The sequence below is a fragment of the Nerophis ophidion genome, linkage group LG12 (assembly GCF_033978795.1).
Source record: "Nerophis ophidion isolate RoL-2023_Sa linkage group LG12, RoL_Noph_v1.0, whole genome shotgun sequence".
NCBI lineage: Eukaryota > Metazoa > Chordata > Actinopteri > Syngnathiformes > Syngnathidae > Nerophis > Nerophis ophidion.
In genome coordinates, this window is record NC_084622.1 from 4,519,763 (window position 1) to 4,626,895 (window position 107,133).

At 39.8% G+C, this 107,133-nt stretch overlaps 3 protein-coding genes across 6 annotated transcripts; all 3 read right to left on the reverse strand.

Annotated features, from left to right (window-relative positions):
• Positions 1–8,146: 8,146 nt before the first annotated feature.
• LOC133563740 (prolactin-like) lies at positions 8,147–29,778 on the reverse strand. The gene is made up of 5 exons (XM_061918038.1): positions 29,769–29,778; positions 27,973–28,142; positions 23,990–24,091; positions 22,008–22,193; positions 8,147–8,549 (listed from the first exon to the last, which is right to left on the reverse strand). The coding sequence occupies exons 1-5, from the start codon at positions 29,776–29,778 to the stop codon at positions 8,343–8,345; spliced, it is 675 nt and encodes a 224-aa protein (XP_061774022.1). The 3' UTR covers positions 8,147–8,342.
• A 5,331-nt stretch (positions 29,779–35,109) lies between these two features.
• Positions 35,110–40,245, reverse strand: szl (sizzled). Its single transcript, XM_061918059.1, has 4 exons — positions 39,965–40,245; positions 39,730–39,896; positions 35,592–35,684; positions 35,110–35,507 (listed from the first exon to the last, which is right to left on the reverse strand). Exons 1-4 carry the CDS (start codon positions 40,243–40,245, stop codon positions 35,191–35,193), a joined length of 858 nt encoding a protein of 285 aa, XP_061774043.1. The 3' UTR covers positions 35,110–35,190.
• Positions 40,246–48,210: 7,965 nt separating this feature from the next.
• On the reverse strand, positions 48,211–106,765 carry mov10l1 (Mov10 like RNA helicase 1). Of its 4 annotated transcripts, none has more exons than XM_061916724.1 (27): positions 106,610–106,765; positions 106,147–106,277; positions 98,645–98,832; positions 90,310–90,469; positions 78,571–78,683; positions 78,292–78,479; positions 72,990–73,130; positions 72,484–72,753; positions 72,114–72,311; positions 67,725–67,839; positions 67,485–67,662; positions 67,339–67,409; positions 67,185–67,276; positions 66,435–66,490; positions 65,422–65,516; positions 63,957–64,032; positions 63,711–63,892; positions 57,079–57,225; positions 56,848–56,969; positions 56,664–56,763; positions 56,438–56,584; positions 56,196–56,369; positions 55,950–56,099; positions 53,742–53,849; positions 49,394–49,534; positions 49,220–49,311; positions 48,211–48,425 (listed from the first exon to the last, which is right to left on the reverse strand). In XM_061916724.1, the coding sequence occupies exons 2-27, from the start codon at positions 106,241–106,243 to the stop codon at positions 48,398–48,400; spliced, it is 3,429 nt and encodes a 1,142-aa protein (XP_061772708.1). In that variant the 5' UTR covers positions 106,244–106,277; positions 106,610–106,765; the 3' UTR covers positions 48,211–48,397. The 4 variants fall into 4 exon arrangements, with proteins under 4 accessions (XP_061772708.1, XP_061772709.1, XP_061772707.1 ...); XM_061916725.1 differs by lacking the exon at positions 106,610–106,765 and adding an exon at positions 106,355–106,477; XM_061916723.1 differs by lacking the exon at positions 106,610–106,765 and adding an exon at positions 106,338–106,396 and having other exon boundaries at positions 63,957–64,029.
• Between the last annotated feature and the right edge of the window lie 368 nt (positions 106,766–107,133).

Genomic DNA, 107,133 nt, shown 5'->3' on the forward strand with positions numbered 1-107,133 from the left:
ACCTGGGGATAGGTTGATTGGCAACACTAAATTGGCCCGAGTGTGTGAATGTTGTCTGTCTATCTGTGTTGGCCCTGCGATGAGGTGGCGACTTGTCCAGGGTGTACTCCGCCTTTCGCCCGATTGTAGCTGAGATAGGCGCCAGCGCCCCCGCGACCCGAAAGGGAATAAGCGGTAGGAAATGGACGGATGGACTACAATTGTGTGTGTGTGTGTGTGTGTGTGTGTGTGTGTGTGTGTGTGTGCGTGTGCATGTGTGTGGATGTATTCCGTTAATATTTCATCCATCCATCCATCATCTTCCGCTTATCCGAGGTCGGGTCGCGGGGGCAGCAGCCTAAGCAGGGAAACCCAGACTTCCCTCTCCCCAGCCACTTCGTCCAGCTCTTCCCGGGGGATCCCGAGGCGTTCCCAGGCCAGCCGGGAGACATAGTCTTCCCAACGTGTCCTGGGTCTTCCCCGTGGCCTCCTACCGGTTGGACGTGCCCTAAACACCTCCCTAGGGAGGCGTTCGGGTGGCATCCTGACCAGATGCCCGAACCACCTCATCTGGCTCCTCTCGATGTGAAGGAGCAGCGGCTTTACTTTGAGTTCCTCCCGGATGGCAGAGCTTCTCACCCTATCTCTAAGGGAGAGCCCCGCCACCCGGCGGAGGAAACTCATTTCGGCCACTTGTACCCGTGATCTTATCCTTTTGGTCATGACCCAAAGCTCATGACCATAGGTGAGGATGGGAACGTAGATCGACCCGTAAATTGAGAGCTTTGCCTTCCGGCTCAGCTCCTTCTTCACCACAACGGATCGGTACAACGTCCGCATTACTGAAGACACCGCACCGATCCGCCTGTCGATCTCACGATCCACTCTTCCCTCACTCGTGAACAAGACTCCTAGGTACTTGAACTCCTCCACTTGGGGCAGGAGATGGCCCCCCACCCTTTTCCGGGCGAGAACCATGGACTCGGACTTGAAGGTGCTGATTTTCATTCCGGTCGCTTCACACTCTGCTGCGAACCGATGCAGCGACAGCTGAAGATCCCGGTCAGATGAAGCCAACAGGACCACATCATCTGCAAAAAGCAGAGACCTAATCCTGCGGTCACCAAACCGGAACCCCTCAACGCCTTGACTGCGCCTAGAAATTCTGTCCATAAAAGTTATGAACAGAATCGATGACAAAGGACAGCCTTGGCGGAGTCCAACCCTCACTGGAAACCCTCACTGGATTTACATCTAACAAAATTTCCCAACTCCTATGGAAACGGTGTTTGTACAAAGTAGTGTAAAGTACTAACATACCTCTCAGTAGACCAGCTGTTGAAACGTTAAAAGCCACCCATACAACAAAGATGATTAGAAGACACTGTCGAAGGTGAGCAACGTAAACAAGACCACCCAAAAAAAGGCGCATCCTGAAGCGACTGTCAGAAAGCGACTTAAAGATGATCTGTAAAACATCTATGCAACATTTTGACCAAACAACCACCATTACATGTTATGTAGACCATAAGTGTTTTAAATGTAGAAAAAATACTTTTGACCCTTTAATGCGCCCTATTGTCTGAAAAATACGGTATGTTAGTGTTGTAGTCATTTTAATATTCAGCTTGTAATTAATGACATCACCACAAGAGGGAGCAGCAAGCACAAGCTTTTCCCCCCATTTACGAGCTTCCATAAGCAATTTTCAAGCTTTTTACACAGTCTTCCAACATGATGGCACAAACGAGTGACTTTATTATTTACTACAGCTCTAAATCAGCTCTACTACAGCTTTCGACAAGAAGCAGTGCTGTCTGTCCCTCTTTATTGACTTTTCAAAAGCATTTGATACGTTTGATCATGCAATTTTAATCAAACGTATTTGATTGGTTTTTCTCAGCAAGCAGTTGGATGGTTTGCAAATTACTTCACAAGTAGAACTCAGGCTGTTCAGATAGAAGGTTCCTCTGACATACTGCAAGTGAAAAAGGGTGTCCCTCAAGGTTCTGGTTTGGGCGCCTTATTATACACTATTTACATAAATAATCCTGCACAGAATATTTCAAACTCAGCTTTCCATTTCTACGCTGATGATACTGTCATATACTGCACAGCACCCACTCCTGCTGAGGCCTTTAAATATCTACAACATGCATTTGACAGTTTACAAGAACAACTTAGCTATCTTCAACTGGTTTTAAACGCAGAGAAAATAAAGCGTATGTTCTTTACCACATGACAAAGATCGGCACTGTGTGAGAACATTTTAACAAGAAATGGGCAACAAATTGTGTTAATATCTTCTTTTTAATATTTAGGATTTGTAATTGATGACCACTTGAGTTTAGTATGTTGTAAAAAAAACTGAAACTTTTACTGGGATTTTATTATAGAAACAAGTAGGGGTGTAACGGTACACAAAAAATTTGGTCCCGTACGTACCTCGGTTTAGAGGTCAAGGTTCGGTCCATTTTCGATACAGTAAGAAAACAACATGATATACATTTGTGGGTTATTTATTTACCAAATTTGTAAACAATAGCTTTATCCTTATAATATTGGGAGCACTATAACAATTCTGCCCGCGTTAATCAACACTACACTGCCTCAAATTAAAAAGTGCAACATTAAACAGTTTCAAGTCAACTCTTCATGCTTAATTTATCACAGTTTAAAGGCCTACTGAAATGAAACGGGGATAGCAGGTCCATTCTATGTGTCATACTTGATCATTTCGCCATATTGCCATATTTTTGCTGAAAGGATTTAGTAGAGAACATCCACGATGAAGTTCGCAACTTTTGGTGCTGATAAAAAAGCCTTGCCTGTATCGGAAGTAGCAGACGATGTGCGCGTGACGTCAAGGGTTGTGGAGCTCCTCACATCTGAACATTGTTTACAATCAAGGCCACCAGCAGCGAGAGCGATTCGGAGTGAGAAAGCGATGATTTCCCCATTAATCTGAGCGAGGATGAAAGATTCCTGTATGAGGAAAGGGAGAGTGAAGGACTAGAAAAAAATAAAATAAAAAGACTATACAGTGGTAGCGATTCAGATATTAGACAAATTTAGTAGGATCATTCTGGAAAATCCCTTATCTGCTTATTGTGTTACTAGTGTTTTAGTGAGATTATATGGTGGTACTTGTACAACCTGAAGGTCGTCCCCGCACCTTTCTTCAACACCAGTCGACGGGTGGTGGCGATGCCCATCCCTGCCCTTTGTAAGGGACCCTCTTCGAAACACGATCTTTCGAAATGATCGCTGCATAATACACTGTGCTTTGTGTGTGTGGTCCAATCCAACCGCGTTCGCTTGACCGCTCTGTTCCGTAGTAAGGCTTCACCGTCATCTTTTGGAAATGTAAACAATGAAACACCAGTGTTTGTGTTGCTAAAGGCGACCACAATGCACCGCTTCCCACCTACAGTTTTCTTCTTTGACGTCTCCATTATTCATTGAACAAATTGCAAAATATTCAGCAACACCGACGTCCATCATACTGTGGAATTATGTAATGAAAAGATACGACTTATAGCCGTGAACGGTGCTGGAACAAAATGTCCTCTACAATGCGTGACGTGACGCGTCATCATACTGTGACGTTTTAGCATGATACTTCCGCGCGAAATTTGAAATTGCAATTTAGTAAACTAAACCGGCCGTATTGGCATGTGTTGCAATGTTAATATTTCATCATTGATGTCTAAATATATCAGACTGCGTGGTCGGTAGTAGTGGGTTTCAGTAGGCCTTTAATGTATGTGGGCTGTTCAGAACAGTTATTCAGTCAACAGACAAATCAACTTTCCACAACACAAGAGTGTCATTGGCAAAAAAAAAAATATTACATAAAACATTCTAAAAATGGTAAATGGTTGTACTTGTATAGCGCTTTTCTACCCCTTTTTAAGGAGCCCAAAGCACTTTGACAGTATTTCCACATTCACCCATTCACACACACACTCACACACTGATGGAGGGAGCTGCCATGCAAGGCGCTTACTAGGACCCATCAGGAGCAAGGGTGAAGTGTCTTGCCCAAGGACACAACAGACGTGACTAGGATGGTAGAAGGTGGGGATTGAACCAGTAACCCTCAGATTGCTGGCACGGCCACTCTACCAACTTCGCTACGCCGTCAACGGGCTCATAGTTTATTAGCATTTGGGGGGAGTACGCTGCCTTAAGCTCACCTGCTAAACACCTATCTGCTTGACGCTGAAGCATTTACTACATGCGCTCTAAATACGCACTGCTGATTGGCTGTTATCGCTAATCAGTATATGTAACCAATCAGATGGTTGTGTGGGTGGGACAATGCTGGGTGCTGAGACAGAGGCAGAAGAAGCAAAGCAGCTTGTTAAGACTTTAGCTTAGAAACTTGTTCGGTACACCCCCGTACCGAAACGGTTCGATACAAATACACAAACCGTTAAGCCCCTAGAAACAAGTCTTGCTTTTCTTTTACTGTGAAAAAGAAATTGGTGGAAACAACGTTTTTACATGTTATTGACGATGGAGATGTGTTGTACATGAATACTACTGCTGGGTGTCTCCACAAGCTGGATAGTGTGGACCACGGTGCACTGAGATTCATCCCCAACTGCGCTCCCCTTACTCAACATTGTGTGTTATACTCATACTTGCCAACCTTGAGACCTCCGATTTCGGAGGGTGGGGGGCGTGGTTCAGAGCGGTGGCGTATAAATCACCAACTCGATTATTTCATATATATGTCATATATATATATATATATATATATATATTAGGGCTGGGCAACGATTAAAACTTTTTATCGAAGTTAATCGCACTTTTTCTCTGATTAATCGCGATTAACTGCATTGTATACGCAAAGCCCAATAATGAATTCAAAAGTAGTGTGTAGTGCACCTTTATTGGAATATTCTCCCACATGAACAAAAGCGCCAAAACATTTGTTGTGCAAACACAATTCAAATCAGTCCTTGTTAAACAGTAGCAGTTAAATTGCATAGTTTATGAAAATCAACTCAAAAAATGTAAATACAAACATTTAAGCTTATTGCCACTGCCAGGGTATTTAAGTTATCCTGTTTGTTATGGAAAATAAATATAATCTACATACAAATCTCTGAGCCACAATCATAACATCTGAACAGGCAATTTCTGAGGTAACAGCAGGAACATTTTTTTTTATCAGGGATCTTATGTTTAAAAAACCTATATTATAGGTAGTGGGCTGTTTTAGGGAATTTTTGATCAAATGATCCGTAGTATCAATATTAATAATGTTGTGTTTATTATGCGTAGTGCACTTAAAATAATTATGACCATATCTAGGAATTGATATGATGGGAATTTTCCGATTGTTTGCTTGGTGCTTTGATAAACTGAACGCATCATATACATGGTACTATATTGTGATGTTATGAACCAGTGAAAAAAAGAACTACCCTACCCAGCATGCAACAGGAGTGAGGAGCATGCGCGGTAGCCTGGTATAGGTTGTGTGTCGCCTTGACGGCATCTTGTATGTTGTGATATGCACGCTCTGAAAACAAACGTTAAGAACTCAGCCAACACTCCTCGTCTGCATTATTCATAAATAGACAGACAACACATATACTCCGCTGCTTCACAGGCCGCTGGATGTAGCCGGCAAAGTATTCCCATGCTAGCTAGCCGGTCTAGCAAGCACGCGTCATTCAGTCCAAAACGGCCCGATCTATCCACATTCAGAATTGTCTGGCGGTCGTAAGTGATCCCGGAGTGACCACGCTGTAAGCCAGCCATGAAATTTGCAGAATTGTCCGGTATTTTTGCCAAATGTTCCATCTTTACCAAGAGCCCCTCGACGTCGAAGCACATCCGGGCGACGCCATCTTGTTAAGAAAGGGCGTTAACAAAATAAAAGCATGTAAACAACATAAGCAAATGTGCGATAAAATAATTGTCGGCGTTAATAGATTGATGAGTTAACTCGTAATTAACGCATTAATTTGCCCACCCCTAATATATATATAAACACATATGTATGAAATACTTGACTTTCAGTGAATTCTAGCTGTATATATTTATGTTATTACATATATAGATAAAATAAATAGTTGAATTTCCGACAGCACTTATCAAATGCACAGTAATAAAAACACAGTTGTTCTACTAACTGTAATGTGCTTGCTTGTTACTAAAAAAAAACAACAACAACTCTTACCTTTCACTATTTGAGTAACCTTTGTTCTGCCATTTGCGTATTGGCGAGCGATCCCTTCACGGATTTGTTGTAGACATCCGCAAATGAGAACGGGATGTTGCTTCCAGCTATCAGCATAGCCACCATCTTTGTCTCAGCTTAAGATACACCATCGGGTCTCCATTTTGCGAGGTGGGCCATAATACTGGGTTGTGAACGATGCTGCGCTGCGGACGCTTTGTGCTTTGCTGACCGTTCATGGCTGAGTATATCCGTTCACCGTGTTCAATGGAGAAGTCTGTTCTACAAAATTTACAGGCAACAAACCCCTTCCCCTTCGAACTTTCCTGGATAAACTCAAATTCTTGTTTTTAATCGTTCTGGATCTTGCAAGCGTATTTCTTCATTTTGCCCGTCGACGGTGTAATAAATTGGGTTGGAGTCAATAACCAGGCGACGTAATGAAGTTACGTCTCTTTACTGTGGGCTTCAGAACAACAGAGTCCCTAATGCATGTTCCTTGACTGCACTTAAATGTAGAATATATATTACATTCTATTCAATGTACAGTAGGTGGCAGTATTGTCCTGTTTAAGAGGGTCACAACATTGAGTCTGGTCCGACTCAATGTTGGGGGGCGTGGCCTCAAGCTCCGCTTGAATTTTGGGAGATTTTCTGGAGAAAATTTGTTCCGGGAGGATTTAGGGAGAGGCGGTGAATTTCGGGAGTCCCCTGGAAAATCCGGGAGGGTTGGCAAGTATGGTTATACTCAATGGTTAACTGAACGTCTTTATGTGCTCGACACCTCAATCATTGGTATGTGTTCATCTACAAAACCATTCTGGGTATCACTCCATTTTGTCTATCTTGTCTTTTAACAAAGAAACAAAGAAGTCACAAACTTTGTATAATAAATGTTCTGCAATTTGTCGCCCCCAAAATAAGAACTGAACTGGGCAAGAAAGCTTTTAGGTTTTCAGCACGGAAGGCTTGGAATAACCCACAATCAAAACTTCAACTTCAAACGCTTTCTACATTAAATGAGTTTAAAGCTTCTGTGAAAGGACTGCAGTCTACCTTGTCTGTATGCACATTTTAGGTGAGCAAGTTTTAATGTTGTAAATTTGATGTTTTATGTGTTGTTTACTGTTTTTAAAGGCCTACTGAAAGCCACTACTACCGACCACGCAGTCTGAAAGTTTATAAATCAATGACGAAATATTAACATTGCAACACATGCCAATACGGCCGGTTGAGTTCACTAAATTGCCATTTTAAATTTCCCGCGGAGTTCCTCGTTGAAAACGTCGCGGAATGATGACGCGTGTGCGTGACGTCACGGACTGTCAGGAAATATTAGCTCAGCACCAGTTACGGCTAAAAGTCGTCTCTTTTCATCGCATAATTACACAGTAATTTGGACATCTGTGTTGCTGAGTCTTTTGCAATTTGTTCAATTAATAATGGGGACTATAAGGAAGAATGCTGATGGTGGAAAGCGGTGTATTGCAGCTGTCTTTAGCACCAAGACACAGTCGGTGTTTCTTTGTTTTTAACACAGAGCGGTCAAGCCAACATGTTTCTCTACGTCAACCAGCATGTTTTTGGATGGGAAAATTGTGACATATATCTTACCGGAGACATCATTGGATTATTCGTCCCCCTGCAGTAGCTGTTTAAGAGGCAGCTGTGAGCTTGGCTTCTCTCTGAGACACTGCATGTTCACCGCAGCCATCCGACCTCCAGGTATGTCTTCACAATCTCACTAAAACACTATTAAAACAATAAGCAGATAAGGGATCTTCCAGAATTATCCTAGTAAATGTGTCTAATTACATCTGAAACGCTCACATTATCATTATTTTTTCTAGTCCTTCGCTAACAATATCATCATCCACGAATCTTTCATCCACGCTCAAATTAATGGGGAAATTGTCGTTTTCTCGGTCCGAATAGCTCTTGCTGCTGGAGGCTCCCATTATAATGTGAGGATGTGAGGAGCCCTCACCCTTGTGACGTCATCGTCTGATCTCAATGGGATTTTACCTGCTTAAATACAGGCAAAATGAAAATCTCCTGTGTTGCATTCACCTTCATAAGAGAGTAGCAAAACACAAGCTTGTATTTGTGTTTATTATATTTGCCTACACGGCTGAGTAGCTAACGAGTGAGATGAGCGAACCACTTAACATTCCAGTCCTGGCAGCATGGAGCACTGCAGGATGCGAAGGTAATTCTTCACCTTGTCCGAGTCACGGCGGAGGCAGTGGAGCAGTTCGTTGTGGTCCACGGGGCTAGCTGCTCCTCTCTTGTTGGAGGCCGACAAATGGAGTGCTCCCTCCGGGGGGGCGGGAGCTACTGTGTTGCCACTGAGCACGCCTAGAAGCTTCATCTGGAGACAAGCAAACAGTATTTTATTTGGCAGGAAGATGTTTCATGTTAAGACTAACTTGTGCAGGTTAGTAACCTTTGGTTCAGATTACAGCTGGGCGATATGGCCTTTTTTTAATATTTCGGTATTTTAAGGCCATATCGCGATACACAATATATATCTTGATCAGGGGTGCCCATTACGTCGATCGCGAGCTACCAGTCGACCGCGGGGGGTGTGTCAGTCGATCTCCAGCCAGGCTTTTAAAAAAAATAGACCTAAAAATTAGGGATCATCAATCTTCACCAAGACGTCACTTAAATGACATTCACGGTACTGGAGGGTCTTGTGAGATGACGCTGGCTGCTGCAAGATCATTATTATGAAAATATGACCGAGAGGAAGGCGAGAAACACTTTTTATTTCAACAGACTCTCGCGCCGTACCTTCCGTCAAAACTCTAAAGGCTGACTGCACATTTCCTATCTTCACAATAAAAGCCCTGCTTCATGCTGCCTGCGCTAACTAAATACAGAGTCTCGGAAAACTGGCGTGCACAAGCGATCCCTCAGAAAGCTGGCGTGCACATCACTTGTGCACGCCAGCTTTCCGAGACTCTTATTTTGTTAGCGCAGGCAGCATGAAGCAGGGCTTTTATTGTGAAGATAGGAAATGTGCAGTCGGCCTTTAGAGTTTTGACGGAAGGGACGGCACGAAAGTCTGTTGAAATAAAAAGTGTTTCTCGCCTTCCTCTCTGTCATTTTTTCATAAAAATGAACTGGCAGCAGCCAGCGTCATCTCACAAGACCCTCGGGTGCCGTGAATGTCAATCAAGCAAGCTACGGAATTTACCGCCAATGTTTTTCTTGTAAAGTGTATGGAAGCTGGATGAATTAGATGCCAAAAACCAACCACTTTCATGTGGTATTGTACAGAAAGGACAACTTTTTTTCTCCTCCATTTGAAAATGTGGGCGTTATCATCATTACTGTCTGATTCCAATCAATGCAAGTCATCAGAATCAGGTAATACACCAACTTATATTCTTGTCTTCGTGAAAGAAAGACATCTATATGTGTTACACATGCTTGTATTATCATTAAACACAATTAACTTGTTTACAAAAATGTCTCTTTCATAAATAAATAAATATAAATGAGGTAGATCCCCTCGAGTTGGTCAATTGAAAAGTAGCTCGCCTGCAGAAAAAGTGTGGGCACCCCTGATCTTGATAGTTTGCCTTAGCCTTAAATTAACACTTGATACATATGATCACAGCAGTATGATGATTCTATGTTGATTGATTGATTGAAACTTTTATTAGTAGATTGCACAGTACAGTACATATTCCGTACAATTGACCACTAAATGGTAACACCCGAATAAGTTTTCCAACTTGTTTAAGTCGGGTTCCACGTTAATCAATTCATGGTACAAATATATACTATCAACATAATACAGTCATCACACAAGTTAATCATCATAGTATGTACATTGAATTATTTACATTATTTACAATCCGGGGGGTGAGATGAGGAGCTTTGGTTGATATCAGTACTTCAGTCATCAACAGAGAAATGGACATTGAAACAGTGTAGGTCTTATTTAGTAGGATATGTACAGCCAGCAGAGAACATAGTGAGTTCAGATAGCATAAGAACAAGTATATACATTAGAAATACATTTGATTATTTACATTAGGTTATTTACAATCCAGGGATGTGAATGTAGGAGGGTATTAGTAAAGGGTTGAAGTTGCCTGGAGGTGTTGTTTTAGTGCGGTTTTGAAGGAATATAGAGATGCACTTACTTTTACACCTGTTAGGAGTGCATTCCACATACATGTGGCATAGAAAGAGAATGAGTTAAGATCTTTGTTAGATCGAAATCTGGGTTTAACGTGGTTTGTGGAGCTCCCCCTGGTGTTGTGGTTATGGCGGTCATTTACGTTAAGGAAGTAGTTTGACATGTACTTCGGTATCAGGGAGGTGTAGCGGATTTTATAGACTAGGCTCAGTGCAAGTTGTTTTACTCTGTCCTCCACCCTGAGCCTGCCCACTTTGGAGAAGTGGGTAGGATTGAGGTGTGATCTGGGGTGGAGGTGCTGGGGTACCAGGATGTGCAAGCGTAATCGAAAAAGGGTTGAATGAGAGTTCCCACTAGAATCTTCAAGCTGCTTTTGTTGACCAGAGAGATTATGTAGAGGAATCTCGTTCTTTGGTTGACCTTTTTGATTACTTTGGTAGCCATGTGTCTACATTAAAACATTCTTGTTCATTCTGCATTAATATTTGCTCATTTTAAACTTTCATGCAGAGAAGGAAATCACAACAAAGTCAATACACCAAAACTGTATTTATCAAACAGTTATTAGCAGCTGACTTTTCAAATGATGCTACATATTAGCAGTAGTGCTACTTTTTGTAACAACGCTTGTTCCCCCCACTCGACAAATTAAAGTTGTCTGTTTGACATCTTCCCGCTTGAAGCCGAACCACCGCCAAACGATGGACCCCCGTGCTGTTTTTCTTGGGGATTCATTTTTCTTTCATTCCCACCTTCTCCCTCCCGTATTACCACTCGCACGGCTTCGCTAGCATCACAGCTAACGTTACCCAGTCTGCTACCTCTCCGCTCCACGAGGGCGCATACGTATGTGACGCATGACGTGACAGAATGTGCCGTGTGTAAGTTTGTGCGTTTGCTGTCTGACTAGTAGACACAAAAAGGAGTGGGAGGAGCTACTTTTTGGGTACTGATTGATGCGAAGGGCTACCAGTTTGATACACACTTAAATAAATTGTTAGAAATAGCCAATTTGCTCAATTTACCTTTAATAAATAAATATATATATATATATATATATATATATATATATATATGGGTATTACTGTCTGTTATTCCGTCGTACATTTCTTTTCCTTTTACGGAAGGTTTTTTGTAGAGAATAAATGATGAAAAAAACAATTAATTCAACGATTTAAAAGGGGAGATAACACGAAAAAAATTTGAAGTAAATTTTGAAACATAGTTTATCTTCAATTTTGACTCTTTAAAATTCAAAATTCAACCGAAAAAAATGAAGAGAAAAACTAGCTAATTCGAATCTTTTTGAAAAAATAAAAAACAATAATTTATGGAACATAATTAGTAATTTTTCCTGATTAGGATTCCTTTTAGAATTTTGATGACATGTTTTAAAAAGGTTAAAATCCAATCTTTGTTAGAATATATAACACATTGGACCAAGCTATATTTCTAACAAAGACAAATCATTTATCCTTCTAGATTTTCCAGAACAAAAATTTTAAAAGAAATTCCAAAGAGTTTGAAATAAGATTTAAATTTGATTCTACAGCTCTTCTAGATATTTTGATTTTTTCCAAGTATATTGTACAAATACTTGGTGCTAAATTAAGCATTTTCAAGCATAAAAAATGGCTAAATGAACTAAAAATACCAACTGCAATAGCAGTATTGGCCTCAAACCAACCAGAGCATGCTGTTCAGTATCATGGATGCTGATTGGCTGAGCCTCAGACAGTGTTACTATTAAATAAAACTAAAGGGTGTTATCCTACAAGTTCCTCGGCACCCTCATATCTGCTGACCTGTCCTGGACCCAAAATACAACTGCGGTCATCCGGAAGGCCCAGCGGAGACTTGACTTCCTGAGGGTGCTGAGGAAGAACAGACTCAAGAGGCAGCTAATGGTGACCTTCTATCGCTTGGCTGTCGAGAGCCTGCTGACGTACTGCATTACAGCGTGGTACGCCAGCTGCACTGAAGCAGACCAACAGGCGATTCAGAGGGTCATAAAGTCTGCACAAAAAATGTCCCCTGCCTTCCCTGAAGGATTTACACAACTCCCGTTGCCTCAACAGAGCAAAAAACAATACCAAGGACAGCACACACCCTGGCTTCCACCTGTTCGACTTGCTACCATCAGGCAGGCGCTACAGGTGCATCAGAGCCAGGACAAACAGCCTCAGAGACAGCTTTTTTCCCAAAGCTGTCACCATGTTGAACTCTAACTTATAATAATAATAATATTCCCCCCTGTACAATATCCTGCCCTAATACTACCCTTCCAGTGCAATACGTCTGACACTGATTGTTATTTATTATTTCGGTACTCTTGTCTTGTTCTGTATCTTGTACAATATTTGGTATTTCTATAGTGTTTTGTATATTGTACAGGATTGCTTATTTTTTCAATTAGATAGTAGTCTGTTTAATTCAATTGTTAGTTTTTTCCTTTATTACCTCTTGTGTTATTTATTTCACCCCATATTTGTTCCCACAACCGCACCTTAAGTCGGAGTCTTTAATCTCGTTATATGCAAATATAATGGCAATAAAGTCCATTCTATTCTATTCTATTTAATTCTAAAAATGAAGTAAAAATCACAAACTCCTCTATGACTCCTGAGCAGTACAAGCGTGGCGTTCGGGTCTGTGGGACCCGTTTTCATTTTTTATTAAAGGCCTACTGAAATGAGATTTTCTTACTTAAACGGGGATAGCAGGTCCATTCTATGTGTCATACTTGATCATTTCGCAATTTTGCCATATTTTTGCTGAAAGGATTTAGTAGAGAACATCCACGATAAAATGTTACTTCCTGAAAAAGCCACGTCTTTACCGGAAGTCGCAGACGATGACGTCACATGTTGACGGCTCCTCGCATATTCACGTTGATTTTAATGGGAGCCTCCAACAAAAACAGACAATTTCCCCATTAATTTGAGCGAGGATGAAAGATTTGTGTTTCAGGATATTGATAGCGACGGACTACAAAAAAAAAAAAAAAAAAAAACGCGATAGCATTGGGACGAAGTTTTTAGACACATTTACTAGGATAATTCGGGGAAATCCCTTATCTTTCTATTCTGTTGCTAGTGTTTTAGTGAGTTTAATAGTTGTCCACGGGTGTCTTGACACCAATGTCACAGGAGTGTCGACGGCAGCTCAGCTGATATCCGGTAAGAGGCGACTTTTTAACCACAATTTTCTCACCGAAACCTGCTGGTTGACATTCGGTTGGGATCCATGTTCGCTGTGATCCATAGTAAAGTTTCAGCTCCGGGAATTTTAAACAAGGAATCACCATGTGTTTGTGTGGCTAAAGGCTAAAGCTTCCCAACTCCATCTTTCTACTTTGACTTCTCCAATATTAATTGAACAAATTGCAAAAGATTCAGCAACACAGATGTCCAAAATACTGTGTAATTATGCCGTTAAAGCAGACGACTTTTAGCTGTGTGTGTGCGTAGCGCTCATACTTCCTGAAAACCCGTGACGTCCTGCGTACACGTCAACATTACTCGACGTTTCCAAGACGAAACTCCCGGGAAATTTAAAATTGTAATTTAGTAAACTAAAAAGGCCGTATTGTCATGTGTTGGAATGTTAATATTTCATCATTGATAAATAAACTATCAGACTGCGTGTTGGGTAGTACTGGCTTTCAGTAGACCTCCATCCATCTTCTTCCGCTTATCCGAGGTCGGGTCGTGGGGGCAACAGCCTAAGCAGGGAAGCCCAGACTTCCCTTTCCCCAGCCACTTCGTCTAGCTCTTCCCGGGGGATCCCGAGGCGTTCCCAGGCCAGCCGGGAGACATAGTCTTCCCAACGTGTCCTGGGTCTTCCCCGTGGCCTCCTACCGGTTGGACGTGCCCTAAACACCTCCCTAGGGAAGCGTTCGGGTGGCATCCTGACCAGATGCCCGAACCACCTCATCTGGCTCCTCTCGATGTGGAGGAGCAGCGGCTTTACTTTGAGTTCCTCCCGGATGGCAGAGCTTCTCACCCTATCTCTAAGGGAGAGCCCCGCCACCCGGCGGAGGAAACTCATTTGGGCCGATTGTACCCGTGATCTTATCCTTTCAGTCATGACCCAAAGCTCATGACCATAGGTGAGGATGGGAACGTAGATCGACCAGTAAATTGAGAGCTTTGCCTTCCGGCTCAGCTCCTTCTTCACCACAACAGATCGGTACAACGTCCGCATTACTGAAGACGCCGCACCGATCCGCCTGTCGATCTCACGATCCACTCTTCCCTCACTCGTGAACAAGACTCCTAGGTACTTGAACTCCTCCACTTGGGGCAGGGTCTCCTCCCCAACCCGGAGATGGCATTCCACCCTTTTCCGGGCGAGAACCATGGACTCGGACTTGGAGGTGCTGATTCTCATTCCGGTCGCTTCACACTCGGCTGCGAACCGATCCAGTGAGAGCTGAAGATCCCGGCCAGATGAAGCCATCAGGACCACATCATCTGCAAAAAGCAGATACCTAATCCTGCGGTCACCAACCCGGAACCCCTCAACGCCTTGACTGCGCCTAGAAATTCTGTCCATAAAAGTTATGAACAGAATGGGTGACAAAGGACAGCCTTGGCGGAGTCCAACCCTCACTGGAAATGTGTTCGACTTACTGCCGGCAATGCGGACCAAGCTCTGACACTGATCGTACAGGGAGCGGACCGCCACAATAAGACAGTCCGGTCCTCCATACTCTCTGAGCACTCCCCACAGGACTTCCCGAGGGACACGGTCGAATGCCTTCTCCAAGTCCACAAAGCACATGTAGACTGGTTGGGCAAACTCCCATGCACCCTCAAGAACCCTGCCGAGAGTATAGAGCTGGTCCACAGTTCCACGACCAGGACGAAAACCACACTGTTCCTCCTGAATCCGAGGTTCGACTATCCGGCGTAGCCTCCTCTCCAGTACACCTGAATAAACCTTACCGGGAAGGCTGAGGAGTGTGATCCCACGATAGTTGGAACACACCCTCCGGTCCCCCTTCTTAAAGAGAGGAACCACCACCCCGGTCTGTAGACCTTTAAAAGAAAAATTATAAAATGTATGAATTTTTCAAACTGAGACTCACTGACTTTGGCTCATTTTCTGTGAAGAACATATCAGAATACATATTTAATAACCACACACCATACACATTTCTATCACATATAAGATGTCCTGGTCCAACGGACCTGGGGCTAATAGAAGTGTGGAAATTGATGTTCTGTGTAAAACAAACAAACACACACACACACGGCCTCGACAGGACGAGGTGCTCACTCACTCACTTTCACTCATCCCATGACCTAGGAGGCCGTAGGGGTGTCATGGTGGATGCCTGGGCAGTCCGGGATCTCCAGCGCTCACAATCTTCTGCTGTTCGTAGCAGGGTTTGGAAGCTGCAGCCAGTCCATTCTTTGATGTTGTCCATTCAGACCTTTCTCAATCAATCAATCAATGTTTACTTATATAGCCCTAAATCACTAGTGTCTCAAAGGGCTGCACAAACCACTACGACATCCTCGGTAGGCCCACATAAGGGCAAGGAAAACTCACACCCAGTGGGACGTCGGTGACAATGATGACTATGAGAACCTTGGAGAGGAGGAAAGCAATGGATGTCGAGCGGGTCTAACATGATACTGTGAAAGTTCAATCCATAATGGATCCAACACAGTCGCAAGAGTCCAGTCCAAAGTCTCTGCCTGTTTCATCCCCCCATCCCCTCTACTGTTCCCTACAGGATGGTCTTTGACAGGGAGGTGTGTCTTTTTACATGGCCAAACCAGGTCAGCTTGGGACGTTTAACTTTTGAGAGTAGAAGTTCCTGTTCGCCAGCTGTCTAACATAATCATTAGTCCGGTGTTCACTGTATGATATACAGTGGGGAAAAAAGTATTTAGTCAGCTACCGATTGTGCAAGTTCTCCCACTTAAAATGATGACAGAGGTCTGTAATTTTCATCATATTATGGTGGAAAATAAGTATTTGGTCAACCATTCAAAGCTCTCACTGATGGAAGGAGGTTTTGGCTCAAAATCTCACGATACATGGCCCCATTCATTCTTTCCTTAACACGGATCAATCGTCCTGTCCCCTTAGCAGAAAAACAGCCCCAAAGCATGATGTTTCCACCCCCATGCTTCACAGTAGTTATGGTGTTCTTGGGATGCAACTCAGTATTCTTCTCTTCTCACTCTTTCTTGTCTCTCCTTCTCACAGACAGCAAGCGCACCTTCTTACATACGTCACATACTGTCACGACAGAGATAGCAGCATGGGTAACGTTAGCTGTGATGCTAGCGAAACCGTGCGAGTGGTAATACGAGAGAGGGAGAAGGTGCGAATGTGGTAACAAATGAAGGAATAATTATTTCCCTCAAAAAAACAGCAGGGGGTTTGGCTTCAAGTGGGAATATGTCAAACAGACAACCGTAATTTGTCAAGTGTGGTCACAAGCGTTGCTATAAAAAGTAGCATTACCGCTAATATGTAGCATCATTTGAAAAGTCACCTGCTAGAGAATGAAGAGTGCTTACTCCGCATGTCAACATCTCCGTTCAGTGCAACACGTCCACACCATCAAAATGCCGAGGCAAACATTTCCAGATCAACACCGTATGAAATAAATAGTGATTTTTTTTTTAGTTTTGATTTCCTTCTCCGCATGAAAGTTTAAAATGAGCATATACTAATGCAGTATGAAGAAGAATGTTTGAATGTAGACACATAGAGTCATCATACTGCTGTGATTATATGCATCAAGCGTTGATTCAAGGCTAAGGCAAAATATCGAGATATATATCGTGTATTGAGTATGGCCTTAAAATATTGCGATATTTAAAAAAGGCCATATCGCCCAGCACTAGCATAAGGTAAACATCTGTTCAGTATTCTAACATAAAAGTGTTTTAATTGTGAGGCATTAAAAGCCACAAAATGCAACGGGTCCATCAGACCCACAAACGCTGGCTGAGTTACAACAATATGAACATTACACAAGGGTTCACTACACTCCATCATTATACAGCATTGACTCAATATAAGATGCAAAAGGTAAACACTGCCGACTAGCGGCCATAGTGAAGAACTACCAAGGGAAGGAATTAAATAAAAGCAAGACAGCATGCACATTTACAGTATTATAAATAGCTAAAAGTGAAATAAAAATGACTTTCATTGTGACTCCTTGCTCTCTACACATAGAACACGTACTTTTCACCAACAGCACACCGGCTGCGTGATGGTCACACTACATGAACTGATTAACGTGGACCCCGACTTAAACAAGTTGAAAAACGTACGCGGGTGTTACCATTTAGTGGTCAATTGTACGGAATATGTACTGTACTGTTTCATATCATGTATTCTACTCCTTTGCAATCTACTAATAAAAGTTTCAATCATTCAAACAATCAATCGAGACACGAAGGAGGGCCGCTTCATACAAATGGCGCCAACACCGTCACTTGTAGCGCTCACAATAGCGGTTAAAATAACACAAAAAAACTTGATGCCTTAAGGGTACAAAAAAAGTAGACAACTCACCTCAATGAGGAAGGGGAGGAGCTAAAGAAGCCAGAGGAAACTATGGAAGCCTGACGGTCTTATACCATTATACAATTTAAACCAAAATGGATACATGGATAATACAGCAGAGGACTGGGAGAATGTCATGTGGTCAGATGAAACCAAAATAGAACTTTTTGGTATGAACTCAACTCGCCGTGTTTGGAGGAAGAAGAATACTGAGTTGAATCCCAAGAACACCATACCTACTGTGAAGCATGGGGGTGGAAACATCATGCTATGGGGCTTTTTTCTGCTAAGGGGACAGGACGATTGATCCGTGTTAAGGAAAGAATGAATGGGGCCATGTATCGTGAGATTTTGAGCCAAAACCTCCTTCCATCAGTGAGAGCTTTGAATGGTTGACCAAATACTTATTTTCCACCATAATTTACAAATAAATTATTTAAAATTCCTACGATGTGAATTCCTGGATTTTTTTTTCACATTCTGTCTCTCACAGTTGAAGTGTACCTATGATGAAAATTACAGACCTCTGTCATCATTTTAAGTGGGAGAACTTGCACAATCGATGGCTGACTAAATACTTTTTTGCCCCACTGTATATATATATATATATATATATATATATATATATATATATATATATATATATATATATATATATATATATATATATGTGTGTGTGTTACCGATGGTAACCTTTGTTACATTGGTCCCAGCTCTCTGCAGGTCATTCACCAGGTCCCCCCGTGTGGTTCTGGTATTTTTGCTTACTGTTCTCATGATCATTTTGACCCCATGGAATGGGATCTCACGTGGAGCCCCATATCGAGGGAGATTATCAGTGGTCTTGTATGTCTTCCAATTTTTGATAATTACTCCCACAGTTGATTTTTCAACACCAAGCTGGTTGCCTATTGTAGATTCACTCTTCCCAGTCTGGTGCAGGTCTACAATTCTTTTCTTGGTGTCCTTCGACAGCTCTTTGGCCATAGTGGAGTTTGGAGTCTGACTGTTTGAGGCTGTGGACAGGTGTCTTTTATTCAGATAAGGAGTTAAAACAGGTTCCATTAATACAGGTAACGAGTGGAGGACAGAAGAGCTTCTTAAAGAAGAGAGCCAGAGATCTTCCTTGTTTAAAGTGACCAAATGCTTATTTTCCACCATAATTTAAAAATAAATTCTTTAAAATTCCTACAATGTGAATTCCTGTATTTTTTCTTCACATTCTGTCTCTCACAGTTGAAGTGTACCTATGAGGAAAATTACAGACCTCTGTCATCATTTTAAGTGGGATAACTTGCACAATCTGTGGCTGACTAAATACTTTTTTGCCCCACTGTACACACACATATATATATATATATATATATATATATATATATATATATATATATATATATATATATATATATATATATATATATATAAACCCCGTTTCCATATGAGCTTGGAAATTGTGTTTGATGTAAATATAAACAGAATACAATGATTTGCAAATAATTTTCAACCCATATTCAGTTGAATGCACTACAAAGACAACATATTTGATCTTCAAACTCATACATTTTTTAATTTTTTTTTTTGCAAATAAAAATTTACTTAAATTTTCATGGCTTCAACACGTGCCAAAGTAGTTGGGAAAGGGCATGTTCACCACTGTGTTACATCACCTTTTCTTTTAACAACACTCAATAAACGTTTGGGATTAGAGGAAACCTATTGTTGAAGCTTTCAAAGTGGAATTATTTCCCATTCTTGTTTTATGTAGAGCTTCAGTCGTTCAACAGTCTGGGGTCTCTGCTGTCGTATTTTACGCTTCATAATGCGCCACACAGGTCTGGACTGCAGGCGGGCCAGGAAAGTACCCGCACTCTTTTACTACGAAGCCACGCTGTTGTAACACGTGGCTTGGCATTTTTTTTTTTGCTGATATAAGCAGCGTTTTCCATGATAATGTTGTTTGGATGACAACATATGTTGTTCCAAAACCTGTATGTACCTTTCAGCATTAATGGTGCCTTCACAGATGTGTAAGTTACCCATGCCTTGGGCACTAATACACCCCCATATCATCACAGATGCTGGCTTTTGAACTTTGCGCCTATAACAATCCAGATGGTTATTTTCCTCTTTGTTCCGGAGGACACCACGTCCACAGTTTCCAAATAAAATTTGAAATGTGGATTCGTTAGACCACAGAACACTTTTCCACTTTGCATCAGTCCATCTTAAATGATCTCGGGCCCAGCGAAGCCGGCGGCTTTTCTGGGTGTTGTTGTAAATGGGTTTGGCTTTGCATAGCAGAGTTTTAACTTGCACTTACAGACGTAGCGACTAACTGTAGTTACTGACAGTGGTTTTATGAAGTGTTCCTGAGCCAATGTGGTGATATCCTTTACACACTGATGTCGGTTTTTGATGCAGTACCGCCTGAGGGATCAACGGTCCGTAATATCATCGCTTACGTGCAGTGATTTCTCCAGATTCTCTGAACCTTTTGATGATTTTACGGAAAGTAAATGATAAAATCCCCAAATTCCTTGCAATAGCTCGTTGAGAAATGTTGTTCTAAAACTGTTCGAATTACTGAGCATTTAATTGAAGCTTACTTTTATACCCAATCATGGCACCCACCTGTTCCCAATTAGCCTGCACACCTGTGGGATGTTCCAAATAATTGTTTGATGAGCATTCCTCAACTTTATCAGTATTTATTGCCACCTTTCCCAAGTTTTTTATCCCTGTCACTGACATCAAATTCTATAGTTAATAATTATTTTCAAAAAAAAAAAAAGTTCATCAGTTTGAACATCAAATATGTTGTCTTTGTAGCATATTCAACTGAATATGGGTTGAAAATGATTTGCAAATCATTGTATTCTGTTTATATTTATCCATCCATTTTCTACCGCTTATTCCCTTTGGGGTCACGGGGGGGGCGGTGGTGCCTATCTTAGTTACAATCGGGCGGAACGCGGCGTACACCCTGGACAAGTTGCCACCTCATCGCAGTGCACAATTTTAGTCCAAGTACCATAAAAAAATAACTATTAAAAAAATCAGAAGTTACTCAACAGTAGTTTTTCATATAAAAAGTAATTATTTTGATGATTACTTTTTACTTTTACGTGATTCATATTATTGTAAAGTATCGGCACTCTTGGTTTAGTACCATTCTCGCCACCTCTGTATAGATCAGGGGTCTCAAACGCAATATACTTGGAGGCCACTGGATGCAGAGTCTAGGTGAGGCTGGGCCACGAGAAAATATTTTTATTTTCAACACAAAATAAAATAAAAATATAAATTAACAAAATGAAAGTTAAGTAAATAAATGAGCAATAAGTAATGAAAATAATAATTCATTTTCTCCAGTCAGCAACAAAGTATACCCCCGTCTCCGTGGCAACGTTTCTGTCGCTTTCAGTCATTTGCCGCTTTTCCACGAACACAGGGGTAGGCAACCCAGAACGTTGAAAGAGCCATTTTGGACCCGAATAACAAAAATCGGGGGCTCGCCGTGGAGTTTACAGTTACGGTGACACAATTAGCCCCGAACGGGCTAACATCACGTCTTACGTGTTACCCGTCCTATTCGGTCAGCGACTCTCTGTCGGAATATTAGCGCTGGCGTCCGCTGCACCACAGTTTTATATTGTCGCTTCGCAATTTGGCCTAGTGCTACGGAAGTTAACTGGGCTGTTCGTCTACCCGGCTCGTACTGTTTACAGCGATGCCCGGGGAGAGAGAGCGAGCAAGCGGGCGAGCGAGGGAAGGAGGCAGGGAGGAAGAGAGCGTGCGGGTCTAGTGGAAAAGCGGCAAGAAACGTTTCTCTGCTTGCATCATGCAAGTGACGTAAATGAGCCACATACCACACCGTGATTGGTAGATTCCTTCAGCTCCGCACGCGACGCTGTCAAGCGCCATTCATATAAAACCTGCGGGCCGTACTAGCATTAAACTTTCATATTAAGGTGGGGGCTGCTAAATAACGTCTCGCGGGCCGCAATTGGCCCACAGGCCGCTTGTCTGAGACCCCTGGTATAGATATATTTAAAATTGTTGTTTCTTTCCCATTTGTGAAGAATAAAATGTGTTTTTATGTTGTCATGAAAATGAAAGTGAGACGCTGACCTTGTCTGCCATTTTCAACACTCCGGCCCTCAGCTCCTGGATGACGTCACTCATCTCCAGGGCCACGTTGGAGCTGTGTGGCCCCTGGTCCTCTTCCTGCTGCTGTCTCATGCTCTGGTGCAGCTGTAACAGGGGGTCCATCCAGGCCCCCAGAAGCTCGAGGATCACCTGGGTCAGCTCTTCTCTCTGCACACGGGAGAGAAGCTGCCGTACTGCATGTATACTTGGTGTGTGTGTGTGTGTGTGTGTGTGTGTGTGTGTGTTCTTGTATTTCTACCCTTCTTGAGACATCAACAAGGAAAAGTACCTTCCATATGAGGATGGGTGAACAAGTAGGACATAAATCTTGGTCCCAATACGGAAAACCATTGCATCCAATAGAAAATGTCTCATTAGCGCACCTGGTGGTGAAATCTATTAAAATTATGGTGGTCCAAAAAAGGAGGGATTTTACAAATTGACTGTGTGTCGCTTTTTAAAGTGCTCCCCCTCTGGTCAACATATGAAGTAACAAGTGTGTGTAGGAATTTGAAATGCGCCCTCTTTGGCCAACAAATGTAATAAGTGTGGGTAGGAATTTGAAATGCGCCCCCTTTGACCACAATTATTCGAAAATAACAAATTGTATACAAGGACATACTGTAATAAAAGCAGTGTTTTTCTCACAATAATAAATTGGGAACAATTTCTCATATTCTTTCTGTTTCTGTAGTATTACAATATTTTCTCGTAAAATTATTACTTAACGTCAAATTAATACTTTTCAATGCAAAATGGTGACATTTGTCATATAAAATTATGTCTTTTATCACAAAATTGCCATTTTTTGTTGTTGTTCTTGTAAAATACTGACATTGTTTAAGTAAAATTATGACTTTTGTCATAATTTAGCCAAGTAAAATTTCTTGTAAAATTATTACATTTTGTAAAATTATTGCTTGTTAATGCAAAATGGTGATATTTGTCATATAAAATTCTGACTTTTATCACAAAATTGCCCTTTTTTTTTTTTTTTCTTGTAAAATAGTGACATTTTTTGAGTAAAATGATGAGTTGTCCTAATTTTGCCAAATAAAACTTCGGGTGAAATTATTACTTTATGTAAAATTATTACTAATGCAAAATGGTGACATTTGTCATAAAAAATTATGTCTTTTAAACACAAAATTGCCATTTTTTTTGTTGTTCTTGTAAAATAGTGAAATTTTTTTGAGTGAAATTATGACTTTTGTCATATTTGGCCAAGTAAAACTTCTCGTAAAATGATTACTTCATGCAAAATAATTTTTTTTTAATGCAAAATGGTGACATTTGTCATACAAAATTCTGACTTTTATCACAGTAGTGCCAAATTTTTTGTTGTTCTTGTAAAATACTGACATTGTTTGAGTAAAATGATGACTTGTGTCATAAGTTTCCCAAGTGAAACTTCTGTCTAATTAAAATTATGTCTTTTAAACACAAGATTGGCAACTTTTCAGTTTTTCTTGTAAAATAGTAAAAAAAATTTTTAAGTAAAATGGTGACTTTTTTCATAATTTTGCCAAGTTAAATTCCGATTATTATTAGTTTTCCTCTAAAATTGTGACTTTTGTCGAGGAAAATGACAACTCTTTTCATAAAATTGCCCACATTTTAAAGTATTTTTTTTAAAAACTGCAACTGTTGAGTAAAATTCCAACCTTTATCTTAATATTGCACAAATATCCAGTCTTTCTTGTAAAATTTCGACTTGCGTTGCGTAAATTGACCACTTTTACTGTAACACCGCCAAAATTCTAAATTTTTCTTTTGAAATTCTAACTAATTTTTCAAAACAAACTTTTTTATAATTGCATAGTATGTATGTTTTATTAATGTTGTAAATATATATGTTTTTATATATCTAGAAAGGGTGGTCCTAATGAGGTGACAAATATAAAAACGTGTGTGTGAGCGTGTGTGTGTGTGTGTTTGTGTGCGTGCGTGTGTGTGTCACTCACTCCCAGACTTTGTGCATTCTTCTTGTCTCCTGGTGCCAAGATGTCGTGTGTGTGACACTTCCACTTTCCTGCCTGCTTCCTGCTGGGGTAGGAGTCCTGCTCCTGGGTTTAGAGACAAAAACATCAGTTCCTGTTACAGGAGCTTTTAGTTGCTAGGCAGACTTCCAACAACATACGTCCCTGAAGCTGTTCCTGATTCACACAAAGCTGTTCCTGTTACATGAGCTACTTATTGCTAAGTAGAATTTTAATGCTAAAAGCCCCTGAAGCTATACCTGTTAAACACAAAACTGTTCCTGTTACACACAAACCTGTTCCTGTTACAAGAACTACTTGTTGCCAGGCAGACTTCCAACAACATACGCCCCTGAAGCTTTTCCTTCCCCACACAGAACTGTTCCTGTTACACATAAAGTTGTTCCTGTTACAGAAGCTACTTGTTGCCTGGCAGACTTCGAACGACATACACCCCTGCAGCTGTTCCTGTTAAACACAAACCTGTTCCTGTTCCACACAAAACTGTTCCTGTCACATGAGCTACTTGTTGCTAGGCAGACTTCCAACGACATACGACCCAGAATCTGTTCGTGTTCCACACAAAGCTGTTCCTGTGACATGAGCTATTTGTTGCTTGACAGACTTCCAACAACATACACCCTTGAAGCTGTAACTGTTAAACACAAAACTGTTCCTGTTACATGAGCTACTTGTTACTAGGCAGACTTCCAACAACATACGCCCCTGAAGCTGTTCCCTTTCCACACAAAACTGTTCCTGTCACACAAAAAGCTGTTCCTGTCACAAGAGCTACTTGTTGCCTTGCAGACTTACAACGATATAGGCCCCTTAAGCTGTTCCTTTTCCACACAAAACTGTTCCTGTTACATGAGCTACTTGTTACTAGGCAGACTTCCAACAACATACGCCCCTGAAACTGTTCCCTTTCCACAAAAAAAATGTTCCTGTTATACACAAAGTTGTTCCTGTTACAGGAGATACTTGTTGCTAGGCAGACTTCCAATGACAAATGCCCCTGAAGCTGTTCCTGTTCCACAAAATGTTTTTCCTGTTATACACAAAGTTGTTCCTGTTACAGGACATACTTGTTGCTTGGCAGACTTCCAATGACATACGCCCCTGAAGCTGTTCCTGTTCCATACAAAGCTGTTCCTGTTACAAGAGCTGCTTGTTGTCTGGCAGACTTCCAACGACATATGTCCCTGAGGCTGTTCCTATTACACACAAAGCTGTTCATGTTCCACACAAAGCTGTTCCTTTTACATCAGCTACTTGTTGATAGGCAGACTTCTAATGACATACACCCCTGAAGCTATTTGCGTTTCACACAAAGCTGTTTGTGTTCCGCCCAAAGCTGTTCCTGTTCTACACAAAGCTGTTCCTGTTACAAGAACTACTTGTTGCCTGGCAGACTTCCGACGACATACGCCCTTGAAGCTGTTCCTTTTCCACACAAAATTGTTCCTGTGCCACACAAAGCTGTTCCTATTCTTTACAAAGCTGTTCCTGTTACAAGAACTACTTGTTACCTGGCAGACTTCCAACGACAAACACCCCTGCAGCTGTTCTTTTTCCATACGAAGCTGTTCCTGTTACAAGAACTACTTGTTACCTGGCAGACTTCCAACGACAAACACCCCTGCAGCTGTTCCTGTTCCATACAAAGCTGTTCCTGTTACAAGAGCTGCTTGTTGTCTGGCAGACTTCCAACGACATATGTCCCTGAGGCTGTTCCTATTACACACAAAGCTGTTCATGTTCCACACAAAGCTGTTCCTTTTACATCAGCTACTTGTTGATAGGCAGACTTCTAATGACATACACCCCTGAAGCTATTTGCGTTCCACACAAAGCTGTTTGTGTTCCGCCCAAAGCTGTTCCTGTTCTACACAAAGCTGTTCCTGTTACAAGAACTACTTGTTGCCTGGCAGACTTCCGACGACATACGCCCTTGAAGCTGTTCCTTTTCCACACAAAATTGTTCCTGTGCCACACAAAGCTGTTCCTATTCTTTACAAAGCTGTTCCTGTTACAAGAACTACTTGTTACCTGGCAGACTTCCAACGACAAACACCCCTGCAGCTGTTCTTTTTCCATACGAAGCTGTTCCTGTTACAAGAACTACTTGTTACCTGGCAGACTTCCAATGACAAACACCCCTGCAGCTGTTCCTTTTCCATACGAAGCTGTTCCTGTTACAAGAACTACTTGTTACCTGGCAGACTTCCAACGACAAACACCCCTGCAGCTGTTCCTTTTCCATACAAAGCTGTTCCTGTTACAAGAGGTACTTCTTGCCTGGTAGACTTCCAACGCCATACGCCCCTGAAGCTATTCCTGTTAAAAAAAAAGCTGCTCCTGTTACACACAAAGGTTGTTCTTGTTCCACACAAAGCTGTTCCTGTTCTACACAGCAGTTGTTAGCACAATCCCAGGAACGTGCCACAGAACCTCCTGTTGCTGTTCACGTTACGTTTCTCGGCAGAATTCATCAAGTACAAACAGCACACGTGTCCCGGGACCTCAACTTGTTCCTGCTCATCCCAAAACCTGCTTCTGATAACATGTTTGGATGGCCAGTTGTATGAAGACAAATGTCTTTTTATGCAAGCACATGACACAAAAAAAAAACACAAAAACGGATTTGAGAGATTTGGTTACATTTTTGGTCTCAAATTTTTTTGTGTGCCGACAAATCGTTTTTGTTTTTTTGGCATAATCTTTTTTATTAACAATATTTTTTGGTTGTAAATCGTTTCACTTTGGTTGAATATGTATCTTTTGGTCGTAAATAGTTTTTTGGTTCCAAATTGTTTTTGAGGTTAGAAATAATTTAGGGGCTTACACATACTTTTTTTTTTGCAAATGTATTTTTTATTTTTTGGGTGTCAAATAAGTCTTTGGTTGTAAATCGTTTTTTATTTATTTTTTATTACAAATAGTTTGTTGATTATTTTTGACGACAAATTGTTTTTAGGGGTTGGAAATCGCTTTTTTTTGGGGTTAATTATACTTTTTGTGGTTAAAGATATTTTTGGTTAGAAATATTTTTGGGGGGTTACAAATCTTTGTTTCTATTTAATACCAATTGTTTTTTGGGACTAGATGTATTTTTTTTGTTTGCAAATAATTTTGGGTGTAAATAGTTTTTTTAAGTTTCTAATATCTATTTTGGTTGAAATTGTTGTTTTCTTTTACTAATTCTTACTTTGGTTACAACTCAAATTCATTTTTGTGGGCGGGGTCTCCTCTGAACAATATGTTAAAAGCCATTTCATTGGTCAGTCATGGAGGCGTGGCTGCTGATTATTTCCACCAACAGGCCAAAGACATACTGACCAATAAAAAGGCTTCTAACATATTGCTCTGAGCAAACCCCGCCCACAAGTATCAAGTTGCATAGTATCCCCCTAAAAAAATATATTTCTAACAGAAAAAAGGACTGCAACAAAAACTTTTTGTTCGCAATTTAAAAAAAAAAAAAAAGAAATACAATAATTGGTTTAAAAATCTTTTTTTGGTCGCACAAAAAGAAACAATTTATTGTTGCTAGGCAGAATTGATGGAGCACAATCATGGACCACAAACCCTGTTGCCGCTGACATTACTGAAGAAATTATTTTGCCATGCATTCCATTATTTGACTTTATGTAACCTTTTCCACACAATTGCAGATTATTTGGGGGGAAAAAAATTAAGTGAGTACAACATTGATATTATTGTATTATATTGTACATTAAAACTAACGGCACTACATTGCAATAATTTCCATGTAATAATAATTATCTACATATTCTATTTCCTACAATAGAAGCTCTGCTGCCTAATCTGCAGACGACACAAGTTCGATTCCCGGCTATTTGAGATGTCCAGTTTTGCAGGCTGATCCCAAGCCAATACTTATTATACGTTTTCCTATAAATTGGGTTAAAATGATGCCAAGCAGCAAATTAAAAAATCCTCACAAATTCAGCGTGCAGGTCGCTGGAGATGCTGTGCATCCTGGACGATTGTTGGATGACGCGTTCAAAGACGTCTGCCAGCGTGGGAACATGGCACCTCGCTCCGAAAGTGCAGATCGGCGCGCTCCTGACCCTCAGGGCAAGGTGCAGCAGTGTGAGGACTGCAAAATAACCTGTGTGGAGCGTGGGGAAAGTATTAAAACAAAGAAATACAAGTACTATTAAAACAAATGATTAATACCAATAAATAAAAGTATTAATAAAACTAATACATCCATCCATCCATCCATTTTCTGCCGCTTATTCCCGTTCGGGGTCGCGGGGGGCGCTGGCGCCTATCTCAGCTACAATCGGGCGGAAGGCGGGGTATACCCTGGACAAGTCGCCTCCTCATCGCAGGGCCAACACAGATAGACAGACAACATTCACACTCACATTCACACACTAGGGCCAATATTTTTAGTGTTGCCAATCAACCTATCCCCAGGTGCATGTCTTTGTTTTTAAAACAAATAAATAAAAGCATTATTGAAACAAATAAATACAAGTATTATTAAAACAAAGAAATAAAAGTATTATCAAAACAAAGAAATACATTATTAAAATGATTAAAAGTATTTATAAAACAAACAAATAAAAGCATTATTAAAGCAAATAAAATTATTATTAAAACAAATAAATACAAGTATTTAAACCAAGAAATAAGTATTATTAAAATAAATAAAAGTACTATTAAAACTAATTAAAACCAATAAAAGTATTAATAAAACTAATAAAAGTATTATTAAAACAAAGCAATAAAAGCATTATTAAAACAAATACATGTATTACTCAATTAAATAAAAGTATTAAAAAGTATTATTAAAAAATAAATACAAGTATTAAATACATGTATTATTAAAATAAATAAAAGTATTATTAAAACAAATAAATACAAGTATTAAAACAAATACAAGTATTTTTAAAACAAAGAAATAAGTATTAAAACACATACAATTATATCAAAACAAAGAATTACATGTATTACTAAAACAAAGAAATACATGTATTAAAACAAATAAGTATTAAAACAAAGAAACACAAGTAGTATTAAAACAAATAAAAGTATTGTTAAAACCCAAAAAATAAACGTATGATTAAAACAAAGAAAAAAAGTATTAAAACAAAGAAATACAAGAAGTATTATTAGAACAAATACAAGTATTAAAACAAAGAAATAAAAGTATTATTAAAACAAATAAAAGTATTATTAAAACAAAGAAATAAAAGTGTTATTAAAACAAATACAAGTATCATTAAAACAAAGAAATTAAAGCATTATTGAAATAAAAAATACATGCATTATTAAAACAAATAAATACAAGTATTAAAACACATACAATTATCAAAACAAAGAAATACAAGTATTACTAAAACAAAGAAATAGATGTATTAAAACAAAAAATATTATTAAAACAAAGAAATACATGTATTAAAACAAAAGAATTACAAAAAAAAGTATTGTTAAAACAAAAATAAACGTATGATTAAAACAAAGAAATACAAGAAGTATTATTAAAACAAATACAAGTATTATTAAAACAAAGAAATACAAGTATTATCAAAAAAAATACAAGTATTATTAAAACTAAGAAATAAGTGTTTTTAAACAAAGAAATTAAAGTATTATTAAAATTAAAAATACATGCATTATTAAAACAAATAAAGATATTAAAAGAAATAAATAAAAAATATTATTAAAACAAAGAAATATATGTATTATTAAAACAAAGAAATACATGTTTTGCTTTGACGTCTACCTCTCGTCATGGTTCCTCTCTTGGCGGAAGACGTCCGGGGCGATGCTGATGCAGATTGGACGAGCGTATTTATGTTGTCACATGACTCGTTCATTTCAAGGATTTGTAAAGGAAACTCGGGCGGAAAAACTGCAGCAATGTGTGCAGCAACCATATGTTGATTATGATAGCGACATACTTTAATTGGCTGCTGATGTCCAGAACCACAACAATAAAAGGTTATGTCATGTGGGTTTATTAGAAAGGCCACATTTCTAAAGTGCACATGCTAAAATTTACTTGCAGGTTTTGCCTGGTAGCAAGTCCAACAGGAACAGGTTTTTCCAGCCGATATGATTTCACCTCACAAATTCTGCAATTCAGGGCACGATTTTGACGAGCAAATATACAAACCCCGTTTCCATACGAGTTGGGAAATTGTGTTGGATGTAAATATAAACAGAATACAATGATTTGCAAATCCTTTCCAACCCATATTCAGTTGAATTCACAACAACGACAAGATTTTTGATGTTCAAACTCATAAACGTTTTTTTGTTTTTTTCGCAAATAATAATTAACTTAGAATTTCATGTCTGCAACACGTGCCAAAGTAGTTGGGAAAGGGCATGTTCACCACTGTGTTACGTCACCTTTTCTTTTAAGAACACTCAATAAATGTTTGGGAACTGAGGAAACGAATTGTTGAAGTTTTGAAAGTGGAATTTTTTCCCATTCTTGTTTTATGTAGAGCTTGAGTCGTTCAACAGCCCGGGGTCTCTGCTGTCGTATTTTACGCTTCATAATGCGCCACACATATTTGATGGGAGACAGGTCGGGACTGCAGGCGGGCCAGGAAAGTACCCGCACTCTTTTTTATCGGAGCCACGCTGTTGTAACACGTGCTGAATGTGGCTTGGCATTGTCTTGCTGAAATAAGCAGGGGCGTCCATGAAAAAGACGGCGCTTGGATGGCAGCATGTGTTGTTCCAAAACCTGTATTTACCTTTCATAATTAATGGTGCCTTGGGCAATTATGCACCCCCATACCATCACAGATTCTGGCTTTTGAACTTTGCATCGATAACAGTCTGGATGATTTGCTTCCTCTTTGGTACGTATGACACGATGCCGAATATTTCCAAAAACAATTTGAAATGTGGACTCGTCAAACCACAGAACATTTTTCTACTTTGCATCAGTCCATCTTAGATGATCTCGGGCCCAGAGAAGCAGGCAGCGTTTCTGGATGTTGTTGATAAATGGCTTTTGCTTTGCATAGTAGAGCTTTAACTTGCACTTACAGATGTAGCGACAAACTGTATTTAGTAAAAGTGGTTTTCTGAAGTGTTCCTGAGCCCATGTGGTGATATCCTTTAGAGATTGATGTTGGTTTTTGATACACTGCCGTCTGAGAGATCGAAGTTCACGGTCATTCAATGTTGGTTTCCAGCCATGCTGCTTACGTGGAGTAATTTCTCCAGACTCTCTGAACCTTTAGATGATCTTATGGACCGTAGATGTTGAAATCCCTAAATTTCTTGCAATTGTACTTTGAGAAACGTTGTTCTTAAACTGTTTGACTGTTTGCTCACGCAGTTGTGTACAAAGGGGTGTACCTAGCCCCATTCTTTCTTGTGAAAGACTGAGCATTTCATGGAAACTGCTTTTATACCCAATCATGGCACCCACCTGTTCCCAATTAGCCTGCACACCAGTGGGATATTCCAAATAAGTGTTTGATGAGCATTCCTCATTTTTATCAGTTTTTATTGCCACCTTTCCCAACTTCTATGTCACGTAGCGCTGGCATCAAATTCTACAGTAATTGATTTGCAAAAAAAAAAAGGTTTATCAGTTTGAACATCAAATATGTTGTCTTTGTAGCATATTCAACTGAATATGGGTTGAAAATGATTTGCAAATCATTGTATTCCGTTTATATTTACATCTAACACAATTTCCCAACTCATATGGAAACGGGGTTTGTAAAGTGAACAGGAATCCATTTTGGGCCACATACAATCATAATGAATAAAACAGGACTGGAGGCTTGCACAAAACTGTTCCCTGCGAGTTCTGCCTGGCAGCAAGTGGTGGGACAAAATATTGCCTCCAGTTTTTGAATGCAATTTTGCTCCACAGGTTCCACCTAGCAACAAATGGGAAGTAAAAGGAACAGGGTTTGAGGCATACGATTGTGCTTCACCAATTCTGCTTTTGGGATACTTCGGGTTGGGTTCTGCAAATTCTGTGAGTAAACAAGTGAGCAAGTTAACTTTATGTGAACAGGAACAGGTTTTGGGGCCACACATGATAATACAATCTCCATTTCCATAAGAGTTGGGAAATTGTGTTACATGTAAATATAAACGGAATACAATGATTTGCAAATCATTTTCAACCCATATTCAGTTGAATGCACTACAAAGACAACATATTTGATGTTCAAACTCATAAACTTTATTATTTTTTTGCAGATAATAATTAACTTAGAATTTCATGGCTGCAACACGTGCTAAAGTAGTTGGGAAAGGGCAGGTTCACCACTGTGTTACATCACCTTTTCTTTTAACAACACTCAAACGTTTGGGAACTGAAGAAATAAATTGTTGAAGCTTTGAAAGTGAAATTCTTTGCCATTCTTGTTTTATGTAGAGCTTCAGTCGTTCAACAGTCCGGGGTCTCCACTGTCGTATTTTACGCTTCATAATGTGCCACACATTTTCGATGGGAGACAGGTCTGGACTGCAGGCAGGCCAGGAAAGTACCCACACTTTTTTTTTTTACAAAGCCACGCTGTTGTAACACTTGTCTTGCTGAAATAAGCAGGGGCGTCCATGATAACGTTGCTTGGATAACTACATACAGTATGTTGTTCCAAAGCCTGTATGGACCTTTCAGCATTAATGGTGCCTTCACAGATGTGTAAGTTACCCATGCCTTGGGCACTAATACACCCCCATACCATCACAGATGCTGGCTTTTGAACTTTGCGCCTATAACAATCCGAATGGTTATTTTCCTTTTTGTTCTGGAGGACACCGCGTCCTCTGTTTCCAAATATAATTTGAAATGTGGACTCGTCAAGACCACGGAACACCTTTCCACTTTGCATCAGTCAATCTTAGGTGAGCTCGGGCCCAGTTTCAAGGTATTGTTGATAAATGGGTTTGGCTTTGCATAGCAGAGTTTTAACTTGCACTTACAGATGTAGCGACCAACTGTAGTTACTGACAGTGTTTTTATGAAGTGTTCCTGAGCCCATGCGGTGATATCCTTTACACAGTGATGTCGGTTTTTGATGTAGTACCGCCTGAGGGATCAAAAGTCCGTAATATCATCGCTTACATGCAGTGATTTCTCCAGATTCTCTGAACTTTTTGATGATTTTACAGGCCGTCGATGGTAGTAAAATCCCTAAATTCCTTGCAATAGCTCGTTGAGAAATGTTATAAAACTGTGACAATTTCCTTACAAAGTGGTGACTCTCACCCCATCCTTGTTTGTGAATTACTTAGCATTTCATGGAAGCTGCTTTTATACCCAATCATGGCACCCAACTGTTCCCAATTAGCCTGCACACCTGTGGGATGTTCCATATAAGTGTTTGATGAGCATTCATCAACTTTATCAGTATTTATTTCCATCTTTCCCAACTTCTTTGTCACGTGTTGCTGGCATCAAATTCTAAAGTTAATGATTATTTGCACAAAAAAAAATGTTTCAGTTTGAACATCAAATATGTTGTCTTTGTAGCATATTCAACGGAATATAGGTTGAAAATGATTTGCAAATCATTGTATTCCCTTTAGATTTACATCTAACACAATTTCCCAACTTATATGGAAACGGGGTTTGTTAAACACAGGTCCTGCCTAACAGCAAGTGGCCGTCCCAATGTAATATTAACAGGAACAAGAACAGGTTTAGGCGGCACACAGGGACTGTACACCTACAGTGTGAACAACAGCGGGGACAGGATTTGGGGCACACAAATTTTGCCCAGTAACAGGCGGCCGAGCAACATGAACAGGTTCAGTTTGGGGAACACAGTTGAGTTCCGCCAATTCAGCCTAGCAAGAAGCGAGGTCAAGAGGTATTTTTGTGTATGTTGGATGGCGATTTCTGCCTAGCAACAGTGGCTGGGCAAATGGAACAGGAACTGGTTTCGAGGACCCAATTGAGGTGCACTAATTCTGCCTTGCAATAAGTCTGCGGAAACGTGAACTAAACAGCCACCAGTTTTTGTGTGTGTTTGTGTGTATATATATATATATATATATATACACACCTTATTTTTCTGACTATAAGTCGCAGTTTTTTTCATAGTTTGGCAGGGGGTGCGACTTATGCTCAGGAGCGACTTATGTGTGAAATTATTAACACATTACCGTAAAATATCAAATAATATTATTTAGCTCATTCACGTAAGAGACTAGACGTATAAGATTTCATGGGATTTAGCGATTAGGATTGACAGATTGGTAAACGTATAGCATGTTCTATATGTTATAGTCATTTCAATGACTCTTACCATAATATGTTAGGTTAACATACCAGGCACCTTCTAAGTTGGTTATTTATGCCTCATATAACGTACACTTTTTCAGCCTGTTGCTCACTATTCTTTATTTGTTTTAAATTGCCTTTTAAATGTCTATTCTTGGTGTTGGGTTTTATCAATTTCCCCAAAAAATGCGCCTTATATATGTTTTTCCCTTCTTTATTATGCATTTTCGGCAGGTGCTACTTATACTCCGGAGCGACATATATATATATATATATATATATATATATATATATATATATATATATATATATATATACACTGCCTTGCAACAATGTTTGAATTCAACGGGTATTTTGTGTGTTTTATTATATATGTGTATTATATATACGTTTAATTATATATGTTCCCTGTATGTATATTGCTACCACAGTACATTTTTAGTCTAATTTATACCTGCAATGTCCTTTCCATCCTTTGTAACTGAGCTACTGAGTGGAACAATTTCCCTTGCGGATCATTACAGTTTGTCTAAGTCCAACTAAGATTGTGATTTCTGCCTAGCAACAAGTGGCCTAGCAGATGTAACGGGAACAGGTTTTGAGGGACCCAATTGAGCTGTGCTAATTCTCTCTGCAGAAACGTGAGGTGAACAATATTAGCTTTTTTGGGTACGTCAAATTTGAAAAGTTCCTTGCTGTGCAGAGTTCACTAAGGACGTATTTTTGCTTGACATCATTACAAGCCGTAATGAATACAAACAAAAAGGTATAACATATTTTATTGTTTTCAAAACAAGTCATAAATAGAAAATAGAATCTAGAGAAAATATAAACATTATGTACAAGTTGGAGTGCGTTCTATTTCAGTGTGCTATAGGAGCAGAAGTGAGACTAGCGCTTAAACTAGTCAAGTTTTCCCCCCTAAAAAAACTCAAACTTGACATCTGTGACGCTTCCACTTGCGTGTTGCCATGGCGATGTTTGCATCCTTCCTGTGCCAGGGGAAGAGGCGAGTGATGGCGAGGATGCCGTCCGCCTGCACGGAGCCCGTCAGCACGTAGAGTTGAGAGCGGCCGGGCCGCACCAGAGCGTTGGAGCAGGGCAGGTTGATGAGCAGCCATTGGTGGAGGAGGTGGTGGGTGTCGTACGGCAACAAGGGGCCCTGGCGGATGAACTCCACCCGGCCTTCCACCTCAAACTCGGGGTCGCCGGTAAGGAGGCGGCGGCGGTGCAGCTTGGCGCTGACGGCTGTGGAGATGACAGAAGAAGTGTCTTAAATGCTTGCTGTGCGTAATATATAGACACAAGACCGACACGGCTGATGATTCTTACCAAAGTCATGCTGGCAAAAAGCATCCAGGACTGTTCTCATGGCAGGAGCTTCTACCACTGTGGGGCAGTTCTGACACCCCGCTTTGGGCAAATCTGTCATTTAAAACACAATGCGAGTCAAATATTACAATCATATTACAAGGAAAAGGAACACAAGTCAAGAAAGTTATGTAGAAAAAATAGAACTAACATGGAAGTATGTCCCCTAGTGGTTGAAAAAGTGGTTTATTTTTTATTGTCAATCCTAATGACAGATTTTGGACACAATTAATTGAAATAAAACTATTCATCCGTCCATGTTCTACCGCTTGTCCCTTTTTGGGGTCACGGGGGGTGCTGGAGCGTATCTCAGCTGCATTCGGGCGGAAGGCGGTGTACACCCTGGACAAGTCGCCACCTCATCACAGGGACAACATTCACACACTAGGGCCAATTTAGTGTTGCCAATCATCCTATCCCCAGGTGCGAGTCTTTGGAGGTGGGAGGAAGGATGGAAGATTGAACTCAGGACCTTCATATTGTGAGGCACATGCACTAACCCCTGTAGGGGCGCCGAAAAGGGGGGGTAAAGGAGACGGATTCTAGGGGCCCATGATGGAGAGGGGCCCAGAGAGGCCCCTATTGATGATGAAATTATATAAAATTATGTGTTGGGGGCCCTGTAAAGATCCTTTTCATAGGGCCCAATATCCCTAGCGGCGCCTCTGAACCCCTGTACCACCGTGCTGACGAAATAAAACTATATATTTTTTTAAATAAACAAATGAAGTCAGCAAAACACACACAATTGCTCCTAATAAAAAAAACATATTGAGTATACTCACATGATATAAAATACACGTCGATAAAATGTGGATATAAAGTGTTTTGTTTTTTTGTCCATTACTCTTATTCTACACTTTTGGCTATGTAGTTTTATTATAATTAGTAGATAAATATTAAAATATATATATATATATTTTAAAAAGAATAATGAAAAGCATGCCGTGCAGAAATTTGAAACCCCGCTGAGATGTGTGCATGCTTTGAAACGCTGGAATGTTTGCGTCTTCCGTTGAAACTTCATTGATTAGAAGGACATATGAATAACTTTAACCAACGTCGTTAAAAGGCACATATTTTAGATCATCAGCATTTTGCAGAATTCATGTACAATATGAAAGGGATCATTTTGCTTTGCTTTGTTCATATATTTATAGGTTGGGCTGCTTGATTGGAGTTGTATGTTATCAAAGTGCTACAATCATAGCTGAAGTCTATTTAAATGGTGCTGACTTTTTCAAAATGTGCAATACATCCTGAATATTAATAATAGTGTGAGCAATTATAAGCCTTAGGCTTTTAAAGCTGTGCACTACGTTAAAAATGCATTACCATTTCAGTATGTGACCAACTTATGGTATTTATAGGGAAACATTTAAATATGAAAGTTTCAGGTGTACTTTTGAATGTATTTGTATTAATAATGCTCTCTATTTTTCTCTCGCATACATAAGTGGACGTTTCGTACATCGAGATAAACGAATGAGCACTATAAGCAAAGTTACTGTACCACCAAGGTTGTTTTTACCATGCAATGTCACATAAAAAAAAAAAAATCAAGTCATCTTTTTTTTTTTTTTTTTGCTGCCAGTGGCTGAAACATGCTGGGCGAAACCTTCAGAATAATAGCACATTCACAACTTGAATTGCCGACCTTTAGTTTTGTCATTATGTACTCTCAAATTTTATTATATGATTATTTATTTTCAATAATTATTGTCTGCTCTTTAAATGGGATTGTGACGAAAATCTCAATTTACCATCGGGGATTATATTACGTATTTCTGATTCTGAAAAAAAAATCCAATGTTTTTTTTCTATGTAAAATCCTAAAACTATTAAACCAATGTCTTTATAATATTGTAGTTTAAAATGACAAAAGAAAAAAAACATTTGTAAGTGCCATGATCTTCTGGGTACTTTTTCTTCCCTACAACCTTTACAGTCTATATATTTAAGGAAAAACTAAAATATTTTGAATAAATTCAAATCCTAATCAATATTGTTTAGTATTGTAAAATGACAACAGAAAAATAACACTTGTAAGTGCTATGATCTTCTGGGTGTTTTTTTTTCCTCACGACCTTTGGTGTCGATACATTTACGGAAAAACAAAAATATTTAGAATAAAAAGGCTTCTAACATATTGTTCAGACGAAACCGCACCCACAAGATTGTAGTTGCGTTGTATCCCCCCAAAATTTTTTCTAACAGAAAAAAGGACTCCAACAAAAACTTTTTTTTGTTTCCTTTTTTTTATTTTTTCAAATCCAATATTTGGCTTGAAAAATCTTTTTTTGGTTGCAAAAAAAAGACACCCATTTCTTGTTGCTAACAGAATCGATCATGGACCACAAAACCTGTTGCTGTTGACAGTACTGAATACATTATTTTTACATCCGTGCATCCCTTTGCTACCGCTTATTCCCTATCCCTTATTCCCTGTAGCCTACCTCAGCTACAATCAGGCGGAAGGCGGTGTACACCCTGGACAAGTCGCCAGCTCATCCCAGGGCCAACACAGATAGACAACATTCACACTCACATTCACACACATGCTTTCAATTATTTGACTTCATTTAACTTTTTCCACACAATTAAAGATTATTTGTAAAACAAAAAACAAAAACATTTTCAGTGCGTACAACATTAAATTGATTAAATTAGTATATAAATATAAAAAATATATGTTAATGTTTCCTGTATTTTTTTGAAAATCTCAATTTCCCCTCAGGGATTAATAAAGTATTTCAGTTTCTGAAAAAAATTCCAATGTTTTTTTTAATGTAAAATCCTAAAACTATTAAACACATTTCTTTATAATATTGTAGTTTAAAATGACAAAAGAAAAAAAAAACATTTGTAAGTGCTCGATCTTCAGGGTAGTTTTTTTCCCTCACGACCATTGCCGTCTATACATTTAAGGAAAAATTTAAATATTTACCATAAATTCAAATCCTAATTAATATTGTTTAGTATTGTAAAATGACAAAAGAAAAATAACACTTGTAAGTGCTATGATCTTCTGTTTTTTTTTCCTTACGACCTTTGCCATCTATACATTTAAGGAAAAATTTAAATATTTACAATAAATTAAAATCCTAATTAATATTGTTTAGTATTGTAAAATGACAACAGAAAAATAACACTTGTAAGTGCTATGATCTTCTGGGTGTTTTTTTTCCTCACGACCTTTGCTGTGATACATTTAAGGAAAAACTAAAATATTTAGAATTAAAAGGCTTACAACATATTGTTCAGACGAAACCGCGCCCACAAGATTGTAATTGCGTTGTATCCCCCCAAAAATATTTCTAACAGAAAAAAGGACTCCAAAAACTTTTTTTTTTTCCTTTTTTTTTTAATCTAATATTTGGTTTGAAAATCTTTTTTTGGTTGCAAAAAAACAAACCTATTCTTGTTGCTAGGCAGAATTGATGGAGGAAAATCATGACCACAAAACCTGTTGCGGTTGATATTACTGAAAACATTATTTTTTAGATGCTTTTAATTATTTGACTTCATATAACTTTTTCCACACAATTGCCGATTATTTGTTAAAATTTTTTTTTTTTTAATTACATTTTCAGTGAGTACAACATTCAATTAGCTGAGATAGGCAAAAGGGACAAGCGGTAGAAAAATGGATGGATGGATAAATATAAAAAATATATATTATTTTTTCCTGTACTTTTTTGAAGGGAATAATAATAAAAAAATCCTATATTTTTTTAATGTAAAATCATAAAACTAGTAGACCTATTTTTTTATTTTTTTTTTTACAACACTGTAGTTTCAAATGACAATAGAAAAAAAACATTTGTAAGTGCTATGATCTTCTGGGTGCTTTTTTTCCCCTTATAAACTTTGCCTTTGATACAGTTAAGGAAACATTTCAATATTTAGAATAAATTGGAATCCTAATTAATAGTTTAGTATTGTAAAATGACAACAGAAAATAAACATTTGTAAGTGCTATGATCTATTGGGTGCTTTTTTTTCCCTACGACCTGTCGATACATTTAAGGAAAAACTACAATACTTAGAATAAATTCAAATCCTAATGAATATTTAGTATTGTAGCAGAACATTTCACCTTTAGCAAAGTGGCTGAACTTGGCGTGAGGAGACAAGCAGGTGTCCTCCTCGGTGGGGAAGCGCTCGCAGTCAAGTGCTTCTGGCCAAGGGTGACCCTGGCAGGCGAGCACGGGGGCACAGCTGTCCCTCACAGCCACGCACAGGCTGCGACAGGGCTGGATGAATCTGAAAGCAGAGCAACATCCGGACGTTAGAAATCAAGCAGGAGAGGACAAAGAGGAAAGTGTCCTTACGTGTCGAGACAGACGGGAGCGATGAGTAAGCAGAGGAAGGCTTGGGCCTGAGGATGGCAGCCCGTCTGCAGCAGCGGCCTCCAGTCCTCCGAGCGAGGAACCACCTCCCCTTCCAGGTTGCTGTGGCCCAAAAAGTTGGGAAGGCGCATCTCGGAGTAACCCACATCCTTGCACACCTTCATCTGGTGGGGGATGGCCACGCACCGGGTGGACTGGCCCAGGTCGAAGGCCGCCAGAGGGGACGCCCAGAGAGCGATGATGAGGACGAGCGCTGCGTTCATGTTTCGAAGAGGACAGGCGGCGGTGTGGCTGACCGAGGGGACGCAGAGGGGCGGCTTTATAAAGGGCGCCCAGAGACAGTCTGTCACGCTCTTATCAAGCAGCTATCAAAGAGACGACGTGTTTGGAGACAACGACTTGTTTTGTCATGGCTGCAGACGGGGGGTGCACAAGGAGTGTGGGTGCACGGGAGGGAGAGAGGGGGTCAACGGGAAATCACTGTCCCAGGAGCCTACTAGACTCGGTGGTTCCCAGGAGTCTACTAGACTCTGCAGGGAACACCCAAAATACATCACCACTTTTTGTAGTTTGCGGAAAACAATGTCCAATCAATAGCATGTACTTTTGTTTTTTAATGCATTATTTGTGATGTCTTTAGTTCTTTGGTCTGTAATAATCATATATATATATATATATATATATATATATATATATATATATATATATATATATAAATTTATATATAGTTTGAGTCATTTTTAGTCATCTAAATTGATTTTAGTTTTACTCTATGATAATGCATTTATGAAGGGGATTGCAGAGCGTCTCAAAACTCAACTCACAACAATACCTGCTTTAGTCAGGGGAAAATAGGTTGTTGACAATAATTAAGACAAACATTTTTAATCTCACACACACACACACACACACACACACACACACACACACACACACACACACACACACACACACACACACTAAAATTACAATGTGATGACTGTCTTGAGTTTCCAATAATTTCTACAACTCTTATTTTTTTGTGATAGAGTGATCGGAGCACACACTTGTTGGCCACAAAAAACATTCATGAATTTACTATGGGTCTACTGAAAATGTGACTAAATCTGCTGGCTCAAAAGTATACATACAGCAATGTTAATATTTGGTTACATGTCCCTTGGCAAGTTTCACTGCAATAAGGCGCTTCTGGTAGCCATCCACAAGCTTCTGGTTGAATTTTTGACCACTCCTCTTGACAAAATTGGTGCAGTTCAGGTAAAGGTGTTGGTTTTCTGACATGGACTTGTTTCTTCAGCATTGTCCACACATTTACGTCAGGAGTTTGGGAAGGCCATTCTAAAACCTTAATTCTAGCCTGATTTAACCGTTCCTTTACCACTTTGGGTGTTCCAAAACACACGTCAAACTGTTCTTAAGACCCAACTTGATGATTTTAGGTTGTCCTGAAGAATTTGAAGGTAATCCTCCTTTTTCATTGTGCCATATAAAGCACCAGTTCCATTGGCAGCAAAACAGGCCCAAAGCATAATACTACCACCACTATGCTTGACGGTAGGCGTGGTGTTCCTGGAATTAAAAGCCTCACCTTTTATCCTCCAAACATAATGCGAAACAGCTACATTCATAAATAAATAAATGGGTTGTACTTGTATAGCGCTTTTCTACCTTCAAGGTACTCAAAGCGCTTTGACACTATTTCCACATTCACACACTGATGGAGGGAGCTGCCATGCAACGCGCTAACAAGCACCCATCAGGAGCAAGGGTGAAGTGTCTTGCCCAAGGACACAACGGCAGTGACTAGGATTTTGTTTGATCTAACCACAGAACTTTCCTCCAGGTCTTATTTTTGTCCATGTGATGTCAGATGAAACAAACATTGAGATGTTTGGCCACAATACCCAGCAATTTGTTTGGAGGAGAAAAGGTGAGGCATTTAATCCCAGGAACACTATGCCCACCGTCAAGCATGGTGGTGGTAGTATTATGCTCTGGGCCTGTTCTGCTGCCAATGTGTATATATATATATATATATATATATATATATATATATATATATATATATATATATATATCCATCCATTTTCTACCGCTTATTCCCTTTCGGGGTCGCGGGGGGAGCTGGCGCCTATCCCAGCTACAATCGGGCGGAAGGCGGGGTACACCCTGGACAAGTCGCCACCTCATCGCAGGGCCAACACAGATAGACAGACAACATTCACACTCACATTCACACACTAGGGCCAATTTAGTGTTGTCAATCAACCTATCCCCAGGTGCATGTCTTTGGAAGTGGGAGGAAGCCGGAGTACCCGGAGGGAACCCACGCATTCACGGGGAGAACATGCAAACTCCACACAGAAAGATCCCGAGCCTGGATTTGAACCCAGGACTGCAGGACCTTCGTATTGTGAGGCAGACGCACTAACCCCTCTGCCACCGTGAAGCCCTATATATATATATATATATATATATATATATATATATAAATAAATGATAAATGGGTTGTACTTGTATAGCGCTTTTCTACCTTTAAGGAACTCAAAGCGCTTTGACATTACTTCCACATTTACCCATTCACACACACATTCACACACTGATGGAGGGAGCTGCCATGCAAGGCGCCAACCAGCACCCATCAGGAGCAAGGGTGAAGTGTCTTGCTCAGGACACAACGGACGTGACGAGGTTGGTACTAGGTGGGATTTGAACCAGGGACACTCGGGTTGCGCACGGCCACTCTCCCACTGCGCCATGTATATATATATATACATACACACACATACAGTGTTTCCCACAGGTCAGGCATCTATTTGTGGTGGTGTGGTTGGGCGGCGGGGTAGGGCGGGTGGGGATGGATGTGGGGGAGGGTGGACGCAAGCGGCGGCGGCGATGACCAAGAAGAACGCGGAGTTGGAATATAATTACAACACTTTATGTACATATTTATATAATATTTACGTATTTATATAATATGTAACTACAAGCTCCATTTACAGACAGAGTCCCATTGCTTTTATGAACGGTCGAGCGAGTCAAAAGCCGTAAAAAAACAAACAAAAAAAATACTTTTTTTAAAATTTATTTTTATTTGTGGTGGCCGTAATTCTTTCGTGGCGGGCCGCCACAAATAAATGAATGTGTGGGAAACCCTGATTATATATATTTATATATATACACACACACACACACAGTGGGGCAAAAAAGTAGTCAGCCACCGATTGTGCAAGGTCTCCCACTTAAAATGATGACAGAGGTCTGTAATTTTCATCATAGGTACACTTCAACTGTGAGAGACAGAATGTGAAAACAAAATCCAGGAATTCATATTGTAGGAATTTTAAATAAATTATTTTTAAATTATGGTGGAAAATAAGTTTTTGGTCACTTCAAACAAAGAAGATCTCTGGCTCTCACGGACCTGTAACTTCTTCTTTAGGAAGCTCTTCTGTCCTCCGCTCGTTACCTGTATTAATGGAACCTGTTTGAACTCATTATCTGCATTAAAAGACACCTGTCCACAGCCTCAAACAGTCAGACTCCAAACTACACTATGGCCAAGACCAAAGAGCTGTCGAAGGACACCAGGAAAAGAATTGTAGACCTGCACCAGACTAGGAAGAGTGAATCCACAATAAGCAACCAGCTTGGTGTGAAAAAAATGAACTGTGGGAGCAATTATCAGAAAATGAAAGACATACATATACACTGATAATCTCCCTCGATATGGGGCTCCACGCGAGATCTCATCCCGCAGGGTCAAAATGATCATGAGAACAGTGAGCAAAAACCCCAGAACCACACGGGGGGACCTGGTGAATGACCTGCAGAGAGCTGGGACCAAAGTAACAAAGGTTACCATCAGTAACACACTACACCGACAGGGAATCAAATCCTGCAGTGCTAGACATGTCCCCCTGCTTAAGCCAGTGCATGTCAAGGCCCGTCTGAAGTTTGCCAGAGAGCACATGGATGATACAGCAGAGGATTGAGAGAACGCCATGTGGTCAGATGAAACCAAAATATGCATTTTTGGTATAAACTCAACTCGTTGTGTTTGGAGGAAGAAGAATACTGAGTTGCATCCCAAGAACACCATACCTACTGTGATGCATGGGGGTGGGAACATAATGTTTTGGGGCTGTTTTTCTGCTAAGGAGACAGGACAACTGATCCATGTTAAGGAAAGAATGAATGGGGCCATGTATCGTGAGATTTTGAGCCAAAACCTCCTTCCATCAGTGAGAGCTTTGAAGATGTAACGTGGCTGGGTCTTCCAGCATGACAATGATCCCAAACACACTGCCTTGGCAACGAAGGAGTGGGTCCGTAAGAAGCATTTGAAAGTCCTGGAGTGGCCTAGCCAGTCTCCAGACCTCAACCCCATAGAAAATCTGTGGAGGGAGTTGAAAGTCCGTGTTGCTCGGCGACAGCCCCAAAACATCACTGCTCTCGAGAAGATCTGCATAGAGGAATGGGCCAAAAAACCAGCTACTGTGTGTGCAAACCTGGTAAAGACCTATAGTAATCGTTTGACCTCTGTTATTGCCAACAAAGGTTATATTAGAAAGTATTGAGTTGAATTTTTGTTATTGACCAAATACTTATTTTCCACAATAATTTACAAATAAATTGTTTTAAATTTCTACAATGTGAATTCCTGGATTTTTTTCAAAGTTGAAGTTGAAGTGTACCTATGATGAAAATTACACACCTCTGTCATCATTTTATGTGGGAGAACTTGCACAATTGGCAGCTGACGAAATACTTTTTTGCCCCACTGTGTGTGTGTGTGTATATATATATATATATATATAAGCACACGCACACACACACACACACACACACACACACACACACACACACACACACACACACACACACACACACACACACACACACACACACACACACTTGTGGCTTTTGAACAGGTTGTTTGTGTCATGGATTTCAAGTGCATTACTCAAAATACAATACAAAGGAAAGAACCGGAAACATTGCTCAAAAATGACACAGCGAGGAATTTTATGACATGAAATTTAGACAAGTACTACTTGTGCAGCAGACAGAATGTCTACTTCTTCTTGGCAGCCAGCTTCCTAATTGGAGCGTTCTTTATCAAAGCAGCATCTGATTGAAGTCACCGATCTTTGATCTGGATTCTGCCTGATGCAAGCTGGCTGCTTTATTAGCTACTGCAAATATATATTCTAATGAGGGCATTTGAGAGTTTAAATAAGTTTCAATGTCCTTATGGCAACGCCCGAGCGAGGACACCAGAGATTTTGTCCAAAAGGATCACTGGTCTCCACTTTGAGCTTTTAGTCCATCACTAGAATGACAATGGAGCATGTTTGGGTGGTTTGATGTCGTCTGCCTCCAATTGTTGATGTCTATCTTATGCCTAGATGCCCTCAAGGCCTTTTCAGGACTTTCCCTTCCTTGAATCAGAGGACTCAGTGGCCTGATGGAAGTTTATCCAGGACTTTATGTAGACCAGCTCAGCCTGCAGCCCGACATCGTCCCCCAATTTAACTTTTGTTTGTTTACAACCCCTTCTGATACAGACTGGTTCCACTACGGGTAGACGAGTGCGACCTGTAAGAGGGGACTAACTAGGCAATTAGACTCACAGGCCAATTTAGGAGGACAATGGCTCCACATATTTAACGCGCTCCTCCTGCCAAGAGCCCAGCAGGGGTCTGTTATTGGTCCTAATGGCCTCCGTGTAGACACTCTGTCTGTGTTGCTAATGTGCAGCCTGCGTCACATATATGGGATGGATGGGCACCTGTCTGCCAAGACACAAGTCAAATTTTGGCCCTGAAAGCTGAAACCGCATTTCAAAAATTCATTCAGCGGGAGAGAATTAACATTTTGCCGTGGTCCAGTCAGGGCCCAGACCTAAATTCAACAGAAAATTGAAGCGGTAACCTAAAGGGGGAGCAGTGCACAAGACATGCCCTCACTCTTGGACACTTTTGAAACGATCTTGCAAGGAGAAATGGGCCAATAAGTCAATTATTTTCAAACGTTTTGAATTAAATTGCACTTATGTGTTGATCAATTTAAAAAGAATGTGCCCAAAATGCACTATGTTGCATTGTATTCACATTTGTGCCCAGACCCACACAAAAACATCAAACATTTCTTCCCCAGTTTATGTACCAACCCTTTGAAAAGGTCAAAGAAGGTCATTGGCGGCAGTAAGAAGATCTAACGTCAACAACACTGTCTAAATAATAGTATAATTTATTGAAAATATGATAGATAAAAAACAATGTAACTGAAACAGCAACAAAACATCTTTAGTCTTTTTAATATTTTGGCCCTGTTGGTCACCACAGCCTATAGAAAGAAACAGTTACAATTTTTTACAACAAAGACAACGACAATATGCAGTTGTCCCTCATTTCTCGCTGTTTATTGGTTCCAGACCTGACCGCAATAAGTGAATTTCCGGCAGAGGAAGAATTATTATTCAATAGAATAGTTTCATAGCTGGAGGGATTAAAAAAAAGAAAAAAAAGTTATTGATATTTTAAAAAAAATTCTTAAACATAACTCACGCCCTCAAGACATAAAACATCCACAGACACCTTTAGAATCATTTTACCCAACATTCAGTAACTTACAAAAATACCAAAACTTGTTGGTTGATATGCTATGCCAGTGGTTCTCAACCTTTTTTCAGAGATTAACCCCTGTGAACATTTTTTAAATTCAAGCACCCCCTAATCAGAGCAAAGCAGTTTTGTTAGAAAAAACGAGATAAAGAAGCAAAATACACTACTATGTAATCAGTTTCTGATTTATTATATTGTATGACAGTGCAAAATATTGCTCATTTGTAGTGGTCTTTCTTTAACTATTTGGAAAAAAAAGATTTAAAAATAACTAAAAAACTTGTTGTAAAATAAACAAGTGATTCAATTATAAATAAAGATTTCTACACATAGAAGTAATCATAAACTTAAAGTCCCTCTTTAGGGATTGTAATAGAGATCCATCTGGATTCATTAACCTATTCTAAACATTTCTTCACAAAAAAAGATATCTTTAACATCAATATTTATGGAACATGTCCACAAAAAAATCTAGCTGTCAACACTGAATATTGCATTGTTGCATTTCTTTTCACAGTTTATAAACTTACATTCACATTTTGTAGTAGTATTCAATAAATATATTCACAAAGGATTTTTGAATTGTTGCTATTTTTAAAATATTTTTAAAAAATCTCACGTACCCCTTGGCATACCTACAAGTACCCCCAGGGTTATGCGTACCCCCATTTGAGAACCACTGTGCTCTGCACTACCTTACATGTATCATATGTATCATATTAAGTAAATTTAGACATTTTTATGCTTGAAATTGCTTAATTTAGGCCAAAAATATACCAAATTTGTTTGAATATGCATATTTCAGACTAATAGGCCATAGCCAAACCTGAAACACATACGTGACGGACGATTATGAAAATGTGACCTTTGGTATAAAAATAAATTACTTTCTAATTGTAACTGGTTTTACTTTAGACAAACCCGCTATACTGCATTTAAAACAATGTGTGTTCTTTACATGTGACCTCTCAAAGAATACACAATTGTGCCCAAATGTGGATCTGTAATCTTGGTGTACTGAATTTTATGTAATGTGTTTTTAAATGCATGACTCAACAGTCCAGCTCCTGGAAACTATTTGATAATTTTCTCCAGTGGCCACATCAAAGACAAGGTGGTTTCTGGGGAAGAAAGGTCTAAGCGAGTGTAAGGGGTGTCGGAGAGGGGTTGGGGGTCCTCAGATAAAAGCTGTCTCCTCCCAACATATAAGAGACTCATTAACTTAACAAATTGCCACCCCCCCCAATCCCTTGCATCCTGCTGGGCTCCAGTAGGACTGACATTGGTGGTGCAGACTGTCACTAACACTCAATTGTCACATCCAGTCTCCGGGTCTCGGCGGGCAGACGCTGCCACGCCGACAGACAAGTCGCCCCGCAAAAAAAACCTCCAGCTCGTGCCTCCGCTAAGGCGAACAATATGGCGGTTATTACACGCAGTCGTCACAGACGTCTCAAGCTCCTCCTGCCTCTCGGCAAAGACATGATAGTTGTTTCGTCTATGATGCAAGCGGCCAGGAATATGCGTCAGGTTTAATGGACAATCTTACGCACGGTCAAGCGCGTCAGCTTAATTAAACAAGAAACGGGCCGCGTTGTTTACAGACGTCATCTTTTATTTGTATCCTCCCGAGCTGAGCTTTGGCCGCGAGACAAAAAAAGATGGGTTTGTGAAAGCGGTATAGATAATGACGATCACTCACATGGCAAACTTAAGACAAGAAAGCATGGAAATAACTTAGATGAGGTCCACTCCGGTAGCAGCAGCAGCAGCAGCAACAGCGCCATCATGCAGCACCCGGATCCATTGCAGCTCTGTGGACATAGAGGACCACTTCATGATGTATGTCAGCGATAAGGTTAAATAAATGCATGTGATTTTCATTCAGAAGTTACCAACTGCAAAGTATAGCATGATAAAAATGAGTACAACAAAATAAACTAAAACCACTAAGCCTTTGAAACCACCGGAACAAGAAGGATGGAAATGTGCGGATTGTTTGCAAATTTCTCATAGTAGGTCGTAATAATGTCATAATGTCATTAGCTGTATGTTTCTCTACATGCCAATTATACTCGCATCCGCTTGGCAGAAGTCATTTGTCAAAGTAATGATATAATTACCATTATTATATAATAATCATATTGCTCATATTGTACTGGGCAGCCAGACATGATTCACAGCATAAAAATAAGTGAACCTCTATATAATAAATCTGTTAACCCTTTGAAGATGCCTGACAGACATGGGGAACAAAAACGATAAAAATGTGCCATCTTTTTTTTAATGTCAAGGCTTTTTATGTGTTTTCAGAATATGCTAATTGTGTTAGCATCTGCATCACGTGTCAGTGAAATTCAATCCACTGTATTAATCATACAGTACTTAACAGTCCAGAACTTTAAATATATCCTGGTAAGTTCCTTTTACGGTTAAATGGTTATCGTCACATATGTTAAATCAGTGTTATCACATAAAATACAAAAATACATAGTGAAGTAGTTGGGCTTATTCTTTAGAAGCTCACTGAGCTGAATTTTGTTTTTAATAGTGTCAAAATGGTGGCCAAGTTTTTATTTTTATTTTGTATTTCTAAAAGCATGCTTACATCTTAGTGTCTCTTATGGAAGAAGGGGGGTCGCAGCCTACATACGCCCCGCTGGTGTAACAATAGTGAAGGAGCATCCCGAAGCATGGATCCTAGGGAGAAGAAAACCCATACTGTATATCATTCATGTCATACAAACATAAATGATACATTGAATTGCTTGTTTCATCTCACCCTGATGAGAATGTGGGGGTTCCCTATGATCAGCAGCAAGGCTTTGGAGCGTGTGATGGCCACATTGAAGCGTTTAGGGTTGCTAAGGAAGCCAAGCGCACTCTGAAGATCATCACTCTTCACCGACTCATTAGAGCGCACCTACAGTACTCACATGTTGAATGGACACATTTGTACATGAACATTTTATAAAATTATATCCATGAAAAGCTAGTGACATTAATGCAAAACCTAAGTAAATACAATTTTCTGCCAACACTTTACCCACTTCTTTAATTTCAATAAAACTCCATGGAGGATGTGGGTTAGCCAATAAAAACTACCTCTACATACTCAACATACATCCTGGTTGGTGTCACACCATATATATTGGGCGGGGGTCCAAACTTTTTGCAGTGAAGGCCACATACCTAATACACTTTGTGCATGAATGTCATTGCAATTTCTATATTGCTTATCCTCATTAGGGTCACGGGTAAGCTCGGGCATGTCACTACAGACTTCAGGCGAGATCTGAGGTACCTCCTAGACTGGACACTTATCCAATCAAAGTCAATACACTTCTCGATTATTGGTACATTTGTAAGTTTATGTTAAAGACCCTCGTGGTATGTGAATTTCCATGAAGTATGAGCACTCTTTATTGAAAAATTACGGTATGCTTTTAAAATCGTTATTAGCCTTCTACACAACTTTTAACACATACACATCTAAATTATATGTACATTTTTAAATGAAAACTTAAAAGGGAAATGCACTTTTTGGAATTTTTTCCAATTGTTCACAATCATTAAGATAGCCAAGAATTTTTTTTAAATTTTTCTTTTCGCTTTCTAAGATATAAAATCGTTTTGTTCTAGGTGGGTAGCGATGCAGCTAATGAGAGCAATCAATTCCACCTCTAAATCACTTTAAAAAATGCATTCAAAAACCGTCAACAATACTTAATTTACATTCTGTGACCTGTACAATAACCAAGCTGTCGCAACATTGGCACACTGAGGAAATATTTTTCTAGCGTACAAACACATCGGCGTGCTTTGGTAATAACTGTAAAAGCTAGCTTCTTCAACAACACAAAACTTGTTTGAAGTTTGTAATGCACAACACTGTGATAGAACATCTATATGTACTGAATGAAAAACATGAACAATCATATAACAGTTTCTGTAAAGAATTATTTCATGTTTTGTTTGTTTACAGCTAGCCAGACAGTATGTTTACTGTAGTTGTAGTACCACACATGACGTGCTACGTGTATCATGATCAATATTCAAGTGACTCACTCGCTGGACAGTTCGTCTGGTCTAGATGGCCGGGGACGTTTCCTTTTGATTTGGTTAAGCAATCCATTTATGTCGAAATACAGTAGCTTGTCTGCAAGTTCCATATTTATAGCCTCAAAATCGCTTCATTCCCAACGTTTCATTCTTCCTTGCTTCAAAAGTATAAGGTTGTAAATCCTCATTTGTCCAAAAATAGTCGTCTTTGATGTGTTACCACATCTGCCCTGATTAGAAAACACCTTTGTGTTTGATTCAGGAAGTAGGAACACACATGTTGCCAGAAGTTAGACCTGCGTTGCTATGGAAACAGAAATCTATGCAATGAAGAAATCAGTCCCGGTAATTATTAACATGACCAAAATACGTTAGGTATTGAACTATCTACATATTGTTATGAAGGTGTTTGTTACTACATTTTATATATAACTAAATCATGTTATATATTGTAGTTTCTTCAAAATAGCCGCCTTTTGCTCTGATTACTGCTTTGCACACTCTTGGCATTCTCTCGATGAGCTTTAAGAGATAGTCACCTGAAATGGTTTTCACTTCACAGGTGTGCTTGAAGCTCATCAAGAGAATGCCAAGAGTGTGCAAAGCAGTAATCAGAGCAAAGGGTGGCTATATTGAAGAAACTAGAACAGGGGTGGGCATTAGGTCGATCGCGATTGACCGGTCGATCTCGGAGGGTGTGTCAGTCGATCTCAAGCCAGGCATTAAAAAATATACATAAAAATGAGCAATCATCAATCATACCAAGACTTCACTTTCGTCAGTTGTTTGACATTCTCGGCACCCGAAGATCTTGTGAGATGACGCTGGCTGCTGCAAGCTCATATTTAAGAAAAAAATCACCAACAGGGCGGACGCAGAGAAACACATTTTATTTCTAGAGACTCCGTACCTACTGTCAAAACTCTAAAGACCGGCTGCACAGTTCCTGTCTTCACCATAAAAGACCTGTTTCATCCTGCCTGTGCTAACAAAATAAGAGTCTCAGAAAGCTAGCGTGCACAAGCTAGCAAGCTACGGAGTTTGATGCCAATGTATTTCTCCCCCGCCCTCAACGACCGCTTTCTCACTTGCTTGCCCACCCGCACACTCACTGACGTCACTCACCTGCTGCCAGACATTAAAGGGCCACACACATATGCTACTCTCATAACAAAGTGTTTAAAAACGAGTATGCAAGTTGGACAAATGAGATGCCAAATCCAACCACTTTCATGTGGGATTGGACAGAAAGGACAACTTTTTTTTTCCTCCATTTGAAAATGCGGACGTTATCAGCACCACTGTCTAATTCCAATCAATGCAAGTCATCAGAATCAAATACACCAACTTATATTCTTGTCTTCATGAAAGAAAGGAATCTATGTGTGTTAAACATGCTTGTATTATCATTAAACACCATTAACTTGTTAACAAAAACGTATCTTTCATAAATAAATAAATATAAATTATAAATAGGAATGAGGTAGATCTCCTCGACTTGGTCAATTGAAAAGTAGCTCACCTGCACAAAAAGTGTGAGCGCCCCTGAACTAGAATATAAAACATGTTTTCAGTTATTTCACCTTTTTTGTTAAGTACATAACTCCACATGTGTTCATTCATAGTTTTGATGCCTTCAGTAACAATCTCCAATGTAAATAGTCATGAAAGTAAAGAAAACACATTGAATGAGAAGGTGTGTCCAAACTTTTGGCCTGTACTGTGTATACTTAGTGTGTATATAAAATACATTACATGTTGCTATGAAGGCATCTGTTACTACATTATACATATACTTGCAGTCTGTACATTTAACATATTACATATTGTTATGAAGGTGTCTGTTACTATATACTGTACTTGTAGTGTGAATATAAAATGTTAGAGGGTTTTGTAGTTTTTTTTTTTTTTAAGAGGTTTTGAAGGGTACATGGGTGACCCCATTACCCGCATGTTAAAGTGTTTCTTTTTATCAGCTTAAAAATCACACACACACAAAAAAAAAAAGTGTGTTCTTGTCTCTTATTGTGAACGATAGACAAAACTCCAGAAAAAGTGCAGTTCCCCCTTTAAATGGCTACACAAATCCCAAAGTACTCAACAGTACTTTAAAATCCACAATGCACTGAGACGTAGTACATTAAGGTGGGAATCTTTGGGCATCTCACGATTTGATTATCAATTGAACACTATTCTCCTAATATATTATTTAGTATATAAATTATATTACCTTTACAAAACAGTTTACAGGTTGAAATCAATCAAATCAATCTAATTAAAGTAGAGCAACCCCACCTCGAACCCAATCCCAGCTTTACAATACTTAGGATATCAATTTACAAAGCAATTAAGACGCAACAAATCCAATTCTAAAAAAAAAAAATATCAAAAAGTGACAGTATCAATATACGGCGTGGCGAGGTGGAGGAGTGCGCAACCCTAGGGTCCCTGGTTCGATCTCCACCTAGTAGCAACCTCGTCACGTCCGTTGTGTCCTGAGCAAGACACTTCACCCTTGCTTTTAATGGGTGCTGGTTAGCGCCTTGCATGGCAGCTCCCTCCATCAGTGTGTGAATGTGTGTTTGAATGGGTAAATGTGGAAGTAGTGTCAAAGCGCTTTAAGTACCTTGAAGGTAGAAAAGCGCTATACAAGTACAACCCATATTTATATCAATAACAGTTAAATGTTTTTAATTCAAATACGTATTTGTTTTTTTTCTTCTTAAATCAGTTCGACAAATATAAATTGATTTAGAAACCAAATAAATACAATTCGTCATTTGGATGTGAATCTATTTTTTGAGCATCCTTAGTAGTTAGTGAACTGCGACATAGTGAGTAAAGGAAAAACATCCACATCTTAGCTTTGTGTTTGACAGTAGGTGACAAATCCAGTTGGTGTCATATCTAACAAGGGTGTAACATCTCATCCATAAAGATGTGATTTTTAAAAACATACCAAGGGCAAATATAAAAATTAGCTGCAGGCTAAAGCCAATTTTCTCATCTTTAAAGTAAAAAAAAAAACAGATTGACTCATATAATTTTAGTCTTCTGTCTTTGCCTACCGTTGACACGATGATAACCAGGAACTCTTGTCCTTGGAATTCCTCTACCGAGCCCACTTTGATGTCCGACAGGCCCGCCTTAGCCAGAAGGATGCGGATCTTTTCACACTAGAGGGCAAAAATTTCAAAACATTAGTGTGTTGAATGACCTGCAACAAAATGTATGTGAAAATGTAGGGCTGCAACAAAGGATTATTTTGATAGTCGATTAGTCTACAATTAGGCGACTAATCAGATAATGCGTACAAATATTCAACGGCTTTAATTTTCAATCAACTTCTAAGTGCAGCTTAAGTTATTTTAAGCATGTGCTTACGAACAACAAAGATGACTAATTCCTTCATTAATATTTATTTATACTGTACATGTGCTGCTCATTCAACTGTTAGAAAAATTAAAATGACTAATAAAATATGCATTGTCTATGTATTAAAAACTATTAAAATATCAGAATGAAAAACAACAAAACAGAAAATCCAACTCCTCAAAAAAGAAAAATATTTTGTGTTAAAAAAAGCTGCACTAACAGCTGTATAATGACTAGTGATTAAATCTTGGCGGTTTTAGCACTCTAATAGACTCAATGTGTAGAATTATATATTGATTAATTATCAAAATGTTGGATATTTTAAATATTGGATGTCTAATCTTATGATACCTCCACATTGGTGCTTGTCAGTCTCTCTGTGCAAGCGCGCGGTTCACAATTATTAAAGTGTCTTTTTTTTCGGCATTGTAAATTTATGCTGTATTAAAAGGTACCTGAATTGATTTGACAAAAGTTTAGCTGGCTAACTTTGGCTAAACTGATCCTTCACACAACTTTGTCTCACTCTTGTTAGCTCGCTAGCAAGGTAGAAGCTAACACTCATACCGAGATTGAGACAGAATCCTCCCTCCAAATTTCCGACATGTCTTTAAATGCTGGTGTTATCACAGATGTACTGCCATAAAAACAAGATCTGCTTTGCAAATAAGCAAGGTACTCATGTTCTTAACAAGAATAAGTGAGTGAGACACTTCCGGCCAGAAAAATACGAGTGATGAATTGATTTAGGCGGACCCTGACTTAAACAAGTTGAAAAACTTATTCGGGTGTTACCATTTAGTGGTCAATTGTACGGAATATGTACCGTATTTTTCGGATTAAAAGTCACTCCGGAGTGTACGTCGCACCGGCCGAAAATGCATAATAAAGAAGGAAAAAAACATATGTATACGTCGCACTGGAGTCTAAGTCGCATTTTCGGGTGAAATTTATTTGATAAAATCCAACACCAAGAATAAATATTTGAAAGAAATTCAAAATAAATTAAGAATAGTGAACAACAGGCTGAATAAGTGTACGTTATCCATCCATCCAGCCATTTTCTACCGCTTATTCCCTTTGGGGTTGCGGGGGGCGCTGGTGCGTCATAAATAACCAACTGAGAAGGTGCCTGGTATGTTAACATATTATGGTAAGAGTCATTCAAATAACTATAACATATAGAACATGCTATACGTTTACCAAACAATCCGTCACTCCTAATCCATAAATCCAATGAAATCTTCTTCCTCGATGTCGCTTCTAAACAACTTTGCCAACTCCAAAGTTATGCGCCGCTTCCTCTTGTCGTTTTCTGCTGTATATTTCCCTATGTCCAGCTTGTAATCTGCAGTACAGGATATCCTTTTCGATGCCATTTTTGTTTGGCCCTTCTCAGATTTTATAAGTTACCGCCAACGTTGAAATGATCTATTTTAATAGCTACGGCAGTAGCATATAGCAGTTAGCATCCCATGACCCACAATGCACTTCTGCCATGACCCTCCCCCGCCCAATTCTTATTCTTTGACGTGTGTGTTACAATTGCTGAAGTGTAACGATTCCTGACATGTTCTTAGTCTCTTCCACGAATGAGATAAATAATATCATTTAATATTTTACGGTAATGTGTTAATAATTTCACACATAAATCGCTCCGGAGTATATGTCGCACCCCCGGCCAAATTATGAAAAAACTGCGATTTATAATCCGAAAAATACGGTACTGGACTGTACAATCTACTAATAAAAGTTTCAATCAATCTATCATGACGTCAGAACTATTATCGACAAATGTAATTTTCTGCGACAAATTTTATTGTTGATATTTGTCGACTAATCGTTGCAGCCCTAAAGGAAAGTAGATGAACCAGAAAAAGCAAAACAATGTGATATTCAACTTGTTTCTTGTAGGGGGCAATGATTCCAATCTCTGAAGCAGCCACAGGTTTGTAGGATTTCTTGGCCAGCTGGCAGCTGTACATCATGGCCTGCACAGCTTCCACTGGGTTGAACCATGACGGGTTGTTACCCTCTCTCATTTCTTTGCCCTGCAATAGATCAATAGATCATCAATGATAGTGTGCATGTAGGTGTTAAAATCTTTAACGGTGATCATATTACACATTTAAAAACTATATTCTCACCCTGACACCATGGAAGAGAAGAGGAAAGCCTTTTTTGGGCAGGGTTTTCCACTTGCAGAAGGAGTCCACTACAGCTTTGGGGGCTTTAACACACAGTTCTCCGTGGTAGAAAAGTTTGGAGGGCATCGTGAGCAAGGCTTCATGAGAGCGGTAGTTGTAGATCAGCTTGGTCACCTAAAAAAAGATACTTTCAGATACCATCTTATACTAAATTTACAAATTCCAAGTGTGAGCGCACCAACCAGCTTTGGGTTGTACCCCCACTCCTGCCTGGCGTAAAGCGGATTGGCCATGAGCCTCTCCAGCATGGACACGCCCAGGCCGAAGGCGGCTGCCACCTTGGACTTCACTATGGGCCCCAACTGGCAGGGGTCTCCGGCCAACACTAGCTGAGCCGGCAGGAAACAGACAAGACGGTACTGTCTTTTTTCTATTATAGATAATGGATGACCTCCAGCAATTACTGACCTGTCCGTCTTTCTCAGAGATTAGGCTGATGGGAATGAGAGACTCTGGTTCTGTGGCCTGGCCTGCTTCATCCAGGAATAAATGAGTAAAATGTCCCACTCTGAGAGAGAAAACCACAAAGACAGCAACACCAATAGAAATGAGACTGAAGTGGGGAGATACTAATCTTTAGAGTAGACCTTACTGTAGGCCTAGATTGAAGAACATTCCAGCGCTGGAGCAGGTGCTCACCACGATGCGATGAAGGGAGGCCTGAATGATGTCCTCTCCTGCCCTTGAGTACTGTCTCAGCATCTCAGGGATGCACTGTGAGAAAACAAATGACAAACATCTGATAACACCGATGATTACGTGGCAACCGCATTGTTGATATTTGTGATTGTTGATATTTGTGGCTGGCGATGTGCTGTAATACCTTCTCTTGCCTGCAGGAAGCATTGATGCGAGCCATACTGGCGGCGTGCAGGAAGCCGCTGTCGTGCAGGCGGATGCAAATTAGGTCGGCCGCACTGTTGGAGGGCGTGCACACCAGAACCCGACTGCTGGGAAGAAAGTGGTACACCTGCAAGTAGAAACAATGTCACATTCATGTTGACTTCTATTCAATGGAAACACTTGTGTTTTATAACTCCACATTAATAGTTTTCATTGTTTTTTTCGCTACATATTTTGAACGTTATCTCACATGTACGACGTACCCCTCACATCAGGGTTTGAGGTTACACGAGTGCTGCTGAGATGGAGTTGAACTGGCTGCGGTTCATTTGAGGAGAAAAGTGAATTCAAACATGACACTGACATTGAGAGGCAGTGCATGATCCCCATAGTGGGGAAACTGCTTTTCAACATGATAAGAAGTACAAACACAACTCTAAGAAGACAAGTGTCCACTGAGGAAGTGGAAGGTGAAGTTGAGGGAGTGGTCATACCTATATACTGTAAAAACGGTGCATTATGGCCTAATATCAATATTGCAGCCTCTTGTGATAAGATATAGCACAATATTTTTTCCAGCAAAATAAAAACATTTAAAAACAAGTCAAAAAGACTACTAATTTCGTTGCTGATGTGGTCACAATGAGAATAGTTTTTAAAAAATAAGGCAAATGTAAATAACACATTTACCGATTGATTTCTGTTATAACCTTGTTCTACCTACTTACAATTGTGATCAAAATTATTCAACCCCCACGCAATTTTGGTATTTTAGCAAGTTGGACATTTATTCTGTATTTTGTTTATAGTCATATCAAATAAAGATGTGTCAAATAGACAAATGCAACTTAAATTGTAACACTGTATTTTACAAAATACCAAATATCTCATTGACAAAATGATTCAACCCCTTGAAGATCATAACTCTTAAGAACAGAATTTGAATAAGGTCTTTTCAATCAGGTGTTGAAAACACCTGTAGATGTGATTATAACCATAACGAGCAATAGTTAAACTGATTGAAAAAGACTGTGATGCTCAGCTTCTTGTAGATGGTCAATGGTGTATTTGCAACATGGTGAAGTCCAGGGATTGGTCAAAGAAATCAAGAGAGGAGGTAATTTCTCTTCATAAGAAAGGATATGGATATAAGAACATAGCAAAGACATTACACATTCCAAGAGACACAGTTGGGAGCATAATTCGCAAGTTTAAAGCTAAAGGCACAGTGGAAACACTACCTGGGCGTGGTAGAAAGAGGATGCTGTGTGCGTACAGTGGTGAAAAACCCCCGGGTAACAGCTGAGGAACTACAACAGGACATTGCAAAGGGGGGAAGGCAGGTTTCGTACCAGACAATAAGGCGCGCACTACGAGATGAAGGCCTCCATGCCAGAACTCCCAGGCGCACCCCACTTCTGACTACCAGGCACAAGGAAAACATTGACTCCAGTATGCCAAAATAATCATCTGGACAAACCCCAAAGGTTTTGGGAAACTGTTCTATGGAGTGATGAGACAAAACTGGAACTCTTTGGGCCTATGAATCAACGTTATGTCTGGAGGAGAAAAAATGATGCTTACGAAGAGAAGAACACCTTGCCTACTGTTAAGCATGGTGGGGGGGTGTATCATGCTCTGGGGCTGTTTCTCTGCCTCAGGTACCGGGAATCTCCAGCGCGTTCAAGGCATTATGAATTCTATTTCCTGCCAGGATATATTAGCTGCAAATGTCATGAAGTCAGTGACAAAGCTGAGGCTTGGGAGACGTTGGACCTTCCAACAGGACAATGATCCCAAGCATACCTCCAAATCAACATCAGAGTGGTTGCAGAAGAAGGGCTGGAAGACTCTGGAGTGGCCTTCACAGTCGCCAGACCTAAATCCTATAGAAAACCTGTGGTGGGACTTGAAGAAGGCAGTTGCAGCACACAAGCCCAAGATTATGAATGAACTGGAGGCCTTTGCCCAAGAGGAATGGGCTAAAATACCTGTAGATGGTTGAAAGATGTAATTACTGCCAAAGGGTGTTCTACTAAGTACTAAAGATGCATGTAACTAGGGGGTTGAATCATTTTGTCAATGAGATATTAAGAAAAATTTCCTTTTTTGGTATTTTGTAAAATACAGTGTTACAATTTAAGTTGCATTTGTCTATTTGACACATCTTTATTTGATATGACTATAAACAAAATACGGAATAGATGTCCAACTTACTAAAACACCAAAATTGTGTGGGGGTTGAATAATTTTGATCACAACTGTATTTTAAAATCTACTAAGCACTTATATTATTTTGTTGTTTTGCTACTTTACATTAGCTTTATGTGATACTACTAGGGGTGTAACGGTAAACAAACATTTCGGTTCGGTACGTACCTCGGTTAAGAGGTCACGGTTCGGTTCATTTTCGGTACAGTAAGAAAACAACAAAATATACATTTTTTAAATATTTATTGAACAAATTTGCTAAATCTTCCACCAAAAATATTTTTCTTAGTGGAATATTTGATGTGAAGTAATCGGAAACCTGGATAGGTCAATAAGTAATAATAACATTGATTTTGATTCCTCTCCTCCTCTCTGAGCTGCCACCTTATCGTGGTAGAGGAGTTTGCGTGTCCCAATGATCCTAGGAGCTATGTTGTCCGGGGGCTTTACGCCCCCTGGTAGGGTCTCCCAAGGCAAACAGGTTCTAGGTGAGGGATCAGACAAAGAGCAGCTTGAAGACCTCTATGAAGAAGACAGAACATGGACCCAGATTTCCCTTGCCCGGACGCGGGTCACCGGGGCCCCCCTCTGGAGCCAGGCCCGGAGGTGGGGCATGATTGCGAGCGCCTGGTTTCCTTGGGGCCCGGCCGGGCACAGCCCGAAGAGGCAACGTGGGTCACCCCTCCAATGGGCTCACCACCCATAGCAGGGTCCATAGAGGTCGGGTGCACTGTGACCTGGGCGGCAGCCGAAGGCAGGGCACTTGGCGGTCCGATCCTCGGCTACAGAAGCTAGCTCTTGGGACGTGGATCGTCCCCTCACTGGGGGGTAAAGAGCCTGAGCAAAGGCTCTGGAGCCACTTCTCTCGAGAGGGACTGGACCCTCTTCCACTCTGGCGTTGCCGACAGTGAGAGGCGACGGGCTGGGGTGGCAATTCTGGTTGCCCCCCGGCTTAAAGCTTGCATGTTGGAGTTCAACCCAGTGGACGAAAGGGTAGCCTCCCTACGCCTTCGGGTGGGGGGACGGGTCCTGACTGTTGTTTGTGCTCACGCACCAAACCGCAGTTCAGAGTACCCACCCTTTTTGGGTACACTCGAGGGAGTACTGGAAAGTGCTCCCCCGGGTGATTCCCTTGTCCTACTGGGGGACTTCAACGCTCATGTTGGCAACGACAGTGAAACCTGGAGAGGCGTGATTGGGAAGAATGGCCGCCCGGATCTGAACCCGAGTGGTGTTTTGTTATTGGACTTTTGTGCTCGTCACAGTTTGTCCATTACAAACACGATGTTCAAACATAAGGGTGTCCATATGTGCACTTGGTACCAGGACACCCTAGGCCGCAGTTCCATGATCGACTTTGTAGTTGTGTCATCGGATTTGCGGCCTTATGTTTTGGACACTCGGGTGAAGAGAGGGGCGGAGTTTTCTACCGATCACCACCTGGTGGTGAGTTGGCTGTGATGGTGGGGGAGGATGCCGGACAGACCTGGCAGGCCCAAACGCATTGTGAGGGTCTGCTGGGAACGTCTGGCAGAGTCTCCTATCAGAGAAAGTTTCAATTCCCACCTCCGGAAGAACTTCGAACATGTCACGAGGGAGGTGCTGGACATTGAGTCCGAGTGGACCATGTTCCGCACCTCTATTGTCGAGGCGGCTGATCAGAGCTGTGGCCGCAAGGTAGTTGGTGCCTGTCGGGGCGGCAATCCTAAAACCCCTTGGTGGACACCAGCGGTGAGGGATGCCGTCAAGCTGAAGAAGGAGTCCTATCGGGTCCTTTGGGCTCATAGAACTCCAGAGGGAGTGGACAGGTACCGACAGGCCAAGCGGTGTGCGGCTTCAGCGGTCCCTGAGGCAAAAACTCGGACATGGGAGGAGTTCGGGGAAGCCATGGAAAACGACTTCCGGACGGCTTCGAAGCGATTCTGGACCACCGTCCGCCGCCTCAGGAAGGGGAAGCAGTGCACTATCAACACCGTGTATGGTGCAGATGGTGTTCTGCTGACCTCAACTGTGGATGTTGTGGATAGGTGGAAGGTATACTTCGAAGACCTCCTCAATCCCACCAACACGTCTTCCTATGAGGAAGCAGTGCCTGGGGAATCTGTGGTGGACTCTCCTATTTCTGGGGCTGAGGTCGCTGAGGTAGTTAAAAAGCTCCTCGGTGGCAAGGCCCCGGGGGTGGACGAGACCCGCCCGGCGTTCCTTAAGGCTCTGGATGCTGTGGGGCTGTCTTGGTTGACAAGACTCTGCAGCATCGCGTGGACATCGGGGGCGGTACCTCTGGATTGGCAGACCGGGGTGGTGGTTCCTCTCTTTAAGACGGGGGACTGGAGGGTGTGTTCCAACTATCGTGGAATCACACTCCTCAGCCTTCCCGGTAAGGTTTATTCAGGTGTACTGGAGAGGAGGCTACGCCGGATAGTCGAACCTCGGATTCAGGAGGAACAGTATGGTTTTCGTCCTGGTCGTGGAGCTGTGGACCAGCTCTATACTCTCGGCAGGGTTCTTTAGGGTGCATGGGAGTTTGCCCAACCAGTCTACATGTGCTTTGTGAACTTGGAGAAGGGATTCGACCGTGTCCCTCGGGAAGTCCTGTGGGGAGTGCTCAGAGAGTATGGGGTATCGGACTGTCTTATTGTGGCGGTCCGCTCCCTGTACGATCAGTGCCAGAGCTTGGTCCGCATTGCCGGCAGTAAGTCGAACACATTTCCAGTGAGGGTTGGACTCCGCCAAGGCTGTCCTTTGTCACCGATTCTGTTCATAACTTTTATGGACAGAATTTCTAGGTGCAGTCAAGGCGTTGAGGGGTTCCGGTTTGGTGACTGTAGGATTAGGTCTCTGCTTTTTGCAGATGATGTGGTCCTAATGGCTTCATCTGACCGGGATCTTCAGCTCTCACTGGATCGGTTTGCAGCAGAGTCTGAAGCGACCGGAATGAGAATCAGCACCTCCAAGTCCAAGTCCATGGTTCTCGCCCGGAAAAGGGTGGAATGCCATCTTCGGGTTGGGGAGGAGACCCTGCCCCAAGTGGAGGAGTTCAAGTACCTAGGAGTCTTGTTCACGAGTGGGGGAAGAGTGGCTCGTGAGATCGACAGGCGGATCGGTGCGGCGTCTTCAGTTATGCGGACGTTGTACCGATCCGTTGTGGTGAAGAAGGAGCTGAGCCGGAAGGCAAAGGTCTCAATTCACCGGTCGATCTACGTTCCCATCCTCACCTGTGGTCATGAGCTTTGGGTCATGACCGAAAGGATAAGATCACGGGTACAAGCGGCCGAAATGAGTTTCCTCCGCCGTGTGGCGGGGCTCTCCCTTAGAGATAGGGTGAGAAGCTCTGCCATCTGGGAGGAACTCAAAGTAAAGCCCCTGTTCCTTCACATCGAGAGGAGCCAGATGAGGTGGTTCGGGCATCTGGTCAGGATGCCACCCGAACGCCTCCCTAGGGAGGTGTTTAGAGTACGTCCAACCGGTAGGAGGCCACGGGGAAGACCCAGGACACGTTGGGAAGACTAAGTCTCCCGGCTGGCCTGGGAATGCCTCGGGATCCCCCGGGAAGAGCTAGACGAAGTGGCTGAGGAAAGGGAAGTCTGGGTTTCCTTGCTTAGGCTGTTGCCCCCGCGACCCGACCTCGGATAAGCGGAAGAAGATGGATTTTGATTCAATATTATGTTTTGCGCAATGCCAGTTTGAAAGAAAAAAAAACAGCTTTATTTTATTAGTCAACGTTGCAACTTTTTCTAAATTACATTTAGCCTTTAAGCTTTTTTATTTCACTTTTGTTTATGTTTTTGTTCATTTTAATAGTATTTTTAGAATGTGTCGAGGGCCTTTAAAACATTAGCTGTGGGCCGCAAATGGCCTCCGGGGCACACTTTTGACACCACTGCTATAGATAATAAAAAATAAAATCTGATAAATCTATGGGTAAAAAGCAGAGCATGGCGACGCGTGCGTGTTTATCATAACTCTCTCGCTCTCTCTGTCTCTGCCCCTCCCTCACGAACGTTTCTGGGCGCACCACTTTTTTTTTTGTTTTTAACCCCTTCTTAACCCTGAATGTATTTTGAAAATACACGCAACCATAACTCAAAAGGCCGGACATTCGAGGCATTTAAGAAACTCCACCTGGACAGCTCCGCAAAGAGGACATATCCGGTGAAAAGAGGAGGTATGGTCAGTCTATCATAAATTCATGGTGCCTTGTTGTGCATTGTTTACACATCGTGCGGCGCTACTTAATATGACCGTGTCGGGTACACCTCCGAACCGAACCGAAACCCCCTTACCGAAATGGCTCAATACAAATACACGTACCGTTACACCCCTTGATACAACACATTTGGTTTGCTGTTAAAACTGTACAGTGAGCAGTCTGAAGTATATCTAATCTGTGTTTGTGATCACCTGTAGTATGGCCTCTATGAGCGTAATAGTCTTTCCAGTGCCAGGGGGTCCAAACAGCACATAAGGGGTGGGGCGACACTCTGCAGCCAGGATCCTCTTCACTGCGTCCCTCTGAGAAGGGTTGAGGTCAGGATTGAAGAAGTGTCCGAGGCTGGGGATGGGTTTGACTGGTACTGCATCATCTAGAATCAACATTTGGATTAGGATGCAAACATTGCTTGAGATGACATTATTAAATATGTGTACCTTTGGTCTGTGAGGCCTTTGATGTCATGTCGAATGAAATGCTTACCAACTGTTCATTTTCTTTAGCAGCCGCCTGCTGATAAAATTGATTCAACTCAGAAACTACACATCATTTTCATATGTTTTTATTAGAGTTGTCAAACGATTAAAATATTTATTTGCGGTAATTGCATTTTGTTTGTAGTTCACCCAAAACCAATTATGATTATTTGCAGATAGATATGATTTTTCATCATTAGTCAGTGTACACTAGAGAGATAATTTTCAAGTTTTAGCAACATGACTGGAAAAAAATTAGCTTTAATAAAATGTGTTTAAAACTTTTTTTTGAGCTGTTTAAAAAAAGCATAAGGGACAAACACACTTTTAATAAAAAATAAACACCTGCAGTCTGTTGGTGTCTTGCCAGATTTTGTATTTCTGCTTTAGGAGCACTTGTATTTAGAGGAGCTACACTTCCATGATTAAATACCAGTTTCACGTATTAATAACAAAATGTGGATTGCTACGATCATGTTTTGATTGTCAAAGATGGTTGCTAATGTAACCTGTGATTTTTCTCCCTGAATAAATGCTTCTGATGCTTTGTACATTAAATGTTGTAACAAACTAATGGTCTTCATATTGCTGCATGGCAATGTTTTCGCCTTCTTTATTTATTAATAAAATTTAAGATACAGCCTGCTAATCATTCTGTAATTGTGGACTTCACTAGAACACACGATAAAAGAATTTACACAATATTTCAACCAGCCAAAAATATTCTGACATACCAGCATTTTTTTTCTCTTAGGTGCAAATATCACAGAATAACATTACAAGACATATATGACAAAGCATTATCATTAGTAATGTAAGACATTATTTTGTTATTGTAGTTAAACCAAATGTTTAGTGTAGCGCTTTTATTTTGAAGCAGGGAAAGTGTGGGGTTTGAGAAAGTGTTCTGACATGTTTTAATGTCGGATCGACTTTGCAATAAAAATGTTCCCTTTCACCTTTTTGCCTACCGTTTTTACTTTCTGTTTAGATTTTATGTCATCTTACTTCACTAAAGTATTCAAAGTAACAATCTACATTTTATGTTATCACTGCTCGTTTACTGTAAACTAAACACGGAAGTGAAGCGCCATTCTGAACAACGAGCGCAGCAGGCATTTGCTGTAGTGATCGTCTCATGGTGAAATATGGTTCTTTCTATTTTGGAGAACATCTTGCCATGGCTTTGAAAGTAAGATTTCCATTATGTAGCCTTTTCTTTCTCCATTACTGCTCGCTATTTTCCAGCTTGTGGCTCATCACTAACTAGTGAACTGCAGCCAAGTTTCCCCAGCTACATCACGGCCAGAGGATCAAAATTGTGCAAACGTGCTCTATCTCCCAGTGAAAACATTTGTGCAGTTATTGAAATCTATAGTTAACAGGTTATCACATGAACTTTGACAGCCTTAGTTTTAATATGTACCTTATTTCCATCCAGTGTTTTGTTTGTGTCATCTTTATCTACCCACTTCACTGCCAACAGAGGAGGCTGAGGTGTCACTTTGGAGGGGAAGAAAACTACACAATGGAAAAACAAGGTTTATTATCATTAAAGTCCATTATAAATAAAATAAAATAAAAATTCCATCCACAAAATGTGTATAAACAAAGGTTTTCCATCACAGAATATAAAGTACTCTTGAACACATATTACTTACAAGTACTGCTGAGTAAAATGTTATTTTTCCTCAGAATGAGGAAAAAGTTTGACAAAACAGTACCCCCTAGTGTTACTTTTGGTGACTTAAACCTTTACGCTTTCATTAAATATGAAAACAGAAACCGCTATTATTTAATTAATACATGTTTTCAACAGAGGAGTGCTAAAAAAATAAATAAAAATAAAATGAAAAAATTCACAATCTAATCGCGATTTTTTTGGTATTTTCAGTCTAAATCGATTATTTTCGAAAATCAATTTTGAATTAAAAACTTTAAACTACTATAATTCATATTAGTAATAATATTGGTCCAAATAAATGTTGGTAATGTATTTAATAAGTATTTTATTTGTATGTCTTAATTGCTTTGTAAACTATTAGCTTAACTATTGAAAAGCTGGCATTCGGCTAGAGTTGCTCAATTTTCTTATATTAGCTTGATTAAAATTATGTGATTTTTGTAAATAACATTTCAAAAATACATTTTGAAAAATACGTTTTCAAGGTTGATACTTTTCAGGTAGGTCGTATGACAGCAGCCAGGAGGAGCTTTTGTAAACTATGACCTGTTTTGAAAAGGTTTTGTTATAATTTATACACAAATATATTACAAGGATCGCGCTAAACCAAAAATCAATTATCAATCAATCAGTCTCCTCAAAAATCAATCAAATTCGGAGGTCCCTAAAGATTCCCACCTCTAATTAATTCAACCCAAATTTAAAGAACATTCAAACGAAAACAGAATTAAATGATAAAATACACTTGTACTTACTCTCAGCAAAAGATTTGGTCTGTTGGACGGCATGGTGACAACGCCTCATGGTCATCCTGGTAATAAAGTGGACAAATGTAGCCACGTTATTAATGATAATGCATACTTCTAATAAACCAATCACAAAGTAGCAACTAAATCCATTAAGGAAGTTATTCTCAAATAGTGGGGCAGGCTCACGTGAGGGTGTGCAGGCGAATGCTTGCATGCACACTTTCAGTATCATAATTCAAATTCCACTTCATAAAGCTGTGTACATGCTCATTGTAACCATAAATCCTGACTTCCTCATTGTGATATTAAAAAAAATAGATCACAAATTGTTTAACTCAGGTAAGTTTTGTGGGCTTGAACTGTTGTATGTATTGTGCTCCCGAGTTAATGTTGCTGATCAATTTTAATGTAGAATTACTGAGTTTAATTTTATTTTTCAGTTTCAAATGGTTAAAGTCGGTCAAAATTTTTTGTAGTTTAAGGAATTTTAAAATTTCTTATTTCAGGCAACTTTACATGTGTTCGGTTACAGACTAAAATTCTTTGTTGTTAATTAATCTGTATTTTGTATTTTTGTTTTGTTTGCTGTTAAAGAGGATACATTGTTACTAATTGTTATAAGTTTACACTAATAACAATTTTATAGAGAAATTATACTATTAATGATACTCGCAGTGGAGAGTGGTGGGACACAATGTTTTCATCTTCCCGGGGGGTAACAGAAAATAATTGAAAAGCAACTGTGCACTTTCTCACCTGTTTAAAGAAAACTCCACATCAAGAGGCTCTCCTAGGTAGCAGCGCTGAAACTCCGAGTTCACTTTCAGACTAACGTCCTCGTCATTGATCTAAGTGTCAAATCAAGGATTATTACACACACCTGAAGGGTGTATATGTCGTGTTTCTTTACCTCAACAACACAGCTAACGCACTCTACGACCACGCCGTTGCTCTGTGGCCTTTTCAATACGATTTTGTCACCTATAAAAGTGGAAACATCTTGTGTCACACATTGCAGTCAAAATACAATATCTTTGCTCTGGAGAGATGACTGGCCTATATTGAGACAGGGCCTCCCCTCGGCTAAACCAAGGACCTCTAGGTGAAGGTAGACGGCTCCCTTCCTGAGCAGAGAACCATGGACAGTGAATTCTTCCAGCTCCTTCTCAGCATTAAGCTCCTCTAGCCACAAAAGGGTGGAAAAACGGGCCTGTGCGTTGGATGCTGACAGCACCTGCAAACATGCGCACACAATAAAAAGTACTTATGTAAATAATCACTGGAACACCACCTCACCTCTCCTAAGCATGGCCGAACTACTAGGACATCTTTTCGTGCAGCCACGCAGTGTCTCAATGACTGCGGCACATTGTAGGAAGGTAGGAAACATGGCAGTCGGCGTTTGGATAGTCTGGAGAAGGGAAAGTAAATCACAAACATCAGGTGGCATGACTCAAGTCTGGTACACAGGTAGGGATGGAAATCTAAAAGAAGTTTTTGTTGAAAACCCGGCTCCTGGTGTTTCCATCCCTGGGAATCTTTTGTTTTGTTGACGTTGCCATGCACGGAGCCGATCCGCAGCACCAATGTTAAGAGTAAATCACGAGAAAAGAAGACAAGGCAACTTACAGTACTTGCAAAGAGTTTACTGCATCAAATTGAGAAAATACTACCAAAACATTAGCACACACAGCAAATGATAACGTTGAATGAATGAGGAGTTTTCGATCTCCTCCGAGTCGTTGGAGAAATACCAACAGCAGCGGTGGCAAAGTCAGCAAGTAGTCTGCTGTTAATACTGCTGGTGACTTACAAACTAACACTGCCTACCATGTTAAAGGGGAACTGCACCTTATTTTTTTTTACATTTCGCCTATCATTTACAATCCTTATGAGAGACAAGACAAGAGTTTTTGGGTTTCTTTGCATTGTAATACGTACACATCGTCTTGTTCTTGATGACTGGCAATGCAGCTAATGGGAGCAACCCATCCTGCCGCTAAATCACTTTATAATGCATCCAAAAAACGCCCAAAATATTTCATTTACGTTCCGTAACTTGTATAATAACCAAACTGTAGCAAAATTGTTATTGGAAGAGAGAACAGTGAGGAACAATTTTTCTAGCGTAGTAAGAAATCGTCTTGGAACGGCATGCTAAGGCATTAGCCGTGAGTTAGCTACGGAGAGAGATAAGATAGCTTTTGCGTCAGCAGCTGAATCGCTCTTGAGTTTGTAATACTCGACACAATGCCATAGGACACCAATCTGTACTGACTGAAAAACATGATCAAATTACAGTATCTGTAAAGTATTATTTCATGTTTTGTTTGTTCACAGCTAGCTTGACAGTAACAGGCACGACGTGTTGCATGTATCATGATCAATAGTAAAGTGACTCACTCGATGGACAGTGTCTGTTCGGTCCAGCTGCACGGGGAAGTTACCGTATATTACCAAATAGTAGCCAGGGTGTTAATTTCACAAAATCATTTTTGGAGATGGGCGTTTAAAAGATGCAGACGGTTATTTGCACAAGGCTTTTATTTATTTTTGCACCAGGCCATTATTTGGTTACAATGGTTACTGTCCAGTATTTTTTTTTCGTATAAAAAAACTTTAAATGTCAAAGCTATTGTAAACATACAAACAAAAAAACAAGACTATCAAAAGTCAAGAAATCAACAAGGCCTCAACATGGCAGTAGTGCAACAATTGTCAAATAGAATACCAATACTGAAAATAGTTTTTAAATAAAGCAGCCTACTGGGAAAAATAAAGTTATGGTACCAAGTACTCAAGTATAACTAGGGATAATGTTTGATAAGAAATTATCGAGTTCGAGCCTATTATCGAATACTCTTATCAAACCGATTCCTTATCGATTATCTTATCGAGTCCAGATAGGTTGTTGTACATGAAAAAAACAACAATATTTGGTTTAACAAAAGCTCACTTTTATTATATAAGAAAAAAATAAAATCGAATAAATATTGACTGTTACCCCCCTAAAAAAAATAAAATAAAAAAAATAAATATTGACTGTTGTTACCTAAAGTATATTAAGTGGGATTTTTCAGAAAAACAAATATATACAGTAACACAAAAACAACCTGTCTCTGTGATCACTATAGGTGTATAAATAATAATATAGTGTTAAATAAAATCAGTCCCTTGGGCACAAAACTGAAAATAATACAGCTCTCCAAAAAGTGCACTTCTGCTACTAGTGAAGTGAAGTGAATTATACTTATATAGCGCTTTTCTCTAGTGACTCAAAGCGCTTTACATAGTGAAACCCAATATCTAAGTAACATTTAAACCAGTGTGGGTGGCACTGGGAGCAGGTGGGTAAAGTGTCTTGCCCAAGGACACAACGGCATTGACTAGGATGGCGGAAGCGGGAATCGAACCTGCAACCCTCAAGTTGCTGGCACGGCCGCTCTACCAACCGAGCTAAACCGCCCTATTGACATGACTGTTTGTTATGATGCTTTGACATTTTTACACTTTATTTCTTTATTGAAATAAATTTCTATGAAGAGAAAAGTTATTTGCAAATGTGGTTACAATGCTAAAATATGAAAAGTTAAAGCTAAAAAAAGATTTACAGTTTATTGAGTTAAAATTATTTCTTTATGAGCTAGGGAATATAACAACTACACTACCCAGCATGCAACGGGAGTGACGAGCATGCGCGATAGCCCCGAAAAGTGTTGTTGCATGTCATTACCCAGCAGTAAACGTCAAGAACTCAGCCAACACGCCTCGTCTGCATTATTTATAATTAGACTAACACAAATAAAGTGTGATTTTGCTTTGTTTACAAGGAAAGAAAAACAAAAATTAAAAAAGGGGGATATGTTGTGTGTATATATATATATATATATATATATATATATATATATATATATATATATATATATATATATATATATATATATGCTGCGGTTGTTTAAAGAACGTTGCGACAGCTGCCGTAAAGGAGGTGCGTTGCTAGCCTGGTTGCTATGTTTCCGGTTGGTCGTAAAAGTGTTGGTCATGTGTTTGTACCCTGCTCAAATCCCTCATTAAATTTATTCATTGGATTATGTCTTTTGTTTCTCCCGTCCGTTGTTTTCCTGTTTATGCCCACAAGTCACGCCGATCTCAATCTCTCGGCTTTCGTCTGCTCCAATGTTTCACCCTCCCTTCATGCTCGCATCTATAAGCAGAAGTTCATCCTCTGTATATTCAGCTTCAAAAAGATAAGGTTGCGAATCCTCATTTGTCCAAATATAGTCGTCGTCGTTGTCTGTTAACAAGTCTGCCATGATTACAACACACTCGCGTTTGTTTCAGGAAGAAGGAACACACATTTGTCACAGGTGTCTGTTGCTACATTATATATAAACATTCAGTGTGTATATATACAATGTTGTTGGAGGGTTTTAAAGTTGTTGTAAATGGCGGAAATTTATAAAACGATGCTCCCTTTTTTTATACTTCCTCAAAGCAACCTATTTAGAATTTGTCCCATTTGTGACCTTTTCCCAATTGGTGACGTCAAAGGTAGAGGTTTACACAAAGAGCTTTGCATGAGCCTGCCATTGTAATCCGAAGTTGTAGTAAGTTAATAATTTTTTATGTCGAGATATTTTGTCTCCAAAGTCCACATTTTGCAGCTTTGAGTCGCTTTAACGTCATTCTATCGGCTTCACTCTGCTCCAACGTCTCACTCTTCTTTTGTGCTCGCTTCTAGAAGTGTTCCGTTCATTCATGTTAAAAAATATAGGATGTTGTAAATCTTCTTTGTTTGTTACCAAGTCTGCCATGATTAAAACAACACATTTGTTGCTAGAAGTCGGACATCGGCTGCTATGGAAATGGAAATTAATGCGTGAAAGAAGTCAGTTGATTAAAATTATCAAAAAACGGTAAATATTGAACATTATATTGTTATTAATGTGTCTGTATATATATAAACATATACACACTGACGTTGGAGGGTTTTGAAGTTGTCTTAAGAGGGCTTTACAGGCTACAACGGTGACTCCCATCATTAGCCGCACCTTTCAAGCGCTTTAAATCATCTTTAAAATCCGAATAAAAATAAGACTTGTGTTCTTGTCCCTCATAATGATCGCGAACGACTCAAAATACCAAACAAAGTGCAGTCCACCTTTAAGAGGTCAGAAAGCAGCTTTAAACATTGAAACAAGCAAAATCTATGCAAACATTTGAGCAAAGAACCACCATTGCATGTTATGTAGGAAGTGTTTTAAATGTAGGAAAAAATCATTATGTGACCCCTGTAAAACTTGCTATAGTTAATTGTAAATGTTTCACATATATAACAACGAGACAGCGTCTGACTAGCTCATTCAGTTTGCACGCCTCTTTTCTGTCTAAGGTGTTCTCCACAGCTGTATACACTGTGATTAGTCAGTTGTTTGATTCATTATTAACTGATGTTACTGAAAGAAGTAATAAATCAACAACTTTAAATTAAATTATTGCACAAGAGTTAAATTTACACTAAGAGGCCAATTAAAGGCTCATTGTTTGACTTTCTTTGCACTGTGTGAACTCACTGTCATCAGAGCTTCTCTGTAAGTGGGACGTGTACAACAACACAATCAGCTTAATTGGATGATAATACACAATACTTTGCAACAGTGGGCAGGGTTATTGTCACACGAATACCTGAATGTATCCTTGGGAGCAGTCAAAGTGATCACTTGAGAAGCTGGAAGTGGAACATGTTTGGCATTCGCAGGATTGTAGGGCGCTGAGGGACACAAAAGTCTCTCTTCTTCACTGCACACCGTAACCTCCAGGCGCCTCCCAATGATGAAAGAGGAGAAGTGCAGCAACAGCAGCTCATCGCAGCTTCCCAGGCTCCTGAGAAAAATTCCCACACATGAAATTGAGCTGCGCACGCGACACACACTCGTAAGACTGTTTTTATGTGATGCGGCAGCATGCCCAGACTTGGGCGAAGCCAAAGAAAACCCCTTCCACTTTAATCTATTCAATTCAGTGTTGTCATCAAATTGGTTTTAAACTTACTTACTTTGCTTGGCACGCCACTGCAATAGACAGACGCTCTCCTGGAGAAATATCCACCTCTCGTTCTTCTCTCCTCACACCAGGGGACACATTTGCGTCCTTGCTATCGGCCTCATCTGCAAGATGGCCTTGCTCTTTTGCATGATCCCCAGAGGACCCTGACCTCAGCTGCTCTTTGCGTCCTGTCTTGACTGTACTGAAAAAAAACTGTTCTTCCGAGTCCCAACCGGCAAAGTCGCTGGTCTTGAGCCGGTGTGTCTCTGAGCCTTTGTTCCTATTCAGAAAGCAGAGGGAGGATAAAACTCCACTTCGTTCCCACACATTTTCCAATGTTTCCATGACCTATCAAGGACTCGTAAAAACAAATTCTTGATGATCTTTCCACATTTATAAGTACATAAGCAGAAATGTACTTACTGTAAGCAGAATACTTTTACTGGCATTAAAAGACATACAGGCATTCTCTTTGATGATTTATAATTGTGGTACCAACACCATTTGTTAGCTTACTGTATCCATAGCACCAGCTGCCGGCACTCCCCCCTCATCAAATTTCCAAACTGGCCATAGGAAGATACATCAAGCCCTCCTTTATTCTCTAACAAACTCTCCATTTCAGTCATGGACATCTGTGTCAGGTCTGACTTCAAACTGCAACCAAAAGAAGCAAGAAAAACCGATCAATTACATCTACAGTTGCACAAACATATAATTGCGTTGTGCTTTACATTGGTCTTTTTAGATAGATAGATAGATAGTACTTTATTGATTCCTTCAGGAGAGTTCCTTCAGGAAAATTTAAATAATAGCAACTCCTACTCCAATAACATGGACTCATAATGAGATGTCTCGGTTCAGCGAGACTCAGAATTACAGTAGGTGCACACAGTGCTTGTTTGAGACTTTTTTTGCCAACAGATACTCAAAAAGGTGTGGTGTAGTATATATTCACGTTACAACCTAAGATTTTTTTGTTTGTTTTTACCTCAGTTAGCTTATTTTTACACGTTTATGCCAGCTGAGTACTGTATGTTAAACTAGGTGCAGAGAATAGTATTAAAAGATCTTAAGTGACAACAGTTTGACCCTGGAACTATTTCTACATATACTGTCGTCCCTCGTTTATCACTATTAATTGGTTGTGGACATACCGTATTTTTCGGACTATAAGTCACATTTTTTTTTGTAGTTTGGCCGGGGGTGAGACTTCGTCAAACTATAAAAAAAATGTGTTTTTCTTTTTTTGGTTTGGCCGGGTCTCACCCTCCGCTGGACTGTGGAGAAGACTGCGACTTATAGTCCGAAAAATACGGTAACTATGAAATGTATGAACTGTATTTATTAAGGTCATGTCTTGGACCCAGTCACTTATCATTGGCTCGTAACCTAAACACGGAATACAGCCTGATATGCAAATATTTTCTAAGCAGTGCTTTGTCTTATATTGCACAGTTGCTTACATTATTCTCTCGTTTTTTGCTGTTAATTGGTTTCGGACATGACCACAATTAATTTCCGCAAAGTAGGAATCATTAATTATCAATGAAATATTTTCAAAGCTGGTGCATAAAAACCTATTTACAGCCCAAATTTTTTTTTCAACATTGTGTGAGTCCTCTAGACATGAAATAACGCTCCTTAGTCACTATTTATTGGAAGTAGAATTGTCTCACATCAACTTATATATATCAATATAATATTAATACAAATGCATATATTAATATACAAATACAAATGTGATCCATCCATCCATTTTCTACCGCTTATTTCCATTTGGGGTCACGGGGGGCGCTGGCGTCTATCTCAGCTACAATCGGGCGGAAGGCGGGGTACACCCTGGACAAGTCGCCACCTCATCGCAGGGCCAACACAGATAGACAGACAACATTCACACTCACATTCACACACTAGGGCCAATTTAGTGTTGCCAATCAACCTATCCCCAGGTGCATGTCTTTGGAAGTGGGAGGAAGCTGGAGTACCCGGATGGAACCCACGCATTCACGGGGAGAACATGCAAACTCCACACAGAAAGATCCCGATCTTAGGATTGAATGATTTGTATGAATAAATGCGTATTTGTAAATATATTTTTGAGATTTTAAAATATATACAAATAAAATGTATAAATATGTGACATACAATTAAATTAAGAATTTGTATAAATAAACGTGCATTTGTAAATATATTTTTTAAATTTGAATATAAATATGCTTGATTTTGTACTTGTATTGAATTTGCAATGTGGGTCGCATTTTTTGCTTTTGTGTCGATGACTGTGAAAATAATCTGTACTGTTAAACTGATCACACAAAATGACCAAAATAAAGTTATTTCATTCAATCATTCATTCTCCTAATATGGCAAAGTCATGACATAATATAACCCTCCCTAGTGTGCCTCTGATTGGCTCGCCAGTCTCTGACCATGTCTGTGACCCAGACTGCTCTGGCTGCAGTGCCCTCTGCTTGTTGTTCAGGAGAGTGTGTAACTCCACATTCAAACTCCATCTATCCATTTTCTACCGCTTATTCCCTTTTGCGGTCACGGAGGGCGCTGGCGCTTATCTCAGCTACAATCGGGCGGAAGGTGGTGTACACCCTGGACAAGTCGCCCCCTCATCGAAGGGCCAACACAGATAGACAGACAACATTCACACTCACATTCACACACTAGGGCCAATCAAACTCGGTCACATTTATTTTTTGAATCTGGTTTGTGTTAGGAATGTTTCAGACACAAAAGCAAAAAAGCGATTCCCATGCAAATTCAATACAAATACAAAATCAAGCATATTTATATTCAAATCTCAAAAATATATATACAAATACACGTTTATTTATACAAATTCTTCATTTATTTGTATGTCACATTTTTATATTAATACATTTTATTTGTATATATTTTCAAACCTCAAAAATATGGTTACAAATACATGTGGATATACAAATTATTTATTTGTATATTTATTCATATATGCATATGTATTAATATCATATTGATATATACAAGTTGATGTGAGACAATTCTACTTCCATACTATTACACTCTTTTAAGTCAGTATAGTAATGCTGCCTGAGGCTGATCCAATCAGTGGCCATGATACTGAACAGCCCAATTTGCCTCGTTTGTTCATTTCTATTGCAAATATTAATGTAGTATGAATATTTTTCGTCTGTATAGCTATTTTTGTGCTTAAAAATGCTTAATTTAGGATCTAAAAATTGTAGAATATGCTAAAAAATAATTTAAAAAAACAGTAATGTGGCTAAGCCTCAATATTTGAAGCACCATGTGGTGAGGGACTGTATTGCTCCCAAATAGGAAATCTCTTTTGGAATAGCATGGAACTCAAATAGGTCCACACCCTTCAGACTGGCTGATTCACGTAGACATAACCGTGTATTAAATTAGTCACTGCTTTATTTGCACTTTTAATTGTGACTTTCACAAGACACCGCGTGAGAATGAGTAATAAAGGAGTCTATTTGTGTTGGCCCTGCAATGAGGTGGTAACTTGCTCGAAGCAGCCGGGATAAGCACCAGCACCCCCAGCGTTCCCGGAAAGGACAAGCGGTAAAAAATGGATGGGTGGATTTCCTCTGACAGTGTTTTTCCTCTATTTTTATTTAGATTCTTCTGTTTTAATGTTTACTTTATATGCCTTCATGTATGTGCAAATCTTTATTCTAAAAAAAGAATGTTAGTTGCTGTGGGAACATTGTAAATGCTAATACTGCCAGGCTTTAATTTTGAAGACGCTGTGTGCACGTTAGTGCAGTGTAACTAGACAGTTATGTTGCTCTTGTGGTTTCCTGCTGGTAAGCGATAATGAAAAACAACACAACATTTCATAAACATAATTTTTCATGAAAAGGAACCCATAGAGTCTCACACTTTATGTTCATAAAAGCTGTCAAGCATGTATGTATATGTCAACTTCAAGGGGAACTGCACTTTTTTGAGAATTTTGCCTATCGTTCATAAGAAGACTTATTTTTTTCGCTTTCTAACAAAAAAATAGGCTTGTTCTTGGTGGCTAGCTATGCAGCTAAGAGGAGCAATTTATTTTACCCCTAAATCACTTTAAAAAGCGTCAACAATACAGTAACCTGTATAATAACACAAACGGTAGCAACATTGTTATTTTAAGAGCGAACACTAAGGAACTATTTTTCTAGCTTACTATCACATCGGGGTGCTTAGGTATTAGCCGTAAAAGCTAACTACAGCAAGAAATAAGCTGCCTTCTTCAACAAAAAAGAAACCCGTTTTGAGTTTTAATGCACAGCACTGCGAGACAACACCAATCTGTACTGACTGAAAAAATATTAGGCCAGATAGTGTATGTATGTACTGTAATTGTACTAACATGCATGACGTACTGCGAGTATCATGATTAATATAAACTGAGACTATTTGATGGACCGGGGAGGTTTTTACGTTTTTTTTGGCTAAGACCTCAATTTCTGTCAAAATAGCCTGGCTTCTTGTTCCACATTTTGTAGCTTCGATTCCCTTTCACTTCACTCTCTCGGCTTCAGTCTGCTCCAGTGTCGCACTCTTCCTTCGTACTGGCTTATAGAAGCAGCAGTTGTCCCTCCATAAATTCAGATTCACCAAGATAAGGTTGTAAATCCTCATTTGCCCATAAATAGTGGTCTTTGTTGTTTGTTAACAACATTTTATACATTTTATAGAACACACTCACGTCTTTGTGTTCGGAAAGGGTTGTTGCCAGAAGTCAGACGTGCGCTGCTATAAAAACGGAAATAAATGCGCCGAATAATTAGTTCCGACCATGATCAAAATGACCAAAATACGGTAAATATTGAACATGACACATATTGCTATGAAGGTGTCTGTTACATTATATACGTACTTGCAGTGTGTATATTGTACATAATACATATTGTTATGAAGGTGTCTTGTAACTACATTATATAAATATTTGCTGTCTATATATAAAATATTACATATAGTTATGAAGATGTCTGTTACTACATTATACGTATACTTTCAGTGTATACAAAACATATTACATATTGTTATAAAGATGTCTTACTACATTATATGTATACTTGCAGTGTGTATATAAAACATTACATATTGTTATGAAGATGTCTGTTACTACTACTATATATATATATATATATATATATATATATATATATATATATACATAATAATACACATACACAGACACACTGTATTTATTTTATATAGTGTATACAAAACTTTACATTTTGTTATGAAGGTGTCTTATTACATTATATATATACTTGCAGTGTGTATACAAAAAACATTACATATTGTTATGAAGGTATCTGTTACTACATTATATATATACACTTTCAGTGTGTATAAAAAACGTTTGACGGTTTTAAAGTTGTTTTAGAGGCTTTGAAGTCTACTACAGGAACCAACTTGCAAGCATTTTTTTTATCATCTTTAATCCCCCTGCCCGTTTGTCTTTCATAATGATTGTGAACGATAGGTGAAATTAAAAAAAAAAAAAGTGCAGTTCCCCTTCAAGCGGGCTCATTTTAGTATTAGGAATAACACAGTGGACTTGGACTTGAGTTGGTAATCATGGGCGAGTTGTCAAACTTAAAGAAGTTCCACTGTTCATACACATTGGATGTTTACCAGCGTTCTGCAACAGAATCTGTTTGACCTGCAGAGCGCTATCAAAAATCCTACTTGTGACATTCCCACCCATCTGTAGAAATCAGTTTCCTAATTTTTTTATGTAATCCTAACGTAGAAGATTCCTGCATATTGGCAGAGTGTGAGTGGCAGTAGTTCCTACCCTTCCGTGCACGGCGCCATGCAGAGGGCCCTCCAGCGGTAGAAGGACTGGTTGCTCTCCACCATTACCAGATTGACCAGGTGGCCGCGCAAAGGCGTGTAGTCGGTGGGCAGCATCAGCGAGTCGAGGCAGAAGAACACACTGTCCTCCACCACGCCTTTGTTGACGCACACGCTAGTTACACACACCTGTGACACAGGTCAAGACATGGTTTATAGATTCATATTGAGACAATACAAAGTGAAATGGTAGGAACAATGCCATCAAGGAGGCAGCAACCTGATTGAGACGACAGTAGCGTAGAGGGGCGACTGAATGAGCCTGGGTGGTCCACTGGTCGGGCTTAATAAAATATTTAGCTTGAACACAGTCGCCTGTCATCGGCTCGTAACCTGAAAAATAAAACACACAAATGCGAAATTAGTGTTGTCCCGATACCAATATTTTGGTACCGGGACCAAAATATTTTCAATACTTTTTAATAAATAAATGGGGACCAGAAAAAAATTGCATTATTTTATTTTAACAAAACAAATCTTAGGGGACATTAAACATATGTATCTTATTGCAATTTATACTATAAAATACTACTATAAAATAGTCAACATACTAGAAAACTTGGGAGGACTGGTACTTTTCAGAGGCGGTATAGTACCAAATATGATTCATTAGTATCGCAGTATTATACTAATACCGGTATATCTTACAACCCTGTACGAATACAGCCTCATATGCAAATATATTTTACTAAGTGCTCTGTCTTTATATTAAAATGTGGACAGGAATCACTCGTTTATTGATGTTAATTGGTTCCGGACATGACCCTGATAAATGATTTTCCAAGAAGTAGGAAATATTATTTATAATTCCAATACTTTAATAGCCAGAGCATAAAAAACTGTTTACGACCTTCTAAATGCATTTTTTCAACATTATGAGAGCCCTCTAAACATGAAATAACACCCTTTAGTCCCGTTTACACTCTTAATGAAATGTAGCAATGCTGACTGAGGCTGACCCAGTCAGTGGCCACAGTACTGGCCAGCATAATCTGTTTTGTTTAGTCTCATCTATGTAGCCACTACTACTGTCAAGTTCTTTGGGACGTGTGTCCTCCTGCACTTGAAAAGGGTGAGAAGATCGTAGAGGACAAGTTATCAACTTAACTCGATTTGGTCGGATTTATTTCACAAGAAATCTATTACAGGAGCTTTTCATTTGTATTATTACATATATTATAATAATACTGCACCGGATTATAAGGCAGTGCTGTTGATGAATAGGTCGAATTATAAGGCTCATTAAAAGAGGTCATATTATGATTTTTAACTCTACATTTAAAACACTTCCTTGTGGTCTATTTAACATTTAATTGTGGTTCTTTGGTCAAAATGTATTATAGAGTATTATGTATTACAGATTATTAAATATTATTATGTATTACAGACCATTTTCAAGCCACTTTATGACCGTCTCTTCAGAATGCGCCGTTTTGTGGGCGGTCTTATTTACGTGGCTCCACTTTGACAGCGGAGGATGAATACTACGGCGCGAACTACAATGGTGGACGCGTGTACATTTTCAAGATTTACGCAGATCCCAAATACACAACAGCAGGTACCAATAGGTAAAAAAAAAAAAAAAATTTGGTTTTGCAAAATAGGTCAAACAAAACACCAAATAAAATGTTTCCTAAATCGGTGATATTTTAAGGTCCTTATACACACATCATAATAATATCTGTATGTTGAAGCACAGTACACCTGACTAGGGTGGCAGTTATGCTCTGACAATCCATTAAAGGGGAACATTATCACAATTTCAAAAGGTGTGGCTTTGTAGCGTACAAAAGCCGTACTAAAATATTTTGACAGATTTTTGAGCACCGTGTGTAATGTTGACAGTGAAACAATATTTTAGTCTTGCTTTCATACCAGTCCTTGCTAGAGTAATTTATTAAACAGGCGTCAACTTGCAGTCTAAATGTATATATTATGTATGACTGCCATCTATTAGTCACACTTAATACACTATGTACCACAACCATAATAGGTTGTATCCACCTGACGTCACGTCCAGCTCCTTAACCATGCAAGGCTTGAAGTGGTGGGCCAGCGAGCGTCTGTTATAGCGTTCCGGGCGGCATTTTGCTTTTCTCAAAGAAAAATGCTCTATGCTTCAGGCTGTTGGAATTGATCAAATTGCGAAAAGGATAAGAGTTTCTTCAAAGTTCCTCAAGAGGTAATTAAGAAATGCGAACGATAAGACGATGAGCAAAGGGGCACACACTCCAGACTAAAGGAGCAGTGTCGAAGAAGGCACAATATACTTTAAACTCGGACTGCAGCAATAAGTTGACAATAAAATTTGTCGCCGATCATGTCGACGCCAGTCGTGACGTAATTGCTCGTGTTTTTACGGGTGGAAACGGGTCACTCTCAAAAACATGCAAAGTGTGAAGATATTTCCTCTTATTCTTCTTAAAAACATGAATACTTAACTCATTTTGTGAAGAGGACCTTGTTTTTATGGCAGTACATCTGTGATTACGCCAGCATTTCAAGCAGAGACATGATGTTGGACATTTGGAAGGAGGATGTGGTCTCAACCTCGGTAAGAGTGTCAGTGACACAAAGATGTGTGAAAAATAAGTTGAACTATCATTTTAGCCAAAGTCAGCCAGCTAAACTTTTGTCTACATGAATTCAAGTACCTTTTAAAGCAGAAGCAATTTGCAATGCTGTAAAAAAGACTTTGGTACTTTGCATTTCCTTTCTTTTAAAATGAAACAATTTTTTAGTCCTTTTAATTTTTGTAACAGCTGAATAAGCAGCACATTTACAGTATAAATAAATATTTATGAATTAATTAGTCATCTTTGTTGTTCATAAGAACATTCTTAAAATAACTTAAGCTGCATTTAGAAGTCAATGGAAAATTAGAGCCATTAAATATGTTTACGCTTTATCTGATTAATTGACTAATCGACTATCAAAATAATTGTTAGTTGCAGCCCTACTTTTAACGTTATTAAGTATTCCTCATTTAAGCATTATTTTGATATTTGTACTTTATCTTGTCTTGGAGTTCTTAAAACACATTTTTGCGATGAGTGTTTTGCATACCACCAACTCGCTGAGTCTAAATAAAAGAAAGCACATGTGAGCAAAACCTAGAGGAGTTTATTAATAGAGAACTGCACTTATTTTTTTTTTTTTTTTTAAATATTGCTTGTTCACAATCATTATGAAAGACATGACGGATGGATCTTTTTTTAATGCATTGTAACTAGATGTCGGATAATATCGGCCTGCCGATATTATCGGCCGATAAATGCTTTGATATGTAATATTGGAAATTATCGGTATCGGTTTTCTAGGTTATCGGTATCAAAAAGTGCAGAGCACCAATAAACCTTAAAGAAATTGTCTATGCGTGTCGGCACAGTCACATTTGCGTTTTTCACGCACGCACACACGAGAGAATGCAAGGCATACTTGGTCAACAGCCATACAGGTCACATTGAGGGTGGCCGTATAAACAAATTTAAGACGGTTACAAATATGTGCCACACTGTGAGCCCACACCAAACAAGAATGACAAACACATTTTGGGAGAACATCCGCACCGTAACACAACATAAACACAACATAACAAATACCCAGAATACCTTGCAGCACGAAGTCTTCCGGGATGCTACAATATACACCCCCCGCTACCACCAAACCCCGCCACCCCAACCACACAGTGCCATGTTGTCATTTTTTTCCATAACTTGAGTTGATTTATAGTGGAAAACCTTGTTACATTGTTTTATGCATCCAGCTGTGCATCACAACAAAATTAAGCACAATAATGTGTTAATTCGGGCTTAACGGTGGCAGAAGGGTTAGTGAGTCTGCGCCCCAATACGAAGGTCCTGCAATCCTGGGTTCAATCCCAGGCTCGGGATCTTTCTGTGTGGAGTTTGCATGTTCTCCCCGTGAATGCGTGGGTTCCCTCCGGGTACTCCGGCTTCCTCCCACTTCCAAAGACATGTACCTGGAGATAGGTTGATTGGCAACACTAAAATTGGCCCTAGTGTGTGAATGTTGTCTATCTGTGTTGGCCCTGCGATGAGGTGGCGACTTGTCCAGGGTGTACACCGCCTTCCGCCCAATTGTAGCTGAGATAGGCGCCAGCGCCCCCCTCCTTTATATCTTAAGCATTCCATGTGGTATCACGTATCAAACACATCAAACATTCACATTTGGCATCATAAAGAAAAAAATATCATCACCATTGGTATAAGAGTTTCGGAAAGATGTACTCATACTACAGAATAAATTATGTCCATTTTTTTGGGGACACCCTGAATATTGGTATCGTAGTCTAAAAGACGTATCAGTGGTATCTTTAAAGGTAAATAGCCCTTTTTTTAATTTTGCCTATCGTTCACAATCATTACAAAAGACAAGAACACACGTCTTTTTTTTCTTCGAATTTTAAAGATAAAAAACGCAAGTTGCGACTGATGGGAGTAGCCTTCAAAACCCTCCATCAAAATTTCATAAACACACTGCAAGTATATTAACATATAGCGTAGTAACATACACCCTCATACCAATATGTAATATGCACAATATACACACTGCAAATATATATATATATATATATAAAATTTAGTAACAGACACCGTCGTAACAGTATGTAATAAGTACAATATTTACCACATTTTGGTCATTATAAGCACAGCCGGGACTAATTCTTCGGCGTCCTTTTTTCCATTTTTTATTTCCGATTCATGCACCACATCACCGTACACTACTGTCTAGCTAGCTGTGTACAAACAAAACATAAAATGTGGGCTAATAGTTTACAGATACAGTAATATGATTGTTCATGTTTTTACAGATTGGTGTCGTATTACAGTGTTGTGCATTACAAACTCTAACGTGTTTCGTGCTGACGTAGAAACTAACTTGTCTCTTTCCATAGTTAGCTTTTACGGCTAATACCGTAGCACACCCATGTGTTACTACGCCACAAAAAGAGTTCCTCAGTGTTCACTCTTCCAGTAAAGTCACCTGAAGGAACTCTCCTGAAGGAATCAATAAAGTGCTATCTATCTATCTATTGTTTGGGTATTATACAGGTTACGGAAGGTAAATGAAGTATTGACGGTTTTTGAATGCATTTTAAAAAGTGATTTAGAGGTACAATTGATTGCTTCCATTACTTCACTGATAGCCACCAAAAACGAGTCGTTTTTTTTGTAAGTTAGAAAGGAAAAAAAAAATATTTATCTTCTTGTCCCTCATAAAAATTGTGAACTATAGGCACAATTCCCAAAAAAGTGCAGTTCCCCATTAACTTTGACAACCATGGCAATATTTATATTGCCCAAAATTAGACCAAACAACTACTGCAGATTCTTTTCACCATATATATGTTTTAAAGGGTTTATTTTAGGGCAAACATGTTGTAGAATATGCTTTGAAAAATGTTTTTTAAATCTACGATGAGGTGAAGCTGCAATATTTGAAGAGCGATGTGGCCAGGGACGACTGTATATTCCATTCTGTATTTGGGCTGCAGCTATCGATTATTTTAGTAATCGGATAGTCTTTTGACTAGTTTGTTTAACTAATGGTGTTATCATATTAAACACTTATTAACCCCAATGTGTATTTTAGTAAAAATAGTTTGATATAAACAATTTTCCTACATGCCATAACCTTTATTCTTTTTTCTAGTAGATTCCCATTATCAACAATGAAACTGCACTTTTAACACAGGTGCTTTGATAAAAAATAAAAAATAAAAAAATACAAATCCTATGTTTAATGCCACACAGATAACAACCACCACTTTCATATGCGTGCCATTGTTGCGGCCGTGCAAAAGTGAAGTGAAGTGAATTATATTTATATAGCGCTTTTCTCTAGTGACTCAAAGCGCTTTACATAGTGAAACCCAATATCTAAGTTACATTTTAAACCAGTGTGGGTGGCACTGGGAGCAGGTGGGTAAAGTGTCTTGCCCAAGGACACAACGGCAGTGACTAGGATGGCAGAAGCGGGAATCGAACCTGCAACCCTCAAGTTACTGGCACAGCCACTCTACCAACCGAGCTATGACGCTAAAAACTATGCTCGTGTATTTAAAGTTCCAGGCAATCCACGCGCTCCCGGTTTGATCCATTTTTATTACCAGTAGTTACACTCTAACAGTTAATCCAAGCATATTAATATAGTTCAGACCTGGGCAAATTAATGGTTGGGGCCACAAGCGGCCTGTTAAGCTTTTCAATCTAGCCCGCCGGACATTCCCGAATATGTTTTTTAGATCTTTAAGATGAAAAGTGTAGCTGCCATTATGGTGTGCAGTGATGTTTTCTAATGACCGAAAGTACCAAGTCTTTCAATGCTTGGTATCTGCATCATATACTAGTTACTTGTTACCATGAATTGATTTACGTGGACCCCGACTTAAACAAGTTGAAAAACTTATTCGGGTGTTACCATTTAGTGGTCAATTGTACGGAATATGTACTGTTCTGTGCAATCTACTAATAAAAGTTTCAATCAATACTATGGTCATCTAATTAGTTACTATGGTCATCTAAACACAGTGAGTGTTTCCAGAGTCTGAAATGTGGGTGTCAGGGACAGATGTGGAAGGAGATTTTTTCAGCAAAGTTGTAAAGCTTAGTGATATATCAAATTGTAGGTGTTTTCTTTTTTACCCTTTAAGTTCATATATCACTGTCTGTTGCATTTCACTTGATTGTAAAATATGTGGATGGAGAGGGGGTGTGGCATTCATATGTTGTCAATATTTAGTGTTTTATCCTTCAGTTGATATTGTAACATTCTTTATTTTCATGTACATTCAGGGTGTCTCATTCAGTAAAAAAAAAAAAAAAATCCATTCCGTTTTTTAAGGCGGTTTGTCATGACGCTTTTAACATTCAATGAGACATTATTGTGAGGTTTTGTATTAGTCTGAAGAGCATGGAAAAAAGCACTTTACTGTGGTGTACTCTGCATGTGACGAATAAACTTTGAACCTTAAACCTTTTTTTCCGGCCCTCAGACACATTTTCTAAAAATTTGGTCCCCCGAGTCAAAATAATTGCCCAGGCCTGATGTAGATCAAACCTTTTTTAAATGTATTAATCACTTACAGGGATTAGAGCACCCTTTGAGGAAAAAAATTGGGAAATTGAGGGGGGGGCAAAAAAAGAGGACATTTTTTATCAGCACAAAGTGCTGCCACACTAACCCCAAAAGACAATTTTGAAAATCAATCCTTGAACGCTGGGGTTACGTCCCCAAAAATACCCGCTTTAAGTGAAATCCGAGTAGTAGAAGTTTTTTTTTTGTTTTTTTATATGAATTTTCGTACATTATATATATCATTTTGTTTACACTATGTTTTTTCATTTACATGATGGCTTTTTTTATTCCCATTTACTGTGCATGTTTTTTCGTTGACAGGTTTTTTTGTATTTTTTATTTATTATGTTTTTTTCGTTTACAGTTCTGTACAATATATGTATGTTCGCACCAAACAATTTTGTAAATTAGGCAAGCTGAACACATTCTGTACTTTACGGGACACATGGCATGAAGAAGATTGATTGACAATGGTCTACAGTCCCAGAGTGAATCAGGACTTAGATCACAATGCGCATTCATACATTGTAAAAAAAAAGAAAAAAAAAAGAATGCTACACTGTAAAAAATTACACACGCAAATAAATCAGTGTAACAGCGAGGCCGAATCAAATGAACCATGTTGTAGCGAGAAAACACTGTACTACATTTCATGCAATTGGGTGCATTATTGCACTATATTTTATCTTCAGATTTATTCTCATCTACCAACCAATTTTTGCTGTCGTTTTTACACTTATGTGCCAATACAACGTTTACCAGTTCGAACGTAAAGTATCTTGTCTTTACAGTGTATTCAATTAAATATAGGTTGAAATTATCTAAAAACCATGCTCCAGTACCCCCCCGCAAACCCGACAGGGACAAGCGGTAGTAAAATGGATGGATGGATGGATGTACTACGGCTTCCTCCCACCTCCAAAAACATGCACCCGGGTATAGGTTTATTGGCAACACTAAATTGGCCCTAGTGTGTGAATGTGAGTGTGAATGTTGTCCATCTGTGTTGCTCCTGCGATGAAGTGGCGACTTGTCCAGGGTGTAAGCGCCTTCCGCCCGAATGCAGCTGAGATAGGCTCTAGCACCCCCCGCAACCCCGAAAGGGACAAGCGGTAGAAAATGGATGGATGTATTCTGTTTTTATTTACCATTAACACAACGTTCCAACTTCACTAGTTTTGGTTTTGTAATAAACCACTTTTTTTTTTTGGGAGATAATTTACTAACATTATTATCATTGAAAATGTAATGTGAAATTCTATTTCCTCAAAACTCGACAGTGCGCTTTATAACCCCGTGCGCCTAATGTAAGGAATACGTTTGGTTGAGCTGACCCACCTCGAAGCTATTTTATTTGGTACGTGGCATAATGTTAAGTGTGACCAGAAAATGGCCTATCTTCTTGTTATGGGACATTCATCTCCCACTGTTGCCATTTCTGAGTTTACATTATACACCAAAAGAACTTTAGTTATTAGAGTTCCGGTCGTCCGGTTTTTCACGGTACATATTTCCGGTGTTGTTTCTGGATGAGGTTTTCTGGATCGGTTCGCAGCAGAGTGTGAAGCGACTGGGATGAGAATCAGCAATTTCAAGTCCTAGTCCATTGTTCTCGCCCGGAAAAAGGTGGAGTGTCATCTCCGGGTTGGGGAGGAGATCTTGTCCCAAGTGGAGGAGTTCAAGTATCTCGGAGTCTTGTTCACGAGTGAGGGAATAGCGGATCGGTGCCGCGTCTTTAGTAATGCAGATGCTGTATCGATCCGTTGTGGTGAAGAAGCAGCTGAGCCGTTGGGGGGGTGTCCTTTTTTATTTTTTTCGTCTTTGTCATGAAAAAGGGAGGTTTTTGTCATGAAAAGGGAGGTTTTTGTGGTTGGTGCACTAATTGTAAGTGTATATTGTGTTTTTTATGTTGATTTAATAAAAATAAAAACAGTTCTTTTTTTTTTTTTTTTTTTTAATAATAAAATTATTCTGCGGCCCGGTGGTTGGGGACCACAGATGTAGACCACAAGGAAATGTTTTACATTTAGAAAACAATAATAATATGACTCCTGTAACGCGTCCTATAATCCGGTGCGCCTAATATATGAAAAAAGATGAAAAAAAGACCATTCATCGGCACTGCGCTCTATGGTCAGGAAAATACGGTATATGGTAATTGTAATTGTAGATGCGGACAGACTCACCGCGTACAGAGCATCTTTTTTGTCCAGACACACCTCCTCCGCAACAGCGTTTAAACACGGTTTGGCATTTGCAGCGTTTCTCCTCTCACTTTGCTCAGCAAGTTCACATAGTGCCCTCCGTGGCGAGTTTCATAGTGTCGCCGAATGTTAAATTATTTTTTGCAGATTGGACAAACTGCAAAAAGTCAAAACTCTACACTCGGAAACTATTTTACGTTTCCCCAACGTTTTCAGCATTTTTTTCCTTGCGCACTAATTGACTGAAAGAACACGCACTTGACGTCACGTTATCCATGGGAAAATACATTTTTAGACCACATGATTTGCCTGAGCAGCTAGGAGACCCCAAGAGTAAAAAGCGGTAGAAAATGGATTGTTGGATGGGCTAGAAAGGACAGATGAAAAAATTTTTTTAAAAATAATAATAATAATTTAATATTGTCCAGGTTGTACGCCACCTTCGCCCGAATGTAGCTGAGATAGGCTCCAGCACCCCCTGCGACCTCGAAAGGGACAAGTGATAGAAAATGAATGGATTGATGGATGGATAATAAACAACTTTTTTTTAACTTGGGACTAGGGCTGGGCGATATATCAATATATGCGATATATCGCGGGTTTGTCTCTGTGCGATATAGAAAATGACTATATCGTGATATTCGAGTATACGTTCTCACGCAGTTGTTTTTAGCTGCATTACACTACAGCAGGGGCGCTCACACTTTTTCTGCAGGCGAGTTACTTTTCAATTGACCAAGTCGAGGAGATCTACCTCATTCCTATTTATAATTTATATTTATTTATTTATGAAAGAGACATTTTTGTTAACAAGTTAATGGTGTTTAATGATAATACAAGCATGTTTAACACACATAGATTCCTTTCTTTCATAAAGACAAGAATATAAGTTGGTGTATTTGATTCTGATGACTTGCATTGATTGGAATTAGACAGTGGTCCTGATAACGTCCGCATTTTCAAATGGAGGAAAAAAAAAGTCCTCCTTTCTGTCCAATACCACATGAAAGTGGTTGGATTTGGCATCTCATTTGTCCAACTTGCATACTCGTTTTTAAACACTTTGTTATGAGAGTAGCATATGTGTGTGGCCCTTTAATGTCTGGCAGCAGGTAAGTGACGTCAGTGAGTGTGCGGGTGGGCAAGCAAGTGAGAAAGCGGTCGCTGAGGGCGGGGGAGAAATACATTGGCATCAAACTCCGTAGCTTGCTAGCTTGTGCACGCTAGCTTTCTGAGACTCTTATTTTGTTAGCACAGGCAGGATGAAACAGGTATTTTATGGTGAAGACAGGAACTGTGCAGTCGGTCTTTAGAGTTTTGACAGTAGGTATGGAGTCTCTAGAAATAAAATGTGTTTCTATGCGTCCGCCCTGTTAGTGATTTTTTTCTTAAATATGAGCTCGCAGCAGCCAGCGTCATCTCACAAGATCCTCGGGTGCCGAGAATGTCAAACAACTGACGAAAGTGAAGTCTTGGTATGATTGATGATTGCCCATTTTTATGTCTATTTTTTAATGCCTGGCTTGAGATCGACTGACACACCCTCCGAGATCGACCAGTCGATCGCGATCGACGTAATGCCCACCCCTGCACTACAGGCTCTTCCCACTCCTTCTTGTGTCTCCTTCTCACAGAGTGTAAGCGCAGGTTCTTACACATGTCACATACTGTCACGTCATACATCACATACGTATACGCCCTCGCCCAGCAATGAAGTAGTAGCGTGGCTAACGTTAGCTGTGATGCTAGCGGACTGTTGCAAAGGTGCGAATCTGGTAACAAATGAAGGAAGAATTAATTCCCAAGAAAAACAGCACGGGGTCCATCGTCTGGCGGTGGTTCGGCTTCAAGTGGGAATATGTCAAATATACAACTTTAATTTGTCAAGTGTAGCATTACTGCTAATATGTAGCATCATTCGAAAAGTCACCTGCTAAAAACTTTAATAAATAAGTTTTGGTAAATAAACTTAGTTGTGATTTCCCTCTCTGCATGAAAGTTTAAAATGAGCATATATTAATGTAGTATGAACAAGAATGTTTTAATGTAGACACACAGAATCATCATACTGCTGTTATTATATGTATCAAGTGTTTATTCAAGGCTAAGGCAAAATACAGAGATATATATCATATATCGCGATATGGCCTAAAAATATTGCGATATTAAAAAAAGGCCATATCGCCCAGCCTTACTTGGGACTTCCAGTGGGGCAGATTTTGGACACTGGCAGACCATGTTTTTAAATGCTCTAGAACTATAACTGGTTCGGAACTAACATTATTGGGATTGTGATCATCCAAATATGCCTAGCAGCAAAGTAGACAACCGTCAACGTTGTGGATCGGAGAGCGAATAGAGACAAGTAAGCTAGCGAGATGGTTAGCTAACTCGCGAGCTTGTTTCGGTATTCCTTATCGTCTCCTTGTCCTGCAACTCAGTGCGGCGTTTAGGCAAGAGGAACATTGAGTACCTGCGGCTGAGGAGAGAGTTAAAAAAATTGTGTTTTGATCATATTTTTGATATTTCATTAGAACAACGTGGAAGTGAAATTTTGACCCGAAAATTATTGTTTGAAAAACACTGAGTACTGCGTTTTTGTGGAAATTTCACATGCCTGCATTTTATTCTGTATATTTATGAATCACTCTTACCTTCGCACAAACTACAGCGTGGGAAGTAAGTGTTCTGGTTGATGTAGCCACCCTCTCTGTCCAATGACGTGATGCTGCCGATAAGAGGACGCAGCCGAGCGCAATCTTCCTCCAAGGACGTCCCATCTCTGGTCTCCCAAGCGTCGAATATCATTGACACCTTAAAAAAAAGCAGGATTAAAACACTTTAGTTAAAGTTAAAGTACCAATGATTGTCACACACACAATAGGTGTGGCGAAATTTGTCCTCTGCATTTGACCCATCCCCTTGTTCACCCCTGGTAGGTGAGGGGAGCAGTGGCCGTGCCCGGGAATCATAACCAAAGACACGGACAACATATTATTTTCTTGCAAACTGCTTTGTACAATTATAAAATAAGACATTTTTGCGTGTATCACCGAAGCTAAATTTAATTGCTTATCTTATATATTTGCAGCCTTTTGGGACATTTGTGATTAAGTGCTGTATAAATAAACTTTGATTGATTTTCTATTTGTTGCAGAAAAGCAGGATGAAGGGGTTAAATTGCAGCCATTTTTAACATTACATTACAACGAATCAGAGGCAGTAAAACCACATAATTTCATTACAAAGGTGTCAGTTGAACTACAGTACAATATACAGTACCAATGCGTTGGCACAATTAATCACAATATCTTAATCAACAAATTAGAACGTATGGGATCTGAGGATTGGTGTTCAACTGGATGGAGATACTTAACCAACAAGAAGCAATACGTGAGGATAGGTGAAAATATGTCACCAGTCCTAAAAAGATCTTGCGGCTTATCCAAGTGATCGATACTAGGACCAAAATTGTTCAATGTTTGAACAGATGTGTTTTGTTCCGGAGAGAAAAAACAGAAGTTAATACAATAAACAGAATAAATTAACACATTAAAGAGAAGGTTTGACAAAAACAGACTATCTTTTCAGTAAAAGTAAACTTAGTTAAACTAAAATAATACTATTCGGCAACAGTAGAAGAGAAAGTCAAACAAATACAAATAGACTAAGTAAATATTGAAAGGGTGAAAGAAATCAAATTTTTTCAAGTAATAATAGATGATAAAATGAGCTGGAAATTTCATTAAAAATATATAACAGGATTTTAAGAACATTAGTGGGAGTAAGTGTTTCTATAAATAAAGCAAAACCATTTTCTAGACCAAAAATCACTTTGTATTCTTTACTGTTCATTTGCATTACTAGTTATAGAGTAGTAATATGGAGAAATAACTACAAAAGTACACTTCAATCTCTGTGTTACAAAAAAGGACAGTTAGAATAATACATAATGTTGGGTATAGAGAACATACAAACATTTTATTTATTAAATCAAACGTATTGTAATTCAATGATTTGGTGCATTTGGAAACATCTAAAATGATGCTCAAGGCAAATGATAAACTGATATCCAAGCCAAGAATGTAAAACAATTGTTCTCAATGAAAGAGACCAAATATATTCATAAAATAAAAATCTAACTTCAAACACATTCATGCATGTACAAAATACTTTAAACCAGTGGTTCTTAATTTGGGTTCGAGCAAACCCTAAGGGGTTCGGTGAGTCAGTCTCAGGGCTTTGGCGGAACCTCCGCCGCAGAGGTCAAGACACACCCAACTCATCGTGTAAATAAAAACTTCTCCCTCTTGGCGTATTACGGATACCCCCAAATAGAGATGTCCGAAAATATTGCCCCGCCGATATTATCGGCCGATAAATACTTTAAAATGTAATATTGGAAATGATTGGTATCGGTTTCAAAAAGTGAAATTAATGACTTTTTAAAACACTGCTGTACGGAGCGGTGCACGAACATATGGAGAAGTACAGAGCAGTTGCGCCTCCCAGTCAGCAGTCCCTACCCTCTCCCCTCTCCCACACACAACACAGGAGTTGCAGCATGAGAGGTTTACTGGCGACGCTTGATGACCTCATCAAACCGCCGCGAGCGGAGCATAACAAAAAGCAAGAGTGTGTTGTTGCCAATGCTGTAGCCGTGGCCAACAAGCGAGCTCGCTCGGTGACTGACTAACGACACCAGGTCTATGGTTTGAGATTATTTTAACGTGTCTCTGACGGATAAAAAACTGGCAATTTGGAAAGACTGCAAAAAGTTGGTTATGCGAGGAGGAACCAAGACGTCTTCCTTTAATACGAGCAATTTGATCTCCCACCTCTTCAACAATCATAAGTAGACACACGATGAATACAAGCGGAAGATGAATGAAAAGCAAACATTAAAAAAAAGTAGTACCATGCAGTCTTGCACTAAATGAGGATTATGTTATTGTTTACTTTATTACTTTAGTACACTCTGGACTGACGTTGTGTGCCTTCATTGTTTTTGTAGCTGTTGTTTTGAGACCTGTTTAAAAATAATAATGCACTTTGTGAAAGTCAAAGTATAGTATTTCCCATAGTTGTAGTAGGTATCAGGATTATCTCAGGGAGAGCATGTCCCAAATTCCAAGCTGCTGTTTTGCGGAATGTTAAAAAAGATAATGCACTTTGTTACTTCAATAATAAATATGGCAGTGCCATGTTGGCACTTTTTTTCCCAACACTTGAGTTGATTTATTTTGGAAAACCTTGTTACATTGTTTAATGCATCCAGCGGGGCATCACAACAGAATTAGGCATTATAATGTGTTAATTCCACGACTGTATTTATCGGTATCGGTTGATATCGGAATCGGTAATTAAGAGCTGGACAATGTCGGAATATCGGACATCTCTACCCCCGAACAATATTCCCTCTAATTATCCATCTGATTTCCAGGTGTGAAATTTTTGTGAGTTCGTGCACTGTGTTGGTTTTGTTCTTTGAACAAGGTGATGTTCATACATGGTTCGTTTTGTGCACCAGTAAAAAAATTAAAATAAAATAACTGTCTTTAGTTTGAAAAAAAACCCAAAACATTTTATTTTTCACCAAAGAAGGGTTTGGTGAATGCGCATATGAAACTGGTAGGGTTCAGTACCTCCAACAAGGTTAAGAACCACTGCTTTAAACCTTAAACATATTATTATGAAGAATTACATTATGGAATGGTTTAAGCAAAGAAGTCAATGTACTAATTAATATTCAGTTTAAGAGGCTATTCAAACTACAAGTGTTTACAACTTACCAGGGAGAAGAATTGTGCCAAATTTTTTGAACTCACTGAAAATAAGACATTAAGTAAATCATAACTGACTTAACATTTTTTTACCAGAACTGTTGTAATTAAAAATCCTTGACGTAAATTGTGTTACAAATTGGGAAGAAGAAGTAAATGTATGTGTTAGGGCAGTGGTTCTCAAATGGGGGTACGCGTACCCCTGGGGGTACTTGAAGGTATGCCAAGGGGTACATGAGATTTTTTTAAAACTATTAAAAAAATAGCAAGAATACAAAATTCCATTATTAATATAATTATTGAATAATACTTCAACAAAATATGAATGTAAGTTCATAAACTGTGAAAAGAAATCCCACAATGCAATATTCAGTGTTGACAGCTAGGTTTTTTTGTGGACATGTTCCATAAATATTGATGTTAAAGATTAATTTTTTTGTAAAATATTTAGAGTTAAGTTCATGAATCCAGATGGATCTCTATTACAATCCCCAAAGAGGGCACTTTAAGTTGATGATTACTTCTATTCGTAGAAATCTTTATTTATAATTGAATCACTTGTTTAGTTTTCAGTTATTTTTGTATCTTTTTTTCCAAATAGTTCAAGAAAGACAACTACAAATGAGCAATATTTTGCACTCTTATACAATTTCATAAATCTGAACCTGATGACATAGTGCTGTATTTCACTTCTTTATCTCTTGTTTTCAACCAAAAACACTTTGCTCTGATTAGGGGGTACTTGAATTAAAAAAATTTTCACAGGGGGTACATCACTGAAAAAAGGTTGAGAATCACTGTGTTAGGGCCCTAAAAGGGGTATAACAATTAAGCTCCACTTCTTCCTACTACTTTCCGGGTATGTTGTTGTGCAATATATTTTGAACAAGGTTAAATACTGTTTCCCCTTTAATACAACGAGAATGTTATATTGCTCAATTATTCTATCTTATTTTAATTATTGTGCAGAACTATGGGCAAATACATATCACAGTAACTTAATGCCTTTATTTCTTTTACAGAAAAGAACAATTTGTATCGTTTTTAAAGTAGGCTATAAAGACCACACAAATCCACTCTTCATTAGGTCAGGAATATTACAACTTAGACATTGTAGAATTGCATACTCTATTAGTGATGTTCAAAGCTAGAAATAAAGTTCTCTCGAAGGACTTAAAAAAAGTTATTCGTGTGCACATCTGAATATAAGAATCACAGATGGCTGTATGACTTTGAACATCCAAGAGTGCAAACAAATTTAAAACAAATGTGCTTGCCTGTGACCTCTATGAAGAAGATAAAACATGGACCCAGATTTCCCTCGCCCGGACGCGGGTCACTGAGGCCCCCCTCTGGAGCCAGGCCCGGAGGTGGGGCACGATGGCGAGCGCCTGGTGGCCGGGCCTGTTCCCATGGGGCCCGGCCGGGCATAGCCCGAAGATGCAACGTGGGTCACCCCTCCAATGGGCTCACCACCCATAGCAGGGGCCATAGAGGTCGGGTGCAATGTGAGCTGGACGGCAGCCGAAGGCAGGGCACTTGGCGGTCCGATCCTCGGCTACAGAAGCTAGCTCTTGGGACGTGGAACGTCACCTCACTGGGGGGGAAAGAGCCTGAGCTAGTGCGCGAAGTGGAGAAGTTCCGGCTGGATATAGTCGGACTCACTTCGACGCACAGCAAGGGCTCTGGAACCACTTCTCTCGAGAGGGACTGGACCCTCTTCCACTCTGGCGTTGCCGACAGTGAGAGGCGACGGGCTGGGGTGGCAATTCTGGTTTCCCCCCGGCTTAAAGCCTGCACGTTGGAGTTCAACCCAGTGGACGAAAGGGTAGCCTCCCCCCGCCTTCGGGTGGGGGGACGGGTCCTGACTGTTGTTTGTGCTTACGCACAAAACGGCACTTCAGAGTACCCACTCTTTTTGGGTACACTCGAGGGAGTACTGGATAGTGCTCCCCCGGGTGATTCCCTTGTCCTACTGGGGGACTTCAACGCTCATGTTGGCAACGACAGTGAAACCTGGAGAGGCGTGATTGGGAAGAATGGCCGCCCGGATCTGAACCCGAGTGGTGTTTTGTTATTGGACTTTTGTGCTCGTCACAATTTGTCCATTACAAACACCATGTTCAAACATAAGGGTGTCCATATGTGCACTTGGCACCAAGACACCCTAGGCCGCATTTCCATGATCGACTTTGTAGTTGTGTCATCGGATTTACGGCCTTATGTTTTGGACACTCGAGTGAAGAGAGGGTCGGAGCTTTCTACCGATCACGACCTGGTGGTGAGTTGGCTGCGATGGTGGGGGAGGATGCCGGACCGACCTGGCAGGCCCAAACGCATTGTGAGGGTCTGCTGAGAACGTCTGGCAGAGTCTCCTGTCAGAGAAAGTTTCAATTCCCACCTCCGGAAGAACTTCGAACATGTCACGAGGGAGGTGCTGGACATTGAGTCCGAGTGGACCATGTTCCGCACCTCTATTGTCAAAGCGGCTGATCGTAGCTGTGGCCGCAAGGTAGTTGGAGCCTGTCGGGGCGGCAATCCTAAAACCCCTTGGTGGACACCGGTGGTGAGGGATGCCGTCAAGCTGAAGAAGGAGTTCTATTGGGTCCTTTTGGCTCATAGGACTCCGGAGGCAGTGGACAGGTACCGACAGGCCAAGCGGTGTGCGGCTTCAGCGTTCGCTGAGGCAAAAACTCGGACATGGGAGGAGTTCGGGGAAGCCATAGAAAACGACTTCCGGACGGCTTCGAAGCGATTCTGGACCACCGTTCGCCGCCTCAGGAAGGGGAAGCAGTGCACTATCAACACCGTGTATGGTGCGGATGGTGTTCTGCTGACCTCAACTGCGGATGTTGTGAATAGGTGGAAGGAATACTTCGAAGACCTCCTCAATCCCACCAACACGTCTTCCTATGAAGAATCAGTGCCTGGGGAATCTGTGGTGGACTCTCCTATTTCTGGGGCTGAGGTCGCTGAGGTAGATAAAAATCTCTTCGGTGGCAAGGCCCCGGGGGTTGACGAGATCAGCCCGGAGTTCCTTAAGGCTCTGGATGCTGTGGGGCTGTCTTGGTTGACAAGACTCTACAGCATCGCGTGGACATCGGGGGCAGTACCTCTGGATTGGCAGACCGGGGTGGTGGATCCTCTCTTTAAGAAGCGGGACTGGAGGGTGTGTTCCACCTATCGTGGGATCACACTCCTCAGCCTTCCCGGTAAGGTTTATTCAGGTGTACTGGAGAGGAGGCTACGCCGGATAGTCGAACCTCGGATTCAGGAGGAACAGTGTGGTTTTCGTCCTGGTCGTGGAACTGTGGACTAGCTCTATACTCTCGGCAGGGTTCTTGAGGGTGCATGGGAGTTTGCCCAACCAGTCTACATGTGCTTTGTGGACTTGGAGAAAGCATTCGACCGTGTCCCTCAGGAAGTCCTGTGGGGAGTGCTCAGAGAGTATGGTGTATCGGACTGTCTTATTGTGGCGGTACGCTCCCTGTACGATCAGTGCCAGAGCTTGGTCCGCATTGCCGGCAGTAAGTCGAACACATTTCCAGTGAGGGTTGGACTCCGCCAAGGCTGTCCTTTGTCACCGATTCTGTTCATAACTTTTATGGACAGAATTTCTAGGCGCAGTCAAGGCGTTGAGGGGTTCCGGTTTGGTTACCGCAGGATTAGGTCTCTGCTTTTTGCAGATGATGTGGTCCTGATGGCTTCATCTGACCAAGATATTCAGCTCTCACTGGATCGGTTTGCAGACGAGTGTGAAGCGACCGGAATGAGAATCAGCACCTCCAAGTCCGAGTCCATGGTTCTCGCCCCAAAAAGGGTGGAGTGCCATCTCCGGGTTGGGGAGGAGACCCTGCCCCAAGTGGAGGAGTTCAAGTACCTAGGAGTCTTGTTCACAAGTGGGGGAAGAGTGGATCGTGAGATCGACAGGCGGATCGGTGCGGCGTCTTCAGTAATGCGGACGTTGTACCGATCCGTTGTGGTGAAGAAGGAGCTGAGCCGGAAGGCAAAGCTCTCAATTTACCGGTCGATCTACGTTCCCATCCTCACCTATGGTCATGAGTTTTGGGTCATGACCGAAAGGATAAGATCACGGGTACAAGCGGCCGAAATGAGTTTCCTCCGCCGTGTGGCGGGTCTCCCTTAGAGATAGGGTGAGAAGCTCTGCCATCCGGGAGGAGCTCAAAGTAAAGCCGCTGCTCCACCACATCGAGAGGAGCCAGATGAGGTGGTTCGGGCATCTGGTCAGGATGCCACCAGAACGCCTCCCTAGGGAGGTGTTTAGGGCACTTCCAACCGGTAAGAGGACACGGGGAAGACCCAGGACACGTTGGGAAGACTATGTCTCTCGACTGGCCTGGGAACGCCTCGGGATCCCCCGGGAAGAGCTAGACGAAGTGGCTGGGGAAAGGGAAGTCTGGGTTTCCCTGATTAGGCTGTTGCCCCCGCGACCCGACCTCGGATAAGCAGAAGAAGATGAATGGATGGATGCTTGCCTGTTGCTGGTGTGAAAGCATGGAATTCTCTAAAGAAAGTTGCAACAATATTTTTGAATTTAAAAAGAGTTACAAAAAAAGACAACTGGCATTATATCGAACAGATTTTTGATTTTGATTGGACGTGTCATTGTAAAAATGCTTAAACGGATATTAAAAAGCATATTGGCGTTCGAGTGTTGGTGGAGGGAACAGTGACTAAGTCATCTAAAATAATGTGTTAAAAAAGGGGGCAGATGAATATAACAATATTATTCTTCCATCTGCTTCTTTCTGATCATATAAGAAACAACAACAAAAAAGCAATGAAAGTGTGAACTGGCAAGTATTTATGCATTTTCATGAAAGGAATAAAAAGAAATAATGTTTAATAAGCTATATTGACAGTGTATACATTTTGGAAATAAACTTCAACCCGCAGTAGTGGATATTTTAATTAAAAAAGCGATGGAGTCTACCATGTTTAATATAAGAAAATTATTCTTCCATCTGCTTCTTTCTGATCATATTATAAACAACAAAAAAAGCAATGAAAGTGTGAACTGGCATGTGTTTATGCATTTTCATAAAAGGCATAAAAATAAATAATGATGAATATATTATATTGAAACTGTATAAATGTTCGAAAAAAACTTCATCCCACAGTAGTGGATATTTTAATAAAAAAGTGGCGCTGTATACATACATAGACAGACATCAGTGGGGCTCACCCTTCGGGCTTTCCACCCGCCTTGTGCGCCATCTTTTACGGCTATGCAGGTCACCGCATCACCTTCTTTGAGCGGAGCCCCACCCAGCACCATGTCACTCGTGAAGTAGATGGCACCGTCGATCAGGCCGTGGTCAAGGCCCAGATCGGTCACAACGCCTTCGCGAACGTGGCTAATGCTCTCCGAGTCTGGAAGGCCAATAAAATTAAGTTGAAAGGTCATATACAAAATAAGGTGGCAAGAAACATTTCAATAATGAACAAAGGAAAATACGTCCTGGGCCAAAAATCACTTCATATTCTCTACTGCTCGATAGTGTTACCATTTCTCAGTTATTGTGCAGAATTATGGGGAAACAACTACAAATGTGCGCGTCATTTGTTATTTACAAAAAAAGATCACTTAGAATGATATATACTTTTGGATGTAAAGAACATACAAACCCTTTATTTATTGAGTAAAACATTTTTGAAGTTTGATTTTATAAAATTGCCAACAGCTAAAATTACAAACCCAGTTTCCATATGAGTATGGAAATTGTGTAAGATGTAAATAAAAACGGAATACAATGATTTGCAAATCCTTTTCAACCCGTATTCAGTTGAATGCACTACAAAGACAAGCTATTTGATGTTCAAACTAATAAACTTTATTTTTTTTTGCAAATAATAATTAACTTAGAATTTCATGGCTGCAACATGTGCCAAAGTAGTTGGGAAAGGGCATGTTCACCACTGTGTTACATCACCTTTTCTTTTAACAACACTCAAACGCTTGGGAACAGAGGAAACTAATTGTTGAAGTTTTGAAAGTGGAATTATTTCCCATTCTTGTTTTATGTTGAGCTTCAGTCGTTCAACAGTCCGGGGTCTCCGCTGTCGTATTTTACGCTTCATAATGCGCCACACATTTTCCATGGGAGACAGGTCTGGACTGCAGGCGGGCCACTCTTTTTTTACGAAACCACGCTGTTTTAACACTTGGCTTGCAATTGTCTTGCTGAAATAAGCAGGGGGGTCCATAATATTGTTAAAAACATATGTTGCTCCAAAAACCTGTATGGACCATTCTGCATTAATGGGGCCTTCACAGATGTGTAAGTTACCCATGCCTTGGGCACTAGTACACCCCCATACCATCACAGATGCTAGCTTTTGAACTTTGCGCCTATAACAATCCGGATGGTTATTTTCCTCTTTGTTCCGGAGGACACCACGTCCACAGTTTCCAAATATAATTTGAAATGTGGACTCGTCAGACCACAGAACACTTTTCCACTTTGCATCAGTCCATCTTAGATGAGCTCGGGCCCAGCGAAGCCAGCGGCGTTCCTTGGTGTTGTTGATAAATTGGTTCCTGAGCCCGTGTGGTGATATCCTTTACACGCTGATGTCGGATTTTGATGCTGTACCGCCTGAGGGGTCAAAGGTCCGTAATATCATTGCTTACGTGCAGTGATTTCTCCAGATTCTCTGAACCTTTTGATGATTTTACGGACCGTAGATGGTAAAATCCCTAAATTCCTTGCAATAGCTTGAGAAATTTTGTTCTAAAACTGTTCGACAATTTGCTTACAAATTGGTGACCCTCGCCCCATCTGTGAATTACTGAGCATTTTTTGGGATGCGGTGTTTATACCCAAACATGGCACCCACCTGTTCCAAAATAGCCAGCACACCTGTGGGATGTTCCAAATAAGTGTTTGATGAGCATTTCTCAACTTTATCAGTATGTATTGCCACATTTCCCAACTTCTTTGTCAAGTGTTAATGGCATCAAATTCTAAAGTTAATGATTAATTGAAAAAAAAAAAAAAGTTTATCAGTTTGAACATCAAATATGTTGTCTTTGTAGCATATTGTACTGAATATGGGTTTAAAATGATTTGCAAATCATTGTATTCCATTTATATTTACATCTAACACAATTTCCCAACTCATATGGGAACAGGGTTTGTATGTACAAAGCAAACTGTAACCTGCTACCAAAGAATGTACACCAATTCTTCTCTACTAAAGAGGAAAAATAGAACCTTGGAGTAAAATCTAATTTAAAACATGTGTTTGCATGTACAACACTTTGAACCTTTAGCATAACCATCCATCCATCCATCCATTTTCTAACACTTGTCCCTTTTGGGGTCGTGGGGGGTGCTGGAGCCTAACTGAGCTGCATTTGGGTGGAAGGCGGTGTACACACTGGACAAGTCGCCACCGCATCACAGGGCCAACACAGATAGACAACATTCACACACTAGGGCCAATTTAGTGTTGCCAATCAACCTATCCCAGGGTGCATATCTTTGGAAGTTGGAGGAATCCGGAGTACCAGGAGAACAGGCAAAGTCCACACTGAAAGATCCCGAGCCCGGGATTATCAGAATGTGGAATTAAATTATGGAACGAGTTAAATAGAGAAGTTAAACAATGTACTGAAATGATCTAGTTTAAGAGGTTGTTGAAATCAATAGTGCTGACAAAGTACAAAGAAGATTTATGAGAAACATTTTCAACCTTATCGAAAATAAGATATTCTTAATCTCAGCATGTTACCTTTTTTCAGTGATGTACCCCCTGTGAACATTTTTTTAAATTCAAGTACCATCTAACTAGAGCAAAGCATTTTTGGTTGAAAAAAAGAGATAAAGAAGTGAAATACAGCACTATGTCATCAGTTTCTGATTTATGAAATTGTATAACAGTGCAAAATATTGCTCATTTGTAGTGGTCTTTCTTTAACCATTTGGGGAAAAAAAGATATAAAAATAACTAAAAACTTGTTGAAAAATAAACAAGCGATTCAGTTATAAATAAATATTTCTACACATAAAAGTAATCATCAACTTAAAGGCCTACTGAAACCCACTACTACCGACCACGCAGTCTGATAGTTTATATATCAATGATGAAATATTAACATTGCAACACATGCCAATACGGCCCGTTTAGTTTACTAAATTGCAATTTTAAATTTTCCGCGGAGTTTCTTGTTGAAAACGTCGCGGAATGATGACACGTGCGCGTGACGCCACGGACTGTCAGGAAATAGCGCAGCACCATTTGCGGCTAAAAGTCGTCTCTTTTCATCGCGCAATTAAACAGTATTCTGGACATCTGTGTTGCTGAATCTTTTGCAATTTCTTCAATTAATAATGGAAAAGTCAAAGTAGAAAGATGGAGTTGGGAAGCTTCAGCCTTTAGCCACACAAACACATGGTGATTCTTTGTTTAAAATTCCCGGAGGTGAAGCTTTACTATGGATCAAAGCGGTCAAGCGAACATGGTTCCCGACCACTTGTCAACCGGCAGGTTTTGGTGAGAAAATTGTGGTAAAAAGTCGCCTCTTACCGGATATCAGCTGAGCTTGCGCCGTCCATGCAGCTGACGTTAACTTCCCTCAGAGACTGGCCTCAAGACACCAGTGGACGCACCCCTCCGACTATCAGGTACTATTTAATCTCACTAAAACACTGGCAACACAATAGAAAGATAAGGGATTTCCCAGAATTATCCTAGTAAATGAGTCTAAAAACATCTGAATCCGTCCCAATGCAATCAACTTTATTTTTTTATTTTCTAGTTCTTCCCTATCAATATCATCATCCACGAATCTTTCATCCTCGCTCAAATTAATGGGGAAATTGTCGTTTTCTCGGTCCGAATAGCTCTTGCTGCTGGAGGCTCCCATTATTAACAATGTGAGGACCTGAGGAGCCCTCACCCTTGTGAAGTCATCGTCTGCAACTTACGGTAAAGGCTAGGCTTTTTTATCAGCACCAAAAGTTGCGAACTTTATCGTCGATGTTCTCTACTAAATCCTCTCAGCAAAAATATGGCAATATCGCGAAATGATCAAGTATGACACATAGAATGGACCTGCTATCCCCGTTTAAATAAGAAAATCTCATTTCAGTAGGCCTTTAAAGTGCCCTCTTTGGGGATTGTAATGGAGATCCATGTGGATTCATGAACTTAATTGTAAACATTTCTCCACACAAAAATAAATTTTTAAAGGCCCACTGAAACCCACTACTACCCACCACGCAGTCTGATAGTTTATATATCAATGATGAAATATTAACATTGAAACACATGCCAATACGGCCTTTTTAGTTTACTAAATTACAATTTTAAATTTACCAGGAGTTTCGTCTTTGAAACGTCGTGTAATGATGACATATACGCAAGACGTCACAGGGTTTCAGGAACTATGAGCACTACGCACACACTCAGCTAAAAGTCATCTGCTTTAACGGCATAATTACACAGTATTTTGGACATCTGTGTTGCTGAATCTTTTGCAATTTGTTCAATTAATATTGGAGAAGTCACAGTAGAAAGATGGAGTTGGGAAGCTTTAGCCTTTAGTCACACAAACACACGGTGATTACTTGTTTAAAATTCCAGGAGGTGAAAATTTACTGTGGATCACAGCGCGATCAAGCAGACATGAATCCAGACCAAATGTCAACCAGCAGGTTTCGGTGAGAAAATTGCGGTTAAAAAGTCGCTTCTTACCGGATATCAGCGGAGCTTCCGTCCTGCTGCAGCTTTGTGACTTCCTTCAGAGACACTGCGCGTCAACACACTATCAGGTACTATTAAACTCACTAAAACACTAGCAACACAATAGAAAGATAAGGGATTTCCCAGAATTATCTTAGTAAATGAGTTTAAAAAATATAGGAATCCTTCCCAATGCAATGGCGTTTTGTTTTTTTTAACTCGTTTTGTTTTTTGTTTTTTTTCTAGTCCGTCGCTATCAATATCCTCAAACGAGAATCTTTCATCCTCGCTCAAATTAATGGGGAAATTGTCGTTTTCTCGGTCCGAAAAGCACTGTTTGTTGCAGGCTCCCATTAAAATCAATGTAAATATGTGAGGACCTGTCACGCCAAATTTTTTCCCCCCAACAAAAACCTTTACTTCCGGGGTCATAATTAATACAGAAGTTTTATTAACGCTATATTATAAAAAATGAAAAATAAAATTCAAAAAACAATTTACAAACACAAGCTATGGGATGACGCATTTACTTCCGGGGTTACGTTTCCTCTTAAGTCATCCCATAGCTTGTGTTTGTAAATTGTTTTTTTAATTTTTTTACAATATAACGTTAACAAAACCTCTGTATTTTTATAATGTAGCGTTATATTTTTGTAATATAGCGTTAAAAAAACATCTGTTTTAATCATGACCCCAGAAGTAAATGGGGGGGGGGAGGTTTTTGTAGGGGGAAGAAATTTGCCGTGACAGAGCCATCAACACGTGACGTTATTGTCTGCGACTTCCTGTAGATGCAGAGCATTTCTCTTAGCACCGACAGTTGCGAACTTTATCGTCGATGTTATCTACTAAATCCTTTCAGCAATAATATGGCAATATCGCGAAATGATCAAGTATGACACATAGAATGGACCTGCTATCCCCGTTTAAATAAGAAAATCTCATTTCAGTAGGCCTTTAACATCCATACTTATGGAACATGTCCACAAAAAATCTAGCGGTCAACACTGAATATTGCATTGTTGTATTTTTTTCCACATTGTATGAACCAGGGGCGTCGCCAGACATATTTCAGTGGGGCACGTGCCCCACTGTTGATCTGCAGTGCCCCAGTAAAAATTTCACCAATAAAAAAGAAAACGCTTCAGAGTTTTAAGTCTACATAACATAGACAACAGCGCACAAACTACTTAGTATGGTAATTGATTGCTACTGTATTCACTCCACGAAACAGTGAGCACATGGCTAATTAATATGGTAATTTATTCACGTGTGGGTCAGACTTCGGTTGAGAGAGAGAGAGAGGCGATGCGAATCACCGCTGAGGTAGGTAACGTTAGCCGACAACAATTTGTTAATTACATTATTTTGATTTGACTCAAACTGTAACTCCCAGATGGATATCAGAAAGTTATTTGCCTGCAGCAGAGAGGAAGCAGCAGGAATGAGAGATGTAAGTGAAGTCCTAGCTAGGCAACATAATATTCTTAAATTGATGCTAAGTTTGCTAACGTTATTCCTTGTATCAAGACAAACATATTCATTTGCTGTACGAGCTGTCGGGGGAATTTCCAATCAACATGAAACATAATGTTGGTTATTGTCTGCTGGTTCTGCATCAATGATGATTTGGAGTAAGCATGTGTGAGTTGAGTGCTTATCAAATGCTTTATCTTCAGGAAGAAAAACATTTTTCCATATGAAGTCGTGAGCCAAATTTGTCTCTTTAATCGGTGCGACTTTGACTAATATAATCTTGTTTTGTCACCAGAAAAATAGCTACAGCTAAAGCATCTGGTTTTGTTTCCAGAAAAAATAGTAATATTTCTGTATTTGTTTTCAGAAAGATGGCTGAAAATATCGGGTTTTGTTGCCCCATTTAGATTTTATTAAAATATATTTCCATGTTTGTCCTGAGTCCTCCTCCAACTTGTTAGTCGGTTTGCCTTTTGCTAAAATACTCACTAATAGTCACTAGAAAAAAGGCTAAAATAATCTGGTTTTGTTGCCACGATTTCATTTTTTTCTCCCTAAACTTTTTTTTTTCATGCACACATCTGACTGCGACTCACTGAAAATGACACACAATCCACTTTTATGTCACGACCCACCAGTTGGGAACCACTGGTCAACTGTATAACAGTTACTGTAATATTTCCATGTCTGTCCAGAGTGATTGACCACTTTGCAAAAATGAAAAGGAGACGTTACAGTTTACTTCTCAGAAAATGATTCCCTGAACAGACACACAAGAGTTGTTCATTTATTCTACTACTGTGGCTTTATTGTTTTGTGTATATTTTATAGTTTTGTGTATCTGAAATAGGATTAGCCACATTGCCATAAATGGAAATTAAATAATATAAAAGAACCCAGAGATGTAGGGGTGCTTTATTTTTTGTCTTACTTTTGTAGATGTTAAATTTGCATATGATTACTGCAATAAATATTTCAAAAAGATTAATTGCTCTTCCTTTTTGCTTTTACCAGTAGTGGTTTTGAAGTCTGGAGTAAAAAAGTGCACAAGTAGGTCAAATGCATTAGCTAATTTCAGGTGGTTAATCAAAGATCCATACAACATAATCTGATATGATTTCATAGTTTAAAGCACTATTTATGTATTTTTTATGATAAATAAGTGGTAAAAATGTTTTTGCTTGCGCGCTTTGCACGCTCACATGACTTATTTTTGCCCCAGTACAGTATTAGATCTAGTGACGCCCCTGGTATGAACTTACATTCATATGTTGTTAAAGTATTATTCAATAAATATATTTATAAAGGATTTTTGAATGGTTGCTATTTTTAGAATATTTTTTCAAAATCTCACGTACCCCTTGTCATAGCTTCAAGTACCCCCATTTGAGAACCACTGATGTGAAGTGAACGGATATGAAATTGCGTGATGTATTAAACTAAATAAACTAAAAAAAAGAAATAAAGGAAGCTGATTCATTGGTGTTTAAATTTGAGAAGCAAAGTTTGCTAGTGACCTACCTGCAGCATCGCTTGGGCCGCCTTTGGCCTCCACCTGTGCGGTCCTCCACAGCGGAGATATCACCTTGGACAGCAGGTATCTCAAAGCTGAAAGCATGTCTGCAGAAGTGACCTGCGATATTGATGCAAGCCTGTAAAAGAAGGGAAACTATTGAACTACTTTGTGGTAAGAAACACTCGCGGTTGTTTACATTAGTAGACGCTAAACCTCGTCCCGCCGCGCTGAGTCACACCTGTTACATATATGCTCGTTTGTTTAGCACCCGTTACACGTACTGCCGATGACGTAAAAGATTAAGATAACCATTACAAACAAAATTAGAACAATAAATGCCAATATAAGGTGTTACAATAAAACATGCGAAATAACGCTGCCAATTATATAACCTATTGGATGCTACTTGATTTAGCTTAAAGGTTGGCTAACATTACGGCAAGCTACGATATGAACTGCGCTAATTACCTCTTATTGTGAGCGTTGGAGTTAAAATAACGTTCTGTTAACACAATGTTGCTCAAATGTTGGAGTTAAAGGGCCAATAAGGCGATAGTCGGACCGGAAAGAAGTTGAGAAGCAGCAACTCCGGGGCGGACGTAGCAAAGTGTTGAGGGGGATCTGAAATAGTTTTTTTTTGTTTGGTTAGAATACATTGTTAGGATTTAGATATCTTCACACACGCTACGATTATCCATCCATCCATTTTCTACCGCTTATTCCCTTTTGGGGTGGCGGGGGGCGCTGGCGCCTATCTCAGCTACAATTGGGCGGAAGGCGGTGTACACCCTGGACAAGTCGCCACCTCATCATAGGGCCAACACAGATAGACAACATTCACACTCAGATCACACACACGCTACGATTAATCCATCCCATCCATTTTCTACCGCTTATTCCCTTTTTGGGGTGGCGGGGGGCGCTGGCGCCTATCTCAGCTACAATCGGGCGGAAGGCGGTGTACACCCTGGACAAGTCGCCACCTCATCATA

Bases quoted from the DNA above. Each gene is read 5' to 3' on its own strand.
- LOC133563740 (XM_061918038.1), bottom strand. The intron at 24,092-27,972 runs GTGAGGATTTTT...CTCTAAACCCAG, and splicing joins GCGACCTGCACGCTGAATTT to GAGCAGGACTCCTACCCCAG. The intron at 22,194-23,989 runs GTGAGTGACACA...TCCCGTGTGCAG, and splicing joins AGAATGCACAAAGTCTGGGA to AGAGAAGAGCTGACCCAGGT.
- szl (XM_061918059.1), bottom strand. From the start codon at position 40,245: ATGAACGCAGCGCTCGTCCTCATCATCGCTCTCTGGGCGTCCCCTCTG. The intron at 39,897-39,964 runs GTAAGGACACTT...CTCTGCTTTCAG, and splicing joins GCTCCCGTCTGTCTCGACAC to ATTCATCCAGCCCTGTCGCA. The intron at 35,508-35,591 runs GTAAGAATCATC...TCATCTCCACAG, and splicing joins TTTTTGCCAGCATGACTTTG to CCGTCAGCGCCAAGCTGCAC.
- mov10l1 (XM_061916722.1), bottom strand. The intron at 72,754-72,989 runs GTAAGCTAACAA...CTTTCTGAATAG, and splicing joins CAGCTGGTGCTATGGATACA to GAACAAAGGCTCAGAGACAC. The intron at 48,426-49,219 runs GTAAGCATGCTT...CTATGTCCACAG, and splicing joins TCCATAAGAGACACTAAGAT to AGCTGCAATGGATCCGGGTG.